A 141,192-nucleotide genomic window follows, 5' to 3' on the forward strand; every position below is an offset into this window, starting at 1 on the left:
ACAGATTTGCTCAGGATGTCTCTGCAACTGTTGAGCTGGAATATTAATGGGTGCAACTCTCCGGAAAAAAGGAGGAAATTATTTCATATATTGAAAAAAGAACAATTGGACATTATCTGTCTGCAAGAAACACATGTGACAAGGCTCCATAGAAAAGTGCTAATAAATAAAAGATTAGGCCAAGAATTTATATCTTCGGACCGAGTGAAGAAAAGAGGAGTGATGATCTATGCAAAGGAGAGCCTATCACCTAAATTTTTATTTAAAGATGAGCAAGGAAGAATTTTGGCAATAGAGATACATTATCAAGGAGAGAAGTTTTTGATACTAGGAATTTATGCACCAAATGAAGGGAAATCGGAATTTTATAAGAAGTTGCATGAGAATGTCCTGGACTATCTGGACTATGACAACATCATTATGATGGGAGATATGAATGGCGTGGTATCAACCAACATGGATAAGTCACAAAATCAAAATCTTACAAAAGATGGAAACTACCAAAGACCTTTTTTGAACTAACTGACAACATGGACTTGATTGACATTTGGAGGACAAAGAACCCCCTGGGAAGAGAAGGAACATTCTTTTCTGAAGCCCAACTGACATGGACGAGAATCGACCAAATATGGATATCTAGAGGTCTGGCACCTAAGACTGGAAAGGTGGAAATCTGCCCAAAGACCTGCTCCGACCATAATGCTGTAAAGATGAACATAACACTATTACCAGCCGGCTCCTTTAGATGGAAGATGAATGACAATTTGTTTAGAGATCAGGAGATTACCAAGAAGGCCCAAAAAGTTTTGAAGGACTATTTTGAGATAAATTTGAACACTACGGTGGAAAAAAGAATCATCTGGGATGCAAGTAAGGCCGTGATGAGGGGGTTCCTGATACAACAGAATGCTGTAAAGAAAAGGACACAAAATGAGAAAAAAGATAAGATTTTGGAGAAAATCAAAGAACTTGAGAAGAAGCTAAGATCTAATCCGAAGTCACAGCCGATTCTTAGAGAAATTAAACTCCATCAAGCACAGTATTCTAAATTGATAAACCAGGAAATAGAGTGGAAACTCAAATTAATGAAACAAAGATCATTTGATTCGGCGAATAAATGTGGGAAACTGCTAGCATGGCAGTTGAAAAAGAGACAGAAACTAAACACAGTTACAAATTTAGAGATTGAAGGAAGAAACATTCAGAACCCTGTGGACATTAGAAAGTGTTTCCAGAGATACTTCAAAAAATTATATACTCAAGGGCCGCAAGATGAGGACGAGATAAAACAATTTTTGAAAAAGAATGGATTACCAAAATTGTCACAAGAAAATAGAGTAATCTTGAACTCTAAAATAACACGACAAGAGATTGAACAAGCTATTCAGAATATGCAATTGGGCAAATCTCCAGGGCCAGATGGACTAACCTCCAAGTATTATAAGACATTGAAAGATTATTTGATACAACCAATGCTGGAGGTTAGCAACGAAATTTTGGACGGGAAAAAGGCGCCGGAATCGTGGAAAGAAGCTTTTATCACATTGATACCAAAATCGGAAACTGAAAAGACTCAACTTAAGAACTACCGCCCCATCTCCCTCCTAAACGTGGATTACAAAATATTTGCAGACATATTAGCAAGTAGATTTTAAAAAGTCTTGAATCAGGTAATTCACAAAGACCAGACAGGCTTTCTCCCAGGAAGACATTTGTTTGCTAACACAAGGAACATAATTGACATTTTGGAACTTTTGCAAACAAATATCAACACAAAAGCAGTTTTAATTTTTATAGATGCGGAGAAAGCCTTTGATAATATTTCTTGGAAATTTATGAAGGGAAATTTGGAAGGGATGGGGGTGGGACGGAGTTTTGGGAACGGGATTGACGCAATTTATTCAGAACAAAAGGCTAAACTGATAGTTAACAATGTGATTACTGAAGAGTTCAAAATTGAAAAAGGAACACGACAAGGCTGCCCGATTTCCCCACTGTTATTTATCTCTGTTCTGGAGGTGCTCTTGAACATGATCAGAGGGGACCGGCTGGTGGAAGGTATTCAGGTCGGAGCGAAACAATATAAACTTAAAGCGTTTGCAGATGATCTAGTTTTGACCCTTCAGGAGCCAGAATCTAGCACGAAAAAAGTATTACAATTAATTCAAGAGTTTGGTCGGGTAGCGGGATTTAAGTTAAATAAGCAGAAAACTAAGGTATTGGGGGAAAACTTGACAGTTACAGAGTCAGAACGGTTTCAGAAAGAGACAGAGTTGAACGTGGTTAAAAAAGTAAAATACCTAGGGGTAAATATAACAGCAAAAAATCTGAGTCTATTTAAAGATAATTATGAGAAATGCTGGGCAGAAATTAAGAGAGACTTAGAAAGTTGGACAAGATTGAAACTTTCCTTGTTAGGCCGAATTGCTGCTGTAAAGATGAGTGTATTGCCGAAAATGCTTTTTTTATTTCAAACATTACAGATTGTGGACAAAACAGAGTGTTTCCGGAAGTGGCAGAGAGATATTTCTAAATTTGTCTGGCAGGGCAAAAAGCCCAGAATTAAGTTTAAGATATTAACTGATGCGAAAGAAAGAGGGGGCTTTGCCCTGCCAGACTTAAGGCTGTACTATGAATCAGCAGCTTTTTGCTGGTTGAAAGATTGGCTGCTTCTCGAAGACACTGATGTACTAGATCTGGAAGGTTTTGACAATGCGTTTGGTTGGCCTGCATACTTATGGTATGACAAGGTTAAGATCAATAAGAATTTCAAGAACCATATTGTCAGAAAAGCAGTGTTTAATGTCTGGACAAAATACAAAGACTTATTGGAAAACAAAACTCCAAGGTGGCTTTCACCATTGGAAGCTAAGGCCCGGAAAAGACTCAATATGGAGGCCAAATGGCCGAAGTATTGGGAAATATTAGAAAAAGAAGGAGATAATTGGAAATTGCAGAGTCAGGAGAAAATGAAAGACAAAGTGCGAGATTGGTTACATTATGCTCAGATTAAAGAAGTTTTTAAACTTGATAAAAAGTTAGGATTCCAGGTGGAAAAATCGAAGTTAGAAACGGAACTGTTAGAGCCTAAGACTAAGGTACTCTCAAGAATGTATAACTTGCTGTTAAAATGGAACACACAAGATGAAATGGTTAAATCGGCTATGATAAAGTGGGCACAGGACATTGGGTATAATATTATGTTTGAGGACTGGGAAAAGTTATGGACCATTGGGCTGAATTTCACTGCATGTAATGCTTTGAAAGAAAATGTAATGAAAATGATATATAGATGGTACATGACCCCAGTCAAACTTGCAAAAATATACCACTTGTCTGACAATAAGTGTTGGAAATGCAGGGAAAGTGAAGGAACGTTCTTTCACCTCTGGTGGACTTGCCCTAGGGTTAAGGCCTTCTGGGAAACGATATACAATGAGCTGAAAAAGGTATTTAAGTATACCTTCCCTAAGAAACCAGAGGCCTTCCTTTTGGGCATCGTTGACCAGAGGGTGCTAAGGAATGACCGAACATTTTTTATGTATGCAACAATAGCAGCAAGGATACTCGTTGCTAAGCATTGGAAAACCCAAGATCTACCCACACTGGAAGAATGGCAGATGCAACTGATAGACTATATGGAACTGGCTGAGATGACTGGCAGAATTCGAGACCTGGGAGAGGAGACGGTGGAAGAAGATTGGAAGAAATTTAAGAACTATTTGCAAAAATATTGTAAACTGTATGAATGTTAAGGAGGATGCTTGATCACAAACAACTTGGCACCATTGAATTAGATAAACTGAACTATGAAGATAAGCTAAATTTAGGAAAAAATCAACTTTTAGATAATGATTAGGCTAAACTAAAAAGTTTTAAAAAGTCAAATGAATATATCTAAAATTTAAGATATAACATTGGAAAATTAGATAAGGTGGGGACAAGGTGATAAATTGCTGAATTAATTTTTATATTTTGGAACGTAGGAGAGGGAGATGTGAGGAAGTCCAAAAAGGATAAGAAAATATGTTATGAAATGTGATGTTTTTTGTATGTTTTGTTTATTATGTTATAATTTAAAAAAAAACTATTAATAAATATTATATAAAAAATATATATATATAAGAGCTAGACAGTAAACTGCGGATTGAATGGAGGGGTTAAAGAAAAACCATACAAGTGTTTTTTATATGTCTATAAAGAAGTGTTGTTGATAGCAAGCCGGCACAAAGTATGACCCCCGTGGACCCTCCTCCTTGCTCCACTGCCAAGGTTTCTCAGTGTGGGGTGCTGCTCAAAACAAAGCCCTGGATCAATAAAGCCTTTTCCAAACAGGGAAATCAATGCCAATGGCGCAGTTTGAGAAAGCAGCCTGGTGATCACAAAGCTATGTTTGGCGTGCCCCAGGCAGCAGGAACATGGTGTCATTTTAAGCCAGGGCAGTTGTAAGAGGCCTCCCCCACAACACAATGCCTTGGCTCCTGAGAAAGGTGGTTTTTTTATAATAATAAAAAATTGCAGAGAAATTGAAGCACATTGATCTCAATGGCAGGGGTAAATGATGGCAGAAAAGCGGGTGGGAGACGGGAGGAGAAGCACTGCAGGGGATTGGACCGGATGACTCTTGTGACCCCTTCCAGCTCTACAATTTTATGATTATATATACATATATATATGTTCAGATTTCCATATAAAGAAAAAGAAGTGGGAGAGAGAGAGAGAGAGAGTGTGTGTCTCCTGTGGCTGTGTATGTTGGTGATCCCCATGGGGCAACTGCGCTGCAGCAACGCAGGTTATTAGGAGGGCATCTCTCTCCGAGAGACCTTCCCAAGCACCCCATTGGGCGCCATTGCCACGGACACCAGAGCTGTTAATCTTGCAATGCCCTCCTGGTGCTTTATGTCAGCAGTGAGAGAAAAGCTCTTCAGAGATTTACTAAGAATGTTGGCAGGGAAAGGTCTGTGAATAAAAATAAAAAAAAAGCTTTGCTTTTGCAGCTATTAAGGCCCGACATGCATCTAGGTATTGGATTCTGGAGCAAGGTACTCCCAGCTGCCCGTTATTTGTCCTCTGCAAATAGCCGTCTCTTTCTGGTCACAAACTGCATTATGATTCTTTAAATTGAGTTAACGGCTCCATGGATGGGATGGGGCTCAAAACATCCGCCGCAGATGAGTTCCATGAGGCCAAGCATTTGGAAGCACAGGCAAGAGGGTGGCTCAAGCATAGGGGAAAATGTTATTGGCACTTAAAACATAAGACGAGTACTGCTGGATCTGCTGGATCCAACTGTTCTAGCATCCTTTTCTCAAAGTGGCTGACCTAAAAGCCAACTCCAGGGGCTGAAGGTGCTTGGGCACCCACAATAATATAATTGTGGGGGCCGGGCATCCAAAAAGTCAATAAAAAAGCCGGCAAGGACAGAAGCAGTTCAGCTTTGTCCTCCGCAGCCAGCCAGCGAGGCATCTTTTTCTGGGTGGTGGGGCTCAGGTGACTGAGTCTGAGTGGAAAACGGGGCCTTGCTGGCTGCTGGCTATATGACGTCACACACACTACGTGCAGGTGTGTGTGTGATGTTGCACATCCGCGTGCGGTGGCAGTCACCCACAACCCTGAGGGCAAGATGGCACCCCTGGTGGCTGACCTGATGCCCCCATGGGAAGCCTGCAAGCAGGACCTGAGCATCACAGCAGCAACACTCTCCCTCATTTTTGATTTGCAGCTACTAGTATTCAGAGTCATACTGCCTCTGGCAGTGGAGCTGGAATATAAGGAGAGCCTGGCTGCTAGATGAGGCCAAAGGGGACCCACTTAATCCAGCGTCCTGTTCTTACAGTGGCCAACCAGATGCCTCTTCTGGGAAGCCCAGAAGCAGGATATGAGTGCCCCAGCAACTCTGCTCTCTTGAAATTTCCAGCAACTGGCATTTAGAAGCAACTAGGGAGGTACAGCATGGCCAATATTTTAATTAATATTCTCCTGGTAGCTGACAACCTCCAGGGTCCACATACCAGTTGTGGGTGGGGCTAGCGGCAAAAGAAAGCAGAGCAATACATGTATGGTAGGTTGTATCTCAAAGTCGTGCAAAATCCAGATGTTTCTACACACACACTACACATCTCTCCATCCTTCACCCAGGTTAAGCAAGAGGCACCATCACGGTTCAAAGAAACTCAAGGAGGAACATGGCCTAGGGAGGATTTGAGGGTCAGGCAGAGAGCCAGAGAGCTATGTTTGGCCCCCAGGCCTTGTTCCAAAACTTCCTGGGCAAGCTAGAACGTGGACTGAGGAGGGCAACCAAGATGATAAAGGGTCTAGAAACTAAGTTATGAATAATGATTGAGGGAGTTGGATACATTTAGCTTGCAGAAGAGGAGACTGAGAGGTGATATGAGAGCCATCTTCTGATGATATCTGAAGGCCATCTTCCATCACATGGAAGACGGAGCAAGCTTGTTTTCTGCTGCTTCAGAGGTTTGCATCCTAACCAATGGATTCAAATGACAAGAAAGGAAATTCCAGCTAGGAATAACTTTCTGATGGTAAGAGCTGACGGTAAGAAGAACGGACTCCCTCGGAGGGTGGTAGACTCTCCTTCATTGGAGGTTTTTAAGCAGAGGTTGGATGGTCATTTGTCAAGGATTCTTTAGCTGTGATTCATCATTGCAGGGGGTTGGACTAGATGACCCTCAAGATCTCTTCCAACTAATTATACAATCCTGTGTTTCTATGATTGAAGCACATACGCTTTAGAGCACATCTCTCCTTGCAAGAGGATGTTCCTTTGACTTTGTCATGACTTTCTCTGGTGTCCTTGTCTATTTTTAAATTCAAGGATGCCAACTAAAATAAATTACTACGTTTCTGTGAAGTCTTTTTTTAAATATATATACATTGAGCTGGGTCCTTAAACTGTTGGATTCTTTGCAATCTGCCAGGAGCAAGCGAATGCCAAGGGCAAACCTCCTGCATTCTACACCCCCCCCATTACATCTTCTCTGCTGCAACAGTCCTTACCTCCACATTGTGTTCTGCTCCTCAATGACAAACCGCAACAAACAGGCAGTGCTGCCTCTCAGTGGCGCCTGCCAGAATCTCCTTGTAGGTTTTACACATCGATTGCTTGCTGCATGGATACCAATCACATTTTTCTCTGGGTGGCTTTTGAAGCATCAAAGCAGTGGCTACCAACCCTGATGGCTGTTTTCTACCTCCCTTGTTAGAGTCCATGTGGCTCTGGATGCCAGTTGTCGAGAATCAGACGTGGGAAGAGTTGCTGCTGCATTCAGACCCCATTTTGGGGTTTTCCGTTGGGACAGCTGGCTGGCCATTGTTAGAACTGGATGCTGGGCAAGATGGGTTTATGGTACAAAACAGCAGAGCTCTCCATATGGAGGTCCACTGTGAGAGCAGAAGCTCAGGTTGACCATCCTGAAAACAAGATGCTGGACTAGATTCCCCCTTTAGGGATGATCCAGCGGCCATGTTTGTCTGATGTTACACCACTCCTGTCATAGATAGTATACCTGTGGATACTGCCCGCTGGGAATCACAGATAGGCAGAGTTGCTAATGCACTCGGGTCCCACTTTTGGGCATGTTCTTAGGTTTAATGACAGCACCTGCCTAATATCACTAGGTGGAGAGTTCCAAAGTGAAAGTGTTGCCACAGTGAATGAATGATTCCTTACAAATTTGAATCCATTCATTTAGAGGATAGGACCTGAACCAATGGATTCAAATTATAAGAAAGGACATTAGGAAGGTTGGAGATTTTTAAATAGAGGTTGGATTGCCATTTGTCAGGGATCCCTTCACTGTGATTTCTGCATTGCAGGAGGTTGGACTAGATTACCCATAGGGTCATTTCCAACACTATGAAATGCAAAACAGACACTGTGTTGCCCTGTAGAAAAGTCTGACACTTTGGACTGAGCTCACAAAGGCACTGGCATCTGGGGCATCTGGGGCAGCATTAGTGCAATGTGTCTGGAACGATGCATCCTAGCAGCAACTTTTCCACCATTGAAAAAGAGCAGACCTGAGCCACTGCAAGCCCCAAAGTAATCCTCAGGATAACCTGCATCAATCTTTCAGGCCCTCTGCTGCACCCGTACAGCAAAAAGGCTCCTGTCAGATTACATAATGGCACATTACAAAATCAAAGCCATCAAATTGGTGCTACCCAACAGAGGCTCTTCTGGGGGCCGGTGATGAAAGATTCCCACAAAAAAACAGGGAAGACATTAATAAGCTGTTTGTTCTTGCTAACACACAAATCATCATACAGGAGAACCCTCCAGACCTCTCTGTGCTTCTATAAGATGAGAAAACCCTGCCCAGGGAAGGCAGGGGGGGCCTCCAGGAGGGGAGGATCTGCTTCCAAATGTTCATGGGCTGAGCAAAAGGCAGCTGGGAAAATTTTCCTGCTAGGTGATTTTAAATCAAAGAACCTAAGAACGTAAGAAGAGCCTGCCAGAACAGGTCAATGGCTCATCTAGTCCAGCATTTTCTTCTCACAGTAGCCCACCAGAAGCCTCTTTTGAGAAACCCACGTACGCACTCTCCCTTCCTCTGGCTTTCAGCAGCCAGTGCTCAGCGGTATTACTGCCTCTGACCATGGAGGTGGAGCACAGCCATTGACAGCCCTCTCCTCCATGAATTTGTCTAATCTTCTTTTAAAGTCACCCACGTTGGTGGTCATCACTGCCTCTGATGGGAGCAAGTTCCATAGTTTTAACTATGCACTACGGGGAGGACTTTCTTTCAGCTGTCCTGAATCTTCCAACATTTGGCCTCACTGGATGCCCACAAGTTCTAGTGTTACGAGAGAAGGAGACAAAGTTCTCTCTCTCCGCTTTCTCCATGCCATGCCTAATTTTATAAACTTCTATCATGTCACCTCTTACATAACGTTTTTCTAAACTAAAAAGCCCAAATGTTGCAACCCTTCTTCATAGGGAAATCGTTCCATTCTTCCTGCCTTGAGTTGCCCTTCTGCAGGTAATTTCCACAGCTGGAAGCAGCAATGCTTCTGAATACCAGCAGCTGCTGCACTTGGGTCCTGCTTGTGGGACCTATGGTACCGTTGGAACATTTGGGTGGCCACTTTGAGGACAGAAGATGGATCTTTGGTCCAATCCAGCAGGACTCTCCCATATGGAGGTCCAGTCTGAAAGAAGAACCTCCATGCCCAGGGGCAATCTAGCACTGAATGCTGGTTGCTGAGAATCAAAAGTGGGGTGAGTGGCTATTGCACTCAAGTCCTGCTTGAAGGTTTCCCACTGGGGCATCTGGTTGGCCACTGTGAGAAATGGGTGCTGGACTAGATCGGCCATTGGCCTGATCCAGCTTCAGGGCTCTTTTAATGATGTCCAGCAACATCTGGTGTGCACAAGCTTATTCCTCTGCAAGGGAGAGGGGGGCAGGGTATGTGTTTTGATGTGCTTCGTGCCACACAAATTCCTCAGTGATGCCTGAATTTGCTGGCAGACCTATTACTGAACTAATTATCACTTTCCTCACTGCTGATCTTCTGGAGGCAGCTGCGAAGGCCGCTCAGAGCCCAGGAGCAGCACAATCTCACTCTCATTTTGAGAGAAAGAATGGGGGTCACATTCGTCTTAGGGAAATGGTCTTGGTGAGAAAACAGCAAGGCGTTTTTGGTCAGCAATGTGAGGAACGTCTTTTCTAGGGAAGATTCAGCTCAGTCAAGGATAGTGCTGAGTGCTGGCTAGGTAGATGAGATCAGAAGGTGTAGTGCAGGAGGGGGGAAACTATTTGAGGCAAGGACTTTATTTGAGAAGGGCCACAGCATAGTGAGAGAGCATCTGCTTTGCATGCAGAAGACCCCAGCTTCCTATTTATTCAGAACCATGAGGACTAGGGTCTTACTTTATTTTTAAGTGGAGGACCACAGCTCAGTGGCAGAGCATCTGCTTTGCATGCAAAAGGTCTCAAGTTCAATCCCCAGTGGCATCTCCAAGTACAGCTGGGAGAGACTCCCTATCTGAAACCCTGGAGAGCTGCTGCCAGTCAGTGTAGACAATGTTAAGCAAGTGGATGGCTGATGGGGAAAGTGGTTAGAGATATTTTTTCCTCCTTCTCTTAGTTCTAGTGCTATACTACTTGAATGACTTTTAAAAAGGATTGAACAAATGCATGGAGGAGAACTGTAACCAGCCACAATGGCTCTGTTCTTCCTCCATGCTCAGAGGCAGCAATGCTGCTGAATGCCAGTTACTGGAAACCACAGGAGTGGAAGGTGCTCTTGTGCTTGGATCCTGCTGGCACAGGCATCTGCTTGGCCACTGTGAGAACAGGATGCTGGATTAGATGGTCCCCCTTTGGCTGGATCCAGCAGAATACTTTAGGCATCTAAAATGATATCATCTGCCTAATGTCAATAGGTAAGGAGTTTCAAAGTTCTTACGATCTTAATTGTTGGAGAAAAGCAAATACATTTCCTTCTCTTTACAAACTTAATGCATGTGTTACTTTAAACTACACAAGGACACTGTTTGTCTAATTACCGAGCCACCCCCGGCTTGTAGCCTCTCTGTCTAAGTTAACTCCACCCCTAAAAGCCAAGTCATTCTGTTTATCTTCTCTCCAGAAAAGATGTCTGCTATTTTCTCTCTCATCTCCACTCATCCTATAAATAAGTGTTGCATGAATAAAGCCTTTGAACTTCAGAAACTAACTCTTTATTCCAATCTGATTCACACAAACTGCACTTATCACTTTTCAAAAAAATAAAAATCACAAACTAATGAGGAAATGCAGCAAGATGAACCTAACGACTAGAAAAGAAAAAAGAAAAACCGAGAGAAACAGAAGTCATCCCTACTCCATGGTCAGCTTGCTCTCTTATGTTAGGGTAGTGAGAGCCCAGATGGTTCTGCAGATGGGATTCCCCATTGAGGAGAGTGCTGCTGTGGTGAGCATCAGCTAAAATTTGATCAAGCATGCTCTAATGCGGAACGAAAGCAACTCTGGTTAGCGAGCCTACAAAAGCAACCACAGACACTCCCCCCCCCCCACCGGCTTGACCACCTCCTGGTTTTACTTCATGTATATTGAACACAGAAGAAGCTGCCTTTGGAATCCCTGGCAGCATTGTTGAAAGGAAATTCACCTGAGATAATTCACATAAGAAGAGCCTGCTGGATGCCCCTACAGGAAATATGCAAGCAGCACCCAAATGCAAGAGCTCTCTCCCTTTCTGTGATTCCCAGCAACTGGTACTTAGAAGCATTGCTGCCTTGTGGATAGTATTATGAGAGAGGGAGAGACAAATCTTTCTACTCGGGAGACTGCCCTCGTTCCAAGGGATTTTTATTTATTTATTTATTGGTTGCATTTATAACCCGCCTTTTCCTCCAAGGATCTGAAGATGGCATACATGGTTCTCCCTCTCCTCAATTAATCCCCACAACAACCCTGTGAGTCAGTGACTGGCCCAAGGTCACCCAATGAGCTCCATGGCTGAGCGGGGATTTGAACCCTGGTCTCCCAGGTCCTAGTCTGACATTCTATCCACTTCACCACATGTAGCAATCTTCAGGGCTGTGGAAGAGCCCTCAGTAATGCAGGAAAGAGGTTCGTCCCCAAATTGAATTAAGTCTCAAGGACCTGAAGCTTTTCACAGCAAACCATCTCCCACGTTGAGAAAATAAATCCGCAACCAACGCAAGTTCTCATTTACACTTCTGCTTTCTTAACTTTCCCCAAGATGTGATCAGAATGCAAATTATAAATATGAGAGGAAATGATTCCATTCCTGATAATAATAACCACACACACACACCAAACATGAAAAGAAAAAAGTCAGGCAGGAGCTGGGTGGGAGATGGAGATGGGGATTAATGCAGATGGAAGGAGGAAAGAGGTAATTAAAGCTGCCTGGATCTGTGCTTAGCCCCAAAGGAGCCCCTTGAAGCAGGCTGGGTGCTCATTAAAGAGGGATAATTAGAAATCCGACTCCACTCATGAACCACTTTGAATCCCCAGCTCTGATCAAGAGGCCTCCAGCTCTTCCCTCTCCACACCCGAAAGCCCTAATGAGCAGGAGGCAGTCAGCACCAGGAGATTTAGGGGGCATGGCAAATCACACCTCTGCCACCCATGCAAGCAGGAATCTTCCGAAATGACACCTCAGTGAGAGGAAGGAGGTCCAGAGAGCAACGGGAGAATGCCCAGCTCTGCATTGTCTCCCAAATGCTGGACATGGGTCTCTCTGGTTGCCTCACCTCCAAAAGGACATTGTAGAGCCAGAAAAGGATTCAAATTCATGGGAAAGAGGGCTATTGATGGCTACTAGCCACAATAGCTATACCTCCACAGTTGGAGGCAGCAATGCTTCTGAATGCCAGTTGCTGGAAACCACAGGAGGAGAGAGTGCTCTTCTGCTCTAGTGCTGCTTGTGGGCTCCCCATAATGGGCATTGATTGGTCACTGTGAGAACAGGTTGCTGGACTAGGTGGGCCCTCTTTTGGTCTTCTTATGTTCAAACTGAAAGGCACAGGAGCCATTCCAGAAAGAGAATGGGACATCACCTCTTTGCTCATGGCTTGCCTCTGTTTTGTCTTTAATGACACACCAGCCATCAGAAGCATCTCCTTGGTGCTTCTGTGTCCCAGCATTGAGCATCATTTCATTCTCACACGCTGCATCCCAAATATCTTTATTCAAGCTTCACTAGGGAGACCAGCTCCTCTCTTTCCCCTCTGTCACTTCTCTGCTCAAGGAAATAAAGGCAAAAGACATGGATCACATTACTAACCTCGCCATTTTCCGTCATAGGAAATGGAGTGTACAGCAAACTAGGAAGCAAATGCAGCTAGCCAGCCGTTTGCTCAGTGACCACAGGTCAGTCATCCTTGAAAGCAGCAAGCAAAAGGCAGGACTGCATATCAAAAAGGACCAGCAAATTTACATCTAGAGGTGTAGTTCATGCATTGGTGACTTTTGTGCTCTCTGTGAGGCTTCCCTTGTGCTTGATCCAGAGGCTGCAGTGAGTGCAGAATGCTGCAGCATGATTGCTGACAGAAATGAGGTCTTGTCATACAACAGCTGTGCTCACAGATTTGCACTGGTTGCCAATTTGTTAATGGGACAAGTTCAAGGTGTTGCTATTAGTATATAAAGGCCTTAACAACATGGGACCAGTTTACCTATGAGATTATCTTACACCAGATGCGCCAACTCAAACACTTCAATGATCAGAACTGGTATTACTACAGCCGCCACATAATTCCTATTCTGCATTTATAAGTACTCAATCTCTTAGTGTGGCAGCACCTACACTTTGGAAGTCCCTGCCTCTTAACATCAGTCTTTGTTTAGGCAAGCCAGATGTTTAGAAATCTGGTGCCTGTTTTAATCTGTTTTTAGTCTACTCATAGAATTGTAGAGTTGGAAGGGACCCTTACGGTCATCTAGTTCAACCCCTTGCAATGTAGCAATCTCCGCTAAAATTTGAACTTTTTCCCCTGACAAGGGCTTAAGTGGCTTACAGCTAAAACAGAAACAGGTAAAAACAGTTGGGGGAAGCAATAATTCAAAAACAATTAAACATTATTAAAATTAAAGGTAAAGGGACCCCTGACCATTAGGTCCAGTCCTGGCCGACTCTGGGGTTGCGGCGCTCATCTTGCTTTATTGGCTGAGGGAGCCGTCATACAGCTTCCGGGTCATGTGGCCAGCATGACTAAGCCGCTTCTGGCAGACCAGAGCAGCGCACGGAAACGCTGTTTACCTTCCCACCGGAGCGGTACCTATTTATCTACTTGCACTTTGACGTGCTTTCAAACTGCTAGGTGGGCAGGAGCTGGGACCGAGCAATGGGAGCTCACCCCATCGCGGGGATTCGAACCGCCGACCTTCTGATCGGCAAGTCCTAGGCTCTGTGGTTTAACCCAAAGTGCCACCCGCGTCCCCCATTATTAGAATTAAAATAAAATAAAAATGAACCTAAAGGTCACTTGCCTTATTGATAGAGAAAGGTGGATCTGCTCATTTCAGTTTCTCCTTTTTGCCATTCTTAAGCTTCATTCTTCACATTCCCAGATCTGCACATTTAAAAAAAAAAAAATCTCAGGAAAATTCATTTGTGTGAATTTCTGCTCCTATTCACCTTTTTACATGCAAGTCTCCCTAAAGTAAACCCATCTTAGCACAACAATTTCCCCTAATATAATACATGTATGCATTTTTGTATACACTTTTTTATAGCACATGCTATTTTTTGTAAGCATATTTCGGCTGGAGAAAGTTGCAAATTTCAGAGAAGCCTGTGGGATTTTGAAGGATGGCTGTGTTTCTGGTTTCTGCATTGTTTCAGAACCTGCAAATCAGGGTAAGGTCACATTTAAATGCAGACTGACTTGAACTTCCTCCCACCCACCCCACCCCCGCCTCTACTTGTTACTTTCTGCAGCCTGTTGCTTAATATGGTTGTGGTGGGAAGTGAGGAGAGATGCAACCGGCTGGCTTTTGCGACACCTGCCTCAAGGGAGAGGAGGATGTGACAAGAGAAAATGTGATGTCTTCCTGGCCTGCCTCCCACCACCAGTCCGGCACCCTCCCACTGGGAGAGACATCTTCTGGGTGTTGGGGAACCAAATGTCCTCATCACAAGAAAGCAAAAAAATGTCCTGTGAGGTTTCTTTCCCCATTTGGTTTTGTTAAAGCTTTTTCATAATATAATACAACGAAATAAACTAATCTAAATAGAAACAAAAGGGGGGGAGGAAAGGAAATGCAGAGTCCTCTCTCAAATGTAGCTCTTAACCCTTGTCTCACAAAGAAAGAGGTGGACCCTCCCAGCGCTCACCTGAGACCTTCCCTTTCTTCTCCCAGTCTCCCACCTTGGGAGATCTTCCCTTCCCTGCCTCTCACACAGAGTTTTTCACCAACCAGCTATCACCTTCATGTGTGTGTAATCCTTGGATTCCAATAATGGCCCAGAGCAAAGGACACCCAGGAAAACGTAAAAAAAGAGAGAAAAGGAAGAAGATAAAAAAGAGATAGAGTGACTGAGTGTGTGTGAGAGCGGGGAAAGAGAGAGAAGTCTTCCAATTTTCCATCTGCCAATTACATAAAAGAAATTATTTAAAACATTCACTCTAGGATGACATTCAGCTGTTCTACTTTTTGCTAAGCAATATTTCCCCAATCTTCAGACCCAAATGTCTCAGAAGAAGGTGGGATAAAAATGAAATAAATAAATAAAATTATGAACTTATAAGCAGCATGTTATGCATTATCTCCACATTGCCAACCATTGACTGATGAATCTGTGCACACCCAAACCCTCACATTCCCACATTGCAATGGCCACCCCTCAACACAGCAGAGAAGGTGGCAGGGTGTAAGTCATCACGAGACAGAACCTGCAGGTGTCTTCTAACTTCCAGGTGTGCGTTTGGCATACAGAATCCATCAAATTAGTTCTGGCAGATGTTATTTTGAGATGCAGAGTGGGGCAGCCACCGCAGTGAGGAAGGAGAGAGGGGAAGGTGCAAGGAAGAAAATCACCTCTGCTGAGATTCCCGTCAAGACGCATTTGCATAATTAAAGCTTAAATTAGTCCCTCTCCTGTCATAACTATTGGAATGCTTTCAGAGCATGTAAGGTGGTGTTGACTGCAGAAATGTTCTGTCCCAGTAGAGGGTCAAGCAATGTGGGCAAGAATTCAGATAAAGTGTCACTGACAGCTGGGGGCAGGGCACTGTTTCTGCGGCTCTCAGTGGCCCAAAAAAAATCAGGAGGAAAATGCAGCTTCTAGGCAATAACTACTAGCCTTTGCTTTAATCAATACTAGGACTCGGTCCCTTTAGCTGTGATTCCTGTGTTGTAGAAAGTTCAGCTAGATAACCTTGGAGTGGCTTCTAACTCTACAATTCTATTATTCTCTAGCAATCTGCAGTCCATTGGCAAGTGATGGGCTTCCTCAAAGATCTATCCTGGGGAAACGTTACTGATTTGCCCCACTCCCCCACAACTAGGACTTCTGACTCTTCCATTGCTACTGCTACAGGAAAAAAGCACCAAATTAGTTCCTGGGTTTATCTTTATCCTCATCCCTCCCCATCCCTTTTCTGTGTGTAGTGTCTTTTAGTCTATGAGCCTGTGCGCAGGGATCCTTCTGCTGAACCAAGGCCCTGCCCCAAAATAGATAAATTAAGATTCCAGCTGACAAAGACCTGGAGAAAGGGCTGGGTTAAATAGGAACCTATGAAACTGTCTTCTGCTAGCTCAGCATTGTCTACACTGACTGGCAACAGCTCTCCAGGGTTTCATGCAGGAGCCTTTCCTAGCCCTACATGGAGATGCCATTGGGATTGAAGCTGGGACCTTCTACATGCAAAGCGAGTAAGTGCTCCACCACTGAGCTACAACCCCTTCCCAAAGTTAGCAAGGTCATTAACATTTCACTGGCTCAAAAACTGAGTGTTGCTAACATCAGACACACGCAACCCATTGTCTTTTAGTCTGAGAATTTGCTACTCTTTGGGAATAGCGGGGGTTGACTGGGGGGAGAGCATTCTGTTTGTGAAATGACAAGTGTCTTTCTCAGGAACATCCTGGCAGGACACTCTGTGCCGAGAACAGATTCTCCAGAAATAGCATGGGAGACAGATTTTTATCACGAGGTCCACAAAACATTAGGCCTGCTGTTTCTGCCTCCATTTCTGAGAGCAATGCTGCTGTCTATAGAATGGATATGGGAGAAAAACTTTGGAACTCTCTGTGTTTCCAAAGAGGGCTGTGCTGGAACATCTTGTCATCACCACCGCCTCCCTTCACAGCTAGGGAAGCGGAAATCAGTCAATTTCAGTTTCTCATTGTTTCCTAATCTGAAGTTTGAGTCTCCACATTTCGACATCAGTTTGTGATTTATTTAAAGACCTTGTGGAAATTCACTAGCGTTTTACCAAGAATTTCTCCAAATGCCTGTGTGCACAGACATCACTTTCCACTACCTCTCATTTTAATAGCATATGGACATCAGTAGAGGCTGCTGGATCAGGCAAAGGCAGCCCATCCAGTCAAGCGTCCTGTTCTCACAGTGGCACCCCAGATACCCCAATGGTAAACCTACAAGCAAGAGCTGAGCAAAAGAAGAGATCCCTATTGCCAATCCTCTGTCTTCCAAATAAACAAGTTTTCCTATGATTCAGCAGATTAATGGAAAGGGGTGATCACCCTTAAAGTACAAAGACTTCCTCAGGCTACTGCAAATCTGAAACAACCAAGAAAATCAGGTTTGCAAAGTGCTATTGTGGGGCCACAAAGGGACGCGGGTGGCCCTGTGGGTTAAACCACAGAACCTAGGACTTGCCGATCAGAAGGTTGGCGGTTCGAATCCCCGTGATGGGGTGAGCTCCCATTGTTCGGTCCTTGCTCCTGCCAACCTAGCAGTTCGAAAGCACGTCAAAGTGCAAGTAAATGAATAGGTACCGCTCCAGCGGGAAGGTAAACGGAGTTTCCGTGCGCTTCTCTGGTCCGCCAGAAGCAGCTTCGTCATGCTGGCCACATGACCTGGAAGCTGTACACTGGTTCCCTCGGCCAATAAAGCAAGATGAGTGCCACAACCCCAGAGTCAGTCACGACTGGACCTAATGGTCAGGGGTCCCTTTACCTTTTATTGTGGGGCCACAGCATGACAGCTCACTTTTATGGATACTGTACCAGAGGCAGCAGCTGCATACACTGAGCACATTCACCTCACCTCCCTGAAGATTCCTGGGAACTGTAGTTTATCTCACATAGGGCTATAATTCCCAACACCCTAAACAAACTGCAGTTCACAGGATTCAGGGGTGAAGGTGCTTTAAATGTGCACGGCTGACATCCATAATGTTTCTGTACGGAAAACAAAACATCCTTGTCCATGCAGTTTGTCCCTCATCTTCTTGACAAGTCGTAACATTCTTGGCAGCCGCTCACAATGATCCTAATAGGACTGGATAATGAGCCACCGCCCCTTTTTCCCACACTGATAGGTAGCTCTAAGATTTTCATAAGCCATGTGGGTTTCTGATGTTAGAAGCCTGACATCATGTGGACATAAGTGATATTCCCACCAAAATATAAGAGCAGTCAAAGCTGTGGTGGATTGGGGCCTTCCCACTCTTGGGGTCCCTTCCAACTCTACAGTTCTACGATTCTGTGAAACGGCTCATTTGGATGCAATGTGCAATTTCTTTTTAACAAGGATTCCAGCTACAATGGAAGCTGGTTTTATTACCACTCCACCATGGAGCTGTGCTGAGATTATTTGGGGGGTTGGGGAGGGGAATTACCTTAACGTGAAGTGTTGAACTTTTATTTTTGCTCAGGCGCTGTGATGGATGAATGTCCAAGCCATTAGCATCTAAGAGACGCCACAGGTATTTATTCGGGACAGCGAACCTGCCAAAAAAGCAAGCCTGGGATTTGGCAGCTAGGGCAGAATGCCTCGCTCAGGGATGTTGTTTTCTTTGCTATTCCTTTAAAGCAAATTTCTACTATACTGGTTTGATGAATAGACTACAAAGATTTGAGAAGTTATTTAAATGTGCACAATAAATTTTAATAGAGGCTGTTCTTGTCTGTGACCAGCAAAGCATTTCCAAAAAGATCTATAATTGAATTCGTAGAATGGCAGAATTGTAGAGTCAGAATGGGTCATCTAGCTAGCCCAACCCCTTGCAATGCAGCTTTGAAAAGGCTTTTTAAAAATTGTGAATCATTCAATCACCCTGCTCAATGATGTTTTTGTAAGATGACCCTCAATTTAAAAAACTGAAACAGGATTCCTAACAGTCCCAACTGGCAGTGACTTAGTGCTCAGGCCTCCCCACAGCAGCTGGGATCATAGAGATGGGCTAGAGAGGTGCACACTCAGGCAGCAATCTTCCAATGGCAACCAGCATCACATAGCACAAAGATAGATGAAAAAGTAGAGAGGTGCATCTTGTTTGTCTGTCTGAGTTTCTGGCTTTGCACTGGAAGCTTGGGGGTTTTCCCCATCAGAAGAGGGAGGGAAGGAAGGCCGGATGGTGGCCAGTGTTGCTCGCAGCATCCCTGACCATCATTCAAGTCACCCCAGGGTGCCACAGCACACTGGTTGTAAAACTACTGCTTTAGATACTTGAAGATGCCTCTCATATCTCCTCTCAATCTCCTCTTCTCCAGGCTAAACATCCTCAAATCCCTCAGCCATTTCTCATAAGGCTTGTTTGCCAGACCCTTCATCATATCAGACACCCTCCTGCTAATCAGTATCTTTCTTAAACTATTGTGCCCAGAACTGGACCCAGAACCCCAGGTGGAGTCTGGCTAGGGCAGAATAGACTGATAGCATGAGATTTGCAAAATTGGGAGAAGGGAGCTTCACAGAGCATTGCCCTTGAGGGGTGTAACGTAAAGGTAAAGGGACCCCTGACCATTAGGTCCAGTCACAGATGACTCTAGCGTTGTGGTGCTCATCTCGCTTTATTGGCCAAGAGAGCCGGCGTACAGCTTCCAGGTGACGTGGCCACCATGACTAAGCCACTTCTGGCGAACCAAAGCAGCGCACTGAAACAGTGTTTACCTTCCCCCGGAGCAGTACCTATTTATCTACTTGCACTTTGACATGCTTTCGAACTGCTAGGTTGGCAGAAGCTGGGACCGAGCAACGGGAGCTCACCCCGTCGCGGGGATTCAAACCGCCGACCTTCTGATCAGCAAGCCCTAGGCTCTGTGGTTTAGACCACAGCACCACCAGCGTCCCCTTGAGGGGTGTAGAAAGGTACAAAGTGCCCTGGCAATTAAGCCTGTAGTTTTATTATTTATTAAATTTATATTCCACCTTATTTCCTCCAAGGAGCTCAAAGTGTTATACATGATTCTGCTCCACATTTAATCCCCACACACCTTGTGAGGTAGATTAGTCTGAGAGGCAGTGACTGGTCCAAGGTCACCCTGTGGAATTCATGGCCAAATAGGGATTTGATCCTTGTCCACCAAGATCCTAGTCTGACATGACTACACCACACTGGCTCTCACAAGGAGAAGCCAAGGTAGAGTCATAGGACCAGGTATCCTATTTCCCACAGTCGCCCATCAAAAAAAATGGTTCAGGAAGCCCACAATAATCTGGCTTCTTGCTTGTCCAGCAGAACTGGACAGGTATCGTTTTAGCTTGAAACTGATACCTGACATAATTTGCTCCCTGGACCATTATAGCATCTTTTGCCTGGGGCAAGAATCAATTATCTAAAATGGGTTTGCTCTGGAGAAATGGTCAAGAATGGTAGTTTGTTAAAAAAAAAAAATTGTGGCCTGGGGGTAGTAAAAAATCAGCTAGGCAACATTTTTGGCAGAAATCGCTACCTGTCAGGATCTGCTGATTATACCACGCTTGTTTCCCAGCCTTAGGAGCAGATCAGGCTTGCTTAATCCAGACTGATCTTTTCTGGAACCAGCTCCCTGTCAAAACAGCTGACCATCTGCTTCCCAGTGCCAAAGGCAACAGAATATGATGGGCAGCATGTTGGAATGAATCTGTTGCCTGAATTGCTTCCTTTCAAATATCTGATGGGATATCATTTATGACAGCCAGGTCATTGAAACCTGCCTGTCGGAATCTCCTGCCTGCCCCAACTCTTAAACATTTGCTACAGGAAAAAATTAAACCCATTTCCCACAGCAAGCATATAAAGTATGGATGTCACAGATGTGTGTACATGCATATTTGTTTATAAACTTATACCTTCAACCAAATAAAAATTAATAATAATAATAAACCTCCATGTTGGCTCACAACCAAGGCAATAGAACAGAGTAAAACTGTTAAACCAGATCCATAAAACATCAGCAGCTAAGATCAATAAACATTGGAAGCAAAATCTACTTAACAGCTTTTGAGTCCAGGCTCTAAAGTATGAAGCCCTGGTGAAATAAATGTTGTTGTTTTTCAGGATCCCCTAAATTATAGGGCTTAAAAGAGTCAAAATCCCTTAGGTACATATGAAGCTGTGTTCTACCAAATCAGACCACTGGTCTATCTAACTCAGATATTCTAAACAGCTTTTAGATGTTCTACGATCAGGCATTGTATTAATTTTAAAATAAATAAATAAACCTGTATTGTCTATACTGACTGGCAGCATATTTCCAAGATTTTTCCCAGTCCCACCTGGAAATGCTACTGGGGTTTGAACCAGGGATCTGCATGCAAAGCATCTGCTCTGCCTCTGAGCTACAACCCCTTCCCCAGTTTCTGATATTTCTCTTCTGGATGAGGGACACCCCCCCACACACACACCCACACACCCAAGGATGCCCAAGGAGGCATTACCTGAAGAAGTGATCTTCTGGTCTTAAACTACAGTGTGCATACGGATTCAATAATACTCCCTCTCAAATATCCCAAATTGTATATAGAAGGGGTAACCAGCATGTTGCTCCCCAGAGATACTGTGGACTTTAAATTCATCGCTTGCTGCCTGGGACTGATGGGAGCTGTGGTCCATGACATCCGGAGAGCAACACATTTGCACCTTTGTTGCAAGGGGTGCCGCTTCTTGAATTTAACCTGGAAAGTAAATTGTAACCAACAAAGCCATAGAGGATTGGACAAATTCGTGGAGGAAGCTATTATTGGCTACTAGCTACAATGACTATGCTCTGCCTTCATGGTTGGAGGCAGTAATGCTTTTGAACACCAGTTGCTGGAAACTGGAGGAGACAAAGGTTGCTGCTTTGCTCAGAACCTGCTTGAGGACTTCCTATAAGGAGAATCTGCTTAGCCACTGTGAGAACAGGATGCTGAACTAGATGGACCACTTTTGGTCTGATTCAACAAGCTCTTCTTACATTCTTAGTGTGTGTGGGGGGGGGGGGGACACGACAAAGTTGAAGCCAGCACCTTTAATTCTGAAGTTACCGTAATTTATATCACGAGATCTGCTCCTTTATGTATTTTGTGTGTGGAGAAGTGACCTCACATTAGGAGGGAAAAACAACTAGCGGCGTCTGAATAGACAGGAAACAATTCCTCCCACGAGCAATTATAACTCCAGGAAAGCAATTTGAGATGGAGGCACTGGTTCCTCATATTGTGTTTCAATTTGAGGGTCAACAATCCAGCTAGGTGATGTAGTTCTATAGCTGTAGTAATTGAGTTTTTCTGTGCATCGTGAAGTTGATGGGTACCAGAATCTGAGGCCGAGACAGCTAGCATATTGCTACAGGCCACCTCAATCTCTGCCAAGCAGTAGCAAAATTCTAGGGCTCCTGGCACTTAACCAGGGTTTGTGTTCCTTTGGACACTGTAGTGTTTTTAAGAAATCCTGTAGTATTTCTGTACTGTAGTGTTTTTAAGAAATATGGTTTATCCACACATATTTACACCTGAGTTTAGGTGGAGGGGGTGCAAAACATTACATCCCAGTAATGTCTCTTTTCACTCTCCTCCTAAGTTCAGCAAGCTTGGGCCCAGAGCACAGCCAGCCATGTTCCCTGGTCTTTTGGTGCAGCATCTCCCAGCCAGCGCACATGGAGTTCTGCCCCTCCCTTCTTCTTCCCAAAAACCATTATTCTAACAGTACTCAAGCCTTGTGTAAAAAGGGCATCTTTTTTCCTATGGCGACATCATGCCCCTGTAACCCTGGCGACGTCCTCTCCCAGCTTTGCTATTGTCTTTTCCTAACATATAGCTTGGGGATGAATTCCAACCCCCTTTCTTTCTGACACTTTTTGTCTCTCACCTATTGTCAGGGTAATGACCCTGCCATCACCTGTCTTTGTTCTTTGATGGCACCTCTGTCAGCCAATCTTCTGAACAGGAGAACTGACTCTGCCTATATTTTTACACTGTGCCTGGCACCTTCCCGTAATACTCCAAATGCTAAATATATACTTGCAATAGCATTATTATTATTATTATTATTATTATTATTATTGACAAACAGTGAATATATTCAACTGTTCTCAGATAGCCTATTCCAAAGTTAGCCCTCTGATGTGACTCACCTGGGGCTGGGGGCATGAATCAGAGAGTGGTTCAAGCTATCTTGCCCTTGGCACATTCTCTTTAGCACAATTTCCTTGGTGGTCTTTGAGTGACACTCAAAGAAAAAATATTGTTATGAAATTGTAGGGGAGGGCAGATCCCCATAAATTTTTAATTTAGTAAATCTGCACAAACAGAAAGAGTTTTTGAGAGAAAATGAGCTGAAATGAAATACATAAATTAGTAAATAAATGCACGTTAGGAAAGAAAAGGAAGAACAGGAAACTATGGTGGGAGGCAGGTATGAGGAAACAATAAATGAATAGATTTAGGGAGGAAGGAAATGTTAGAACAGGAGAAGAAAGGAAGCAGCCTGAAAGAAACTAAGGCAGTGCAGAAGAAATAAAGGAAGAAAGGAGGTGAATAAGTTTAGGAAGGAAAGAAAAGGAAAAGATTTTGCAGTAAGCAAGGAAATAAATGTTAGGAAATAAAGAAAAGGAAGAAGATGCATTCTGAGGAGAAACTGAGGCAGAATGGAATACTAAAGCAAAGGTTTAGAAAAAAAGGTAGGAAAGAAGGAAATTTAGGAAGGAAAGCAAAGGAAGAGGGACCATTTTGTGGTTGACTAAGGCAGAGAGAAAGTCAGGAGTGGAAATAGTAAAAAAGTGGAGAAAGAGAAAATAAACGTTAGGAAGAGGAGTTTGAGGTAAAACTGAAGCAGAGTGGAAAAAAGTGAAGAATGGTTTTGAAAAAGGAAGTAAAGGTTGAGAAGGCATCTGGGGGTAACTGAGGCACAGGGAGACAGAAAGCAGACGGGGGGGGGGAGAAGGCCCCACCCCAAATATCTCCCTGTGGTGGGAGGGGGTTGCCTTCATTAACCCTTTCTTCTACTTGCCAACCTCTCCCCGCCACAGGCACAGCCCGGGTCTCGCCGTCTTCGCCACCGCCACCCCGCTCCTTCTCTTCTCGCGGGCGGAGGGAGGAAGGCGGGCGGGCAGACGGGCGGAGGTAACAGCCGGGCCGGTTTGAACCAGCGAAGGCGGCGGCAGCAGCAGCAGAAGAAGAAGAAGAAGAAGAAGAAGAAGGGGGAAAGGCGGCGGAAGGGACCCCGGGATAAGTCTGGGAGGCGGTCCCGACCGTCCCTCCCGGTGCCGACTGCGGAGAAGGTGGAGGAGCTGGGTTCCCTCCGAGCATGTGAGGCTGGGGAACGAGTAGCGGAGGGCGGGAAATGGAGGCGGCTGGGCCCGGGTCCGGTTGGTACTGCGCAGGAGGCTGCTGGCGGTGGCGGTAGGCCCGGGAGTTTGCCTTGGCAACGAGGCCTTAGGGGAGGAGGGCCTGGCAGGGGACGGGAGCGGGGCGAGCGAGCGAGCGAGACAGGCAATGGCTGTTGCGGTTTTAGAGTGCTGGTTTGGCGCGGGAAGGGAGCCCCAAGGCGGGCGGGGGAGAGGGAGCGTTTCCCCCACTAATAATAATAATGTATTAAGTTTATTTGCCGCCTTTTTTTGCTATGTCAACTCGAAGCGACTTACAAAAAAACGAAAACGAAATACACGTTGAAGCGAGGTGTGGAGAATACGTTCGTCAAAACACCTCATGCTCCGTACCCTTCAGGGCGAGGGTCCACCTGCAGAGGCTCGCTCTTTAAAGCGGATATTTAGCGTGTATTTGAGGACACAGGATTTCATTGAAAACCGCCTTGTGCTGAGTTAGGCAACTGGGTTCCGTCCAGCCAGTGGCGTAGCGTGGGGGGTGCAGGGGGGCCGGCCGCACCGGGCGCAACATCTGGGGGTTAGGCAAATCCACGGGTTAGGGGGCGCAAATTACTTGCCTTGCCCCGGGTGCTGATAACCCACGCTACGCCATTGCGTCCAGCTCAGTACTGTCTGCACTGACTGGCAGCAGCAGCGGATCTCCAGGGTTCGCCCCTGCCTGAAGATGCCAGGGGTTGGGACTCAGCATGGGACTTAGCATGCAAGGCAGGTGCACAGGAAGCTACCTTCTACAGATCCAGAGCAACTGGTCCATCTAGTTCAGTATTGCCCACACATTGGCAGAATCCAGACGGACTTTCCCAGCCCTACCTGGAGATGCCATAGGGCAGGCATGTTTAAAGTCCGTTTTGGGGGCCTAATCCGGCCCACCGGTTGGTTTAATCTGGCCTCTGTGGCAGTTTATTTCCTGGGGTAAAATCCTAAAAAAAAACCCCTCAACAGACTTCAATCCTAAAAAAAAGCTCAACAACTTTGAGGTAAAATAATTTTTTAAAGCCCAATAACTTCAATTCTTTAAAAAGTCAACAACTTTGGTTGGCCCTCACAGCCCTTCGCTTCATCAAATGTGGCCCTCTTTGAAAAAAAGCTTGGACACCACTGCCATAGGGGATTGAACCTGGAGCTAAGCAAAGCATGTGCTCTACTACTGAGCTGTGGCCCTTCCCTAAATTTGCATATCCTAATTTACATGTACAGGTACAAGTTTAGAAATTGTGATTGTGACTTTGTCAGTGGTGGTGCCTTTGCTTTGCATTCAGGAGGTTCAATCCTCAGTGGCATCTCCAGATAGGACTTACCAGCCCTTCATCTGCTATTGAAAGGGTATTAGTTAATATAGAACATGTCGTATGTACAATTTGATTGGGAAACTTCAGTGCATAGGCTTTCTGCATAACTGTGGCATTGTGTTAATATGCATCTTTTATTTCTTTTTGTGTTAGGATGGTGTAGCAACTTGCCTGAGAACCAGTACCTGAGTGGGCCTCCTTGCTACCAATTAGGATGTTTCTCATGGACACCCCCCCTTTGGTGGCCCTCCAGAGGACATGGGAGCCCTTTGTCCCATCGAGGAACTGCAGGTACCCCATCTGCTTCTCAGAATCCGAAGATGATATTGCTAGGACAGCTGTCAGTGCCAAAGTCCAGATGATCATTAACAACCTCCAGAGCGAAGAGGCATCCTTGGATGCCAGCTGCAGTGAATATGGCTGCCTTATGCAGAAAAAGCAGAAGGGAACCAAGGTCAGGAGCCCCAAGCTAAGGGTCAGCGGCAGGACGCTGCAGAAACACATTGAATACACCCAGAGTCACAGTCCTGCCGACTCTGATGGCATGGAGGTGGAAGAGAGCTCAGAATTTGGCCCTCTCTCACTGAATTCTGACAGTGATGATTCCGTTGACCGAGAAATAGAAGAGGCCATCCAAGAGTATCTAAAAAACAAAGGCCAGTGCATTTCACCACTGCCAAGCGAGGCCAAGAGTTTGCACAGTGTAGACAATGCAGATTGTAGTTTGTTCCCTACAGATGTGAAGTTGAATGAGGTTCAGTGCCCCTGTTCCCCCAATTACTTTGAGGGAGATATCGCTCCCTCCCCGTGCAGTGTGAGCAGCAACGACTCTTTTGAACAGAGCATCAAAGCTGAGATAGAGCAATTCTTAAATGAGAAGAAACAGCAATCAAGGAAAAAGGATATAACACTGGGGAGTAGGAAACTTCACCAGAAAGAGACCCAAGAGAAGTTGGCAGTTAGGAACCGGAGAGAAAGTCGGCAAAGGTATCTGAAGCGAGAGCAGGGCAAGCCGCTCTTCTTAAGGCACCACCTGGAACTCGGAGGGGCCAATGCTCCTTCTAAACAGGAGTCAAAAACCAATGGAGAGGAGCTTGGTGACTTCAGTACAACAGGCCAAACAACCTTGAAAACACCTTTGGCTGGTCATTCCTGCATCCTGGAACAAAGCAGAACAGGCAAGAAAAGGCAGGCACTTTGGAAAGCCAGGGAAGAGCAAACCTTTCAAAGCATAGACATCTCTGATTCAAGTAGTGACGATGGCATTGAAGAAGCTATCCAGCTGTACCAGCTGGAGAAAACCAGGAAGGCAGCAGACTCCAAAGCAGGCCATGCTCCTTTTCCAAAGGAAGAGTTTGGGGCCATCAGGATAAAAGATATATCCGCCAGGTTGATGATCCGTTCAGTAAAAGGTGCATTGCCAGAGATCCCCAGGAAAGCTTTGAGCAGGAAGGGGAGGCAAAGCTGCTCTAAAGCAGCAGAATTAAATAAGTTGGATGCCATTTGCAGCAAGACAGCAGAGAAAGGCAATGTTGGCCCTACTCTGGAAGATGACTTTGGCAAGTGTGCACTCCCCTTCCAGGCCTCTTGCAGGACAGACACTGCTGCTGAGCTGATGTGTGCAGAAGCCATCCTGGACATCTCCAAGACCATTTTACCTCTCCCTACAGGAAGCAGCAACAGCAAGTCGTTCGCCACAAGTGATCCTTCATTCTGCTCCCAGAGTGTGCCGCCTTTTCAAATTGAAAGTGACAGCCACAGCGTGAACAGTGATGACAGCATTGAGCAAGAAATAAGAACTTTTTTGGCGATCAAAGCACAAGCAGGAGGCCTGGTAGCAAAAAATGAAGGGGTCTCACACTTTGCCCAAATTCCTCCCTTCTCTGGGCAACCATTAAAACTGTCACCAAGTCAAAAAAGGAAACCCAAGGCGGGAAGCAAGCGAAACCAAAGCACACAACCGATGCTGTCAAATACGCCCCAAGGGGAAGGTGGTCTGAGCATACTGAAAAACAGTAAGGTTGGAGGGGCAGTGGCTAGCTGCCAACAAGATGCTGTAACCATTGCCAGTTTAATAGATTTTGGAAACCCTTTGTCACAAGGACAGCTTGGTGCTAGAGAACTTTTTAAAAGCATGGCATGGGGTCAACAGAAGTACATCATAGAGGATAAGAGCAGTTCTTTGGACAGTGATGAGGACTTGGACACAGCTATCAAGGACCTCTTGAGGTCCAAGCGAAAGTTAAAGAAAAAACCCAAAGACCAAAGAATCCCGTGCAAGAAGAGAGTCCGGTTTAGTGAGACAGAGATGCAGATTCTGGAGGATAAAGAAACAGACTGCAAACCCAAAGCTCCCACCTTGCTGAAGAGTTGCCTCATGAGCCGTGGAATAAATTTTGGGGAAGAGGTTGCAAAGAAAGGGCCCCAAAGCATCATGAAGTCCCAAAGTCCAAAAGCCACACAGTGTGTGTCGGAATTTAAAAAGGAATGCCACACTAAGTCAGTGGCAGGGCCCAAAACTCGGGATGGAGCAAAAAGCAATCAGTGTCTTTGGGCTGCCACATCCCTGACAGACAACAGCAGTTCCATGGATAGTGATGACAGCATCGAGCAAGAAATCCAGAGGTTCTTGGCAGAAAAGGCTAAAGATTCCACAGAAGTACCCAGAGCCGATGGGATTGTTGAGAACTTGCAAATTGATAAACCCCAAACAGCCATATCTAAAGCCAAGCACCAGCTGTTTAGACACGGAGGCAATGCCTTGCTGGAATGGAGTAAAAAAGCAAAGAAGGCAGGTCCACTTATGGTTGTGTTGAGAAGTTCTCTGAAGGCTGAAGAAGAGACAATGCAGAATGCTTCTCTTTGTGACATGCAGATGGTCTCATCTGAGTGGGATCTGTGCAGTCAAGGTACTGTGCAGACAAAACGATCCGGTTTACCTGCAAAACAGGCAGTGGTTCGAAAAAAGGTTGGCTATGATAGCAAGCTTGACCAAATAAACATTCCACCTGGGAAGGGCAAATCTGAGAACTTTAAATCACAAAATTATTTTAAGCCATTGTCTTCTTTCAAAAGGAAAAACCCATATGAGTTCAAAGTTTCCAGCAAGTTTATAGCAGGCCTCAAAAGCACTCAGAATAAAAAAAAACCTGTGCTTGTGGGGAAAGGGCAGGGTGAAGATCTGTCATTCAAGATGCAGGGAGGTGGCCCAGTATCAGATTTGCTTGGTAAGAGGCAGGTGGTGAGACTGCAGAGAGAGGGAGTTCTAAGATCCAGGTGTCAGGCAAGATTTAAAGAGGCAGATGTATGTTCAAGAGGGCCTTGTCCCTTTTTGACTGAGGGGCAAGGGGAAACAGAGGAAGCTTATTTATGCAATGAAGCAGTCAACCTAGCAGATATTAAACCTTTGGAGCCTTGCTGCAGGAGGGACTCCAGCCATGGTCTTCCTTTGCACATACCCAGCACAGCTAATGAGCAAGGGGTCAGAGTTAGCACAGTGTCCCTGCGTGCTGAGTTCCCTGATGGGGTAGAAGAAGGGAACACCCAGGAGCTTCACACCAGTTGGGAGGAGTGTAGTAAAGTTCCCAGCAGCTGTTATAGCTTGCGACAGATGGAGAATCCTTGATTGGGCAGGATAGGATAGCAGAGAAGCAAGCCCAGAAAGATTTAGAGGAAGGCTGTGCAGAATTTGTTGGTGTAACCCCTATGGAGTATGCACGCTGGTGAAAAGCAAGGACTTCAGTTTGTAAGGGCTTTATTTTTTACAGCATCCGTGTGTGGGTTTTTTTTTTAAGGTAAAAGCCTGCATTACAGTTAGGTTTTCTGACATCTTGATTAATCTCCATGCTGGAAGGGGTGAGGATTTTGTTGCAACATTATGAAGACTGGGGTGAATGTTCTTTTCCTCACCCTCCCCTGCATCATCCTTGAGTTACAAGGACAGAATCTTATAATTGTAGAGTTTGAAGGAATCCAAAGGGTCATCAAGCCCAACCCCCTTGCCTACTCAGCACCTCAAGATTCATCCACAGTGGAAAACTTATGCCCCGCCCCCCAACCAAGAGATTTAGCCTTATCAGATAAAGAAAATGTAATCTTTATTAAGCAGCCCAGAGTGTCGTAGTCTTCAAAGTATTCAAAATGGAAAGAGAATTTGGGACAAATGCAGACAGTCTATCTTTCCATTGAAGGAATCTGTCACCTATTACATGGACTTGATTCCCCTCCCCTCCCCCCCTTTTAAAAGACTGTTCTAAGTTATTTAAAAAGTGCTTTAAGTGAGTCTTTTTGTAACAGTGTATAGAGCACCCCTAACTGCAGAGAACTGTAGTTCATGTTCATTGTACTACATCAGGATTGGAAAACTTGTGGGGTCTCCAGATGTTGCTGGAGTAAGACATTCCTGGAGCTGATGGGAGTTGTAGTCCAGAACTTCTGGAAGGCACCTGGTTGGCAAGAGCTGTCTTAGACGCTTCCACAGAGGCAAGTGTTTCTTTCCAAGAGCAGGTATATTGAAGTTACTTCTTGCCTTCCTTCATAGAAGGTAAACGTGATAGCAGAAAGTGGTTGCATCTCAGAATTTGCATTCCCCCCCCCTCCAACTAGTCTGTATATATATATATATATTTTAAATGCTGCTTTCACATCTCATTTTACATTGAAACCTCATGGCAATCTGCCTCTTCTCACTATAAACCTTTACTATACATTCTTCTATTGCTCTTTAAACCCCCAGATCAGTTTATGGGGACCCTTGGGGCGGGGGGCGGGGAGAGAGGGTGCATCTGTATTCATCAGTCAAATTGCAGTACTTTGTAGCTTGTGGTTTCAATTTTGTCTGACTGAAGAAGCACTTTTGAACTTGTTGTGTATATAAGAAATGGTGTACATTCATACATTTATAAGATTTAATAAACTGGGTTCAGAGTTTGAACCATGAAACCAAAAGTTTTCTTTTTTAATGTCTCGGATGTTTCAGAGAGATTTAGGTCCACAGCCACCACTTGGTCCTCTGTCGTTTATCTTACTCAGGCTGTTTCTAAAGGGGCTTTGTCCACCCCCTTAAGGTGTGAGCGGAAAGGAACAGTTGTATTCTGTACCCCAGTCGATAATGGAGCCTACTAGATCAGGCCAGAGGGGTCCCATCTAGTCCAGCATCCTGTTCTTACAGTGGCCAACCAAAACCCCCAATGGGAAGAAGCCCACAAGCAAGACCAGGGCAAGAGAGCAACTCTCTCCGCTAATGATTCCCAGCAACTGGTATTCAGAGGCATTCTAGCTCCCAACAGCAGAGGAAGAACAAAAGAAAAGCCTGCTGGAAAGGCACCTGCCTGGTATCAATAGCCAAGGTGTTCCAGAGTGTAGGTGCAGCCATACTAAAATATAGATTTCTTACAAATGGGGAATGAGTATTATGTGGCACCTGTAACAGTGCCAGTTCACAGGTTGATGCGGTCGTGTGAGCATTTATGGAGTAAGGTAATCTCACAGGTAAACTTATTCCAAGTTTCTGGACTTAATTGTTCTGAATCAAATAGGAACGTAAGTGGCCATATTCCAGCTCTGACTGTTGGCCTACCTAGCTCAGTATTGTCTACAATGACTGGTCTTCCCACAGTTTCCAAAGCCTTTCCAGGGTTTCAGGCAGAGCATTCCCAGCCCTAGCTGGAGATGCCAGCAGGGATTGAACCCGGGACCTTCAACATGTTCCACCAATGAGCTACAGCCCTTCCACAATTGTGAAGGCAGACAATACATGCAGATTGCTGCAGATTCCCAACATTTTAATGATGGACACAATACTATTGTTACATGGTAACCTTAATTAAACCTAACAATGATATTCTCTGCAAGCTCTTTGCCGTGGATGCAATCCAAAGCCATTTAACCCCACTTGTTGAAGCCTACAAGAGTTTTCTAGATAGAGAGGAGCATGTAAGCAGAAATTGTTCACTGAAACTAGGGATGGGAGCCACAGGAAAAAAGTTGTTTTTTCAGGAGCTTCAAAATAGTCAGTTTCCATAATCATTCCTTGGTGTCGTTCCTTAGGATGAAGGAGTGAAAGCTTAAATGGGCAGCAACTTGGCTTCCAGGTGTCCCCTACTCGCAAAAGGATGGCCCCCCAGTCCTGTAACTGGGGTGGAAATTCAGTGTGTCAAAGCAGGTGATGAAGTTTTCTGCGCCAGTCACATAGCTCTTCTCTGTGTTGGTGTTGATCCCGGTATTCCGGTATGGACCAAACTTCACAAGGTGGTTTGAGAAGGCATGTGGGGAAACATGGAAGCTGGTCTGTTGGGAAGAAAGTGGGATATGAATGATTATCTGGAACCCTGAGTAGCTCAGACCACAGGCAACCCCCTCTAGGCAAACAAAATGAAAGTTTTGTTTAGGAACATGTGCACTAAGGACACTGACTCCTGCCTAGAAGGCAGGGAGGTCACCCTGCAGTCTATATAAGAACATAAGGAGACCCTGCTGGATCAGAACAAAGGGGGGCCACCCAGTCCAGTTTCACGTTCTCACAGTGTCCTACCAGAGGCACACTATGGGAAACTCACAAGCAGAATTCCTAGTGGAAAAGTCTTCTGCCAGTTGGCAATTCCCAGCAATGTATTCAGAGGCATACTGACTCCAGCACTAGAATTAGCATGTAGGACCTAAGGATCTAAAAAAGAGCTCTGCTTGATTAGGCCAAAGGCATATCTAGTCCAGCATCCTGTCATCACAGTGGCCGTGCAGATGTCCACTATCAGAAGTTCCCAAGCAGGACCAGAGCACATGAGCAGCACTCCCATCCTGCGGTTTCCAGCAACAGACATTCAGAAGCATTATTGCCTCTTAGCTTATGGAGGCAGAGCGTAGCCACCTTGGCTAGTAGCCATCAATAGCCCTCTTCATGCACACTCAGTTGTCCATGTCCCTAAATTTGCCCATGGCACCCAAAATTATGGCACCCTAGAGGACTATCATAATGAGGATAACTTCTCTCAAAGAACGGGTCCTTTTCTAAGGGGCAATTTCCCTCTTTCTTGGGGACAATTAGAAGTAAAGTTCCAGCTGCATTTTGAGTGCTCTTCTCATGGAGCAACTCATGATATTTTATTCATTATTATAATATCTGTAGGCCACACTTCCATTAAAAATGCAGCAATACAAAATTGCTGGTGTTTCTGCTTATCTTCTTGTAAAAACATCAATACATACTTATTGGGGGTTTTTAAAGCCATGCTCTAAAGGCCTGTCTGGATAATACCATTTTAAGGAGACATCTAAAAAAAGGAAAAAATGATTCCTACCAAACCTCCATTGGCAGGGAGTTACACAGGGCAGGTCCTCCCTAATAAAGGCTGAATGAACCAGTGTGGTGTAGTGGTTAGTGTGCTGGAGTAGGACCTGGGAGGCCTGGGTTCGAATCCCCACTTGTCATGAAAAGCACTGGGTGTGATCTTGAGCCAGCCTACCTCAAAGGGATGTTAGGAGGAGAAACCGGGGACATGTACAGTGCAGTGCAATGTTGTGGTTAAAGTTGTCGGACTAGGACCAGGGTTCAGTTCCCTACTCACCATGAAGCACACTGGGATGACATTGGGCCAGGCCCTGCCTATCACCCAAACCTACATTGCAGGGTTGTTGTGGAGAATGAGAAGAGGCAGAACCAAGTATGCCACCTTGAGCTCCTTGAAGAAAAAAAGCGGGATATAAATAAAATACATAACCTCCGTGATTGAGGTAGAGCATAAGAGATCAAGTGGTTCTTAAGGTGTACTTTGGCCTCATGGTTTCTAGGGCTCTGGATTAACAGAAGGACCATGAACCTGTCTGGGGCACAACAAGTCAGCAAAACTGCTCATACCGGCATTTCATGCACCGTGGGGGGTTTCCCACCGTAGTCCATGTTGGTGGTCCTGAACAGTGGGTTGGGCTCTTTAAATCTGAAAGACAGGATTCCAGTTGAATGTAGATAATCACACGTTTCCTAATACTATTAGGACAACCAATGTTAGCAGAAGAATTGGTCATATATATGATCTTGGCAGCTCAGACAGTAATTGCAATTCAGTGGGGGTGGGGAACCCCCAAAACTGGCATTGGACACTCTGTGCCACTCACTCTGGAACAGAGCTAAAATGGAGAAAATTACATATGATTTGTGAATCCAACAGGGACTAGAACTTCCAGACATTTTTAATATGATTTGGCATTCCTTTATGACGTAAACAGCAGAACCATCATTTTCAGGACAAGCCTGGCAAATGTGGAAGTAGTCTTTACTAGCAGTTTCGTTATTTTAACCCCTGTGCAACTGGATTTTTTATGTGCCTACTTTGTAGTTCCATTTTTCATGTTTTAATTTGCATCTGTTATAGTGGTTCTCTTTGTTTTATATACATGATAAAATGATATTTAATCATATTTACCAAAATAAAAAAGCAGGCACTGACTGGCAGCTGCTCTCCAGAGTTTGAGGCAAGGTTCTTCCCCCCCCCCATCCAACCTGGTGATTCCTTGAGGGGAGGGCACATCTGTTTGAAAAGCAGGTGCCCACCATCCATCCCTCTCACCTGTAGCCCCGGAACCATCCAGGGTTGTTGAATCGTCGAGGCAAGGTTGGCTCCACTCTGTAGTAATCAGAGGTCCTCTGGCCCACCTCTCCATCCTTTTTCTCAAGGGAGACTGTTGTGTCTGGACAATGCTGTTCCTGGGACATTGCAGAGAGTAGGGGTGGGGTGGGGGTTGTAACTCTCTTTCTGAAAGCCAGCAGTGAGGGCGGGGGAGTGGCAGGAAAGAACCCAGACCTCAAAGATGGTGGTTGGTTCTTGTGTAGAAACAAAGCCACTGGGTTGCTAGGAGACCGTACCAAGCAGGAACAGCTCTTAAAGGGACCAGCGTCTGATTTGGACACCTTTCCAAGAATATCAGTATGGATTTGACACCCAGTAATACTAGGCAGAAGGGACGCAGGTGGCGCTGTGGGTTAAAGCCTCAGCGCCTAGGACTTGCCGATCGAAAGGTCGGCGGTTCGAATCCCTGTGGCGGAGTGCGCTCCCGCTGCTCGGTCCCAGCGCCTGCCAACCTAGCAGTTCGAAAGCACCTCCGGGTGCAAGTAGATAAATAGGGACCGCTTACCAGCGGGAAGGTAAAAGGCATTTCCGTGTGCGGCTCTGGCTCGCCAGAGCAGCGATGTCACGCTGGCCACGTGACCCGGAAGTGTCTCCGGACAGCGCTGGCCCCTGGCCTCTTAAGTGAGATGGGCGCACAACCCCAGAGTCTGTCAAGACTGGCCCGTACGGGCAGGGGTACCTTTACCTTTACTTTACCTTTAATACTAGGCAGTGTTGTGTGGTAGTTAGAGCAAGGCTCAAATCCCCACTCAGCCAGGAAGCTCATTCAGTGACCTTGGGCCTGTCACTGACTCTTAGCCCAATCTACTCACAGGGCTGTTGTACACCACCTTGAGCTCCTTGGAGGAAAGATGGGCTGTAAATCAAATACATAATACATAGGACAGGGCCACGAAGTCCCACCCACCTCCACCTCTGGATTGATAGTGGGTCAAGCCACTGGTTCATCTAGCTCAATATTGCAGACACTGACTGGCAGCAGCTCTCCAAGGTTTCAGATGGGACGTTCTTAGCCCTATCTTGAGATGCCAGTGGGGATTGAAGCTGGGACCTTCTGAATGCAAAGCAGGTACTCAACCACTGAGCTATAGTCCTCCCCCTGAAAATAAAGTAAAATTCTAGAGCTACTAGCCCTGAAAAAAGCCTGCATTAGAACAGGAGCATGGGTCCATATAGCTGGGTGCTGTCTACACTGAGTGGCAGCAGCTTCTCAGGGCTTCAGACATAAGGCATCCCCCAACCCTACCTGGAAATGTTTCAGTGGGCATTGAACCTGAGACCTTCTGCATGCAAAGCATGAAATATGGCTTTTTCCCTTGAAAATGAAGTAAGATTCTATTCCTCATGGTTCTGAATAAAAGGCTGGATTAAATAAGAGCATGGGAAGCTGCATTAAACCAATCAGGACATTTGCCCATCTAGATTAGTATTGTCAGCATTGACTGACAGAGACTTTCCTGGTGGTGGTGGTGGATCTGCTTAATAATATATATATTAAATTTGGGGAAGAGTCCTAGTTTGGTGGTAGATAATCTGCTTTGCGTACAAAAGGTCCCAGGTTCAGTCCCCAATGGCATCTCCAGGTAGCGCTGGAAGAACCTTTCTCGCTGAAACCCAGGGGAGCAGCTGTCAGTCAGTTGTCAACACAAAACAAGATGGAGCAAAGTCTTGACTGAGTATAAGGCAGCTTGCCCTGTTTCTATCAGTAAGATGTATTATTTGATTACCCTTTCAGCTTGTTTTGAATGCATGTTTTTGTAAGTTAGGTCTCTGAGCCAGGCGTGACCAAAAAAAAAGGGCCTTGGAGATCCGCATTCACCGCGCACGATTCACTTCGTTCTGTAAAGCTGCATTGGCGGGGAGGGAATTGCGTTTGAGTCCGCTTTGCGCTTTTGCAACAGCAGGTGGAGCTGCTACGCGCAGGGACAGTCGGCCTCTCTCTCCCTCCCTCCCTCCGACCTTCCTTCCTTCCTTCCTGCGGGCAGGAGAGGCATGATGGCGGCGCCCAGGCTCCTCCGAGGAGCAGCGGCAGGTAAGAAAAAGGAAGGGCGAACGCGGCGGGCAAAGGTCCCCCCCCCGCTGGGCGCCCCGCGCAAAGCAGTTTTTACGCCTGCAACGCGGGAGGAGGAGGAGGTGCAAAATAGCCTGCCTCCAAGCGCGATTCAGAACCCAAGCCCCGCGTGCACGCGTGTACGGGAAGGGGAAAAGCACGTTGTACATGCTCCAGAACTGCTGGATCGGGGTTAGGGGGTTCTCATACTCTTCTGTAGGGAAGGAAATTGGAGACGGGGCTACAAACCATAATGCAGACTTGAGGACTTAAGAAGTGCCTGGCTGCTGGATCAGGCCAAGGGCCCCCCATCTAGTGCAGCATCCTGTTCAGGCAGTGGCCAAACTTCCCTAAAAACCTAGGGATCTAGATAGAGGACGCCTGCCTTGCCAGTAGTATGTGTGAAAAGGATCTTGGAGACTTATAAGACTACAAGCTGGACATGAGTCAACAGTGTGATGCAGCAGCAAAAAGCACTAATGCTATTCTAGGCTGCATCAACAAAAGTATAGTGTGTCGACCGTAGAAAGCAGTAGTTCTGCCTTGGTCAGACCACAGTTGGTGTACGGTGTCCTGTTCTGGGCAATACCACTTAAGAAGGATATTGACAGTGTGCACAGAGGAGGGTGACCAAGATGGTGAAGGGTCTGGAAACCAAGCCTTATGGTGAACAGTTGAAGGAATTGGGTTTATTTAGCCTGGAAAAGAGGAGACCGAGGGGACATATGATAGCCATCTTCAGTTATCTAAAGGGCTGTCACATGGAAGGTGGAGCAAGCTTGTTTTCTCTTGCTCCAGAGGCTGGGAATCAATGGATACAAGTTTAGAAGAAAGGCTAAGCATCAAGAAGAGCATTATGACTGTAAGAACTGTTCAACAGTGGAACAGGCTCCCTCAAGAGGTGGTGGGTTCCCCTTTGGAGGTTTTTAAGCAGAGGTTGGATGACCATCTGTCATGTATATTTTAGTTGAGATTCCTGCATAAAATCTGTGCTGCACCAAGAAGTACTTTTATCTGTCCTGAATCTTCCAACAGACTTAGTTACCATGCCCGTCTACTTCAGAAGTTTGTTATGACTTACCTTCTACAAAATTGTGGTGTCTCCCCACCCCCACCCCGGTTTCTCTCTACTCTCTGTCTGGATCAGTCCTCCCCAGACTTTGCAGCTTGGGTGCTTGGACCAAGACTCCTCCCACCCTTCAGAGGCTTTATACGACTCTTCCAGCAACAAGTCCAGAAGAAGCTCCCACTGGTGAGCATTGCTGGGGAAAGAGGAAGGTGGGATTGCTGCTGATGGGAGTGCTGGATTTGGCCCTGGGATTCAAAGCCACTCCAGTCACAAGTTGTGGCTGGATTGGGGCGGGAGAGGGATCCTAGGCCATTTCAATCCTCTCTTCCATTCAGAAAAGGGCGGGGAGGGGGAGGTGTTGACGAAAGGAAAATGGGGTGAGTGACCCTATGAGAACTGGTCCTGCTGAATCAGGCCCAAGGGGGCCCGTCTTGCCCGGCATCTCTGTGGCCAACCAGATGCCCCAACAGGAAGCCCATGGGCAGGACCCAAGCACAAGAGCCCTCTCCCCTGCTGTGGTTTCCAGCAACTGGGATACAGAAGCAGCATAGCCATAATGGTTAGTAGCCATTTCTATGAATTTCAAAGCCACTGAAAGCGTAGCCTTAAAGGGTTGTGGGGTGAATAGCTGGCAAATCAAGAGAAGCTGTGATGTTTTTGTGCAAGGTTTTGATGCAGTTCCCAGTGATTTCCTCTGCTCCTGTGCTATGTCATTTGGCAACTGAGTTTGAGCCAATTAGCCACTTTCCCCCCCTCTTTCAGTCAATTATGACAGGCTCCTAGGGGAGCCCCTGAAACACCCTGATTTCTTCAACGTGCAAGAGCTCTTCTCCCTAAGGGACCTCTTTGATGCCAGAGTCCACCTGGGCCACAAGAAGGGTTGCCGTCACAGGTCAGTGATTCTACCAGTTTTCTTGTAAACAGTGGTTTAATAGCATGTCAGACCCATGATCCATAGCTATGGCTTGTCTCCTAAAAATAAAATAAGATTCTAGTCCTCATGGTTCTGAAGAAAGGGCTGAATCAAACAGAAGCAAAGGTCCATCTGGCTTAGTCAGTGTACTGTCAACACTGTACACTGCCTACAATGACTGGCAGCAGCTCTCCAGGGTTTCAGACAGGGGACATTCTTGGCTGAGAAGTGGCCCTTCCCCTAATAAGAAAATAAAACTCTAGTCCTCATCATTCTGGAGAAAAGGTTGGATGAAATAGGAATATAAGAACTGCCTTGTACTGAGGCAAGCCAGTTGCCCATCTAGCTCAATATTGTTTACACTATCTGGCAGCTGTGACTTGCCAGGATTTCAGACGGAACATTCCCTTCCCTACCCAAAGATGCCATTGGAGACTGAACCTGGGGCCTCCTGCATGCAAAGCAGATGCCATGGCATTGAGCCATGGTCTTTTTCTTAGGCACTAAATAAGATTCTTATCATTCTCAATAAAAGACTGAGTTAATGGATTGCAGCCTATGGCAGTTTTTCTTATCCTAGAACCACCGAAATGAATGGGCTCAAGCAGCTCCTCCACATTTCATCCTCACGAGAACCCTGTGAGGTAGGTTAGGCTGAGAGCGAGTGACTGGCCCAAGATCACCTGATGGCCGAGTGCGGGGGGGCGGTCCTTGTCCTACACTCTAACCACTACAGCACACTGGTTCTCATGCATTAAGACACCCTGCAGGTTGACTGGTCCCAAGTTCTGAAGGGCTTTATGTTCTAGTAGGTAGGTAGGTAGGTAGGTAGGTAGGTAGATAGATAGATAGATAGATAGATAGATAGATAGATAGATAGATACACATACACGAGAGAGAGAGAGAGAGAGAGATTTTGAGATGTGTCAAGTCTCCCATGGCTTTATGAAGACAAAAACCAATCCCCACCACTGCTCTTGTTTGGCCTCTGTCTCCTGCAGATTCATGGAGCCATACATTTTTGGGTGCCGCCTCGATCAGGACATCATCAACCTGGAGCAGACGATGGTACACCTCCAGCAGGCTCTCAACTTCATGGCTCACGTTGCCTACCGCAAAGGCATAATCCTCTTCATCAGCCGGAACCGTCAGTTTTCCCACCGGATAGAGGCCACCGCCAAGGAATGCGGCGAATATGCTCACACTCGCTACTGGCAGGGCGGCCTGATGACCAATGCCGATGTCCAGTATGGGCTGGGTGTCCGCCTGCCTGACCTCATCATCCTCACCAACACCCTCACCAACGTCTTCGAGCCCCACATAGCCATCCGGGACGCAGCTAAGATGAACATCCCCACAGTGGGTGTGGTAGACACAAACTGCAACCCAACCCTCATCACCTACCCCATTCCGGGTAATGACGACACCCCCTCAGCTGTCGAGCTCTACCTCCGGCTCTTCAAGATGACCATCATGAGAGCGAAGGACAAGCGGAGGCAGATGGAGGTCTTGTGCAGAGGGCAGGACAAGCCTTGCTAAGGAGGCCGGAGCGGCTTGGTGGGAAACCATCCCCCCCCCCAACTCCTGAAAAATTCACTAGCTGGTCCCAGGTGCAAAATCTGTCAGACTGTCTTGGCTACAGGCAACTGAGCCACATTCGCAGCATGTGTTTAAAACACCATGGTACAATTTTAGAGCCATGGTTTCTCAAAAGAATCCTAGGAACTGTGGTTCATTAAGACTGCTGAGAGTTGCTAGGAGGCCCCCATTCCCCTCCCAGAGCTACAATTTGCAGACTGGTTTAACAGTCAATCCCTCTTCCCAGGGAGGTCTGGAAATTATAGCTCTGTGGGAGGGAAGAGGGGTCTCCTAACTCTCAGCACCCTGAACAAGCTAAAGTTCCCAGGATGCTCTGAGTAAATCCATGACTGTTTGAAGTGGTATCACAACACTTCAAATGTCTGGTGTGAATGTGGCCTGGGTTAGGTCCTGTCCATACATTTCAAAGCATCCTTAACACCACTTCAAATAGCTGCGACTTCCCCCAAAGAATCCTGAGAACTGTAGTGTGTTCAGGTTGCTGCGAGATAAAAGGAGACCATGCTGTTTCCCCTCCCAGAACTATAATTCTCAAGCGTTCTTTGTGAACAAAGATTTATTGTTAAATCACTCTGGGAATTGTAGTTCTGAATAGGGTGGAGGGTGGATCCTAACAGCTCTCAGCACCCTTAACACACTGTAGCTGCCAGGATTCTTTTGGGGGAAGCCATGAATGTTCAGAGTGGTAACGGAGCGCTTTAATTGTGTGTTTTAAGCGTGGCCTCAGGTTGTGAGTCAAAGCATGCTTGCAAGATAGCAAACGGATGCATACCACATATAACTCAGAGGTTATTTTCCCAGGAAACTTCCACCTAGAGTGCAATAACTTTCCTTCAACCCCACAAGACATGCCATTCTGCCTTGCCTTTGCTGTACATCTTGACCAGGCTTCCTCAACCTCGGCCCTCCAGATGTTTTGAGACTACAATTCCCATCATCCCTGACCACTGGTCCTGCTAGCTAGGGATCATGGGAGTTGTAGGCCAAAAACATCTGGAGGGCTGAGGTTGAGGAAGCCTGGTCTTGATTGTCCCATCATCAGTTTTAAAGCAACAACAGCTCTGAAGTAGGACGTGTATCTGAAAAAGTTAATTGTCAGCAGAGGATAGCTTACAGCATTTCCTAGGACAGCAGGAGTGGGAAACATCTGGGGCCATGCAGGTACTTCTGAACTACAGCTTGCATCATCGCTGGCCACTGGCCACTCTGGCTGGGGCTGCTGCAAGCTAGAGTCCAGCAACATCTGGAGGGCCACAGATTTCCCCAGACACAGCCCAGACTGTCCCAAAGTATGGGTAGAGAGCAGTGGTAGACTGGGCCAAATGCCTTTGCTTCTGCATTGGAAGTTGTTTCTCTCTCACACCCTTTTTTCAACCTCATGTATGTTTTCCCTTATAAAAAATAAAGATATGTTTGCAAACAGAAGCATTTATGTATTTAATTAACAACATAAAAGGAGCCCTGCTGCTGAATCCGGACAAAGGGGCCCATCTAGTCCAGCATCCTGTTCTCCCAGCTGCCACTTAGATGCATATTATGGGGAGCCCCCAAGCAGGATCCAAGCCCAAGAGCAGCCTCTCCCTTCCTTCAGTTTCCAGTGACTGATATTCAGAAACATCTCTGCCTCCAACTATGGAGGCCAAAGGATGGCTACCATGGCTAGTAGCCACTGACAGCCATCTCCTCCCTGAATTTGTCCAGTCCTGCTTTAAAGCTATCCAAGTTGGTTATCATTGCCTCCTGCGAGAGCAAGTTCCACAGTTTTAACTGGAATAATTAATCTAATTAGTTTGGGGGGGGGGGTTTAAATACCCTGTCCTTTCTCAAGGCAGCGTTGAACTTAGCAAGCAGGGGAGATGTGCCAGTCTTGTTTCCAACATTGTGTATTACCTGGAGTTCCTTCTCTCATTTTATACCTGCTGACCAGAAGCCTGTGCTCCTCTTTCTGTTTTCCGACTCTGCCTTCTGTTTATCTACTCCAGCGTCAAATGGCTCTTAGCACCAGAAAGTTACTCCTAAGGTTTAGTTGGTTGGAATCTCCATTCTTGCAATTTGGATCAGTTTGTTCAGGCCCTTCCCTCTGGAGCAGCAGAAAATAGGCTTGCTCTGTCTTCCAGGTGGGAGTCATTTAGGTATTGTTACAGTATTCCATGCACTCTGGTTTCCGTCACAGTGTTCTGTTGTGCCAGAAGCGGTTTAGTCATGCTGGCCACATGACCCAGAAAGCTGTCTGTGGACAAATGCCAGCCCCCTTGGCCTGAAAGCGAGATGAGCGCCACAACCCCATAATCGCCTTTGACTGGACTTAACCGTCCAGGGGTCCTTTGCCTTTTTACCTGTTACAGTAGGTGTCTGAACCCACCTGCATGTCCAAGCACTCATGTGTGTTCATACACACACTGCCAAGAGGTTTAGGATCCTGTCAGTTAGGACATGCACTTGTTATGAATATGCGTTTACCTTTAACCTTATGCCAGAAATTAAGCTTTCACACTAAAGGAATAAAAAGCTTGGTTTGTTATATGAAATAGAAGTGACAGAATGTATATAAATGCTGCTTCAGACGGCTAAATATACAATTTGTGAGGCAACATCTCACAATAAATACATACACACCTTGATCTAAAGAGTAACAGAAATACCTATTTTCAAAAAACCTGTAGAAAAGTGAGCTTGGCAATTTTGCCACTGAAACCCACACTAAATAGCAAAGCAGAAATGGAAAACGAACACTGTACCTGTTCTTAAACACATGTATGCTGATCCTTGAGAGCCTTGCATAAGTAATGTTGAAGCTAGCAAACTGACAACTGGGAATTGGGGGTTTAAAATACAATGGCATCTCGAGATAAGTACTTAATTTGTTACGGAGGTCCGTTCTTAACCTGAAACTTCTTAACCTGAAGCACCACTTTAGCTAATGGGGCCTGCTGCTGCTACCGCACCGCCGGAGCACGATTTCTGTTCTCATCCTGAAGCAAAGTTCTTAACCCGAGGTACTATTTATGGGTTAGCGGAGTCTATAACCTGAAGCATATGTAACCTGAAGCGTATGTAACCCAAGGTACCACTGTAATATTGAACTAATGCCTCCTAGTAGGGAAGTGAGGGGCTTTGAAATGAACAGTTCCTGCCCATTTCTCACCTTTGTCCATCCTAGTGAAAAAATGGCTAAAACTGGTCATCCAGTTTGCTTCCCACTCTGATGTTTTGCTTAACAAAAGGATGAAAGGCTGTGATAGTGCGCCATTAACTGTACCTGGCCGTCTCTTCATCTGCTCTCTGCCTTATCTCTTTCCTGCTGGTGAAAGTGCTTATAAGGGATATACACACACACACACGTAAGAACAATAGTGTAGCACTTTTGAGTTCAGTGGGGCTTACCCTCAGGTAACTGTCCATGCAGGATAGCAAGAAATGGCAAAACTTACCGGAAGAATAAGAAATCAAGATAACAAACTTTTTATAAAAGAATGGAAATTTAATATTTACAGATAAATTACAGATAAGCTCATTGGCAGGATAAGATAACAGATAAGATCATTGGCAGGATTATTGTAATAACCTGTAGTTTTATAAGAGTATATATTTAAAGCAGATGAATAAATGAGCAAATTAAGTTAATTTGGATATGCAGAGGATATTAAAAATAAATTTAAGGAACCACAGAAAGAGGGGGAAGGAAGTCAAGCTTTTAAATGTTAAAATGATTGCAAAATTAGTGAAATGTATAAAACTAGTGAAATGTATAAACTTGAAAAGTGTAAATAAAATTTGTAAAATTCGGAGGGTGGGGAGAACAGTCTTCCACACTCGGCCAGATTTTTCCCACCTGATAACTTGGAGGCTGAAAAGGTCTGGTTCATCCTACTAGGCTTTTCAGGGCTGGCCCTTGATGGCTTGCTGGATTCTACAATGGCATCAACCAGTCGTATTTGCAGCATGTCCTGGAAGCCTTACCTGTCTCCTTGTTCACAGTTTGGGGTGTAGCCTCTCCCTCGCAACATTCATGGTTTTCCTCAGTTTCTTCAGGAAGGGATAAATAAGGAGTTTAATGTCAGCACCCTCAAAAAAACAAGTGGCCTCTCTGAGCAGTGTTTTTAATTTTCTGGGTAGAGATCCATTGAATTCCTATCCTACGTATAAACTTTTGTTTGAGGGAGTTGTGTTGTCCTGCTCCCCTGTCATACATAGATTCACTCCTTGGAATTAAAATTGGGCTCTCGCAGCTCTCAGTGGTCCCCATTTTGATCCACAACTCAGCGCTCTTCATCAGGATAAAGTTGTGCTATCCCCACACCTTTTCTCATGCCTAAAGTTCATTCAGATGTAAGATGCATAACTCGTAAGCCGAGCAGAGCTGATTGTGCATCAAAAACCAGCCACACAAATACAATCACAAATAACACGCCTTAAGTTAATTATATGTTCCAAAGTTACTCTCACTGGTTGCTCAAAGGTGATTCTTCCTTGCCAGAGGTGACCTGATTAAAACGCCTTTCCTAGTTTCTCTTTGCAGGATGGGAAATAACAACATAGGTCAGCATTCCAAGCTAATAACCTCACGTTCCCTGAGCTGTGGTGAGAGAATCTCCTGAGACACCCATGCCCCAACAGGCGTTGCAGCTGTGGCTGATGTGCCACAGTTGTGTCAGTAGGTGGCAGAAAGGAACAGACTATGTATATGCTCAGTGTTCTGCAACCCGTGAGTATTCAGAATGATTAGTAGCCTGACAGGTGTCCCCAACTTCCTCAAATGTGATGTTAAGGTTCCTGCAAAAATCATGTTCTGTCTGTCCAAAATTGAGGGGTCTTAGCAAGTTTCTAGTCTTCATGGTTCTGAATAAAGGGCTGAATTAAATAGGAACACAATAAACTGCATTCTACTGAGTCAGCCCTTTGCAGTCCACCTAACTCAGTAAAGTCTTCTGTGATTGGCAGGGGCTGTCCAGAGTTTCAGGCAGGGAGTCTTTCCCAGCCTTTCCTGGAGTGGTAAGGGATTGAACCTGAGACAGACATCTGCACACAAAGGAGATGATCCGCCACTGAGCTCCAGGCAGTGCCTCCCACAGTTTCCCCACCCAGTAGAGCAACTTTCAAAGCCTGACAAAGTTGCAAGTTCACCTCTCTTCATGCTTGTAAAATGCATGTTGCTGGGTTTAACCTGGGAAGTTTCTGGGTTAGTGAGGAGAAAATAGTGTTTTTATAAACTGTGTTCCAGTAGATAAGATGAGCAGACAACAAGGACCTTTTATAATGTAAGGCTGCAGATCTAGCTTGCTTTCACCCAGGCACCAGAGTTGTTAAAAGTCCATCCTCCGGGGATATTTGAGCTTCATTCTGTATAACTACAAACTAAAGCCGGAATATCTGGCTTGCTCCAGGTCAAATAAATAACCACATATGATTTGGAATGGGGATGCAGATTTCTTGTGCTTAATGCAGCACAAGCCTTCAGCGGCCTTCAATTTCAGCATATAATTTCAGGGTCTATGGATTAGTTTGTTTAATACCCTATTTTCTTCCGTTCAAAGGAGAGTTGCTGCTGGATTTCTGCAGCAGATATTTTAATGCACAAGGTAAGCCTGGCAACAGGTTCTCCAGACACAGACTGAAAAACTTTGCTGCCAAGCAGCAGCTTTGTAGAGTTTGCACTTGTAAGATTAAAAAAATACCAGGGTTTGGTTTTGGGTTTTAGGGTGTGTGTTTTTTTATAGTGACCCAAATACATGCAGAGTGGAAGCAGCCAGGTACACTTGCCCCAGGCCTTGGAGGGCTAAGTTGGCTGAGGGCATCACTAGGGGCCTGCCAGACTTATGATGTCATGCCAAGAATGCCCTATGCCTCCCAGGCAACCGGGGACTTACTAGGCAAAACAGCCATGGGCAAAACACCACGCCTGCCTGTCTGTATGCATGCAAGGCTTCGACAGTAAAATCTGGACCTGCATTACTGTATGCAGTACTAACATGTAGCATCAGATCAGATTAGCCAACAGTGCTGCAATATGTTTGTTGGAGCCATGTGTCTAGTTCATCTTGTGCCAGCAGGGCTTGGGTGAGAATGAGGCGTGTAGAGTTAGTTTTGCAAGCATGGTTGAGAAGTGCACAATACTTGTTAAATCAGTGTAGAATGTACAAGGTTTCTGAACTTCCATTTTTTCTCTGTTTAAATTTTAGCTCAGCTGGAACAATAAAACAGGTACATCCATCAGGGGTGCAAAGGAGGGAAAAGAAGCAGAAACAGATGCTCAGAGAGCAAGTCAGTTGCTCTCACAGAGGATTCGTGCTCATGGGCAAGACCAGTATGACCAGGACAACTTCAACGACTGCACCCAAGAATGATCCACAACAAGGGACTAATCATGAAGAGTCTACTGAACAACCAGAGCCATTTGAGAGACCTGATTCTGGTAATTATGGGTGCATCGATGAAAGCGATTTGGGGAGATTCTCACCTGCATTCTTCAAGATATGCATCTTCTTGCAGACCGCAGTCAGACAGGTACAAAGAATACAATTATTGTTTTCAGCTATATGTCAAATAGAATTCAAAATGACTTGATTGCAGCATATGTGGAAAAGGTGGTGAGCATATTGCAAAAGGATTCGAAGATTTCTACTACTACTATAGCGTCATAGTCGATGGTATACCTGATTGCTGTCACAAGGAGAAGCATGTGTTTTAGGTTCATTTTGTGGTGAAGATCAAGGAGCAGTGAGGAGTTGTCAAGTGTTTTCTGTGCATGGAAGACTGTAGCAATAAGACTGCTGAAGCAATTGCTAGTCCAGGGCATGGACTTTTCCAGATGGCATGCCCGGGCCAGATATTGTTGCAACCATGTTTTGAAGCTCATAAAGGCATTCAAGCACGAATTGTTCAGAAAGTGCCCAAAGCTTTCTTTTCTGTGTAATGCACTTAATTTTTCAGTATGCCATGATGCACAGACCAGTATCCAAATGAAGTTTTTCCAACTATGTGCGAAATACATATATTTTTTCCACTTGCAGTCCACTACTCTGAAAAATACTGAAGCGAGTCCTCAACACATCACTGCATTCAGTGAGCGCAACTCATTGGAGTTCATGCACCAGTGCTATGTGACCAGTGTATGAAAAGCCAGCAAATATAACTTGAAAAGATAACTTCATTCACCAAACTCTCAACTGGAGAGCCTGTTACTTCACTGAGTGACAATGTCTTGAAAAGATCTGTCTATTGATGTGTATCAGATGACACATAAGGACAGGAAAACTTCCCACAGATTTGGTCCTTCTTGAACTTGCTCCAGTGAGTCATTCAAAGTGGTTAGGAACAGCAAACAGGTTTGGTCGCATATGGGTTTCAAAGCATGACCTTAAAGGCAAAACCCTCCACAACTTAAGACTGATAGAGGAATACATCTTTTGTGTGTACTACCAATGCTGGTTCAACATCAAAATAAAATACTCTTGGGATGGAATGCCCACATCTTGTTCCAGGTGCAGTGAGTTAGGCTGCAAAAAAAAGTTATAGTGGGTGCTGTTTTGCCACCTATCATGGTATGCATTCAGGAAGATGGTAATTCAGACACTCTTGTGCTCAGATGAGAGTGAGGAGAGCTGGTGTCCGAAAAATGATTGACTTGAGGGGTGGAGATGATGACCCTCTGGGAGATCTTTCTGTAAATCTCAGGAATATATCTTTCACAAATCCCAAGTGTTTTGTCCCTGTTGGAACTGATAGATGAACCAATGCAAGACTTGATTAAACTTGTTTAAGTTTCTTATTAGCTGATGTCATTACCTTGTAATTAGAAAACATTAGAAAGTAATGTTGTATGTTAAGCAGGATATGTTTTATGTAGAGAAACTAAAAATGTTATAGGATTACCAGGCACTTTCAGAAGTTAAACTTAAAATTATTTGGTTTTCTGAGAGCAGTTTATGTGCTTTTTAATGAAATGTGGATTGATCAAGCTAAATGTTGTCCAGTCACAAAAATAATAGCAGATTTTAATTCCCTAGACCCAAAAACATATTTTTAAGACCCCTCACTGAAGAAATTTGGAAAAATTAACTTTCAGTCCTTAAAATGACATGCCCTAAATTGTGGTGGGCCTCTTGCGGCGTCTTGAATTGTGATGCTTATGTAAACTGATAAAAACACACAATAAAATTACTAAAAGGGGGTAGGGTGGGGTTGCATAAGCAATCATTTTATCCCAGAAAGCCGCTGTTGCTCTGGGGGAGATCAGAGGCCACCTTCACACCATACTTTAGTATGCTATGATACCACTTTAAACAGTCATAGCTTCACCCAAAGAATCCTGGGAGCTATAGTTAAGGGTGCTGAGAGTTGTTAGAAGACCACCTGTCTCCCTCACAGACCTGCATTTCCCAGAGTGTGTGGAATAGGGGCCTCCTAATAACTCTCATACTCTTAAACTATAGTTTAAGTATGATTCTTTGGTGAAAGCCAAGACTGTTAAAAGTGGTATCCAGTGCAGTCATAAAATTCTAGGAGCCCCCAAAGAGTCCTGGGAGCTGGAGTTTGTCCAGAGTTGTTAAGAGGACCCCTATTCCCTCCCCAAGCTACAATTTCCAGGGTGGTATAGCAATCCCACAGTACTTTGGGAAATGTAGCTTTGGGAGGGGAATAGCAGACTCTCTTAACTCCCAGCACGCTGAACAAACTACAGCTTCTAATTGATCGGTGATGTGGTAATGTTATATTGTATTATTTATGCAAATTGATTTTCTCTAGAGTTAAAGATCTGGCTGGGACAAACGTTGTTATGCTGAACTTGTATTTTGCACAATTTGTATACGGTGTTTGTTTGATAATATGTAGTTTGCTATGCCTAATAAAGGATTGACTTTTTTTAAAAAAACTACAGCTTCCAGAATTCATTAATGGAAGCTGTAACTATTTAAAGTAGTATCATTGCATTTTAAATGTCTGGTATGAATAGGGTCATATGCACAAGCAGACAAGAAGATCTCAGATAGCCCAGGATCTGGCTTCTCGCTGTTTTTTGTACTGGGACTCTAGCAAAAGAATTCCCACCCACCCACCCCCAGTGTTGTTCTGCTTGCATCAGTTGCCAGCCATCCCTTTTTGGGTTTCTCTTGCAGGATGAGGTGTTGTCACCACCCAAAGATTTGAGAGTACAGCGGTGGTGTTTATGTGTCATGTGCGGCATGTATCTGATTGTCAAAGCTCCCCAACCCCCAGGTAAAATTAAAGAAAAAAATGTGTTGATGTTGTAAGATGTGACAAGACTGGTAAGATTGGGGAATTGTCCAAACTAGCAAATTCTAGTTTCTAGGAGTGAAGCATGCTAAGGCAGCATTTTGCAAAAGATCTCTGCACCCTGTCCAGAGGCCATGAGGTTTGTGGTTCTCTTGGAGCTTGTGAAGACCCAGATTCAAACCCTGGCATTGCCAGCAAGTTGCTCGGAAGCTGGGAATGGGTGGTAGATCAGTGGCCCCAGGGTCAATCCCTTGGAGCATCTCCAGGTGAGACTGGGAATGTCCCCTGTCTGAATTGCTAGGGAGCTGCTTCCAGCCCTTCTGGACAACACTAAGCTAGATGAACCCAAGGGTGTGACTCTGCATAAGGAGACCAGGATTCAAATCCCCTACTCAGCCATGAAGCTCACTGGCTGACCTTGGGGCATTCGCTTGCTTCTTAGCCTATCCTACCTTGTAGGGTGGTTGTTGGGATAAAATACACTCACTACCTTGAGTTTCCTGAAGGAGAGATGGGGCATATAAACCTAAGGACAAGGCCAAAGAGATAGAGAGAGCACTATTTATTTACATCAGAAGCTGTTCATCCAAAACAATTTCCCTTGCTTCACTGACAGTCTGTCCATCCAAAAGGGAGGAGGACCCACTGGTTATTCCACTTGTCCTTTCCCCCCTGTTGCTAAATCTTCCTGCTTGTATGCTTTTGGGGGCGGGGGGGGGGGGGAGAGCAGAGTGCTCCCTGGCCCTCTTCCTATTCTGCGATCCTCTGTGTGCAGCATCAGTGGTTTTCGGCATCCCACACCTATGAATATTTGGTATTTGAGATTTTCTTCCACAAGAGTGTCTTGAGGCTGCTGAGCACCAGTGAGTGGTGGACCTCCATCTGGCTGGCCAAGCCGCTGAGGGTTGTGCAGGTCTTGAGCTGCTTCTGAAGCTCATCTTTCAGATCGGAGGGCGCCCCGTGGAGCAAGTACTCCTGCAGAAGCCCACATACCTTGGCCAGGTTGGGCTGGACCACGTCACTCTTGCACTGCTTCATGAGCTTGTCGCAGGGGGCCACGCAGTCCCTCCCATAGGTACAGTCCACGTTCTGCTCGCAGTGGCGCCCTTTGAGGAAGCCCCGGATGGTCATCTCTGTCGCCACCTTCCGGAGGTCCACCATCTTGAAGTCATGCCTGTCGTTGTAGCCCATGTTCTTGAAGCCCGCCTCGCAGATGTAGAAGTTGCCATACATCCCGTGGAAGATCTCCTCCACAAACTCCAAGAGGCCAATGGCGATCTTCGCTCTCTGCGGCCAGGCTGGGGAGAACCACCGGTGGAGGACCCTGTGGATGGCCGCGGGCAGCAGTGGCTGCAGGAAGCGAGGGACCTCCACAGTATAGAGGGAGGTGTGGCGGATCTTCTCGGTGACGTACAGGTCCCCGCAGTGCCCCAGCAGTTGGGAGGTGTGCTCCTTCTCATGCAGGGAGAGCGTCAGCAAGAAGTCGTTCAGCTGCAGCAGTGCCCAGATGGATTTTGCCTCCGCCAGCGACAGTTTCCCATCTTGACTGACATCCGCCATGGCCATTATCTTGTTCACTAAGTTGGTGAAGGAGACCTGGTCACCTAGATTGGACTGCAAAAGACAGATAGTTTTTCATTTCATTTTACAGTCATACCTTGTGTTGCGTTTGCTTCAGGTCGAGCGTTTTCAGGTTGGTCCCGCGGCAACCTGGAAGTACCGAAAAGGGTTACTTCTGGGTTTCGCCGCTCGTGCATGCGCAGATGAGCAAACTAACGTCGTGCGCATGCACAGAAGTGGTGAATCGCAATCCGCGCACGTGCAGACGCAGGTTACATTCTGCTCATGTTGCGAACGGGCCTCCGGAACGGATCCTATTCGCAACCAGAGGTACCACTGTACTTCATTCCTTTTTTCTATCCTTTCCCCCCCTTTTGCTTCTAGCCTTTATTTACCATTATTAACAACCCTAAAATTGCAGTAGCAGGGTATTACAATCATCTCATATCCAAAGCAGATAAACAGTAAATAATATTGTTATGAGCTCACTGGCTTCCCGCCGCTACCCCCCACCCCTGCTGGCAACAGCCCCACCCCTTTGCCCTCCTTCCAGGACTTCCAACTGCTAGCTCTGTTGTTTTGGATCCTCAGCCCCCTGAAAACAAGAAACCCTTCTCCCATTCCCTGCTGGTGTAGTGACAAACTCACTTTTAAGAAATTCAGGAGCATTTCCTTGAACTCATCCATCGATGTCCCCCGTGTCGGCTTGCTGAAAAGGACCACATCTCTCCTGGGGGCTGAGTCAGGGTTGCCATCGGCCTTGAGGGCCTCTTCAATGCCACATTTGATGATCACCTCCTTCTCTTTCCAGAGGCCGCTGTATACCTGCACCGAAGGAGAGGAATGTAACTTAGAGAGACAAACTGGATCTGCAGGACACAGATTTATTTGACAGGTGCCCAAAGTTCACAGAACGTAGCATTGGAAGGGAAGACACACACACACACACACACACACACACACACACACACACCACACACAAAGGGACACTTAGTCCAACTCCCTGCATTGCAGGATTCACAGCTTTGTTGACCAGTTGAACAGCTATGTGCGTGTCAGTATCAGAAGAAAGATTCCAAAAAGGGCGGCCTGAATGATCAGGTGGATGCAATTCAATGTGGAAAGTGATGCATGCTGGGGCAAAATAAATCTTAATTCAACACACGCATTCCTGAGGTCTAAATTGGAAGTGGTGGACCATGAACAAGAACTTGGTGCCATAGCAGAGAGCTTGATGAAGGTGTTGGGCCAGTTTGGTGGTCATGAAAAACACAAACCAGGCCTAGGGATCATCATGGAAGGAATTGGAAATAAACTGCCAGTGTCATTGTGCTGTTAAACAGATCTAAGTTGCAACTGCGTTTGGAATATTGCGTGCCATTTTGGTTGCCTCGCCTAAAAAGGGATATTGTATATTATCAGTTTTTAAAAATCATTTTTATTGGCTTTACAAATACAAAATACAAAAAAACAGAGAATAAAAAAGTATATCTATATAAAGAGATTCTCTGAATCTCAAGACTTCCCCCTGTCCCTTCCATGGGGTCTCATTTTAAATATCGACTACTGCATATTCATCAATACTCCATTTTTTATATCAAATCATATTATACATCATAATTTTTACACTACAAGTAAAATCAAAATCCTGTCATTGTTTCCATCTGCTTACAGTGGTCTCCTAAATAACTTATACATTTTCCCCATTCTTTTATAAAGTTTTTGTCCTTTCGGTTTCTGAGTTTTCCAATCAGTTTTGCCATCTCAGAATAGTCCATCAGCTTGGTTTGCCATTCTTCTCTGGTAGGGACTTTGCAAAAAAAGGATATTGTAGAGTTGGAAAAGGTTTAGAAAATGGCAAGCAAAATGATTGAGTTGATGATGGAGCGGCTCCCATCTGAGGAAAGGACTTTTCAATTTTGAGAAAAAGATAGGCAATAAGATAAAAAAAAATTACAAAATTATACATAGCATGGAAAGAGGAATGGGTTTTCTCCTTCCCTCATGGACTCATGGACATTCAGTGACACTGAATGTTAGGAAGATCCAGGACAGACAAAAAGTCCTTCATGCAGCACACAATTAAGCTTTGGAACTTGTTCCCACAGGAGGCAGTTGCAGCCAGCAACATGCATGGTTTTAAAAAGAGGATTGGACAAATTCACCAATTTAAATGGCCACCTTCTCACCAGCATACAGCAAGACTTAAGCAGCCTGCCCAGCACTGTGATGTCTCTACCTCATCCCTGCTCCCTGCCACCTTCAAAGTCTTTCCATAGCTCCAGCCAACGATGGAAAGTCAACCTACCTGCTGGGTGGGAGAGGACGAGAGGCAGTGCTGGAACACCAGTGTATGATCCTTGCAAAGGTCTTTACACGTCGACCCGGAAATTATTCCTTTATTATATTGGTCACACTGGAAAGGAGGAGGAGGAGAAAACAAAGGAATCAATAACTGTTAGCTATCATATCCCACCTTTCCTCAAAGGAGTGTGAGGTGGTGTATGTGGCTCTGCTTCCCCTGTTTACCCTCCCAACAACCCTAGGGTAGGGCTGAGAGACATGACTGGTCCAAGGTCAACCAGTAAGCTTCATGCCCTGGGGTTGGTGTCCCCTCAAACTCTACAGTTCTATGTTTATACAGCTCAGTTTCTTCAGCAAAGCAATGCGTTCCCATGTTACTTCCTTCCCTCCTGAACCAGGCAGGAAAGAGGCAGGAAAGAGGATATTTGTCAGGGGAAGGAGAATCTCACATTTCTTCACTCCGACCAAAAGCCCCTCCTGCTCCTTCCCCAGCAGTTGGGGACCATTCCTCACTGAACCATCATTAAATCAGAGCTCAGAGAACTCTTCATTAGAAGGCACCACTCTGGGCAAGTAGCAGATGGCAAACAACAGCCATCTGGCCATTGAAGTTCCTCTGGAGGCTCCTTATCCAGCAGCCAAAAGTTCCAGGCTTCTCTTCTGCTCACTTGGCTTCAGATCCATTATAGGTCCAAGTCCATGCAGCACCCCAGCAGACAGGGAACTTTTCCAATGGAAATGCTATCACAATAGACCTTAAGAGAAGCCTGGCTGCAGCTCCATCAGGCCAATGGCACATCTAGCCCACCATCCTGCTCTCACAGAGGCTGACCAGTTGTCCCGAAAGGAAGCCCAAAAGTAGGACCCGAATGCCTAGGACCTGCAATTCCTAGCAACTGATATTCATGCAGTCCTAGAATTGTAGCGTTGGAAGGAACCCCAAGGGTCATCTGGCCTCCAGCAAATGAGACCCCACTGCCTTCTGATGCAATATTAATCATAGTAATCATAATAATAAATAATTTTGCAAATGTGGATGGGGGACACTCACGATGATCATCTGGCAGACGTGTCCTCTGCAGAGTTCTGAATAGGACGAGTAATGCATGTAGACCACCCAGCTGCCCACAAAAATGCCCAGCCAGGCAAAAAATAGGTACTTGACCTTGATGCCAGGAAGACGGCTCTGTGAGGTTGGGAAGAGAGAGCAAAAGAAATTTAAGCAGAGCCAAAACAGGTATGGAAGGATATATCTATATATACACAAAACCCACATCTGTCAACGGGTTACAGGCAAGGTGATGGTCCCAGGCCAAGTACGGTGTCCCAGGCCCAGAAAAAATCCTGCTGGCGCCACAACAGCTCAGGAGTAAACCCAGAGTCTCATTTTTGCTTTTCCTCTTTCAAAGTCTGCCTGGATTGGCACCTGTGCATGCCAGTAGGCCAGTCAGCATGGCATATTGGTTAGAGTGTCAGACTGCTAGTACTTGGGAGAGACCAGGGTTCAAATGAGAAAGAGGTTCCGTGTCTGAAACATTGGAGAGCTTCTGCCAGTCAGTGTAGACAGTACTGAGTTAGATAGAACAATGAGCCCAGCTTGATAAGAGGGCAGCATCTTATTTAAATTGGCTTATTATTTAGAACATGAGGACTAGAGCCTTATTTTTTAGGTAAAAGCCTCAGTGGTAGAGCACCGGCTTTGCCTGCAGAAGGTCCCATGTTCAATTTCCAATGGCATCTCTAGGCCATGCTTGGGAAGACTCCTTGAAACCCTGGCAATCCACTGCTAGTCACTGGATAGTCGATACTGGATAGACCAATGGTCTGTGTTGGTTTAAGGCAGCAGCCTTATTCAATTCACCTTCCTTCAGAACTTTGAGGACTAGAATTTTGCCATGATTGAGGGAGGGAGGGCCATAGCTTCCTATGTTCTTGTGTTAGAGGACTGTAGCACAGTTAGTCCTTGTAGTTCTAAACAAAGTGTTGAATTAAACAAAGGTCTGAGAGACTAGAGGTTTGAGTTTCCAGACAGATTTGGGACGCAATGGCTGTTTTTATTATAAACTCTCCAACTTCAGTAATAATAACAACTCTTAACATCTCCACCCCTAGGAAAGGTAACCATATTTACGTTTTGAAATCAGGAAAGCTTGCACACTGTGTTGTGAAGTTTCTGGTTAGCCTAATACAGATTTTGGAATTATTTTTACAGCTTACCTTTATTTTACTTTGTGACTCTTAGGTAGGAACTTGACTGTGCTGATTTCTTCATGTGAGTTTTGGGACTGGTGGTGGCGAGGGAGGTTGTCAAGCTATCTCGACCTTCAACAACCTGGAGCCATCCTGATGTTTTGGACTACAACCCCCATCAGCACCAGCCAGAAACACACAAACATATGGCAGGCAAAGGTTGAGCTTAGATGTATAAGTTCTGATGGAAGAACTGGCTGGTTCCTCCCCCAGTGGAGAGTCAGCACTCTGGATTGTGGACTTTGCAGTTATGTAATGCACATTTTGCCTCTTTTGGGGCTTACTGGATGGAAATTCATGCCACTCTCACTGATAAAGGCCATCTCAGTCTTGCAAAGCAAAGGTGAATTATAATCTTTTCAGCAGCAGGTTGGGAGTCCTCTATTCTCAGACATTTGGTGGGATAGTTTTTTAATTTTGGCATTGTGTTGACAATTATTCCTGATGTGTTTAGCGAATAGGAGGGCTGCTTTGATTTTAACACGATACAGATATTTCTGTCTGTATCCTTTTAAATTTTTTGTGTATTTCAATGACAGAGATTCCTTGATTCCTTTCCTGGAAAAGGCATCAAAGAAATTAAACTGACAAAATATTCTACTGAGATGTTCCCAATGCAAACTAATAAGTCTGATTTTGGCTCTGGGGCTGTGAACATTTCTTTCCTTACTTGATAAGTAGCTCTCTCCTTTTGACCTGAGAGTTAAAGGGCACCCTTGCCTAACCTTTTCAGGTGGGCAAGAAAGTATGTTGCCATTTGGCTAATTGAAGAATGGAAAGGAATCCCACCAAGTTTAGTGGGTGTTACTCCCAGGTAGAAGACAGGAGTGCCTGGCGTGCTCTGATCCAGGGGGTCACGGAGAGTCGGACACAACTAAACAACTAAACAACAACAACAACACTCCCAGGTAAGTATAATATAAGATTTTGGCCTTTCTCTTCAACAATGACCTGTACCTCTTAAGATGCAATTCCTAAAGCATCTCAAGAAGGCAGCCACTATTGAGGTTTTCACAATAGGCGAAATATATTGAAGCTTAATTCATCTGCCTTGTCACTATTTCATCAGCTTAAAAAAAAAATCCAACACGCTTGATTGATATGGCCCAAATTATCTCGATTTAGTGAGGGGGATATGGGGAGAAGTTGCAAAACAGTTTTTTAAAAAAATGTCCCTTACAATACAATCCTATATTTGTTTAGTCAAATGTAAATCCCCTTGAATTCAATGGAGCTAATCGTCCAATGTGCATCTAGTCCAGCCTCCTGTTCTCACAATTGGCAACCAGATACCTCTTCCAGGAAACCTGCAAGCAGGATTTGACCATAAGAGCACCTCTTCCCCTCCTGTGGATTCCAGCTACCGATATTCAGAAGAATCATTACTGCCCCTAATAATAATAATTGATAGCCCTTTCCTCCATTAATTTGTCTAATTCTCTTTTAAAGCAATTTAAGTTGACCACCTTCCTTTCTGTGGGAGTGAGTTCCGCAGCCTAAATGCACTGGGTGAAGAAGGATTTTCTTTTTTCTACCCTGAACCTTCCAACATCCAGCTTTGTTGGATGCCCACAAGTTTTAGTGTTATGAGAGAGGGAGGAATTATGCTATGCATAATTTTATAAACTTCTATCATGTTGTATCTTAAACTAAAAAGCCCCAACCTTTCATCTAGGAGAGTTGCTCCATGTCCACTTTCAGTTGCCCTTTTCTGAACCTTTTCCAGCTCCCAGGCCAGAACTATACACATTATTCCAAAACTGGTCCCGCCCCCATAGGTCCATTGGCCTTTGAACTTGGGAAAGAGATGCCCCTTATTCTAACACATGCACAGACCCACTGGGAGCAGAGCAGAGCAGCCTAGCCACAGCCATGCACTATTTCTTACCATCGTCTGCAATGGATGTTGGGAACACTGGAAGCTGCTTTCTGCAGGGCCAGACCCTTGGTCCACACTGACTGGCATTCACACTTCCCCACACTTCAGGCAGGGCATCCTTCCCCAGCCCAACCTGGAGATGCCATTAGGGATTGAACCTGGGACCTTCTGCATGCCCAGCAGCTGTTCTGCCACTGAGTAGAAATCCTCTGGAAATATTTTCAACACTGACTGGCAGCACCTCTCCACCCATTTTTCTGGCAGGAAGTCTCTTTCCTTTGCCCTACTTTGGATATCTGGACACTACTGCCCCTCTCCTGAGAATGGCAGGATTCAAGAGAGTCTCACTGCCATTTCCAAGCCAGTTTTCATTCTACACACACACACACACACACACACACACACCCTTGCTTGATTTGAAGGGCACTTTGTGTTTCCCTGCTGCAGCATTTGCCTGGCATTTGGGCACCAGAGATGTTGCAGTGCAGAATGCCCCCAAACTCTTGGCCTTTTGCAATTGCCAGCTGGCCTGGCTGATTTGCATGGCTGCCTCCAAATGGGCCAGATATTATTCTCCAGCACTCAGAGGCATCCCACACTGTCTCTGGCCTTTCCTCAATATCTCCCCTTCCCTCCCACACAAACCAGTCCCCCAGGTACATTAAAAATAATAAATACACGTGCTTCAACAGTGAACACACTTCTTGCAGGGGCTTCTGCTTGTAGAAGCTAAAACCCAAAAACCAGAAAAGGAGGGGGGCGTACTAGAAAAGCAGATGAACTGGTGCAGGAGTTCTCCACCTGCTTGTGGGGCCAACCAGGGGGGGTCCTCCTTCGCCCCCAGGAGGTTCCTCCTGCTTTTTTTTACCTGCTGCACCAGGTAACGCCCAAGTACCCCTTTGGCGCTTAAGCGGTAAGTGGTCCAGTGGTGGGGAAGAAGCTGCCTTTGACATTGACAAGCTTGTCAATTGCAAGAGGCAAAGGCGCGCGGCGCCCCAGTATACAATCTCCAGCAAGAAGGGCGGCCTTTTTATCCTTATTTTTTTGCTCCGAAGCCTCAACCCATCTTGAGAGATCAATTCTCCGCCCCCGCCCCCACGCAGTACCTGCAAACGGCACTGAGCTTCAACTCGGAGGCCAGAGAGACACCACCTCCCCTTCCATCGTTTCTCTCTCCATCCGCGCCCGCCTTCGCTCTCACCTGCAGCCCCATGGAGAGGGGGCAAAAAAGTACCAGCTGCACAACCCTTCTCATGCTGGGCTCTGGCAGTGCAGGGGGGGGGGTGTCTCTTTTGTTCCAAGCCCCCCCTGGAAAGAAGGGGGGAGTCGCTGCGCTCACGCCAGACTGGACAGGGCAGGGACTGGGGGGCTCGGTGGGTCCAAGGCAGTGGGTCTTCCAGGCTGGCCGAGGTGGGGGCCCCTGCTGCCTCCCCGTTTCTGCCGCATCTTCCTCCTTCTTCCTCCTCCTCCTCTGGATGATGCTGCGGAGACGCTCCTTAAAGGGGACGCCTGTCCAGGCACATTTCTGCCCGCCGATGGAAAAAGAGACCCGAGGGGGAGCTTCCCCCCTCCCCTTCTCCTTCCGTCCACAATCGGGTCTCCAGCTTCCGCTTATAAGTCTTTGTGGCATCTTCAGGCAGAAGGCAGGAGGTTTTTTGGGGAAGAAGGGGAGCCCAGGCCCCCCCAAAAAACATCCCTGGAGGAGAGAAGGGGGTCTCCCAACCCCAGGAAGGGCAGCTGGCTTGCCACATTTGGAAATGGATGAAGTGGCGTTGGTACCTTCAGCATAACACACTTGGCATCCTTCAACCTTAAAACTCGCTCCTGCAAGAGGCTAGGAGGACCAACCACATGGGCAGCGATAGTCTTATTACTCGCCCTTCACCCTAAGGTCCGAGGGCATGTTACAACCATTTAAAATATAATTTTTAAAAAAGGAAAAAATAAGAGCATTTCTGAATCAGGCCAGTGGCCCACCTAGAGCAGCATCCTCTTCTCAGTGACCAATCCAGTGAGAAACCTGCAGGCGGGACCCAAGCACAAGAGCAACATTCTCCCTTAATGTGGTTTCCATAAGCATTGCTGCCTCCAGCTGGGGAGGTAGGCCAGAGCCATTGTGGTTAGTGGCTATGGATAGCCCTCTCCACCTCCATGAAACTGTCTAATCCTCTTTTGATGTCATCTTGCTTGGTGACTGTCACTGCCTCCTGTGGGAGTGAGTTCCACAAATTAACTATTTAATTTAAAAAAAAAAACAGTTTTCCAAAACTTATAGTTACAGGAGGTACTATAGAAAAAAAAGCATTAAATAAAAATAACATCTAATAAAAATTAAAAGAAGTCCATACAATGGCTTATATTTTAGATTTCCAATCTTTCTGCATCAGAAATCTTCAAAGCTTGAAAGAGGGTGAGACCAATTGGAGGAGGAGGCTACTGATAGCTACTAGCCCTGATGGTTAGGTTTTGGGTTTGTGCAACAGGACCTCCACTGCTGGATGCTCTTAAGACAGGATGCTCAGTCTAACCCACTTGTGTAGAAACAGAGGAAGCTGGCTTAAACTAAGTCAGGCCACTAGGTCCATCTAGCTCAAGACTGTATACACTGATCAGCAGTGGCTCTCCAAAGTTTCTGGCAGGGTTTCTTTCCCAGCCTTACCTGGAGATGTCAGCAGGGATTGAAGCTTGGACCTTCTGTATGCAGGACAGGTGCTCTGTATCTGTATCTACAGCCCTTCCCCTAAAAATAAACTTAAGGTTCCAGACCTCATGAAGGGCTGACTTTTCCAGAGCTTTTTGGCAGAGGGTCTTTCGCCAGTACTGTGTGCAGATGTCTCTGGGGACTGAACCTTCCATGTGCAAAGGAGATACCATATTCTACCCCTTCAACATAAAATACGATTCTAGTCCTTGTAGTTCAATTGAACAGGAATGTGGGGATCTGCCTTCTATCGAGTCAGACCGTTGGTCCATCCAGCTCAGTACTGTATACCCTGGCTTGCAGCAGTGGCTCTCTCCAGGGTTTCAGGCAGTGGTCTTTCTCCCCCAGCCTCTGGAATAAGATGGATCCAGAGCAGAATGGATTCTGAGTAGACTCAGTTGCCTCTGGAATAAGACCTCAGCTAATCCTCAGTCTGATGTTTTCTTTTCCTTTGCAATATATTTGCCCTCTTAAGCGTCTCATCTCTGCACACCACAAACTGAAGGAGCTCCCAGGAAATGGTGCACAGGTCAAAAACACCACCCACCCTTCAAGAGAACAGCTGTGTTGGAGCGCATCTCCCACAGAGGGGTTGGCACACCTGACATAGCCAGTAGGTGGCATGTTGAACTCAAGAAAAATAAAGTCTCCACCTGCAGATAGTTTGGAGTTAAAAGGAAATAACATATTTACTCAAGTCTAATGTGCCATTGAATCTAAAGTGCACCTTAATTTCCACAACGTAATTGGCCAAAAAAGGTGACCATTAGATGTGAGTAAAAATGGTAGTTGTTATGTTTTTCTGTTTCTTCTTCTGATGGTTATGCCTTAGAAGTATAAAATCTCTAATAAAAGCAAAGTTAATAGGAAAGAAGGAGAACATTGCTGGAACTCCAGACACACTCCGGCTCTCAGCAGCCACTGCAGATCATCTGCTTTGGTTGCAGTCAGCCCCAAGTTTCATCAACGGCATCTCCAGGTGGGGTAGGGAATGTTCCCTGCCCAAAACCCTAGAGAGGCACTGCCAGTCAGTGTGTGCAGTGCTGAGCTAGGTGGACCAAGGGTCTGACATGATCTAAGACAGCCTCTCTTAGCCCCTGAAATTACTTCTGTTTATTAAAAGTCACCTTATTGTGATCTATCAGTGTAACATTCAGAACAGCCTAAGGTCACCAACAGTTCTGTGCCCCAAAGATCATACAGCAGGCATAGGCAAACTCGGCCCTCCAGATGTTTTGGGACTACAACTCCCATCATCCCTAGCTAACAGGACAAGTGGTCAGGGATGGTGGGAATTGTAGTCCCAAAACATCTGAAGGGCCGAGTTTGCCTATGCCTGTCATACAGTCTACATGAGGAAGAACTTTCTGATGGCAAGAGCAGTTCAACAGTGCTGTGGAACAGACTCCCTCAGAAGGTGGTAGACTCTCACTTCCTTTGAGGTTTTTAAGCAGAGGTTAGATGGCCATATGTCAAGGATGCTTTAGTTGAGATTCCTGCATTGCAGGGGGTTGGAACAAAATGAGGCCACCGCCAAAGTCCTAGCTCCACAATCCATTGGAGGAAAAGCCCCTGAGCCTGACCCCATGGACGCAGGTTTTGGACCACTTCCAACATCCCCTCTCACTTCCAAAGGAGGCATCCTTAATATGTGCATAGCCAGTCAATGGGGAAAGTGGTTTCTGGGAGGGTTTCAGGCAGGGGACATTCCCATTCTCACTTGGAGATGTGAGGGCTTGAGCCTGAGACCTTCTGCATGCAAAGTGAGTGTTCTGCCACTGACCTTCCTAAGGGAAGGATAAGAGCATTCTGCCCTTCTTTGGCTCCCAGGAACCAGGATTCAGAAGCATTACTGCCTCTGATTGTGGAGGCAGAGCATAGCCTTATCCTCCATGAATAGCCTCATCCTCTATGACAGGGATGTCCAACTTCCAAGAGACTGCGATCTACTCCCACTATAAAAACACTGGCAGTGATCTACCCATTCGATTGACCAAAGTTGCTGAGCTTTTCTTGGGGGGGGGGGGACCCAAAGTTGTTGAGCTTTTTTGATTTGGTTTTGTTTTTTGGTCGATCAATCAGGATCACGCGATCGACCAGGATCGACCAGGAACGCCCCGCGATCAACCGGTACATCACAATTGAACGGTTGGACATCCCCGTTCTATGACGTTAGAAGAGCCTGCTGGATCAGGCCAGCGGGGGGGGGGGGGCACCTAGTCCAGCCTGCTCTCACAATAGCTAATCAGGTGCTCCCATGGGAAGCCTGCAAGCAACAACAATTCTCCCATTGTTATTCTCCATTATCTGGGTATTCAAATGTAGATTGCCCCTGGGCATGGAGGTCCTGCAAACACAATAGACCTCCTTAAGAAGAGCCTGCTTGCTGGATCAGGCCAGTGGTCCATCTAGTCCAGCACCCTGTTCTCACAGTGGCTAACAGGAAACCCACAATCAACACCTGAGCACAAGAGCCCTCTCCCTTTGTGCAGTTTCCAGAAACTGGTATTCAGAAGTTCTACTGCTTCCTACTCATCGCTAAAAGCTGGAAAAAGCTGGAAAAAGCTGGAAAGAATTACCCACACTGGAAGAATGGCAGATGCAACTGATAGACTATATGGAATTGGCGGAGATGACTGGCAGAATCCGAGACCTGGGAGAAGAACTGGTGGAGGAAGACTGGAAGAAATTTAAGGACTGTCTACAAAAATATTGTAAATTGTATGAATGTTAAGAAAGATGTAAGATTAGCAAAAACATGGCTTCAACGAACTAGTTATAAAGAATATAAATTTAAATTTAATTGGAAGACGAAAAGATAAATTTTGGATAAGTAACATTTTATGATTAAGTTTCAATAAGAGTATGTTAAATCCCAAAATTTGAGATATTAATATTGGAAAATTATACTATATGAATTAAACCAAGTTAATAATTTGCTGGTAAAATTTATGAATTTAGAAAGCAGGAACAAGGGTTGTGAGGAAGTCCAAAGATGAATATGAAATGTGGATATTGGAAATGATTGTGTTATTATCTATGTATTTTATTGTTAAACTAAAATTTAATAAATATTATAAAAAAACAACAACAGAAGTTCTACTGCTTCCTAGGGTGGAGGCAGAGCATAACCACCATGTAGTAGCCACTGATAGCCCTCTCCTCCTGAATTTGTCTAAGGCTCTTTAAAAGCCATCTACGTTGGTTGCCATCACTTCCTCCTGTGGGAGCAAGTTCCATAGTTAAACTACATGCTGCATGAAGAAGGACTTCTTTTTATCTGTCCTGAATCTTTCAACATTCAGCTCCACTGGATGCCCACAAAAGAGGAAGAAGGACTTCTTTCTATTCACTCTCCATGACATGCATAATTTTATGAACTCTCTTTTACTTGCCTTTCCTCTAAACCAGTGGTTCCCAACCTTTTTTTGGCCACACCCCACCTAAGCATCTCTAAAATCCTGAACCACCACCCCAATTACATATAATTCTTATTATTCAAAAAGTGAACTCCTATTCACGTGGAGGAAGCCTAAAACGCCATTAACTTGGTCTAAATGTTCTCGAATTGCCCCCCTTTAAAAATCAAATTGCCCCCCCTGTGGGGCGTGTGCTCCACATTAGGAACCACAGCTCTAAACCAAAAGGTCCCAAACTTTCAGGAGTCACTTGAGATAAAGCAGGGTGCCCCAGTTCTAGAGCCCTAGCAACTCAGCTCTTATTAGCCTAGAACACCTGTCTTGCCATTGTTCCCTTCCTCAGCCTGCTGCAGTTGCCAGGGCCTTGAGTTCAGTTCTCCAGGGAACTGGGTGCCTGATGGTAGCTGAGTCAGGCTCCTTTTTTCTCCTTAAAGCACGGGTTTCCACATTTTGCTGAGGCAAGACCTTTAAACCTTGTGATAGATTGGGAAGAGGCAGCTGATCCAGATTTCTGTATTTTTGTTTCTGAACTGACTGGCCTCGGCAACATTAAGTGGAAGAATTTCTGCCCGAGATAGAGGGAAGGGCTTGTTCCAATTGCTTGGGGGGTGGAGGATTTTTCTATTCCAGCTAAACTTAGTGTGATGCCTTTGCAGAGGTCTCTGGTGGTTTGCTCAATCTGGTGCTGACAACAAGCAGTTCCTGGCTGAACCTGCAAAAATGTGCAATCCTACTTTCACTCTTGTCATAGATGCGGGGGTGGCTAAACCCAATAAACTAACAATTTTTCTCTTCACTGGTTGGCCTAGTGAAGAGCAAATCTGTTAACATGACAAATGGGCCATCTGAGAGGAATCCTTTGGTCTGGGGAGACAGATGTTGCCAAGGTGATGGTGTGTGTATGTTTGAAGTGACAGGAAAAGTGAGTTTTTAGCAAGGTGTTATGCAAAAGAGGGGGAGGAGGGAAGACTGGGATCCATGTTGGGCAGGATGGCTGAGGGCTGGCTGGGAGAGATACCTTGAATTCCAGGGCTGCTCTGCTGTGGTGGACAAGCCCCTCTTGAAATGACCATGCTGTAAGATCTGGACTCCCTCCCTGCAGAGTGAAGGTGTAAATAGGTGAATAAACTATATTTCTTAAAACTATGTCAGTCTCCGTTGTGTCTCAATTCTTCAAAGGAACACAAACCCTGGGTGAGTGCTGGGAACTCCCTGGCCTCTTGCTACTGCTTAGCAGAGAGACGGAGAGGCACTCGGCTTTTCTAACAACTCTGAATGAGAGCTGAGTTGGGAAAGGGCTGTAGCTCAATGACAGAGCACCTGCTTGGCATGCGGAGGATCCCAGGCTCATCTTCTAGTTTCTCCAGGTAGAGGTCCTCCATCTGAAACCCTAGAAAGTCACAACCAGTCAGGTGTGAACATTACTGAGTAGATGGACCAAGGGCCTCAGTAGAAGGCAGCTTCCTATGTTCCTATTTAACTCAGAACTATGAAGACTAGGATCTTACTTAATTTTTAGGAGTAGGGCCATAGCTCCATGGTAGACCACCTGCTTTCTGCCTGTGACTCTGGGGCAGCGGCGTAGCGTGGGTTGTCAGCACCCGGGGCAAGGCAAGTAATTTGCGCCCCTAACCCCTAACCTGCCGCCGCTGCCACCTTCTTCTTGCTGCTGCCTGGGCTGGGGTATTTACGGTAAGGTAGCCACGGCGGCGGCGGTGGGTCCATGTCAGGTGATCTGAGGCGAGTTGCCGCTGGTGCTGCCACCCAAATGACGCCGCTTGCCCGGAGGAGGAGGGCAGAGAGGTGAGGAAAATGCAACATGGCCCAGCAGCGGCGGCGGCGGGGCTGTGAGGAGGGGCTGCCTGGTGCGCCCTCCGCGGCCCTGACGCGCGGGGACAGCGGCGAGCACTGAGAGCCGCTGCCTGCCAGACGCGCGCACAGCTCGTCGGTTCCACGAGACATGGGGCTCTGCTACAGCCTGCGCCCGGGGCTCTTCGGCGACTCTGGAGGCGGCGAGCGCGCCCCCCCAGATGTTGCGCCCGGTGCGGCCGGCCCCCCCTGCACCCTCCACGCTACGCCACTGCTCTGGGGAGTCACTGCCAGTCAGAATAGACAATGCTGAGCTAGGTGGACTGATGCTCTATAACTCTGTGTCATGCAACTTCTTATGTCTGATCCTTCAGTCGCTTTGCAAAGGTTTTTGGCCCTGAAAAGCAGCCATAACTGGAATGAATGAATGAATGAATGAATGAATGAATGAATGAATGGACTAGGTGTTTGGAGAGCAGTGGCGTGGGGGAAAATCCACTGACCAGCCTTGCAAGCTCAGCAACTGGTTGGCCTCCCCACTCCTTGGGGTTGCCCTTACTATCAGCACAGCCTCTTGCTGGTAGGCACAATGGCTATGCTCTTGCTCTGCAGATGGAAGCAGCAGGAGAGGAGAGGGCTCCTGTGCTCAGGGTCAGCTTGGAGGTTTCTGTTTGGAGCATCTCGCTGGCTACTGGTGATAATAGGATGCTGGACTAGGTGGGCCATTGGCCTGATCCATGAGGGCTCTCCTTATCTTTTTATTTAAGAGGCGCCCTGCTAGATCAGGCCAAGATGGGCAACCCCACCAAACCCAGAATCCTCTTCTCTACAGGAACCCAGGAAGCTCCAGGAAGTCCACAAGCCAGGTATCTCTTTGCATCTTTACAGGGGGACATCCCTAGGTGCCTGGAGTCAAGAAAACATATTTTTGTGGTTGCTTTTATGTGATTGTTCTCATTTTAATAACAAGTTTGTCCTGTAGATGATGATAATTGCATAAGAACCAGGCCCTGACTTTATCAGAAGACAAAGAACTTAGCTGGCTGCCTTTCCCAACACACCCTGCTCTTGTTTTTTGATTTTGTTAACCCTTCACCCAGCTGGGGAAATTTTGTGTTGAAACCAGAAAGTGTTTCTGCTGGTGGTTTAAGTACAGGGAAGCAGAAGGCACCCTGTGGTGGGCAGAGCCTCTTTAAGATCAGCTTATTACCGGGTGAAATCTGGGCTCTGGAATGTGAAGCAAGAAGAGACAACAGTGCTCCTGAGCCAGGTGCAGACTGCATTTCCCTCCCTGCCAAGAAACCACTGAGAGTCTCATTTACATCAAGGATCAGGGAGAAGGATCACAGTTGTGTGTGTTTTCTGGAAATGTTCTGGGTCATGCCATTTCTGCTGGCCACAGAGCCCATAGCTTTACATCAGGTCAGATCCCTAGTCCATCTTGATTAATATTGTCTGCACTGACTGGCAGCAGCTGTTCTGGCTTTTAAACAGGGGGCTCTTTACCAACCCTATGTGGAGATGCCAGCGGGGATTGAACCTGCCACCTTCTGCATGAAAAGCAGGTGCTATACCACTGAACTATCTGCTAAAAATTAATAGATTCCAGTCTTCAAGGTTCTGAATAAAGGGATTGAACCTGAGGCTGTCTGCATTTAAAGCAGCTGCTCCGGTACAACAGAGGCACTGCATTTTCCAAACTGGTGTTTATACTGGCAGGCTATGAACAAGGGCTAATTTTGAAAAGCAACATAGACTCAGGGCAGAACATGGAGAATTCCCACACAGACCTACCCTTTTTTTCCTTTGCAGATTGCATTCTACAGAAAGGAAGAAAACAAAAACTTCATGCTCCCCCCCCCCCCCCGCTTTCTCTTTATAAGCTGCCTTAGACAATATTTGCACCAGGGGCAATCAATCAAAGCAAAGACCACCAGGTTCTGTCAGTGGGGCCAAATCTCAGCTAAAATGCAACCCAACGTGCTTCCCACCCAAAACTCTCACCTTCCCAATCTGTGTTTATGTAATCCTGACTTTCAACAAAAGCATCCAAAGTCCATCACCACGGAGAGGCCCTTAGGACATATCCTGCCACTGCCTTTTGCCAGAGTCACGATGGAGCAGTCTAACCTGGGAATAGCAGTGCACTTTGGAACACAGCAACACACCCATCAGTACACAAGCCGAGCTGTCACATATAATAAATGATATGTACAGATGCAAATTTAGGCCAATACTCAAGAACCCTTGGGTGCCAGATCTTACTCTGAGGAAAGGGCTGCCAGCATGATATTATGGGCCCAGCAGGGAGGGGGCTTTTTCAGCCTGAGGGCCACATTCTCTTCTGGGCAACCTTCCAGGGGCCATGTGCCAGTGGTAGGTGAAGCCAGAGGCAAAAATGGCTAGAGCAATTCATGCAATTTTACCTTTTGACAGTAAGCTAGATTCTACACTTGTATGAAGAGCCTGCAGGATCAGGCCAGTGGCCCACCTAGTCCAACATCCTCTTCTCACATTGGCCAACCAGGTGCCTCTTCTGGGTGGCCCACGAGCAGGACCTGAGCACAAGAGGCCTCTCCCCTCCTGCACCTGGTGTTAAGAAGCATTGCTTTCTCCAGCTGGGGAGGCAGAGCATAGCCACTGTGGCTTTTGGCCATCGTCAACTACCTCCTCCATGAATTTGTCTCATCCTTTTTTTAAAGCCACCTAAGCCATCTTTTCCCAGCTACCTAGCCACCTTTTCCCAGTAGTGATGTAGTGATAAAAAGGTAAAGGTACCCCTGCCCGTACGGGCCAGTCTTGCCAGACTCTAGGGTTGTGTGCTCATCTCACTCTATAGGCCGGGAGCCAGCGCTGTCCGCAGACACTTCCGGGTCATGTGGCCAGCGTGACAAGCTGCATCTGGCGAGCCAGCGCAGCACACGGAATGCTGTTTACCTTCCCGCTAGTAAGTGGTCCCTATTTATCTACTTGCACCCGGAGGTGCTTTCGAACTGCTAGGTTGGCAGGCGCTGGGACCGAACGACGGGAGTGCACCCCGCCGCGGGGATTCGAACCGCCGACCATGTGATCGGCAAGTCCTAGGCGCTGAGGTTTTACCCACAGCACCACCCGCGTCCCGATGTAATGATATATGATGTATTTTCCCAGTAGTGATGTATGGAAGTGAAAGCTGGACCATAAAGAAGGCTGATCGATTAAGAATTGATGCTTTTGAATTATGGTGCTGGAGGAGACTCTTGAGAGTCCCATGGACTGCAAGAAGATTATATCTATCCATTCTTAAGGAAATCAGCCCTGAGTGCTCACTGGAAGGACAGATCATGAAGCTGAGGCTCCAGTACTTTGGCCACCTCATGAGAAGAGAAGACTCCCTGGAAAAGACCCTGGTTGTTGGGAAAGATGGAGGGCACAAGGAGAAGGGGACGACAGAGGATGAGATGGTTGGACAGTGATCTCGAAGCTACTAACATGAGTCTGACCAAACTGCGGGAGGCAGTGGAAGACAGAAGTGCCTGGCGTGCTCTGGTCCATGCGGCCACGAAGAATTGGACACGACTAAATGACTAAACAACAACAACAGGCCATCACTGCTTCCTGGGGATGAGAGTTCCAAAGTCTAACTCTGCCGTGTGTGAAGAAGCCGTTTCTTTTAACTGACCTGAATCTTCCAACATGAGAGAGAGAGAGAGAATCTTTTCCCTCCCCACTTTCTCCACACCATTTTGGACACTATTATCATGTTGCCCCATGCATACACACACCACAGACCTCAAGAGGTCAATGTTTCCTTATGATTTTTAGTAGGACCAAAGAAAGCCCTTGTGCAACGGGAGGAGTCAAGCTGCAGATTTAGAAGCCGCCCCAATTTGCTCTCCAGAACCAATGGCTATACTTGCATCTCTTCTAAAGCATTAAAGCGGCTTAGCAATCAGATCCTCTTTAAGAGAGACAGTAAAAATACAAGCTCAGAGAGATGCAGGGTTTCCCCTTCCTGGTCTTGGTGCCGGCAAAGGAGAGGTCTCTTATCTGGTGCAAAGAGCCGGAGAGGATTCTGCACAAGAGGTGAAGAGCAAGAGAGGATTTAACTAAAATAACCACACCCTGCTGGTTATCTGGGGCATGGCCTCTCAGGAATATCCCCTTTGAATCAAGAAGGGACTGGTGAGCTCCTTTCCATGTGGGGTGAGTGTCTCATAGAACAATGCTGAATAGTGGAAGATTCAGGACAGATAAAAGAAAGGATTTATTCATGTAGGACATTGTTAAACTATGGAACTCAGTGCCACAGGAGGCAGGGACAGCCTAGATAATTTTAAAAGAGGCTGTTGATGGCTATTAGCTATGATCACAATGCTGTCTGTACCTTTGAAGGCAGTAATGCTTCTGAATTCCAGTTTCTGAAAGCCACAGAAGGCGAGAGGGCACTTGTTCCTGAGTCCTGATTACAGAAGGTTTCCCATTGGGGCATCTGGCTGGCCAGTGGGAGAACAGGATGCTGGACTGGGCCCCCTTTGGCTTGATCCAGCAGGCTCGTCTTATGTTCTTATGAGATCCTGAAAGATGGGAACGGTAGGATGGGAGAAGAAAGTGGGGGGAGGGTGGACAAAGAAAGGAAAGAGGAGGCACCTCCCATCTCTGAACCTTTGGAGAACGACTGCTGCCAGTCAGTGCAGGCAATACTGCTGGGCTGACTTATTTTAATACACTTTCCCATGTAGCTCAGTGTTGGAGCATCTGCTTTGTTTGCAAAAAGTACCCTCTTCAATCCCTGGAACTTCCAGGTACAGCTGGGATTATCTCTTAAATCTGAAGCACTGGGAAACCACTGCTGCTAGTCAGTCTAGTCACTAGTGAACTAAATGGACAGCATTTAGTCCCTGACTCAGAAGCATCCAGCATCCAGCTTCCTGTATTCCTGTTTGATTCAAACTTTTTCAGAACTATGAGGACTAGAAACTTATGGGGAAGGGCTATAGCTCCGCTGAGAATGTCCCCTGTCTGAAGCTCTGGAGAGCAGCTTCTGCTGTCAGCTAGTGCAGCCAGTCCTGAGCTTCAGTTAATTCAGAACTATGAGGACTAGTATCCTAACAAAGGCTCCTCCAGAAGCCCCGGAAAGACACTGCTGCCAGTCTGTGTAGACAATACTGAGCTAGATGGCTCAATAGTTGGACTCAGTGCAAGGCACTTCCTACCTCCCTATTTCATCCAGGCTTTTCTCTAGAACTATGAGGACTAGCATCTTAGTCGGCGGGGAATGCCACCAGCCTGAAATTCCTGGAGAGCTGCGGCCAGTCCATGTAGACAGTGCTGAGCTAGATCGACATGTGCTTCTGTTTAATTCAGCTATTTCTCCAGAATCGTGAGGACTAGAATCTTTCTTTCTTTTCAGGCGGAGGACCTGATCAAAGCTCTGACTCAGCCCTAAAGCAGCTCCCTCTCTTGGAAGGCCAAGCCCGGGCGCCGAAAAGCAACCGTGAGCGAGGAGGGCGTGACCGCCGGGTGTGTCCGCCCATTAAGGGACGGGACGGGCCCGGCTGAGCCGCCTGGAGTTGCGTGCCGTCACTGCTGCTGCCACTGTCACCTTTCCTTCCGCGCCTACAACGTTTCGCGCTCCACTACGCGGCTCTCCCGGGCTGTGCGCTGCGTGGAATCCCGGCAGCCCCTCTCCACAGGACCCCCAAAAGGGGAGAGCGAGACTTTTTATTGCGGTCCCCCGGCGCTCTTTTGCGCGCAGGATGGAGACCCAAGGCGGGTGGCTCTTCTGGGTGTCCCTCATGCTGGTTCTGGTGGCACTGGCGCTGGAGCTCAGCCCACGGGCCAAGTTCAAGGCGAAGATTGGCTTCTACTGCGTCCTCTGCGTGGTTGCCTCCACCTTCACCGCCCCCGTCTGCCTCCTATGGAACCGAGGAAGGACTGTCCACAACATGACGTGAGCTTGGAAGCTTCTCCGCTTCCCCGATCTCCTTTATTTATTTGGGGTGTTCTTTGCAATAATAGCTGAGAGTTTGGGATATACACACACACACACACACACACACACACACACACGCATGCATCATAGCGGGTTGGACTAGATGATCCTTTGCGTCCTTTCCCATTCTACGATTCTGTGACATCCCTCCCACCGTTTCCTTTCCCGGGTTGGGATTCCTTTCCCACTCAGGGCGTGGAGCTCTGCGCGCGCTCGCAAGCTCTCCTCGTGCTTTTCTTTCACGGATGTTTAGCAGGCAGTTTGCAAAGTGTGGCAACGTTTGGAGGCTCACCTCTGCCAAGGACAGGCTCCTTGTTTTTCCCACACACGTGTCTTAATACAAGTGACTGCTTTTTAAAAATTTATGTTTTGCCGCCCTTAAAATATTTGCAAAAATCCACAGAACGCGGCTCATGCAATGTCTTTGGAAGCCGTTTTCTCTGCTGCCTTCTAGCAAAACTCTTAATGCAAGCTTTCCGTTTTGGTGACTTGTGGAGCAAGCCTTTTCTGGAGGGAGAGTTTTCCTCCTCCGCTCTTCCGGGTTTGCAAGTCCTGCCTCTTCCTGGAGAGTAGAGAGCAAGCTAGGATAGAGAAATCTCGCTTTAAACCAGCGGTTCTCAACAGGTTGAGAAAGGCTGCTTTTGCTTTCCATTCTCTTAAGAAACTTTGATCCTTCACTTCCTCAAATCTCACGCGCACACACTTTACAAGAGCCCCAAATCTCACACCGGGGTGGGGGGGGCGCGGACTCTCTGTGCATAGTCTAGCAGCGCTTTTCAAACTTTTTCAGCCACCGCCCCCTTGCCTCCATAAACTCAACCCCAGCACCTGCTACCCTACCCTATAAAAAGACATTGTTCAGAATTTTTTTGTTGGCATCCATCTGTCTCGAGAGACAGTGGAATGCGCCTCCGGGGGTGAAGTCAAACTGCTGTAGAATCACGGTCCCGATAACAGACAGTACAATTCAAAACAGCAACAATTAATTGCACATTTACTCAAAATCCAATTAAAACTCTGGCTTAACTGGAGGAACTTGATCCAGTGATAGCAGCTTTTCAAAGTGTAATAGTCATTCACACCTTCAGCGCCATTCTGCCCCACTCTTGTCTCTTAGTGCCCCCCAGGGAATCAGCCTCCTCCCGCCGCCGCCCCCATGTTACTGCACACTTTGGGAACCACTTGGTCAGGGTGTCTTTTCACACCTCTACCTCCCCTTGCTGTTGCAAAAAACAACAACCCCAAGAACAAAATACGCAGCTGGCTGCTCAGAAGACTGCCCCCCTCTAGACTTGGGAAAATTGTGCACACCCACCCAGCTACGACAGTTGTCTCCAGCATTCCTTCCTGACTCCAGTCTAAATTAAACCAGCCCAAAGCATTGATGCGTCATCTGTGTATGTTTAAAAAGTTCAGACCCTCCAAGTGCCCCTATTTTCTAGTGACGTTCCTGGTTTAGAGAAGCCGTCCTGGTTTCCGATTTGATCCCGGATTGTCCCACTTTTCCTTAGGATGTCCCTAATTTCATTGGAGAAATGTTGGAGGGTATGGAGTTATCTGACCCCCCAGCCATCTGAAGGCCATCCTGTATAGGGAAGGCGTTTTTTTTATGTTTAATCTTTTATTACGTTTCAAATATGTTGGAAGCTGCCCAGAGTGGCTGGGGCAACCCAGTAAGATGTGTGGGGTATATATAGTAAAATTATCATTCTGGAATGGGACGTCCCTATTTTCATCAGAAAAATGTTGGAGGGCATGAAAGTTGCTTTCTGGCTTGCATATGCACCACATATTTAGAGCATATTTCCACCCACCCACCCCTGAAGAATCCTGGGAACTGTAGTTTAAGGGTGTTGGAAATTGAAGTCTTGTGAAATACAGTTCCCACGATTCTTTCGGGGAGGGGTGTTTTTAAATGTACAGTATAGCGCGAATTTAGCCTTTTTATAATAATAATATTTTATTATTTCTACCCCGCCCATCTGGCTGGGTTTCCCCAGCCACTCTGGGGAATTTAAAAATTTTTAAAAGTGGAGGTGTGAGTTTGGACTAGCTTCTTACTATTATTCTCTCTCTCTCTCTCTCTCTCTCTCTCTCCTCTTAAAAAAAAGTAGACTGAGATCTCATTTCTCTTCCCTTATTAGTTTAGCATAATCCAATGAAACATTAATGAAATCGCCAGCATCTACTTTGCAGGCAGTTTCTTTAAAAAAAAAAAATCAGCATGTCACCCAACATCTTCAGAGGTGTTTTATCCAACAATATCTTCTTAGAGTAGACACATTGGAATTAAAGGGCTTGACTGATTTGGGTCCATTGGTGTCAATGGACCTATTATTTAACGTGTTTATATTTATACCTGCTTCCTCCCAAGGTGGTATGCAAGGCAGCTCATAGCATTCAAAAGCAACATTCTAAAATACAATTATACAATAATTATGATACATCAAAGTTGGACTACAACTCCTTTGCTTTTCTATCCCCTCCACCCACTTTAGTTTTGGAAGCCAGCTTGTGCTACACAGAACGGGGGTCACAGTTCCCCCTTCCATGAACTTGATTTCTTTCTCTGCAAGAGATCCATGATATATTTTCCCCTAATTAAATGATGTTGCGTAGTGGTTGGTCTAAGGATGCTGCAGCAAAGATAATGAGCTGCTATTTTGAATCAACTCTAATTACAGCACTCTTGCTATGTGTGGTTTCTAGAATCAGGCCCTGCCTGGCAGGTAGCAGGTCAGTCTGGATTTCCACAGCATATTTTTTCAAACACATGCTAGAATCCATACTGCTGAATAACCAACAGCAAAAATATTACGGCAATTTAAATGTTGCCATTATTTTGCATGAAATAACAAGGCCTGCATTTCCATTTCAGAGAGAGTGAGAGTGTTGGGTGGATGTTTTAGTGCAATAGTGTGAGTTGAGCTGTCTTCGTCTGGCTGCACATACTGACTTCTGAGCAAGCAGAGATCAGCATTCCAGACCCACCCAAATTTTACTTCTTTATAATGCTTCAGGGCATCTAGGTCTGTTGAAAGGGGTGAGAAGAAGATAACCTCTCTTTGTGGACCTTCACTTCCTTGGGTGATCAAGGGACACAACTTGAATTATTTCAAGCATCTAGCCCTCATGGTTACTGAGAGAATCTTGAAATTCATGCAACAGCCTTTTAATTATTATTATTTTAAAGCCCCAATTAACTTGCATTTCAACTGGTTTTGATGTTGGCTTTATTGGGACATTTCAGAATTTAATGTGCAGAAGTTCGGAGGTTGGGCATTGGAACAAAGCCACTCCTGTCAATCATGTGTCATGAAGTGATTGCTAATTGTTCTGCTGGTTTGCAGAAAATGTGTGTGTGCATTCCCTTTACTGCAACTGGAAATATATTGCACCAACATGGCTGTTCTCCAAACATGTGTACCAAGTGTTTTTATGCAATAGACACACATATTCCTCTTGTAAACAGTGTAGGAGAAATATAGTACAGTGGTACCTTGGTACTCAAACTTAATCTGTTCCGGAAGTCCGTTCCAAAACCAAGGCGCACTTTCCCATAGAAGGTAATGCAAAACTGATTAATCCGTTCCAGACTTTTAAAAACAACCCCTAAAACAGCAATTTAACATGAATTTTACTACTGAGACCATTGATCCATAAAATGAAAGCAATAATCAATGTACTGTACTGTAAAATAAATAAGATAGTATTGTAGATGATAAAAATTAAAATATAAAAAAAATCTAACCTGTACTGATGATAGTCATTGTTTGGATGGGGGCTTTTATCCATTTCCACAGTCACACTGTCAATCAATCCATCAGTAGCTGAACTCGCTTGCACACAGTCACAAAAACAAATTAACCCAAAAAGCCTCAAAAACAAAACACAAAATCAATAGCAAAAACAAAAGCGCCAAACTTAATCCGTTCCGGAAGTCCGTTTGACTTCCGAAATGTTCAAAAATCAAGGTGCAGCTTATGATTGGTGCAGGTGCCCCCGAAACAATAGTCAACAGCCACATTGGACGTTCGGCTTCCGAAAAATGATCGAAAACACTTACTTCCGGGTTTTCGGCATTTGGGAACCAAGGCGTTTGAGAACCAAGGTACCACTGTATTAAATAAAAGACCTCTTTATTTAAAGTTTCTGCGAGAGGCCAAGTTGCAGGGAACCAGGCAGAGGGCCTTCTCGGTGGTGGCGCCCGCCCTGTGGAACGCCCTCCCATCGGATGTCAAGGCGATGGACAACTACCTGACATTCAGAAAACATCTGAAGGCAGCCCTGTTCAGGGAAGTTTTTAATATGTGATATTTTAGTGTATTTTTCATCTCTGTTGGAAGCCGCCCAGAGTGGCTGGGGAAACCCAGTCAGAGGGGCGGGGTACAAATAATAAATTATTATTATTATTATTATTAAACACTTTTCCTGAAATGCCCTACATGGGAACATGGGTGTAGTCTGGATTTTTGTTGAAAGGACAGGCCTTTTGTTTTCTGGGGGGCAGAACCTCAGTTAGCTATGTATTTCTATTGACTTTGGAGGGGCAGCTGCCCCTCCCTGTCCTCCGTCCCCCCGAGCTGCACTCATGGGTGGGAAAACTGAGCTGGTGTGAAAGGGAACCCCAGTTCCACTCCACCCCCACCATCCGCCATGCCAACTGTTTTCTCTCTTCCAAAATTGTGTGTCCCTTTCCCTGGTGGATACAATACACAGAAATGACTGCCTTAATAGTATTAAGTTCAGGGTCTAAATTAACTTGAGCTGCACCACCAGCAGTTTCGTGGTGTAGGCCTCCCCAGTGTGCTCGGCCTAGACACCCCCACCCGACCCCCCAAAACCTGTGGTCACTTTTGTCAGCTGCCAAGATGAAATCTGATTACTGAATGCAGCCCTTTCTTCAGTACTATGAGGACTAGAACATCGATATATATATATGGAGAGAGAGAGAGAGAGAGAGAGAGAAGAGGTGTAGCTTAGGGACAGAGCATTCACTTGTAGAAAGCTTGTTGGAACCTCCATATATAGCTGGGAAAACATCCCCTGCCTCAAACCCTGGAGTACAGCTGCTGCCAGTCAATGTAGACAATATGGAGCTAGAATGGACCTGTGTTCTGACTCCATAAAAGGCTGTGCTCCTATTTAATTCAGCCTTTTCTTCAAGTCCATGAGGACTAGAATGTGAGCAAATGTGAGATTTCTCTCCCCCTCGAGCAAAAATAAATGTGCCGGGTTGTGAGTGGGGCATGGGATGTGGGTGTCAGAATTCCCCTTTCACACCCCTTTCTTCCTTTCTTGTGTTGCTCCACACCCTGACAGACTGGAATTGTTTGGGTCCCATGAGGTATTCAGAGGTGTGTGAGCTCCAAACACACACCTCTCTCTCTCTGCGTGTGTGTGTGTTTGTGTTGCTGTAATGATGCTTTCATGTCAAAAGCTTTACTTAAAGGAGGCAAGTTGAGGCAAGAATTTTGTTTAGCAGGAATGCCTGTGGAGAGGCCTGATACTTTGCCACACGGTCACTTATTTGCATGCTTTTTACAAGGACAACACCCACTACACAAAGGGCAAGAGGTGAGGAGCGTTCCTTTTGCGAACCCCCCCTGGTGCGCAAACCCTTACAGGTAACATTCCAGGGGCTACAGGCCACTTGTAGGTATAGCTGCACACAAGTTGGAGGGTTAGATATGGAGTTAGTCATGTGCAGAGTAAAGTAAAGGTAAAGGTCCAGTCGCGGACGACTCTGGGGTTGCGGTGCTCATCTCACTTTACTGGCCGAGGGAGCCGGCGTACAGCTTCCGGGTCATGTGGCCAGCAGGACTAAGCCGCTTCTGGCAAACCAGAGCAGTGCACGGAAACCTTCCCGCCAGAGCAGTACCTATTTATCTACTTGCAGTTTGACGTGCTTTCGAACTGCTAGGTTGGCAGGACATGTGCAGAGTAAAAGGTAAAGGTACCCCTGCCCGTACGGGCCAGTCTTGACAGACTCTGGGGTTGTGCGCCCATCTCACTTAAGAGGCCAGGGGCCAGCGCTGTCTGGAGACACTTCCGGGTCACGTGGCCAGCGTGACATCGCTGCTCTGGCCAGAGCCAGAGCCGCACACGGAAACGCCGTTTACCTTCCCGCTGGTAAGCGGTCCCTATTTATCTACTTGCACCCGGAGATGCTTTCGAACTGCTAGGTTGGCAGGCGCTGGGACCGAGCAGCGGGAGCGCACCCCGACGCAGGGATTCGAACCGCCGACCTTTCGATCGGCAAGCCCTAGGCGCTGAGGCTTTAACCCACAGCGCCACCTGCGTCCCAATGTGCAGAGTAGACCTGTTTAAATTTTAAAAATGTGGCCTGCAGACACCCCATGCCTTTGGAGTACATGGTTTCTTCCCCCAAAGAATCTTGGGGAGTGTAGTTTTGCTCCCCAGGGAGCTACAGTTCCCAGTGCCTTTAACAAACTGCGGTGCCTATAACTCTTTGGGGAAAGCTAAGTGCTTTTAACTTTTTTATTTCATAAAATCTATACAGCGCTTCATGATTTAAGAAAGAAAAACTTTAACACAGTTAACAACAGAGACAAAAACAACAAAATTATCAACAGGAAGAATTAACAATAATTTTAGACATTCAAACAGTTAAAATAGCAATAGACTCACATCTGCTTTCTAAATAGCTGCATAGGCTTGTCTACACAAAATTGTTTTTTGCAGGTGCCGAAAAGAGTATAGCAAAGGCGCCTGACCAATATCCATAGGCAGGGAGTTCTGGGGGTTAGAAAAAATTGAGTTCTGAGAGATGTGGGACGGGGATTATGTGTGATGTGTACGCAGCCTAACACTGGCATGTTAAATATAGGATAGATCTGCACCCTATATTTATCTATTTGGACTACCCTCAATGAATCCTGGGAACTGCAGTTCACCCTTCACAGAACTGCAGCAGGGGCTGTACCTTGGAGCAGCAAACCTTCCCCTAAAAATGAAGATTATTGTCTAAATTTAATAGGAGGTTGCTACTTATATTTAACTTAGGAAGATGCCTTCTACTAAGTCAGACTCTTGGTCTACTGTCTACACTGGCTGACATCAGCTTCACGAGGGGGCTTCTGGAAGGGAGTCTTTTCCCAAGACCTACCTGGAGGAGATCTGCTGGGTGTTGAACCCAGGACCTTCTGCAAGCAAAGCAAGTGATCTGCCACTGAGCTGCAGCCCTTCCTCATACATTTGGTGCCCTCCAGGTGTTTTGCACTAAAGCTCCCATCAGTCCCAGCCAGCAAGTCAAAGCCTTGAACAATTCAGCTAAATGCTTGTTTGCAGAGCCTGCATTAACAGCCTGTCCTAGAAATATTGGCTGGCTCTCCTAGTTTGGGATCCTTCTGACACACAGGAACTCTCTGAGATTGTCCTGCAGACCGGACAGCAAACAACTGGTTGCTCAACCAATCTGTTCCCCACCACCACCCCTTACTGCCAGTCCTCACATTCCCCTCCTAGCAGCTCTTCCCACAGGCCCAGCCAGATGAAGCCTGCAAAAGAAGGAGCAAAAGAAAAATCCTAATGTGTGAGCATTAGCCCTAGAAGCCACTTAAAAAGGGATCAAGGATGCAGCATGGCCCACATGCAAAGGGGCGGTGATCACACTTACTCATCCTCTTAGAGCCTATAAATAGAAATCCTAGAAGCACATTCACCAGGGGTGGCAGAGTTTATTTATTTGCAGGGCATAGTAAGTTCTGGCATCAAGCAAACACAAAGGCCATTAAACAACAAGAGATTTTAAAGTCCTAAAGCAGCAGCTGGAAACTTCTCAGGCCACATGTGGCCCTTTGGCCCTCTCTGTCCAGCCTCCAGTGCTCTTTCCTTGACCACCCCTCTGCCCCCAACCCTCTCCCCATGGGCCCTGCTGCTCCTGGAGTACATGAGTGTGCTTGGAATGTGTCCTTGAGCTGTGACAACACTGCTGGCCTGCCTGAACTGAGACATGTCTATATCTGTATATCTATGTATAGAGCAACCTCTGGGGCTGCAGTTGATGAAACTCTACTCAGAGTAGACCAATGAAATTAGGGAAGGGCCGTGGCTCTGTGGAAGAGCCCCTGATCTGCATGCAGAAGGTCTTGGGTTCAATCCCCAGTGTCATCTTCAGGTAGGGCTGGAGAGTTACTGCCAGTCAGTGTAGACAATATGGAACTGAATGGACCAATGGTCCAATGACTCAATAGAAAGCAGCTTTTTATGTGCCAGGTTCGCACCAGAGGAAAAGACTCCTGTTCATTATCAACCAGGGTTCCAGAACAGCCTCAGAACTTAACAGTGTGGTTCTGGTTTTGCAGTTCTGGGGTTACACACTTTTTGCAGCAGCCAGATGCCAGGCTGAATAGCGAGATGCCAGTGGACCAGTTTTGGGGATACAGTTTGACATTAAAAAAAAAAGTAGTAGTAGTAATGTTGTTTGTTATACAACCTTAGTGTACCAAGGGGTTGACCTGACCCAGAAAGGCCACCCTGGCCAGTAGGTCACCTCCAGAAGGGATTGATCTACTCCTGTGCCACCATTTAGTGGCTAGTGTGGTTCTTTGGAACACGTTCTCTGGCCTCCTTGGTCATCAAATATCCCTGCCCTGAGATTTATATAAGCTGCAAAGGGGGTTAATCTGGCCTTGTCCACAAAGACTGTGATCTAGCTAACTTTGGATTCCAAGAGCCAGGACTGGGTTTGTGTATAAGGCTATGTACACACTGCAAATTTAAAGCAACCCAAACAACCCCCTTAAAAAGAAAAAAAGAATCCTGGGAACTGGAACTCTGTGAAAGGTAAAACAAAGTCCCCAGGGCTCTTTGAGGGAAAGCCATGTGCTTCAGATGTTTGGTATGTACACTCAACCAATGGAAGGGAGCCTGTTTTGTTGGCTGGTTCTTGTTTTACAATAATCTTGTTAAGTTTATATTGCTCCTTATTCCTTCCTAGAATGGAGCGGCTCCCCTTTGAAGAAAGTTTGCAGCAATGGGGACTTTTTAATTTAAAGAAAGCCTTTCTTTGCACAGCACATAGTTAAACGATACTTCCACAGGAGGCAGTAACAGCCACCAACCTAGACAGCTTTAAAAAAGGATTATACAAATACATAAAGGAGGAGAGGGCTAATGAGGGCTACTGGCCATAATGGCTGTGCTCTGCCTCCATAGGTGCTTCTGAATACCAGTTCCTGGAAACCACAGGAGGGGAGAGAGATCTTGTGCTTGAATCCTGTTTGCTGGTTTCCCCTTTGGGGTATCAGGTTGGTCACTGTAAGAACAGAGCACTGATCCAGCTGGTGGTTTGTAGATATTATTATTATTATTATTATTATTATTATTATTATTATTATACTTATACCCAGCCAGAGCCAGGCTCAGGGCGGCTAACAGCATTAAATTTTCAGTAAAAAACATAATAGGGGGGGCACCAATTTAAAATACAGGTTAAAATGCAATTTAAAATGCAGCCTCATTTTAAAAGTAGCCCATAGATCAAAACCATAAGGGGAAGGAAACATAAGGGTCAGACTGAGTCCAAACCAAAGGCCAGGCGGAACAGCTCTGTCTTGCAGGCCCTGCGGAAAGATGTCAAGTCCCCCAGGGCCCTAGTCTCTTGTGACAGAGCGTTCCACCAAGTTGGGGCCAATACTGAAAAGGCCCTGGCCCTAGTTGAGACCAATCTAACCACCTTCGACCTGGGACCTCCAAAATGTTGTCATTTGTGGACCGTAAGGTCCTCCGCGGGGCATACCAGGAGAGGCGGTCCCGTATAAAGTGATTCAAGGCTGCATAGATGGGTCTTCTGCATCAGCCCTTCCAATTTTATTCTCACAACAACCCTGTTGAGTTGAGAGTGAGAGGGGTTGCTTCAGACTTCACGGCACCTGGGCTTCCCTTTGTGCTCATGCTATGAATAAAGTGTGGCATTTTCATTTGGGCCTTTTCTGAGGAATCTTCAAAGTCCTTAGAGGTGCATGACCAAGTTGTGTGGCAATGCTGGCTACTCCTGTTTTTCAGAGAATTTGGTGCTTTGAATCAGGCTTACTGTATGAATTTATGGTTGAGGCCTTGTCAGAATGAGGCCACCCACACAGGCAAGAATAAGGAAACAAAACAAAAAAAGGCATTCTACATACCTAAGGATGCTTTTGCCTTTTATTTTTTTAACTGTTTTCTTGGGGGGGGGGTGGATTTCCTGGTGCAGCCGACATCTGTGTCATGAGGAAAATGTTGCAATGCTTTCTGATAGGGCTGTGGTGGTGGTGGAGCTGAGTGTAACATCATGACCCTATTGTCATTTCAGTCCTGGGTGAGGGTTCGAGATGCTGTAATCAGAGAGTGACTAAAAATCATGACATAAGGAGGTCAGAGGAAGTTGACTGTTGCAAAAACGCCGTGTTCCTTTTCGACAAACACTGTTTCCTGTGTGCAAAGTCTGTCTCTGTGTGTGTAAGGTTGTGTGAGTGAAGGGGGAGGAGGGAGAGGTGGAAGGCAGCAAGTCTGCTCTGGACTCGCCCCTGGCACAAAGAGAGGCTGCCTTAGACTGAGTCAGTCCATCTAATTCAGTGTCACCAACACTGACTGGTAGCAGCACTGGCTTTCCAGGGTTTTAGATTGGAGACATTCCCAGCCCTACCTTGATATTCCCAGAGGGATTGAACCTGGGCCCTTTGCATGCAGAGCAGGTGCTCCATCTCTGAACCCTGGTCCTTCCTCCTGGACAGAAGGTTGCCATAGAGCAGGGGTCAGTAAACTTTTTCAGCAGGGGGCCAGTCCACTGTCCCTCAGACCTTGTGGGGGGCTGGACTATATTTTGAAGAAGAAAAAATGAACGAATTCCTATGCCCCACAAAAAAAACCCAGAGATGCATTTTAAATAAAAGGACACATTCTACTCATGTAAAAACATGCTGATTCCCAGACCGTAGGTGGACCGGATTTAGAAGGCGATTGGGCCGGCTCCGGCTCCTGAGCCTTAGTTTGCCTACTCATGCCATAGAGGATGTTCCTCCCCCCTGTCTGCAAAAAAAAAAAACCAAAAAAACTAAAAACTAGCATGTTCTGTTGATTTTGCAAAGGAGGAGATGGAAGTGCCATGGCTTGCAAAACTGCAATGGATTGGCTCTTACTTCAGAACCATGGAATGGAGCCTTTCTTCATAGGAGTGGACCATTGCCAGAGGCAGGGCATCTCCAGCTAGGGCTGGGAGTGAGTCCCCCCCCCCTGCCCCCGCCCCAGTTTGCTCTGATTCAGTGAAAGGCAGCTTCCTAAAAAGAAGAAGAATACCACCTCAAGTGTTTCTAATGCTCTTGGGGTGGCTAACAACTGTGAAGCGAGGGCAGTAATTTTAGCAGTGCTTTACAGTGGTACCTCGGGTTACATACGCTTCAGATTACAGACCCCACTAACCCAGAAATAGTACCTCAGGTTAAGAACTTTGCTTCAGGATGAGAACAGAAATTGTGCTCCGGCCCTATTAGCTAAAGTGGTGCTTCAGGTTAAGATCTCTTCAGGTTAAGATTTCTGTGGTCTCCAGAAACTGGCATTCTTAAGCATTACTGCCTCCAACTGTGTATGCAGAGCATTGGCATTAGGGCTACTAGGCACTGAACACCTCATCTCCTCCATGAATTCATCCAGTTCTCTTTTAAAGCCATACAAGTTTGGTGGCCATCAGGGCCTCTTGGTCCTGGCCCACTGATGAGGCTGTGGGAGACACCCACCCTGAATGACAGACACCCAGGGAGGTGGCACCCACTTTGCCTCTGTCTCAGTGGAGAAGCGTCACCCTCAAGTGGCACAAATTTCTGGAGAGGTCTCTTTTAAATATTGTGAGATCTCATGGAGCACGTGAGACTTCACAAGACTTTGGCGGTATCTTGCAAGATGATATCTTGCAAGACAGATGTCAGATGTCAGAATCCGGATTCAAGAAATTGGATACATGGGTGCAAACTGACAAGAGCTCCACCTTCTCAACTGCTTAGAAGCGTGAGGGAAAAGCAGCCAGGCCAGTTTCTGGGGACGCGGCCTTCTTGCTGATGAGTTAATTTGCTGCAGAGCATCTAAGGGAGGAAAGGCGGTTCCAAACCCCAAAGCACCATGTATATTTCATGACTAAAAAAATTCCTTCCAGTAGCACCTTAGAGACCAACTAAGTTTGTTATTGGTGTGAGCTTTCGTGTGCATGCACACTTCTTCAGATACAGGTTTACTACACCTATCAGCTAATCACCCATTCCCACCATCCTTCTGAGTAATACCCGTCCCCACCTTCTCACTATATATAAAGTTCCGGTGACTTCTGTTTCAGTGTATCTGAAGAAGTGTGCATGCACACGAAAGCTCATAACAATAACAAACTTAGTTGGTCTCTAAGGTGGTGCTGGAAGGATTTTTAAAATTTTGTTTTGACTATGGCAGACCAACATGGCTACCTACCTGTAACTATTTCATGACTGTTTATTAAGTTTCTGTCCTAGGATACAAGAAAGGTAGTCTCTCTAGCATAAGATCACCCCCAGTGAGCTTCAGGACTGAGTTGGGAGGGATTTGAACCCTGGTCTCCATCAGGGCCTAGTCCTCATTTAATCCCCACAGCAACTCTGTGAGGTAGGTTATGCCGAGAGAGGTAGTTACCGGCCCCCAAGGTCACACCCATGACCTTTGTGACCAAATGGATGGGTTTAAACCCTGGTTTCTCCCAGGGCATAGGGACGTGGGTGGCCTCTTGGGCTTGCCAGTCAGAAGGTCGGCGGTTTTAATCCCTGCAACGGGTTGAGCTCCTGTTGTTCAGTCCCAGCTCCTGTCAACCTAGCAGTTTAAAAGCATGCCAGAAAGTTCGAGTAGATAAATAGGTACCGTTCCGGCAGGAAGGTAAACAGTGTTTGCTTGCTCTGCTCTGATTTTGGTGTTCCATTGCACCAGAAGCGGCTTAGTCATGCTGGCTACATGACCTGGAAAAAACTGTCTGCGGACAAACGCCCGCTCCCTCAGCCTGTAAAGCGAAATGAGTGCCGCAACCCCAGGGTCGTCTGTGACTGGACTGAACTGTCAGGGGTCCTTAACCTTTACCTTTTGTCTCCCAGGGCACCTAACAACTATACTCCAACACACTAGAGAGGCAACAGGCCATTCTGGGCTTTTGAAGCTGGAAGGTGGGGCAAGTTACACATTATCCCAAGAGTGCACACACTAGCTAGAACACTCATCCACCACTCGTCTGCTCTCACCTGAGAGAGGGCAGGGTCCACTCCACTGCTCTCATGTGCCCAGGGAGGAGTTCTCTGGAGAGAAGCCAGCTACAGAAAGGAAGAGGCTTGGTGCCTCGTGAACCAAACAACTGAGGACCTCCTGTACTCCAGCCAGGGTGGCAAAGCACTTCATGCTGGTCAGTGTAGACAACAATACTGCGCTAGATGGACCAAGGGTTTGACTCAGGCAGCTTCCTAGGGACGCGGGTGGCACTGTAGTCTAAACCACTGAGCCTCTTAGGCTTGCTGACAGAGCTCCCATTCCTCGGTCCCAGCTCCTGCCAACCTATCGGTTCGAAAGCACACCAGTGCAAGTAGGTAAATAGGCACTGCTGTGGCGGGAAGGTAAATGGCATTTCCGTGCGCTCTGGCACTCGTCACGGTGTTCTGTTGCACCAGAAGCGGTTTAGTCATGCTGGCCACATAACCCGGAAAAACCTGTCTGCGGACAAATGCCAACTCCCTTGGCCTGAAAGCGGGATGAGCGCCACAACCCCATAGTTGCCTTTGACTGGACTTAACCATCCAAGGGTCTTTTACCTTTACCTTTACCAATGCAGCTTCCTATGTTCATCATCATCACCATTATCAATACCTTCCTGTATAATTCAGCTCCTTATTGAGAACCATGATGACTTGCTTGTTCTTCTTAGGGGAAGGGCTACAGCTTGATGGAAGCACATCTGCTTTGCATCTCCTAGGTTCAATCCCAAAGACAATTACAATGCAGCAATAATTTGTCATGATTCAACACAAATCCAGCTGTTAAGGGATGTCTGGGGGTGTTGGTGAGGCATAGTACCACTGGTGGGGGACATGCTGTGCTTCTTCCGGGGATAGTCTGTCCACCTTGGGTCCCCACCCTGCACTCAGCTCTCACCTGTGGCCCCTAGAAGCTGTCAGCATGCAACAGCAGCTTCAACTGGCCAGCTAAACCAGGCGAGGAACTTCCCCTGCATGTGAAGACAGGCTGCGGTGGACAAGACCAATAGTGGGTCCAATGGTCAAGAAGGTTTGAAGGGAGACCATCTAGGAGAAGGAAAACTCTGATCTTATACCTTTGCTGCCTTGCAGGACATCTTCTGGAAAAGAGAAGACTAAGCAGTAAACCATACACAATTCCAGAGTGAAGTCTGTGGGGCGGTTGGGTGGCACCTTGTATGCCTCCTTTGGGCAACTCCTTCAGCCAGACTAGTGCCAAACATATAGCTCTGGCTTTAAGAGAGGATTGTGGAGGGAGACAAGACTATCAATGGCTACTTGACATGATGGCTGTGCTCTACTGGAGGCAAGATGCCTCTGGACACCAGTTGATGGTAATCACAAGCGGAGAGTTTCTGCTGTTGTGTTCCTGCTTGTGACCTTCCCATTGGAGGCATTTTGCTGACAACTGTGAAAAGACAATGTTGGATGAGATGGGGCTTTGGTTCAATCAGCAGGACTCTGTCCATGGAGGACTACTGTGTTTGCAGGCCTTCCATCCCCAGGGGCAGTCTAGCTCAGAAGGGCAGTTGCCGGGAGGTACAGGTGGGGAGAGTTGCTGTTGCATTTGTGTCCTGCTTCGCGACTTCCCTTTGCAGTACCTGGTTGGCCACTTTGAGGACAGAAAGGTGGACTAGGTGGGCCATTGGTCAGATCCAGCAGGCTCTTCTTACCTTCTTAAGGTGGGTGGTGTAGATTTCCTGGGAAATTTTCATGTGCAAATTAGAGTGATTTGCATAGTGAATTTATTGGGGTCACTAAACTTTAAGCTTACTGAGATCATCTGGTTGACTGTTGCTAGTTCTCCTGTATGTTGCAGAGGCCAAGCTGGCCTCCATTAACATCGCAGAATTGAAGAGTTGGAGGGAAACAGAGGGTCATCTAGTCCAAACTCCTGCAGTGTTAGGAGTTGGCCATTTATTTTCTCCGCTCCCGTGTTGTTCAGAACAGTCTTCCAGCAGAGATTCATCAGGCACCCTCACTTTTGACTTTCAGGCATCTTGGTTTTGTTTTGTTTTTATGCTGTCCTTTTATATTTTTTGTTGGGGAGGTCAGGCTGGATGATGCCCCAAGTCCTTTCTGATTCTGGGGTCCCGTGCCCAGTGAGGGTTAGCATCTAATGGAGGAGGTTGCTGAACAGGTCAGACAAGTTTCTTCGTAAGAACTTAGCTCAGAGGTTTTCAACCTTTTTGTGTCCATGGTTCCCTTGACCAACTACATTCTTTCTGCGGCTCCCCTGTGGGGAAACATGCTCTGAGCCTCAGAAGCTGTTATGCCACCCCTTGCCAGCAGCCCCTCACCCCCTTTTGAACACCCTCCCTTGTGTTCACTTGGCTTCCTCTCCTTTCCCCCTTCTTGGGAGTCTTCTGGGCAGCAACTGCAGCCGCCCCAGTCTCAGAACCGCCAAAGGAGACTTGGCAACTGTGAATGTGAGGCTTGCACCTTACTCACCTTGGGTGGCAGCAGTGGGCACCACCAGGTCTGCCTGCCCAGCCTCCCACTTGTCTGCCCATTCCCAACAGCCAGGGCTGACAGGCTGGCTGGCTGGGCTCCCTCACCCACTTGCTTGCTTACTCCAAGGCAGCCTCAACTCCTGGCCAGCCCCAGAGGCCCCATTCACCTGTGGAGCTTTTAGCCAGGGCTGCTGCAGCAAACAGCAACACAAGTCTTTGGGAGGCAGAGGTGCAAGAGGGCATCAGAGGAGGAAGGGGAGGAAAGAGGGACAGAGGCCAGTGTTGCCCGCGGCACCCCTGACCATCATTCAAGGCACCCCAGGGTACCACGGCACACTGGTTGAAAATCCTTGCCTTTGCTGGCCACATACACATTCTCATCAGCATCCCCAAAGAATGAGCCAGGTTGCAATAACTACAACTGAGTGATGGGGCCCTCCAGACTAATGGGGGGGGGGAGTGAGCTTTCCTCCACCCCTTTCACCTACTTGCAAGGGGGAAACAAAAGCCAGAGAGGTGTGTTATGAGCTGAGCTGGAAGCAGCCTGGAAGCTGGAGACACAGAGACCTGCTTGCTCTGTGCTGGATCCAAAGCTATGACTAATGGAAAAGCAAGATTTGTTGGTGCAATTATTATTATTATTATTATTATTATTATTATTATTATTATTATTTGTACCCCACCCACTCTCGGTGGCTTCCAACAAAGATTAAAAACACATTAAAATGACACACATTAAAAACTTCCCTGAACAGGGCTGCCTTCAGATGTCTTCTAAATGTCAGGTAGTTGTTTATCTCTTTGACATCTGATGGGAGGGCGTTCCACAGGGCAGTGCCATTACCGAGAAGGCCCTCTGCCTGGTTCCCTGTAGCTTTGCTTCTCGTAGTGAGGGAACCGCCAGAAGGCCTTCGGCGCTGGACCACAGCGTCTGGGCAGAACGATGGGGGTGGAGATGCTCCTTCAGGTATACTGGGCCGAGGCCGTTTAGGGCTTTAAAGGTCAACACCAACACTTTGAATTGTGCTCGGAAATGTACTGAGAGCCAATGTAGGTCTTTCAAGACCGGTGTTATGTGGTCTCGGCGGCCGCCCCCAGTCACCAGTCTAGCTGCCGCATTCTGGATTAGTTGTAGTTTCCGGGTCACCTTCAAAGGTAGCCCCACATAGAGTGCATTGCAGTAGTCCAAGCGGGAGATAACTAGAGCATGCACCACTCTGGCGAGAAAGTCCGCAGGCAGGTAGGGTCTCAGCCTGCGTACCAGATGGAGCTGGTAGACATCTGCCCTGGATACAGAATTGACCTGTGCCTCCATGGACAGCTGTGAGTCCAAAATGACTCCCAGGCTGCACACCTGGTCCTTCAGGGGCACAGTTACCCCATTCAGGACCAGGGAGTCCTCCACACCAACCCGCCCCCTGTCCCCCAAAAACAGTACTTCTGTCTTGTCAGGATTCAACCTCAATCCATTAGCCGCCATCCATTCTCCAACCACCTCCAGGCACTTGCACAGGACCGTCACCGCCTTCACTGGTTCTGGTAATGCTATGAGCCCCTTCATCCTATGCTCAGGTTGTGAATATGTGTAAAAAGAATCACATATCCTGAAGACACCACAGCGTCCACTGACCTTCATTCCAAGGAAATTAAACCCAGGGTCAAGCACTTGGAATCCCTGGAGTCTCTCACTATTTGGCGATTGGGGTGGCATGTAACGATTTTTTCCTCAAGTAGCCAGTCGCTTTTCATGTGATTTTATTTGTTTAAAATGCTCCCATTACCTGACCTCTCATTTCCTCTCCTGCCTACAGGATCATCAAAAATGTTGTCCGGAGCTTCAAGTACTTATATGGGCTGAGGTTTGACAAGAAGGGCCTAGAGCACTTCGAGGTCGAGGGGCCCTGCGTCATCGTTTCGAACCATCAAAGCATCTTGGACATGATGGGTGAGAATAGCCAGAAGAAGCTTCCCCTTGACCCAGCACTCAAAACTGGTTCACGTGGTGATGACATTTTCCCAGAGTAGAACAGAAATACAGAATATAAAATGCAACATAATTTGTATAAACATGAACAGCTAAGTGAGGCAGCAGTAACTAAACAACAACAACCAGTGCTCACCTAGCCCAGAATATAAAATACAGTTCATTGCACAGGCTGCTTGAAACATGGTATTCAGAGCCTTTTTTAAAGAGTTGTTTGTGGTGATGTTCAAGAGGTTAACAGGCAACGAATAGCAATGAACTACAAAGCTTTGGAACCACCACTAAAAAGGCACCCTCTCTCTAGAATCCCCACCAATTTCACTACCCGAAGGCAGAGGGCAAATGACTAGGGCCAACATTTCCAATCTTTAATGTGCAGGCAGGTTGAAATGGGTACAAATGGCCTTCCAAATAATTGTTGTCCCAAAGCATTTTGGGCTTTAAAGAATTACACACACACAAAAAACCACAGTGCTTTGAATTGGGCACCTAAGCACACCAACCAGCAATACAATGGAGATGATAAAGGCATTTTGAAGTCTGGTGGCTGCCTTAAAAACCATCTGAAGTCTCCGAGTCATCTATAAGGGCAGCCCCATACAGTGCTCATTACAGAAGTTAAGCCTAGATCTAATTAGAACACAGATGGCTGCAGCTAGGTCCACTGTAAGACATTTTTAAATATATATATTAGTTGACTGAATATCTGTTGGCTGCTCAAGCACAGATGTCTAAAGATTAAATCAGGGCAGGGAACCCTTTTTAACTTGAGGGCTGCATTCTATTAGAAACCCATAAAGGGGTCGCATGCTGGTGGGGGGTGGAGCCATAGACTAGGACCTGAGTGTTACAGCAGATGAGACTCTTAACCTTTTGTCCAGTGAATCCTGCGAAAGTTGGAAGTTTCGACAAAAGGACACCCTGCACATCTCTCCATCTTCTAAATTTAGATCAGGGGTTGGCAACCTAAGGCCCATGGGCCGGTAGCGGCCCACAGGGCTTGTCTAACAGACCCATGGCAACCCCTGCCACCCCCCAGCCCACTCTTACTGGCACAGCACAGGGACTGACTTCTGGGTTGATGGCGCCTGTGTGCATGTGCACAGGTGCTCCTCTGACCTGGATGTGCACCAGAAATAGTGTGTGTGCATGGGCACTCCCCTGAACCAGAAGAGCGCACGTGCGCACACGCTCCAGCCCATCCTCCGACGTACGGAACATGGACCGGCCCATCATCTGGTAACCTTGCCAACTCCTGGTTTAGATCCTATCAAAGTATCGACATAGTTTTGAAAGAGGTGCAAGGTTTATCCTGTTTGTTTGTTTGTTTGCTTGCTTGCTTGCTTGCTTGCTTGCTTGCTTGCTTGCTTGCTTGCTTGTTGTTACCTGCCCTTCACCCCAAGGCCCCAGGACGAGTTACAAAATTTAAACAGTTTAAAACAACATACAACTATAAAAATGAAGTGGATCCTTATGCAGGAAGAAGACCCTCTGTGTTAACCTCAGCACCCAAGAGGGTCTGTAGGGAAGGAGGGGGTCTTTCAGGTATTTGGATCCTGAGTTGTTTTAGGGCTTTGAACACTAAAGTGAGCACCTTGAATTGGGCCCAGAAATGAACTGGTGATTGCTAACTCTCTCACCAGCACTGTAAGGTAGGTCAGGCACCAGCGGGGTCTTCTCTGTCCAAATCTAACACTCCTGCCCTGTGTTGCCGCAATGGGGACTCCCTGATAAGGGAAAGGGAGAGGATCTGTACTGGACCACAGAGTAGAACTCAGCATCCTGCCTGCTCTCCTAGAATCATAGAGTTGGAAGAGACCACAAGGGCCATCGAGTCCAACCCCCTGCCAAGCAGGAAACACCATCAGAGCACTCCTGACATATGGTTGTCAAGCCTCTGCTTAAAGACCTCCAAAGAAGGAGACTCCACCACACTCCTTGGCAGCAAATTCCACTGTCGAACAGCTCTTACTTTCAGGAAGTTCTTCCTAATGTTTAGGTGGAGTCTTTTTTCTTGTAGTTTGGAATCATTGCTCCGTGTCCGCTTCTCTGGAGCAGCAGAAAACAACCTTTCTCCCTCCTCTATGTGACATCCTTTTATATATTTGAACATGGCTATCATATCACCCCTTAACCTCCTCTTCTCCAGGCTAAACATGTCCAGCTCCCTTAGCCGTTCCTCATAAGGCATCGTTTCCAGGCCTTTGACCATTTTGGTTGCCCTCCTCTGGACACCTTCCAGTTTGTCAGTGTCCTTCTTGAACTGTGGTGCCCAGAACTGGACACAGTACTCCAGGTGAGGTCTGACCAGAGCAGAATACAGTGGCACTATTACTTCCCTTGATCTAGATGCTATACTCCTATCCCTTTAGGCTTGATGGAGATCCTCCCAGAACGCTGCGTCCAGATCGCGAAGCGGGAGCTCCTCTACTTCGGCACCGTGGGCCTCATCATGTACCTGGGTGGTGTCATCTTCATCAACCGGAAGAGAACCAGCAACGCCAAGTCCGTGATGGCCGGAGTGGGCCAAGCCATGATGAAAGACAATGTGAGTTGCAGGCAGGAGGCGGGTTGCAAATATGTTTGCATGTGCACGCACTTGAGAATTGCACTGTGGCATTTCATCTCCAGTAGTTTTATCCAGTGGTTTTATCCTAAAATGCCACTGATCACCTCAATGAAACCTACAAAGTATTACCTGTGTATATCAGTCACTTGTGAGAAGAAGAGTTATCCTTTATTTCATTGTATTTAAACTGGCATTTTAAACTCAAGCATTGGGTCCCAGGTGGCGTCCTGCAATGAGCACATGCAATGACACACAGGATGGTCCTTCTGACTAGGTAAAGGTAAAGGTACCCCTGCCCGTACGGGCCAGTCGTGTCCAACTCTGGGGTTGCGCGCCCATCTCGCTTAAGAGGCCGGGGGCCAGCGCTGTCCTTCTGACTATTCTTCATTTATTCTTCCGTGGATATCCCTCTCCACCCCCCCAAAGGAGCTCAAGATGGCGTACATGGTTCCCCCTTCTGCTCATTTAATCTCCACAACGACCCTGTGAGGGAGGCTAGGCTGAGAGGCAGTGACTGGCAGCCAAAGTACCGCCAGTGAGCTTCACTGCCAAGTGAGGAGTTGAACCCTGGCGTCTCCCAGGTCCTAGCCCACATTTAATCCCTGCAGCAGCCCTGTGAGGTAGATTAGACCGAGAGAGAATAACTGGCCCAACGTCACACCCAGTGAGCTTCATGGCTGAGTGAGGATTTGAACCCTGGTCTCCCAGGTGCTAGTCTGACACTCTAACCACACTCGCTTTATAGGACATCATCTCAGTAATCCTAACAACAATCCTGCAGGGTGGGCCAGAATTATTTCTTGCCTCCCATCTTGTAGCAGATGGTAGACAGAGGGATCTTACTCTCTTAAGACAAAGTGAAGTGAATTCATAGGAGACACAAGGTTTGAACCAAAGCTCTGAGAAGCTGAAGTCCTTCTAAGCATCATGGCAGAGTGGGGGTTTGAACCCTGGCCTCTCAGGTCATGATCTAGCACTCTAACCACTAGGACACACTGTCGGACTTTGAGAGTTGTATGTGTCTTTCTACAGGTCAAGGTGTGGATCTACCCAGAGGGTACCAGGAACGGGAATGGGGAGTTGTTGCCGTTCAAGAAGGGAGCTTTTCATCTTGCCATTCAGACACAGGTAACCAACAGATTTGTTCATGCGAAGCATGCACAGTGGTTAGAGACCCCACCCCATCTTTATTCAGCATTTTGTACTTGTTTAAGGGGTGGTTACAAGCAAACGGAGATTCATCCTGATTTGCTTGTGTTTAGTATTTACATACCTTCCCATTAATCATTAGTTTACCACACTTTAAAGGTAAAGGGGCCCCTGACCGTTAGGTCCAGTCACAGACAACTCTGGGGTTGCGGCGCTCATCTCACTTTACTGGCTAAGGGAGCTGACATTTGTCCGCAATCAGTTTTTCTGGGTCATGTGGCATCATGACTAAACCACTTCTGGCGCAACGGAACACTGAAACCAGAGCAGCGCATGGAAATGCCATTTACCTTTCCGCCAGAGCGGTACCTGTTTATCTACTTTCACTTTTTGGTGTGCTTTTGAACTGCTAGGTTGGCAGGAGTTGGGACAGAGCAATGAGAGCTCATCCCGTCCTTGGGATTCAAACCACCAACCTTCCAATCAGCAAGCCCTAGGCTCAGTGGTTTAGACCACAGTGACACCCTTAAACCCCCTTTAAACCATTAAACCCCCTTTCATTGCATGAAATTTGGAAGGCAATGGAAGAGTGCGCCGTTGTGAGTGAAGTCAAACTTTTGGAGGGTTACAGTGCCAGCTATGGCTGTAGAGACCGATGCAGGAGAGACATGTTTCGTTGCAGCATGTTGTTGCAACAACATGGTTGTTATGCTGCAGGTGCAGCGTGGCATTTCTTCTCTGTAGTCATCCAAGCAGTCAACTCTCCTCTGCTGGTCACTGATATGGATGCACAACTTGTCTGTCTCTAGGCACTGCTGTCATCTGCATGGGATTCCCACACGGTGGGATTAATGTTGCCAGCCTTCATGCCATGTTTGTAGACATCTTTGTAATGTGGAGTTGGTCTGCCTGCAGGCCTGGTGCCTGAAGCCAGCTCCCAAAGAGAGAATCCCTTTGGGGATCCCCAAGGACGTGCATGAACCAAATGTTCCAGTACATGCAGTGGAATCACCCCCATGAAATAGTGACAGACAGAGGCCAGCCCATTATATGAAGCCCAAAAGAAGGTCCTGAGTGCAGCAGTCCTCCTCTGCCGTTATTCCTCAGCAACAGAGGTAGACTGCCTCTGAGCATGGAGGCTCCATTTTCAGCAATCATGCTTCCTGCAGTTGGATCAGGCCAATAGCTCATTTAATCCAGCATCCTATTCTCAGAGTGGCCAACCAGATGGCTATATGGGAAACACACAAGCAGGACAAGCAACAACAACTCACACCTCCATCAGTTTCCAGCAACTGTTATTCAGAAGCATTGCTGCCCCCAACTGTGGAAATGAAGCATAGCCTTTATGGCTGCTAGTGCCCTTCCATAGCCCTCTCCTCCAGTCATTTGTCTAATCCTCTCTTAAAGGCATCTGTGCTGATGACATTGCTGCCACTTCCATAGTGTAACTCTTTGTGCACTTTGTGAAGAAGGACTTTCTTTTCTCATTCAGTTTTATTGGATGTTCTCTCATTCAGAGGGAGTGAGGAATAGCTTTTCTCTATCCACTTTCTCCACGCCAGGCATCATTTTGTAAACTTCTATCATGTCGCCTCTTACTTGCTTTTAATTGCACTGCTGTTGCATCAGTGTCACCTTGCAGAAGATACCCATTCCAAAATCTGTGAACCCAGAGGGATCCTAGGGCCAAAAGTGGGGTATAAATCCTTTTTTAATATGCATGCAGTAGCAACAACAGCAGATCTCTTTGAGGTCAGTTGCTAATCATCCTCCATGCCTTCTCTTGTCTCCAGGTCCCAGTAATTCCTGTGGTGTATTCCTCCTTCTTATCATTTTACAATTCAGAGAAGAATCTCTTTACATCAGGTATGGTAGTGGCTGGTCTGCAAACTGTCCTCTTCCCAGACCCTGTGCATTATTTTTAAAAGGAGAGGTCTGCCTGGTGGTCTGGACCCTTGCACAAAATAGCCAATATTCCAAAGCCCTTTCAGGGTTAATTCAGGGGGGTTGCTGTCACTGGAGGCTGCCCCATTGACAGGGACTTCTTGGTGTTGGCTCCCCATTTTGTGTAATGCCCTCCCTGGCAAGGTGCATCTGTATCTCTCACTACTGATTTCCAGGAAGAATGTTTAAACATTCCCAGTTATCCAGGCACTTGGTGGCGTTTTTTAGTGTGGCAGCATCTGCACGTTGGAACTCCCTGCCTGTTGACATCAGACAGACACCTTTGCAGTACTCTTTTCGGCACCTGCTAAAAACATTTTGATTAGACAAGCTTGCCCAGATGTTTAGAAAGTTGATGCCACTTTTAAGCTGGCTTTAGTGTATTGTTATCTTAACCTTTCAGAAATCTTAGATTATTGTTGTTGTTTTCTTATCGATAATTTAGTTATTTTATCTGTTTTACAACCTCTTTGTTTTTTGTTTGTTTTTTTACAGTCAAGCGATGTATAAATTTGACAAAATAAATACATAAATAATTTGTTTACCCTCACCAGGCAAAATCCAGGTCGAAGTCTTGCCCCCCATACCAACTGAGGGTCTGACTACCATGGACGTTGACGACCTCACCGACAGATGTTACAGCAGCATGAGGGCGACCTTCCTCAGGCTGTCGGGGAGGCCCAGTGAAGTCAACGGAGAGGCATCCAGCCTTGCACAGTGATAACTTTTTGAAGACCCCCGTGCAAAAGATGCACACCTTTCGAAACGACCTGTTGCCAAAAACGAAACTTTGTGGTGATTCTTCTTTGCTTAGGATGGAGGAGGAAAGTTCGCAAACTCTTCCTCAAAGTCCTAGGGAAAGGGAGATGGGGGAGGGAACGCCTCTGCATATATCTATCATTATCATTCCTGTTCTCGTCTTCGGCTTCTCTTCCCCAGATCAGCCACCACCAACGCACAAATTAAACTCTTCAACTTGTTGCTGTGACCCTTTGGAGTTTTGGGGGAAAGCCCCTTTGACTGTCCAAAATCCAGGCAGAAATGTGTTCATTTTTTTTCTCTCTCTCTCCTCTGCTTACTTGAAAGGGGTTGGATCTCACCTGTTCAGCCATTCCCTATGTTCTAGGGTTATTGTTCCTTCAGCCACACCTCATCTCCATGGGGCTCTATGGGGCTCTAGGTCCCGTCCCCCCTTCCCTTTGGAAGTTGAGAACAGTGTTAACAACTTTGCCTCAAGTTTGTATAACTGGACAGGGAATTATGAAATGATGTCTCTCAGCACTGTGGAGGTCTTTCACTGCTTGGGGTATGTGTTTTCCACACACACATTCCTTAGACACGCAATGTCTCCCTTCCTAAATATCAGTGCAATTCCAACAGTCTGGGGCCCACTTCTCATTGGGTGGGAGCAATGTCCCGAAATGGGTTTCTGTACAGAAACAAGTAGTAATAATGGGAGGTGCTGGCTTTTTATCATTTTAATCATATGTACTTTAGAGGATTTGGGTGCAGAGTTCCAGGATGGGCTGGAGGGGGAACCCCACCAAGGACGGTCTCTGTGAAACTCCAAGGATGGAGGGTCTCCATTGGAGCCGCAAAAACCTTAGCTTGTCCTTTTGTGTTGGTTCTCTGTTTTATGTTGTGGGTAGAGGGGAATGTCTCTGGGAAAGGGGTATTGGAGGTAGGAGAGCTTTGGGCTTCAAATACCAGAGTTTCTGTTAACTTGGAAAGTCGTCCTTGCTTTTTAACAGGGTTGGGGGAATCCGGATGTTGTCGGATTTCCATCTGCTCTAACCACAGTGATGGATGCTGGGAATTGTAGTCTCGTCAACATCTGGACAGCTACAGATGTTAGCCTTCCATGAGGTCAGGCCAAAGGCCCATCATTATGATGGGAAGCAAGTGACGTCTCCCCATCTGTTGGGAGCTGCAGATGTCAAATGGATGTACGTGTCAGGGGAGTTTGGTAGCCAGAATGAAGCTCAAACTCACTCAAGAGCAGGGTAGCATTTTCTCAAACATTTGGCTAAGTTCCCTGCACTGCCTGCCTCCTTTTGTTTAAAGGAAGGGAAACACTCCCAGTAAGTTGCAATTGCAGGTGGATCCTGCAAAAATCTCGCAGTTGCATTTTGCTTCAGGGGTGTGATCCCACAGCCAGCTTCTGCTGGCCAGGATCTTGTGATCTTGTGTAGGGCGATGTTTCCAAAGGATTTGTTCCATTCTGTTTTTAGGGCACAATCTGGAAAAGCTCCACTATGCGGGTGGCTAACCCTGCTTGCCCACCAGAGGTTCTTGGGGCTTCCCATCAGCCAGCATGACCAGTGGTCAAAGACAACAATGATGGGAGTTCCACTCCAGCAAAATCTGGAGGGCCACAGGTGTTATTCGGCACTTCTTTCATACATAAGAAATGCCCATGAACTAGACTTGTTGGTGTTCTTTGGGGCCGGGGCCTTGTCACGCAAGTGTGTCCCTCTGGCCTGAGTTCGTGGCCTGCTTAGTTCACCATCTCTGGGCACAAATAATCAGTTTGGGTGTCGTCATAGGGGACAGGTGTGTGGTGAACTAGGCTGGCTCGTCAGATGGGCAGGGATTGCTCAAGGTCATGCTATGTTTTAATGTTCTTAGACGGAAAGTTGGGGAATTTTGGGCCACTGTTTTTGTTGAAAGGGCTGTGTGTGCGCAGATCCACTCTGATTCCTAAAAGACCAGCTGCTCTTCAAGAGTGCCTGTAATAGGTGCGTCTTCTTGGAGCAGATGTATTTTCTCCAAATGAAAAAAATAAAATAAAATCATATTGTTAATAGCTATAAGATTTGAGAAACTGCAAAATCTCCTCAAGCACTTGGGTGCTTCTCTTTCAGCTGGGGAAAAACCCAAAGCATTAAGTGTTGGGCTCAAGATCTGTAGACAGGTAGGCAGTGGGGGGGGGGACTTTTGCTCCTGTTAACATGGTGACTGGTGGGGCATTTCCTTCTGCACCATGAAGGGGGGCAGTCTGTGCCAACCTCCATGTTTCAGACTTCAAACACGTATTATCATCATCTCTGAAACTTGGCCACCTTGACTGAGAGCTGATGGGAGATGGCATCCCAACACCATCCTGAGGGTACCCACCCCCATCCAGGCTGAGGGGGGTACCCTTCTCTATTTGGGTGTCATCAACCAGGACACAGTACCACCCTCCCACCCAAATACAACCCTGGGAATAATAATGGATTTTTGCTTAAAAGAAGGCACACACACACTTTCCGAAGTTCTTTGTGTAAAGAGTGTCCTCAGCATGGACTTGAAGGGCTATCAGCAGGTCCTGATCCATGCTCAACCCTCTCTTCAGAGCAAGTGGGGCTTATCTCAGTTGCCCTCTTGTTCCACATCTAAGGCAGGAATGCACTCAGGGAAAAGAAGCCCATAGGCCCTTGAGCAGAGCTGCCCCCTCACTCCAAGAACGGAAGGAGGCTTGAAAGCCAAATTGCTTCTGGGGTGTGTTTGTTTTACAAGACTTGTTCTAGTTTTACAAACATGTTTGCACAAAGGCAAGTTAGGCAAAAGTGACCAGCACCAGGGAAAGTTTCTGTCTGGCCTGCTTTTTTGGCTCTCGGTTCCAAGTGATAATTTTGTTTCCAAGCCACAAATAGGATGTGGCCATGGTTTCTCTCTTGCTTAGCGGCAGGTGAGCGCTGGAGTCTTCATCTCCATGGCTGGACATGGGCAGGGCAGTGTGGCACAGGGCACCCAATTGCTGAAACTGCAAAACCCAGCAGATTCTCTGCAGCCTGCCTGCCTTTCAAAACAGCTGTGCCAGTGTCCACCAAGTTTGATTAATAACCCCACTCTGGAGGAATAGGGAAAACAGGGATCAGAGTAAGGCAGCCTGCTTCCACCTGCCTGCACCCTCCAGGTGTTGCTGGACTCTCAGCCCCCATCACCCTCTCTGGCTATGCCCATGGGACCAACGGCACTTGGGAGTTCAACTCTGATATTCCAGAGGCTGCCAAGTTGGGGAAGGCTGCAAGTAAGTCACACCCCTTGAAAGCATTTTTGGGTGGGAGGAAATAAAGGGCTGTATCCAGCATTAGTCCTATGCAGAGTAGACCAACTGAACAAACTTGATTTTCCATGGCTGTAGTTGGATAAAGCCTAGAGGTTTTCTCTGTTTCAAGTTAGGAGTGCGAGGTAAGATTAAAGACACAGACCCCCCCCTCCCAACTTGGGCAGCTGAGATGCTTTGGCACAGATGATGCAGTCCACAAACTGTTACCCTTCAGATGCTGTTTGTTTCCCCAACTCCCATGAGCCCTTCCCAGATTCCCATGGCAAATGTTCTGCAGTGGTGATTGGAGTTGCTGTTGAACACCTGGAGGGTACCATGTTGATGAGCAGCTGATGTGGCCAAACCTTCATAGTCCATTCTGAGGGCTTCCTAGCCATGGGTCAGAGTGGTTTTCTATCTTCCCCACTGCTTTTCCAAGGAAAACCCACTCTATACTAGCTTCTATAGGAAATAACCATTAAGGTGTTGTCATTTCCAGTAGCTCTTGATAACTTGTCCACACTCTATATAAACTACTTATACAGTCGTGCCTTGGTTGTCGGAACGCCTTATGGCTCAAACGTTTTGGCTCCCGAACACTGCAAACCCAGAAGTGAGTGTTCCGGTTTGCGAACGTTCTTTGGAACCCAAACGTCCGACGGGGCTTCCACGGCTTCCGATTGAGCGCAGGAAGCTCCTGCAGCCAATCGTAAGCCTCATATTGGGTTTTGAACATTTTTGGAAGTCGAACAGACTTCCAGAACAGATTCCGTTCATCAGCCAAGGTACAACTGTACTATGATTCAAAAAGTCAAAGAAAACCAAATTGCTGTTTGCTGGATAAGGAGTGGGTTTTCCAGGGAGAAAGTGGCAACACAAATGAAAGTGTGGGTCAGACCCATGTGTTTATGTACAGGAATTGGCCAGGGATGGGGGGCTGCCACCCTCTTGCCACTTGTGTTAGGAAGACAGGATTAGGGACTAGCTGCTTGTTCCAGGCCAAACTGTTCCACTTCCAGGCTAAAGATATTTTTTCCAGTGATCATTTTGGGGGGTGTTAATGGGGACCTCCTTGGACTGTGCAGTCTGGGACACTGTGTTTGACCCTGGCTGCAGGAGTGGGGCTGCCTTCATGCACAGATCCTCTACATGGACAGAGAGAGAAAGAAATGCCTCTAGCAATCAGTGGCTGCATGCTGTTGATGTTTTGAGGGGGGGAAATGTGTGGTCTGATTTTTATAAAGCACAATTTATTTAAAGAGAAGTGTCTCTGATGTGGTGTGATTCATTTTGCAGAAAGAGCTTTGCTGTTTGGGGCAGCGGGAAGAGGTCTCAAATGCTCCCTTGGTGTTTGCACAATTAGGCTGGTTGTCACCCACCCTGCAATGTATTTAATGGTTCGAGATGAAATGATTGGCCTTAAAATGGTATGACTTTGAAAATTCATACCAGGATTATCACAACAACTATCCAACAGAGCCTTATTCCACCTTCCCCCACCCCCAAAATGTGCAGATATATTGCCACTGAATGGGGAGGCTCTGTGAAGTTCTAAAATCCTCTACTCTTGAGGCCTGTGTTTATTTATTTCATACAATTTATATACCACTTGATTGTGTAAGAAAACAAAAACAATCCTCAAAGCGGTTCACTAAAATAATAAAATTATCAAGATGAAAAATTAGCAACAATAATTTAAGTCTTTTGAAAAGTTGAAATAACAATAGATTAAAAAGAGACTAAAACTGGCACCTGTATAGCCTGTATAGGCTTGTCTAAACAATGTTTCAGAGGGCACCCATGGGGTGTCAATAGACAGGGAGTTCCCAATGTAGGCACTCATGATCAAATATGAGTGGGTGTGTATACAGCCACTAAATTCAATGGGAGGCTCTATGGATTTCTTAAAATCATCTACTTGGAGCCCAGAATGTTGGCAACAGCTACCACCATTTCTGGCTGTGAATTCCCCCAATACGATTACTTGTCATCTGAAGAGAGGTCACACCCAGTGACCCTATTTCTGCTCATGGGTGCTATGCCACCCTCCTCTCCTGAAGCCCATTATTGCAACCTCTTCCCAAAGAATAGCATTTAACTCTCTTTGTGTGTGTGTCTTTTATTGGAGAAAAAACAACAACTTATTTCCAAAAGGAAAAAAAATAATAATATTGCAACAGGTCATTACTGGTGTCGAGCCTTTGCACTTTTGCAGAAGAGTGAGTAAATTGTACCATTAAGTTCTCTCTAGACAATTATTTTCAAAATAGGAAGGTTTTGTACACGCTTATGGTGGCAGAAGAAAACAGGAGGCATGGCTCAGAGTTGGGTGGAACCTGCAGCTCTCCAGAACATAAGTATCATAGAGTTGAAAAGTTGGAAGGGCTCCCAAGGATCATCTAATCCAATGCAGGAATCATAGCCAGGATGCCACTGGACTCTTGTGAGGATGCTGAACTAGATGGGCCACTGGCCTGATTATGTTGCCGGATGGTTAACTCCCATCAGTCACCCACCCACCCCAGCTGGCATGGCTCAAGGGCTAGGAATGATGGGAGTTGTAGTCCCAAAGGTATCAGGTTTGGGCAAAGCTGCTTTAAGATAACACAGCCTTCATCCTCTCTTCTCCTTCCACCAACCAAAAAACAAACCGGGTAGTTTACTGAGCTAAAAAGGCCAATGGTCTAACTTGGTATAAAGCAGCTTCTTTTGTTGCTACTTGAGTCCTTTATACAAAACAATGAGGTCTAGAATCTTGCTTAATTTTCAAGGGAAGAACTGAAACCCTGGATAGCCGCTGCTGCCAGTATAGACAATACTGAGCTAGATGGACGAAGGGTCTGACTCAGTATAAGGCAGCTTCCTACGTACCACATTTGGGGATGAGGGTTGCAAGCTTCTCTATTACCAGAAGCTGCAGCTTGCTTAATTTTCAGGACGCCAATAAGAGTTCCTTTCTAGCTGACATCCTGTGTTTCTTTATCGCCTGATGGCTTCACTTTGCTTCTTTAGTCCACAAAGTTATTCGCTGCTGTACAGATGCATATTTTGGTGACACAGAAGAGGTTAGGAGTCCTGCTCCATTTGAATCTTCTGTTGTCTTCCTTAACGTTCATTTTTGCAAGAACCTGCAAAGCGGAGAGAGAGAGAAGTGATCAAAGCCATCAAAATGATATTCCCATCTGTTTGAAATCCAACAAGATGTTGTCCCCCCTCCCTGCCAGCTTTTATTGTATTATTATCATTATTATTATTAATAATAATACCCAGCCTACTTCCAGGATTCAAAGCAGCTAAATCATCACACAATTAAGTCAATACACATAAAAATACAAAAAGTACAAACGTATAGAAGATTATTGTTAAATAGGAATTAAACTCTTAATAGAAGTCAAACAATATAAAAGCAGATATATTAAAATACAAAATAATAAAAACATGAGTGGGGATTTGAACCCTAGTCTACCAGCTCCACAACAACCCTGTGAGGTAGGTTTGTTTCAGAGGCAGTGAATGGCTCCCAAGGTCGCACCCAGTGAGCTTCAGCACCAAGTTGGGGGGGGGGATTCAAACCATGGTCTCTCCTTGATCCCTAGTCCGACACTCTTAACCACTGGCTCTCCCAGGTTGTATCACGTTAGAAGGGGTGTAATTATCAAAAAAAGACATTGCCCTTCTGAATTTGCCACTACGCTCCCGTATGTTTCCCATTTCCCAGCATTTGTTGAAAGGGGAATAAACTCAGGGAGGCTTGTGTAGTTCCCCCCCCCCCCAAGCACACACTTTATTGCCACTTACAAATCTCCAGCCGCTCCTCCAGGAAAGAGATCTGCTCACTGAGTGAGTCGATTCTGTCCAGCTTCTGCAGAGAGTGCATCAGGAGGGCGATGGGGTCAGCAGGGGTCCCCTCCAACCCTGGTACCTCCACTTTGAGGAATGGCGCTAGCGTGAGCTGAAATTTCTACCCAAAGAAGTTTGGCAGGCCGGGGGGGGGGGGAGAGTGGTGGAAGAGAAACAGGTAAACCTTTAGTGAGTAGGTGAGCAACAGCTATCTAGCCACAAAGACCAGGTGTAACCCCAGCTGCCGCTTTTGATTAAAAGAAGAAGAGGAACCATTGCTGCCATGGTTAACTAAGGCAAAACTACAGCAGGAAAGCCACTAATGGAGAGGTTCATAACCAAGACCAGCCAACAAGCCACTCAAAACTCCCACACCAGGAACCCTTCTCTCACCCACCCCAGCATCTGTTAAATGTAAGAACATGAGACGAGCCTGGCTGCCGGATCAGGCCAAAGGGGCCCCATCTAGTCCATCACAGTGGCCTCACCTGCAGCCCTGATGGGAAAAAGTCCCCAAATGCAATAGCAATTCTCTCCGCCTGTGGTTTCCAGCAACTAGTACTTGCAGGTAGACTGCCCCTGGGCATGGATGTTCTACCATGACAATAGTAAATTACTTGCTAAGGGCCAGGGGCCTGTTCCCCACCCTTGCAGAGGGACCCTCTTCCCACCCACCAAGAACTAGCAGAGAAGACTCACTTCCTCCAGAGCGGCCATCCTGGTCTTCAGCTGCCTTACTTCATCCTCCACCATCAGGTTGCTGGTCCTAGCTGCACAGGTTTCACGGCAAAGAGGGAGAAAAAAATACAAGTAAGACAGTGGTTCCTTGAACTAAAGAAACTGAAGATTCAATCAATCAGTCTGGTATTCATAGCTGGACTATCGCTGGGCATGGAAGTTTTGCAGTAACAGTAGATCTATGCAGAGTCCTCGTGGATCTGGCCAAAGTGGGCTCATCTAGTCTAGCTACCTGTTCTCACAGTGGCCAACCAGGTGCCCAAAGCAGGACCTGAGCATGAGTGTGCTGCCCACCTGCAATTCCATCATCTGCACAGGAAGGGTTTCCATTGACCAGTCCCGCCCAGGCAGAAGGACATATCTGTAGGCCACGGGTGGCAGCATGGGGTCGTTCCCACGGCACTGGGGGATGTCCTCTGCAGCACACCTGAGAATCTGAAGACGATGCGTGGGTCCTCTCACGTCCTTCTGGCGCAGGTGCCGGGCTTCCGCGCATTATTACTCACGGTACGAGTTTGAAGTGGCACAGCGCGTACCAAAAGTAATAATGGGCGGCAGTCAGCCTTGGCTCGGGGTGCTGATCTTCCAGGAGGCTAGAGGGCAATGGAGGCAAACAGACTATGGGGGAAGCAGCTCCTTCGGCCCACTGGAGCTCAGACTGGGCACTTAAGAGGAGTCACGGCAAGGCCACATAGGGATATTATGCAGAACAGGTAGGCAAAGGTGACGAAGAGCAAGTGGGCTGTCCCAAAGCACAACTTATTTTTTTAAAAAATAATATTTATTCCAATTTTAAAGATTACAAAAAAGACAAACAACCTTCCCACAACTCATTTTTCGTTTGCTTGTTTCCTTTACCTCCTCACACCTCCCTTTTTCGTATTCTAGTTCAATTAGATATTTCAGCAAATCTTTTCTATCTTAATTTTTATCCTAATAATTTATCTTAACACACTGTAATTTTACACTCTCTTCTTTCACCAATTAACTATCTATTTTTACTTAATCCTTTATATCATTTCCTTATCATTTCCCAAAGCACAACTTATGGATGATAGGAGAAAGCTGGTTTTCTGCTAGTTAACAATGTGGTGCAGCAGCAGCAGCATCAAAAAAAAAGGTAGTGCAATTTGAATGCCTCTGATAACAAAGGGCAGAACATGAGATGAGCCTGCTGGATCAGGCCAATGGCTCATCTAGTCCAGCATCCTGCTCTCACAGGGGCCAACCAGACGCCCCAATGGGAAGCCCACAAGCAGGATCAGAGCACAAACACTGGTGTGAATGGATCAATGTCCTCCAAAGGCTTGGGTGATATCCAGTGAAGCTTGAATGTTGGAAGATAAAAAGAAGGACATCATGCAGCACAGAGTTAAGCTAGGGAATTCACTGCCACAAGAGGAAGTGGAGGAAGAGGAAGATTCCAGTCCAGAATCTTGCTCTCCTGGGGCTTTTCTACACTTCCCCTTGTCCCACCGCTTTCCCCTGGGGAAATGCACTGTTTACTGCTGAATCGGAACCAATGCCAATCAGTTTTTTCTGCAGTTTGACTTTGTTCCGATTCAGTGGTAAACAGAAGTTTTCCCTGGGGGGAAAGCAGCAGGGCAAACAAAAAAACCCACTCAGAGCCATGCTTTCTAGGCACAGGACAAATGGAAGTGTGGACAAACCCACAATGGTCACCCAGAGGTCCCCATGGGAAGAAGACCCCAAACAGGACCTGAGCACAATAGCAACTTTCCCCTCCTGTGACTTCCAGCAACTGGGATTCAAAAGCACTACTGCCTCTGACCATGGGGACAGAGATTAGCCAACCTGGCTAGTAGCGACTGACAGTCCTCTCATCCGTGAAATTAGTTTAATCCTCATTTAAAGCCATCCTAGTTGGTGGCCGTCTCCTGCAGAAGTGAGTTCCACAGTTTAAAATATGCACCATTTAGAATAATGATGGCTGAAATGCAAGGCAAATCTATAAGGCCACCCGAAGAGTTCGCCTGGTCTACGTTGGCCTTACCTGGGCTCACAGCATCAGTAGGCACCCCCAGAGCCTCACAGGTCCTTCCATCCACACCAAGTTCGTAACCTTGCTGGCAGGTGCAGCGGTAACTCCCAACCACGTTGTGACAGGTGTGGCTGCACCCGTGTCTCCCTCCAGCACATTCATCCACATCTGAAACCACGAAAGGAATTGTGTCCTAAAGGATGGGTCTTAGTCCAGCCACAAGAGCAAAGTCACTAAGCCTCAAACTACATAGCGTTTGATTGCGGGGGTTGTACTAAATGACCCTAGGTCCCTTCCAACCCTACAATTATCCGGTACTACAATCTCAGCCAGCTTCCCCTGCACGTAGCTGTTTTCACCACCATCAGATCAGAAACAAGTATGTTTCTCATTGCAATCATAGAATGGTTTTAGTTGTAAACTGTTTTTATATGCTTCTAACTGGGGATGAAGGGCCAGGCTTATTCAATAAATAAACAAATTCAATCTTCTTTTTTAAAAAACCTGCTTTTGTTTTCTTTTTTTGCAAGGGACGTTGAGATTGTGACCACCAGAGACCTGCACGCGCAAATTCATTCTGAGCGCCCATGGAAGGCAGCCCTTATGTATTTGGACAGACAGATAGAAAGGGAGAAGAAATGGTTAGAAAGGTCCTCAAGGACCAATTTTGGGGGGGCAGGAAGTGGCCTTTACCTTTCTGGCAACTCTTTCCGCTCCATCCTGAAGGGCAAGAACACTTGTTAGGGGACAGACACTTCCCACCATTCTGGCAAGGGGGGCGGCAGATTGCTGGAAGAGAAGGCCACGGTTAAAACAGGGGTGTGTGGGTAGGAAGATCCTTAAACTTGGCCCAGGAAAATGTTTCTGCTTTCAAACTGTGTGTGTTGCTTCTCAAAAATCAATTAGTAATAGGTAAAAGGCCACAGTGGTCTGTGGAACAGACTCCCTTGGGAGGTTGTGGACTCTCCTTCACTGGAGGTTTTTAATCAGAGGCTGGGTGCCTGTCTGTCAGGGAAGCTGTAGATGTGATTCCTGCCTTGCAGGGGGTTGGACTAGACCAGGGTTTCCCAACCTTGGGCCTCCAGCTGTTTTTGAACTACAATTCCCATCATCCCTGACCACTGGTCTTGCTAGCTAGGGATGATGGGAGTTGTAGTCCAAAAACAGCTGGAGGCCCAAGGTTGGGAAACACTGGACTAGACGACCCTTGGGGTCCCTTTGAACCCTACAATTCTATGATTCTATGAACACTGGACCCGAGACAGACCAGGGTTCAACGCCCACCACCACCACCACCACCACAACTTGGCCCTGAAGCTCAGTGGGTGTAACACAAGGAGGCAGTCACTGCCTCTCAGCCTGACCTACCTCACAGGGTTGTTGTGGGGATTAAACAAGGAGGGAGAGAACCATGCAGGCCACCTTGAGCTCCTTGGGAGTAAAAAGGTGGGGTTTGAGTGCAACAAATAAACAAGACACTGGCAAATAGTGGTGTCCCCACTGCTCACTTGCAGCCCGAGCAAATGGGCATGCATTCTTTATATACAAAGCAGCATACATAGTTGAGGGAGATGGGTATGTTTAGTCTGGGTAAGAGACGAAGAGGAGATATGATAGCCATCTTCAAATAACTAAAAGGGTGTCCCATGGAAGATGGAGCAGGCTTGTTTCCTCCTGCTCTGGAGGGTAGGACCCGAACCAATGGCTTCAAGTTACAAGGAAGGAGATTTCAACCAAACATTTGGAAGATCTTTCAGTAAGAACTGTTTCACAGTGAAACAGACTCTCTCAGAAGGCGGTGGACTCTTCTTTGTTGGATGTTTTCAAGCATACGCCTGTCACATTTGACCTCGTTGAGATTCCTGCATTGCAGGGGATTGAACTTTGGGTGCCTTTCCAACTCTACAATTTTATGAGTATATGGTTCTACGATTGGGAAACCAAGTGAAGAATGAATGAATGAGAGGCTTACCTATACTGCATCCATGCCCAGGGGCACCATTTGCCCGTCTCCACCCAGGACAGCAGGCATATGTTGGATAGGACTGCTTCCGATAGGCTAGGCGCTGGGAAGTTTTGTAGATGGTTCTGCAAATAACGCCAAAACACAAAGATATTAGTATTCAGAGTTGCAAGGCTTTTAAAAAAAGAAATGGCTATTTTTACCATTTCCATGAGAAAAAGGAAACAAAAGTGTTCAAAAGAAAGTAAGACGAACATCTGGATGGCCAGAAGAGGCCCATCCAGCCCAGCATCTTGTCCTCACAGTGGCCAACCAGATGCCTCATTGAGAAGCCCCCAAGCATGATTTCAGCACAGGAGCCCTCTCCCCCTCCAGCAGTTGCACGCAAATGGTATTCAAAAGCACTGCAGCCGCCAACTGCAGAGGCAGGGAGAGAGTCCCACAGTTTAGCTATGTGCCGACTGAATTAAGTCCTTCCTTTAATCTGCTCTGAATCTTCCAGCATTCAACTTCATTGGATCTCTGCCATTTCCAGTGCTACTTAGAAAGGCAGTAAAACATTTTTCTTCTTCTATCCAATTTTTTCCATGCTGTGCTTAATTTGATAAAACTTCCAGCTCTTATTTGCCTTTTTTTTAAAAAAAATAAAAATCAGGGTTTCCCAAACTTGGGTCTCCTGTTGCTTGTGGACTACAGTTCCCATCATCCTTGACCACTGCTCCTGCTAGCTAGGGATGATGGGAGTTGTAGTCAAAAAAACAACAACATCTGGAGACCCAAGTTTGGGAAACCCTGCTCTACACTAAAAAGGCTGAGTATGATTCCATACCTGTACATACTGCAGAGCCTGTATCCCTGGCACAAGGTGAGGTAAGGCTGGTACATAGGTTGGGCATGGGACACGAGGTAGGACACCACCTGGCTCTTCAGCCCCATGGAGCACACTCTGGGCCTGCAATGGAGAACCCAAATACAGACCCCCACATCAGGTTTACAGCAGCACAATACGAGCCCCGCAACACATGCCACATCCTGTCCGTTTTGCACTTGCAAGGATCCATCCTCCAGAGAGGAAGACATTTGATTTAAGGCAGGGGCCTGTTTTTGGCCTAGCTGTGAAAAACTTCCTCCCTTAAGCAAACCTCCCCAGACATGCAAAAGCTGACATGTATTTTAATATACAAACTTGTTTTCAACGTCTGATTTCGCTGGTAGCTTTAGTGTGGGTTTTTTTGTATTTTACGTAACCCACTTAAATGTTTTGATGATTATGCAGTATATAAATCCAGTTAAATAGTTGCATATGTCAGAATCTGATATCTGGCCTCCTACGCACGCATTTACACACACATGTACATATTTTTAAATTACTTGTGGAGCCTTCCTTAGAAAGGAAAGGAAAAAGGAGGGCCAGTGAAATCAAGTAGAAAGCAACACAATATTCTTGCAACCTACTAGGCAGTGTGGTGCAGTGGTTAGAGTGTCAGATTAGGATCTGGGAGATCAGAGTTCAAATCCCCACTTGGCTATGACGCTCCAAGCAAAGCAGCCTTGGAAATGGTGCTCCGAAGAGAAAGGGCACTTACCCTGGTCTAGAGGAACACTCAGCATTGATCACAGCAAGGATGAAAAGGACCAATGCCAGAAGGCAGCTGATCCTCCTCATTTCCTATCCTCTGCTGGGCCTTTTCTCTCCCACCCCTCCAGTGTAGCAAATACAGGTGGGGGTGGGGGGTGTTTCACAGCAAGGGGCTTTTCAGTGCGCACACCTGGAAACAAAAAGAGAGAGCGAGATGAAGGAATTTGACAGTACTTTGCACGCATGCAGGAGACTACAGCTGAAATGAACAGGGGTTGTGTGTGTGTGTATGTGTGTGTGTGTGTGTGAGAGAGAGAGAGAGAGAGAGAGAGAGAATATATGTCACACTTGCAATCCCAGCCTCTGAAAGGGAAAGAAGTACGACTCATGCAACACGTTGGCGATTAATATACACAGAGCAATAATTATATATACTTTATCAATCTTCTGAGAAAAATACAAAACATTAAACAAAGCCACAGAGACTTGCGAACTACCCCGCCTAAAATGAACTTATAATGTCTGGTTTCAATAGATTTTTCAAATGCTTAACTCAGTCTTTTAGATAAGTTCATGAAGAACAAAAGGTAAGTTCGGTGTTATTCACAATACCGAGAGATGCTAGTGGAGTTGTAGATAGATGTTAATAAAGTTGTAGACAATGAAGTTGTAGATGAAAGGGAAAGGGCGGGTAAGAGGTAAAAAAAGATGCACCTGTCTGTGGGTTTTCAGGGGCTCCGTCAAAAACAATGAAAAGTCAAATAATTGAGCACCTATTTAAATCACCAGAGCCAGCATGAGGTGACATAGAATCACAGAACTGTAAAGTTGGAAGGGACCCCACGAGTCATCTAGTACAACCCCCTGCCATGCAGGAATCCCAGCATTTATAATAAATATGATATAATAATAAAGAAAAATAAAATGAATAACAAACTCCATGGCAAGTAAAAGGTGGACAGGGACGACGATCCTTTTGCTCCCTTTCCCATAACACTAGAACTTGTGGACATCCAGTGAAGTTGAATGCTGGAAGGTTCGGGACAGATAGTTAAACTATGGAACTCCCTCCCACAGGAGACAACGATAGCCACTGACGTGGATGGCTTTTAAAAAGGGATTTGACAAATTCATAAAGGACAAATTCATATTGAAGGCTATTACCACAATGGCCAGGCTCTGCCTTAACAGAAGCAGCAATGCTTCTGAATCCTAGTTGCTGGAAGAGAGGGGAGAGCACTCTTGTGCTCAAATCCCGCTTGCTGGTTTTCCTTTTGAACACCTCGGGAGCCACTGTGTAGAACAGAGTACAGTGGTACCTCAGTACCTCGGTTTAAGAACTTAATTCGTTCCCGAGATCCATTCTTAACCTGAAACTGTTCTTAACCTGAGGTACCACTTTAGCTAATGGGGCCTCCCGCTGGTGCCGCGCGACTGTTGCGCGATTACTGTTCTCATCCTGAAGCAAAGTTCTTAACCCGAGGTACTATTTCTGGGTTAGCGGAGTCTGTAACCTCAAGCGTTTGTAACCCGAGGTACCACTGTACTAGATTGGAACCAGCAGGCTCTGCTTATGTTCTTAATTATCTGACAAGGCAGCTTCTTCTTATGTCCCAAGGGGAATTGTCCCATCAGGGCCAGACCTCAACACTTTTAGGGAAAAGTTTAGCAACCCAGGAACAGAGCTGATGGTTCAATCATGAGCACTGTCATGCTTGCATCCTGCTCACTGTGGGTTTTCCAAGGGGCATCTGCCCGACAACCAGATGCAGGATGAGGTAGGCTCTGGGTCCAATCCAGCAGCCAGACTCCTCTTAATGTAGAGAACGGGGGATTTTTGATCAGCACCTGAGAAAATCCGCAGGAAACTGTTCTGCAGAGTAATTTACACTCCTACATATAAAGCATTAACTTGGGGAGAACCATGGGAGACAAAATATTCCTTAATGGAGTGGTGATAGATAGATAGATGATAGATGAATTATATGAAATGCGGGAAAGTTTCACCCCCAGCCGTCAGAATTCTCCAGCTTTGTAAAGGAAGAAGCACTAACCCACCCCACACCAGGCAGATGAAGAGATTTGATCATGGAAATAAACTTTAACCAAAAGAAAGATATGCTGGATGCTTTTTAGAAACCAGATGGCTGAAAACACTTTTTGGCATCTCACATTTGCTACTGTCATTGATCTCCTGGCTTTGCCCTAACCGCTGCTGCTGCTGCTGCTGTGGTCGTGCCTCTGGTCCAGAAGTTCAAACCCTGATTTCTGGACATCTGGCTAACTGGACATCTGGTTAGCAAAGCTGGACCCGGGAACAGCTGCCAGACCGGTTGCCATCACCATAGAAAGCAGGGGAAAACTCAAGGTTCTTCAAATAACGGGGTGTCCCTATAGCACCCTGCTCCACCCAATGCATTTGGTGAGAATTTCTGATCAAAATATGCCCATGAGGAATTACTTAAAGGCCACACTTGATTAAAACATGTAAAATGCATTTAACACACATTTAAAACATACCCATGAATCCTGGAAACTGTGGTTTGTTAAGGGTGCTGGGAATTGCAGCACTGTGAGGTGAAAACTCACAGAGTGCCCAGGGTTTTTGGGGGGAAGCCATGTGCTTTAAATGAATGGTGTAAATGTGATCCTGCACCAGAGAGGGAGAACCCGAAGCAACTGATTCAAACTACAAGACTACAAGAAAGGAGATTCTGACTAAACATACTAAACATTCCAGCTAAGACTTTCTAAAAGTAAGAGCTGTTAAACAGTGGAACAGTCTCCCTCGGAAGGTGGTGGACTCTCCTTCCTTGAAGGTTTTTAAGCAGAGGTTGGATGGCCATCTGTCACAGATGCTTTAGCTGAGATTATTGCATTTGGAGGAGGTTGGACTAGATGACCCTCAGGGTCCCTTCCATCTCTACAATTCTATGACTAAGTAGCACACAGCATGTTGGGAAACATCAAATATCCGAGCCAGGCCCCCTTGGAGTCTGGACATTAAACATTCAAAATGCATAGTTGGCAGTTAAGAGCCAGGAATTAGCAGAGGCTCATTTGAGATGTAAAAATCTCTTCCAATTCATGCCGAAACTGTGTTAACTCTCACACAACTCCCTTATGTGCATTCCAGGTCCCGTTCCTCCACTCCAAAACAATAAATAAATCCCAGAACACAATCAACTGTGCAGTCATGAAATTATGCTTGCAGGAAGATAAATTCCAGCAGTCAGACCAACTCAAATCTAGATGCATTCCCACAACATTCCTCTCCATCAGCGCCACTAACTAAATGAGAATGATGCCAGATAATGGGAAACATTCACAAATATCTCCACGTTATGAAGGGACAGTGCTGGTTTCTGAAAATTTGTAAGCAATGTCAATGCAGCACAGCAGCTGTGGTTCTTGAACTACAAGGGGTTCGACTAGATGGCCCTTGGGGGTCCCTTACAACTCTAGAGTTCTATGACTCTATAGTAAATAGGGCACACTGTGGCTTAACTGCAATCCAAGGTTTCACTTAAAACCAACCCGTTCCTCATATAGGTTGCAATTGTTTACAATCAACAGGGAGACGCTTGAGAGCTCCACTGCAGAGCTTATGTCCTGTGTTCCAGTCCTACTTCATCTCCAGGTAAGGCTCCCAGCAGCCAGCATCACCCATGGTGAGGAAGGACATTTGAACCACCAGCTCTGCTCCTGTGCTGCTAAACTTTTTCCTAAAAGTGTTGAAGTCTGTCGCTGATAGGACAGTTCCCCTTGGGACCTGCTCTTTCAAATGGGTTTTCCATTATTTTACTGCCCATTGAGTAAACACTGTGTTTGACCAAGTTCCAGAAAACCCACAGACAGGTGCATCTTTTTACCTGTGATCTGCCCTTCTCCTTCAAAGGCTGAGATTGAAAGTGCGATTCTCAAACACACACACACACACACACACCCGTTCGTTCCAGCTGCTCAACTTTGTGCTGGAGAATTATCTTCGGTCTCCTACATGCATGCACAGTGCTTCCAAATTCGTTCAGCTCATTTGAATAGGACGGACACCTGGGAGCAGCGGGAATCTCTCAGTTAATTTAGTGAAGCTGATCATAAGACAATTTCATGGAGCAGTAAGAGGCTATCAACGGCTACAAACCACAATTACTATGGTCTGCCTCCACAGTCAGAGCCAGCAAAGTGAAATCACAAAATCATAGAATTGCGGAATTGGAAGGGACCCCAAGGGTCATATAGTCCAACACCCTGCAATACAGGAATCTTAACTAAGTCATCCATGACAGATGGCCATCCAACCTCTGCTTAAAGGTAAAGGTAAAGGGACCCCTGACCATTAGGTCCAGTCGTGACCGACTCTGGGGTTGCGGCACTCATCTCGCTTTACTGGTTGAGGGAGCCGGCGTTTGTCCGCAGACAGCTTCCGGGTCATGACTAAGCCGCTTCTGGCAAACCAGAGCAGCGCACGGAAACGCCGTTTACCTTCCCACCGGAGTGGTACCTATTTATCTACTTGTACTTTGATGTGCTTTCAAACTGCTACGTTGGCAGGAGCAGGGACTGAGCAACAGGAGCTCACCCCGCCTCGGGGATTTGAACCGCCAACCTTCTGATCGGCAAGTCCTAGGCTCTGTGGTTTAACCCACAGCACCACCCGCGTCCCTAACCTCTGCTTAAAAACCTCCAATGAAGTCCACAACCTCCGAAGGGAGACCATTCCGCTGTGGAACATCTCTTAGAACAGCTCTTGCCTTTAGAAAGTTCTTCCTCGTTTCTTGTAACTTGAAACTGTTGGTTCAAGTCCTACCCTTCAGAGCTGGGGAAAACAAGCTCACTCCATCTTCCATGTGACAGCCCTTTAGAGATTTGAAGATGGCTATCGTATCTCCACTTAGTATCCTCTTTTCCAGACTAAGCATGCCCAACTCCCTCAACGGTTCAAGGGATCACATCCCTCCTCCTCCACAACCAATTTGATCTTACTAGCTCTCAACATCAGGCCTCCCTCGCAGGACAGTTGTGAGGTCAAAGCAGCATTTTTAAAAAGCATGTTTGGTTTAAAGTTTTAAATAGCTTTTTAAAACTTTTTAAAAACTGATAATCTCGTTGTTTAATCTTTTCATAAACCACTTTGAGGTTGCTATTCCTTTGCAATACATATACATACACGTATTATTAAATAAGGAATGGATAAAGTTTGGGTTTGAAAAGCATTATTGGTCAAAACAGGTTGCATCAGCTATCTAAAATATCCTGTGCATTATTTTTTTTAAAAAAAAACACGCGTAAATACTTTTCTTTATGCATTTGTTAAAAAATGAAGTTTTTCTGTGTTAACGGCAAGTTAAACTTTTTTTTACCACCACTAGGTGGGGAGGTCCTCTCATTATCATACATATACAATATATAAATTTAAAGAGCTTTACTCTTTGTGTAATAGGAGTCTTCTGTGCAACGGGGTGGGTAGAGAAATAACTATTGTTCAAGCGACAGAAGCGAAGGAGATTCTCTCCGGGGGCGGGATTGGAGCCCATTCACAACCCGCCCCCCGGTTCAATCCTATTGTTTAAGCAACAACTCCTGCAACAAATCTGTGCAGGAGATTCTCCTAAGTTCTGCTGCCTTATCTGCCCTCTTCTCCACCTCTGCAAATTCTACTTCCCGCGCCACCGAGAGGGACCCTTCGCCGCCCGCTGCAAAATGTTTTGCAAAAGTTGCATTGCACGAGCGAACGAGGCTAGGACAAACAACAGGCACCCACCGCCCCAAACTCCCTCCCTCTTTACTAAAAAATCTTGCATTAGCAAAAAGGAAAAAAGAAACCGGATTTTGGAATCTCCCTCTCACACACACAAAACTCCACACAGGTCCCTCTTTCTCCTCCCAAATCCAGCAGCTGATTTAAGTCTCGATTTGCCTCAACCAAAGCGTGCAAACAAGAGAGAAAAACGGGGCGGGGGAGCAACATTAAAAGCCCCCAGCAACGGTCCTTGCAGGCGCTTTTCCGCTTTCCAAAAAATAAATAAATGCTACTCACTTTTCCTGCAGAGGCGCTTTTGCAAACCGGCCGCTTCCTTTCCATCCCCTGAAGAAACCAAATATCCCTGCCACCCCGCTTCCTTCTCCTTTTCTTCCCGTTTTTTTAAAAAGTAATATCCAGAATTGCCTTTACACACACACACACACACACACACACCCATGTGTACCTCGCCTTCTTTGCTCGCTTCTGTCTCTCAGCCAGTCCACTGATCTCAAGGAAAGGATTATCAAGAAAAGATTTGAGCTCTGCACCATCCTTGGACGGAGCGTAGGGGGGGACCGTTCACTTTTTTTGCAAAGAGGTTGCAGATTGCAAGAAGAAAGGAAGGAATTCTTTCTGCACTGTTCTCTCCCCCCATTAAAGATAAGAAACTTGCCTTCAGAAAACTGTCCCAAGAGGACAGTGCCTCCTCCTTCTCCATAAACCGCCTGAACACGTGTTTGTGGTTTTGAACCAAAAAATGAACAGTAAGGTTACTTCTTCAGGAATCAAGAGAACCAGAAACTTAGGTCTGGGTAACAGCAGGAGAGAAAGCTAGTGAAACTGGTCCTGAGTTGCTATCTACAGCCAAATCCTGTCCACTCCCCCACCCCCCAGAGACAAGCTCTTTCTTGTTACAATGGGACTTACTCCCCAAGGGAAAGCTAGCGCATTAGGGCTGAGAGCCTACAACGTGTGGACAAGGTACAGTGGTACCTTGGGTTAAGAACTTAATTAACAAAAATCCGTTTTGCATTACTTTGGTTTTGGAATGCTTTGGTTTTGGAACAGATGTCTGGAACGGATTAAGTTTGAGAACCAAGGTACCACTGTAAACAAAACAAAAATTTAAAGGGTATCCATTACAGTGGTACCTCGGGTTAAGTACTTAGTTCGTTCCAGAGGTCCATTCTTAACCTGAAACCGTTCTTAACCTGGAGCACCACTTTAGCTAATGGGGCCTCCCACTGCCGCTGCACCGCCAGAGCACGATTTCTGTTCTCATCCTGAAGCAAAGTTCTTAACCCGAGGTACTATTTCTGGGTTAGCAGAGTCTGTAACCTCAAGCATATGTAACTCGAGGTACCACTGTATCAGTTTTGGGCCTTCAGTTGGACATTGGGAATGGGGTGCAATTTTGCAGTACATCTTATTTCCCCTTGTTTACAAACAAAGCCCTACTCAAACTTGACCCCATGAAATAAATGGGCCTGTTAGCAATGCCCATTCATTTCAGTGGGTCTACTCTAGATACAACCAGGAGCTTGCATCCCACCCTTTCAACATTTTTAAACATTTGGCAAGCAAAACAATTAAATAATAATTTTGTTATTAAATCAGGGCATCATCATGACAATAGATACCGGTAGCTATTTTTGAAAGCACTTGTGCATGGATCCTTGTGGCGATCACAATGAAAAGCATCTACACACCAAAAATTACTACTACTATTACTACTACTAATAGTAATAATAAACCGCCCTTCACCTTAAGGCCCCAGAGCCAGTTGCAACAATTAAAATAGTTTTAAACAATTGTCACCAAAATAAGTTAGGTCCTAAGCACATTCTTTCCTCTTTCCGAAAAGAATCCTGAAAACTAGTTTGTTGAGGGTGCTAGGAACTGTAGCTGTATGAAATGTAAAATGTGCTTTAAATATCAAGTGTGTGTATGCAGCACAGAAAATTCAGTCTCTGTCAACAGATATGCAGTTTGTGGCAGATCATGAGAGACCCTAGTCGTCATGAAACCTTGGAGAGCTGCTGTTGGTCACAGAAAATGTTATCGGGCTAGACAGACAGTTAGCTTATGCCTCACAAATTAGAGTCTACATACGGCAGCCTCGCTTGGAACAGAAGAAGAGGCCAATGGCACATTTAGTCAATCATCCTGTTCTCACCTTAGTCTAAAGGTTGACTGTAGGAAACAAGCAAGCAGAATTCTAAGAGCCCTTTCCCCTCCTGTGGTTTCCAGCAACTGGTATTCAGAAGCATTGCTGCCTCCCAATTGCGGAGGCAGAACACAGTCTTTATGGCTAATGGCCATCAATAGCCCTCTCCTCCTCCATGAATTTGCCCAATCCTCTTTTAAAGCCATCTAAGCTGATGGGCATCACTGCCTCCTAAGGGAGTGAGCTCCACAATTTTGCTCTGCGCTGTTGTGAAGAAATTATCCCTTTTTATCAGTCTTGAATCTTCCAACCTTCAGCTTCATTTGATGTCCCTGGGTGTCACCCTCCATGCTTTCTCCATGCCATGCATCATTTTATAAAGTGCCATGCCTCTTCCTTGCATTTTCCATAAACCCCAAAGTCTCAAATGAAGCAGCTTTTCCTCTAAGGACAGTCATTATATCCCCTTGATATTTCGGTTGCCCTTTTCCGAACCTTTTCCAGCTCCACAATATCATTTTAGCCTTGTTTTATTTACTTGGCAAAAGGTTAGGGACTGTATTGCAGCATTTAAAATGACTCACCTGAAGCAACTTGATCCGTCATCTGTCATTAAACCGAAGTGGATTCTTTCCAAAGGGCACTTTGAATTCTTACTGCTGGAGCAAGAGGAAAAAGCACAGTTGTGCATAGTCTAAGAGGTGGTTTTGTGGGCTGCCTTAATCAGGCATCCATTAATGAGGCGGCTAATGCATGCAATTTGCTCAGATTGCCAACTTTCTGACTCACTCCTGCTCCTGTGTTTGGTTTGGTTTTTTTTACAGCAGCTGAACCACCACCCCACTGCAGACATTAATAGGTGGCAGTGCTTCATTCCAGCTGTGAAAAGAGTCCCTTGCTGGTTTCTGCAGAGCACATTAAAGGCATTAAAGGTTGGGGACCCTGGACTCGAACTCACATCTCCCATGAGGGTTGGCCATGCTGTCTCCTGGGCCTGATGGGAGCTGGAGTCCAATAATATATAGGGGTGCAGAAGACCCCTTCCCTGATATGCAGGAAAGTATTTCAGCTACCGATACATCCTTTTTGTACCAGGGATGTCAAATATTTAAAAAATTAGGAATATGTCAGGATGTCAAAATCTGCCGTAGCATTTTAGAAAGTCAGCCAAGAACATTGGCAGAGCCTTTTCATCTTGCTTACAGGGAAGGCGGATTTGCTCTGCCACTTCCCTCACTCAGGTCCAAAAGAGAGTGGCAGAAGGAACAGTTGTGAGGGGCTTGGCATGGGTAGTCTGAGGTTGTTAAACCCATTCCCACCCACCATCCTACTCTCTGCTGCTTTGACCAGATGCAAATGAGACGGCCAGCCCCCCTGCCCGCTCCCCTACTGTATCTCATAGTAACATCAAATTTTAGAGCTGAAAAATCATCTAGTCTAACCCCCTGCAGTGTAGGAATCACAGCTAATCTTCACGCTCTGAAAACAGCAAAAAGATGACTGGAAAGAGTCATGCAAGAGTTTCTGCTTGCCATGTAGAAGAACCCCGGTTCCATGCCTGGCATGTCCAGATGAAGCTGGACTCCTGTCCAAAATCCTGGAGAGCCACGGCCAGTCTGTGCAGACAGCACTAAGCTAAAGGAACCCATGGTCTGACTCTTTCTAAAGTAGCTTCCTGATTTCCAGTTTGTTCAGAACTATGAGGACTAGAATCTTGCTTTATGCCTAGGCCATAGCTTTGTGGTAGACAGCACTGTAATATATCACCTGCACTAACTTAGTACTGTCTACACTGACTGGCAGAAGCTCTCCAGGATTTTAGGCTGGAGTCTTTTTCCCAGTCATTATGTGAAGAAGCTCAGGATTGACCCCAAGACCTCTACACTACAGTCCTCTTTTTTTTTTAAGAAAAAAAGTTATTTTTCCTTTTTTACGCAAAATTTTTATTAAACTTTGAAATATTTCCATACCAATTCCAGCTTTTAAGTTTGTTATACATTTCCTCTTTAAACTTTTACTTCCCACCTTTCCTTACATGCTGTTCTTCATCCCATCCCATCCACATAATGCATTCTAAGAAACATTTAACCTAAGACACATTCTTCCATTTCAAATATTATCATTTTTCTTCCGCTGCTCTCAAAGTTATTTTCCTATCAAGTCAGATCATTGGCATCTCTAGCTCAGCATTGGCAGCATAAGGTTTCCAGGCAAGGTACGGTACTTTATTTATTCCCAGCCCTACCTGGAGCACCACTGCGGATTGAAGTTGGCACCTTTGGTATGGAAAACAGGTACTTGGCTGCTGAGTTATGGGTCTTCCTATAAACATAAAGTAAGCGTCTAGTCTTAATGGTAATGGCCAAATGGCTGAATTAAACAGGAACACGGGAAGCCACTTTACATTCAGTCCATCTGGTTCATTATTGTCCGCATTGACTGGAAAGATTTTGGAGAAGAGGTATCTCCTAGCCAGTCCTGGAAATACCATCAGAAATTGAACCCAGGACCCTCTGCGTGCCAAGCAGATGCTCTGCCACAGTACTACAGACCTTCTCCCCGAAACCAAATAAGGTTCCAGTCCTCATTGTTCTGTGTAATAAAGGGCAGAATTAAACAGCAGCATAGGAAGTGCCTTCAAACACTATATTCTGCTCAGTTCTGTCTACGCTGAGCAGCAGCAGGAGCTCTCTAGGATTACCGGTAGGGAATGACTCCCAGTCCTAACTGGAGTTGCTGCCAGTGGGGGTGGGAGCCCCTCAAACCTGGGACCTTCTGCTCTTCCACAGAGCTATGACCCTTTTCCAAAAAATAAAGCAAGATTCTAGTCCTCATGGCACTGAAGAAAGGACTGCATTATATAAAGCCACAGGAAGCTACCTTATAACAGAGCCAGACCACTGGCCCATGTAGCTCAGGACTGCCAGCACTGACTGGCAGCAGTGACTCTCAAGGGATTCAGGCAGCGCATGTTCCCAGCCCTACCTGACGGTGTCATTGGGTATTTAACCTGGGTCCTTCTGCGTGAGAGGCAAATGCTCTGCCACTGAGCAACAGCCCCTTTCCTAAAAATAAATGACCACGGTCCTCATAATTCTGAATAAATGGATTGTACCTCACACCTGCCACTGAACGACAGCCATCTTCTGTGGCCTGGCTCCCCAAACAACCCCAAGCCTTAGAACCTCAACAGTCATACGATACCTGCCATGTGTCCTTGTCAGCTGTCTGTGCCCCTCTGCGGCGGCCAGGCAAGGTGGGCCACTCTCTGTCTCCCTAAGCAACTCCCATTGAACGCAGTTGCCACCATGGCCAGAACCACCTCTGCCGGCCTTTGCAGCTCCATGGCCCTCCCCAGCCGGGGCTGCTTCTATGCTTGCTCCCTCTTTCTCTCCCTCCGTGGTCCCACTGTGATGCTGTCTGGAGACAAGAGGTCCCTCTGGATGGGGAAGGGCAGCCTTTTTATTCCCGCCTTCCTGTGCAAATCAGGGCTGGGATGGACAACCTGGGCAGGAAATCCCTGCGGGTGTCACTGGCTGATAAGGAGCTTTGCAAGCAGAAAAAAAACACAAGCCAACTCAGGAGGGACCTGGAGAGAGAGAATTTAATACCTTCTCAGTCTGTAAAGGGATAGGACAGTTGAAAAGACTCCCTTGGTAGATGTTGGGCTCTCCTTCCTTAGAGGTTTGTAATCAGAGGTTGGCTGGCCATCTGTCATGGATGCTTTAGTTGACATTCCTGCACTGCAGAGGACTAGATGAACCTTGGAGATCTCACCCAACTACACAATTCTATCATTCCATGAGGAGGCAGATGGGACTTGTGAACAGGGGGCCAAACTTTCATCCCCAGGGGGGTGGCACTTGAGGATCGGGTGATGGGAAAAGCATCTGCCAGAGGCCATGAAGAGCTACTGCTGGTCAGAGCTGGAAGAATCAGGCCCTTGGTCCATCCTTCTCAGTATTGTCCACACTGACTGGCAGCTCCTCTTCAGAGATCAAGATAGGGGGTGTTCCTATCCCTTCCTGGAGATGCAGGGATCAAACAAGGGACCTTTGGCGTGTAAACCAGATGCTCTTCCACTGAGCTACAGCCCTTCTCACCAAATATAGTGAGATAGCATAGTTGGTTAGAGCATGATGCTGATAATGCCAGAGTCATAGGTTCAATCCCCGTATGGGATGGCTGCATATTCCTGCACTGCAGAGGGCTGAACAAGATGATCCTCAGGGTCCCTTCCAACACTACAGTTCTATGATTCTATTATTCCAGTTCTCACAGTTATGAACAAAGAGCCTTTTCCAAAGGCTTGTTGGTATCTCTCCGTGGCTGCTTTGATTTCAACAAGCATTGGCTATGAAATCTCAAATGCTATCTATCAGGATCACAGTTATATTGCATGTTAAAAACTGAACACTATCCAGGGCCAAATTTTGAAATCAAACACCAAATACTCAAAGTAAATACAATCACATGTCAAATATCTAACAGGCTGCTACATCTGACAAAAGCATCATTTCCTGTGGTGAGTCTGTGCTCATCTCTTTTATCCTGATATTGTCTCTCCTCAAACAGGTTCTGCAGGTTTTGGTAGTTCTTGAAAAACTTGCAGAACTGTTTTAGCGAGAGCAAATTCTAGGTGCGCCTATCACAGGGGAAATGTTTGGGGAATATGAAAATATTCAGAAATGAGCCGAGGCTTGGATAGCTCAGTTGGCAGAGTATGATATTCTTAATCTCAGGGTCGAGGGTTCGAGCCCCACATGGAGCAAAAGATTCCTGCATTGCGGGGGGCTAGACTAGATGACCCAGGTGGCCCCTTCCAACTCTGTAATTCTATCACCCTGTGAACATTGAGCACCAAAATTAGAGACCTTTTTGAGGAACAAATTCAGCACAATTCTGACATGGTATAAGATTATGCATGGCCTGGAGAAAGCAGATAGAGAAAACTCCCCCCCCCCTCCTAACTGGTGGATATCCTATGAAGGATATCCATGTTGAAAGGTTCAAGGAAGGAATGCAGAATGGAAGTCAATATAGCATATACATTTAATAAATAACCACCCCAGAAAACAAGGCACAATCCACACTGTACATTTAAAGCAAGTTCCTCCTCAAAAGAACCATGGGAGCTGTTGTTTGTTAAAGGTGCTGGGAATTGTAGTTCTGCCAGGCATAAACTACAGTTCCCAGCATTCTTATTGGGAAGCCGTGTGCTTTAAATGTATGGTGTTCAGTCAGCTTGAGTCAAAACTAATTCCACGTCAAAGCAGTCTTAAATTAAGGGTTGTAGCCACATTCAGTGGGAGTGTTCAGTAATATTAATGGGCCCTACGAACCAAGCCCATTCATTTAAATGTGTCTACTCTGTGTAAAAAGTACTGGGATACAACTCATTATCTGTTAAGAATTAATGGAACAAAGATTTATGCAGCAGGCCATCTGAAAAAGCCCTCACCCACTGCCCAGTGTTGGGCCATTTCTGCTTCTTATGAGTTCCACAAGTTAATTATACATTAAAGGGGCACCACTTTGGGTGGCTTCTGAGTTTGTATGAAGGAAGGAGAGATTCCCCTAACCTAAGCAATTCTTTATTTCTGGTGGCTGTGGGATTGTGTAATAACAGAGGAAGTGCTTTGCCCAAATGCAAATAGAAGGCACCTACCCTTTTCCTCTGTGGGTGGTGGTGGTGGTGTCTGTGACAGTTGTCAACACACTCATGGATAAAATTGCATAAATAGTCAGTCAGTGGTGGTGCTTTCTAAGAGCGTAAGAAGAGGCTTCTGGATCAGGCCAATGGCCCATCCAGCCCAGCATCCTGTTCTCACAGTGACTAACCAGGTGCCTTTTTTCTGGGAAATCTGCAAGAAGGGTTCAAGCATGAGCAAGAAACTTCCCTCCTGCGGTTTCCAGCAACTGGTATTCCGAAGCATGGAGGCAGAGCATAGCCATCAGTGCTTGTAGCCAAAAACACCCTCTATCACAATACCCTGCATTTAGACCCTGCTAAGCCTCATTTGAAAGATGAACAGCACCAGAACACTCACCCAGAAGCCCACCTGTATACAACACGCCTACACCTTCTCACTTTTACGACTCCATCAAGTGTTCTTACAAAGAATAATCTCCAATTTCCTGACTTCCCATGCTAAAGGCTGCACTCAACCTTAAAATATAGTTAAGAAAGAATAGTGAGGGTGTGTTGTTGTTGCTGCTGCTGCTGCCGCCATGTGCACTGATTCTCCCTCAACCTCTTGGGTTTCAAGAGTATCAAATGCACACTCACATTGTTTTAGCCACTTATCTCTCTTCATCAGGGGGAGGGAAAGTGGGGAGGAGAAAATGCTATTATTCTGGTGAATGCACAGTCAGTATTTTTAAAAAACAATGATTATTTTGGGGAGCGAAAACTTCCTGGTTCAGCAGGACTCTTCTGGCAGGGTTGCTTTGCAGAGTCAGGAGTTCAAACCCTGATAAGGCTTATTTTATTTCTGCATGTGTGCATTTTAGTAAAGATTCCTTTAAAAAAATCATTTTATAATGCATATAAAACAGAGAGAACTGTTATAAGAACAGATGGAAATTAAAAGATGGAAAAACAAAATCAGAAAATAGGCATGTAGAATTCTCCTGGTTGCATATGGAATGAAATGACAAAAGTCCAAGTAAGGACTATCAGTGTTATCAGATTATTATGTCCAGTTCCAGATTTGCCAGATTTGTCATGAAAGTGTATACTGTATGTCATAAAAGAATGCCAGGTCTTATATAGAAATGCCTGGAGGTTCTATTCCTCAGCTCTGTGATTCTGTGATATCTGAAAATATGCATAATTTTCTCCATTCTGGCTGTATTCCAGAGTGAGTGGCACTAAGCACCCAGTATAAGATTTTGGGCTGATTTCTGCTGAATTGCAATTACTATTTGAGCTGCCAAAATCATACATCGGATGATCAAAATCTTTTTGACAACTTAGCTACAACATTTCTACTTTGGCATCATCAGAAATATTCAGTGATATTAATTACAGACAACAAACAATAGCTTCTTTAATAATAGTACCCTTAAGAGTAAATACTTTATTATTAAGAGCATAATAATAATATGCAGAATTTAGGTACCAGTTTGGGGAATCCATGGCTCTCCAGATGCTGTTGGACTAAATCTCCCATTGAAGGAGGCTGCCTTATATATTGGTCACAGCATCATTGAATACTAGAGGTGAAAGTGACCCTGAAGGTCATCTGTTCCAACCCGCTGCAATGCAGGTCCACTGAGCACTTCAATGCTGTCTACACTGATTTGCCCCTGGAGGTGCTGTTGAGGATTGAATCTGGGACCTTCTGCATGCAAAGCAGGTGCTCTCACTCTGTGCTATGACTCTCCCGCTCCCCCAAGTATAATAAGGTTCTAGTCCTCATAGTTTTGAATAAAGGGATGAACTGAAGAGGAGCACAATCAGCTGGCTTATACAGAGTCAGACCCTTGGCCCACCTAGCTGAGTATTGTCTATGTTGTCCAGTAGTGGTAATGTTAATTTTGGACAACAAACAATGGTGTCTTTAATTTATCATACCTTTCAAAATTAAATCTCAAAAATCTTGCTAAGGCTTATTTTTATTATGCTGGAAGCCACAAGGATTTTGTTGCTTTAGAGTTATTCAAGGCCTTTCCCCCTTCAAAAAAAAAATATGCAAAGGGATGAAGATTTGCAATGAGGGATTTCAGCTCATTCCGTTCCTGCCCCTTGCTAGTTTGCACCCTCGACTACAGCTCGAATAACAGTTCACGTACCCCTAGAAATATCTGTTTCTGCCCTCTGTCAGGAAACAGGAAGTGGATGTGAGAAAGAGATTTGGAAGTCTGCTTGGGAGAACAATTAGAATCTCAACAGAGAGGAAATGGGAACTGCGTCAGGAGTAAAAAATCACTTTGTTGGTCAGGGAAGAGAGAATGACCTTTGCAGTCCAGAGCCCGTGAGGCTGATGGAGCCTCTGCACAAATATATAGCCTTAAAAGGCCTTTTTCCTGGAGTTGGGGGTGGGGGCTGAGCAACAGGACCCACCACTCTGGGAGAGCCACAGACCTCACTACCTGAAATTCAACAATGACAAAACATTGTTCCTTCTTATCTTTAAAATTAGACTTCTAGAAAGCTGTCAATGCAATAAACGACCATTTGCTACAAAAATGCCACCTCTAAAAACAACAACTGGGTAATGGTAGCTCAGAGGCAGAGCATCTGCTCTGAGTGCAGAAGGTCCCAGGTTGAATCCCCAGCAGCATCCCCAGGCAGGGCTGAGAGAGATTAATGTGCAAAACCCTGGAAAGCCACTGCTGCCAGTCAGTGTAGACAATGCTGAGCTAAATGGACCAAGCACCTGTCTCTGAATGAGGCAGCTTCCTATGTGCCCCTTTAACCCAGGCTTTTCTTCAGAGCCACGAGGACTGGAACCTCACTTTGATTTTAGGGGAAGGCTTGCAGTTCAGTGGCAGAGCACCTGTTTTGCATGCAGAAGGTCCCAGCTTCTTTAGCTGGCATCTCCAAGTGGGGCTAGGAAAACCCCTGGAATCTGAAGCCCTGGAGAGCAACTGCTAGGCAGCATAAACAATACTGAGCTGGACCACCTGTGTATAAGGTATACTTGGTATAAGGCTGCTTGCTCTGTTCTTATGAGTGAAGGTCAGAGCTTTGCATGCAGAAGGTCCCATGTTCACTCCCTAACAGCATCTTCAGGTAGGGCTGAAAATGACCTGAAATCTTGGAGAACCACTGCTGCCAGTCAGTGTAGGCAATACAGAGCTAGATGGGCCACAATGGTCTGGCTCAGAATATGAACCCTTCCTCCACTCCAGTGTTCAATATGTAGTACAGAAATGAGTCTGAAGGGAGAGGCAATGCCCCCTCAAAGATCTCCAACTCCTCCATTCTTTACCATTCATTTCATAGAAACATAGAAGGGGTACCAGGGGTCATCAACCCCCTGCAATGCAGGAATCACAGCTAATTTCACAACAAGTACAATTGACAGGGGAGCAATTGTGATTTAGGACCTTAATAGCCTTTGTCATCCCTTTACTTCTCTCTCTCTCTCTCTCTCTCTCTCTCTCTCTCTATATATATATATATATATATATATATCTGGAGTCATAGAATCCTAGAGTTGGAAGGGACCCTGAGGGTCATGTGGTCCAACCCCCTGCAGTTCAGGAATATCATTTGATTTTGTGTTTTTAATGCATTACCGGTATATATTTGATGTTAGCTGCCCTGAGCCCGGTCTTGGCCGGGGAGGGTGGGGTATTATTATTATTATTATTATTATTATTATTATGATGATGATGATGATGCACCTGCCCCCATACAGGGATCGAACCTGCCACCTTGGCATTATCAGCACCACATTCTAACCAACTGAGCTATCCAGGCTTCTTATCTGACGGTATGTATATGACATTAGAGAACTGTTCCAGCTGGAGAAGATTCTGAGTTGTACCTTTTGACCAGCTTTTTAGCCCATTAATCCAGTGGGTTTGCAGCAAGCAAAACTTGGGATACACATGCTCACATACAACAAATCATATTTCCCTGACAATGAAGCTTATCGCACATAGAAACAAAAACCTTATCTGTCTCTCTATTTATAACTTTCAAGAGTCAGAAAGTCTTAGTTCGAGGACGGGTTCTCCACAGAGCCAGAAGTTAAGCAGGCACCACCCAATTCTCTCTTTTTTATAATGGTCTTTAAAGTTGATGATAAACTTCCTCTGAGTTCAGTGAAACAAAACAGGAACCTTGGACCTTTTGTCAACAGGAATGAATGGCTGGATGAAGCCAGCCAGCTTTTGCCAGAGCCACGTCTCAGGGGTTGGGAGAAGTGTGAGGAATCTCACTCACTACCAAATGTGTAGGCTGACAAAGAAATGCATTTCTGTATATTGTCTTCACCAATATATGATTTTCAAATGGACATTTTCTCCCCCTTAATGCATACATTTTTATGTATATATATTCTCTGATTGGAGAATTGCATTGCAAAATTCGGAGAAGTGTGATGTGGTTTCCAGAAGCCAGTTGTGAGAAGCGTTTGTGCCTTTGACCATGAAGGCAGAGCATAGCAAACATGGCTAGTAGCCACTGATAGCCTCCTCCTCATTCATAAATTTGTCTAACCCTTTTTTCAAAGCCATTCAAGGTGGCCATCCCCCGCTTCCTGTGGGTGTGAGTTCCATACTGTAGTTTAACTGTGTGCTGCATGAAGAAGTCATTCCTTTTATCTGTCCCGAATCTTCCAACATTCAACTTCAGTGGTTGTCTACCAGTTATGAAAGAGGAAGGAACACTGCTCTCCATCTGCTTTCTCCATCCCATGAATTCAAAGCACAATTATGCTACTCTGATAAAGCGCGGGTGGCGCTGTGGGTTAAACCACAGAGCCTAGGACTTGCCAATCAGAAGGTTGGCAGTTTGAATCCCCGCGACGGGGTGAGCTCCCGTTGCTCGGTTCCTCTCCTGCCAACCTAGCAGTTCAAAAGCACGTCAAAGTGCAAGTAGATAAATAGGTACCGCTGTGGCGGGAAGGTAAACAGTGTTTCCGTGCGCTGCTCTGGTTCGCCAGAAGCGGCTTAGTCATGCTGGCCACATGACCCGGAAGCTGTACGCTGGCTCCCTCGGCCAATAAAGCAAGATGATGAGCGCCGCAACCCCAGAGTCCTAATGACTGGACCTAATGGTCAGGGGTCCCTGACCCCAAAGCACAATTATGCTACCCATTATCTTATTCCAGAACCATTTACATTGTGTTATGAGTTGGCTGGGGGCCCCTGCCAGGGACTAACTGCTCTTTTTTTTAGTTTATAACTTTATTCAGAGAAGACTCTTGCCCCAAGCCTTACCCAAACTCTGCATGGGCAGTTAAATTGGATGACAGACTCCTAACCTGTGGACCCAGCTTCCCATGTTCAGGAGATTACCTGGGAAATGTGCCATTAAGAGAAGAAAGCAAAGGTAATGAGCCATTAAGAAAGCCAAGGAGAGGGAGCTTTATGTCAAGAAGGCAAATTGGTGGGGCTCCTCTTGATCTCTGAGATACTTAGAAGAACAAAAGACAGAGTTGAGTTGGGAGTTGGCTGCGTTGTGACTGAGAGGTAGAAAGGTTGCAGGCTGGTAAAAACTTCTGCTTCATTGACTATGCAAAAGCTTTTGACTGTGTTGACCACAGCAAACTATGGCAAGTTCTTAAAGAAATAGGAGTGCCTGATCACCTCATCTGTCTCCTGAGAAATCTCTATGTGGGACAAGAAGCAACAGTTAGAACTGGATATGGAACAACTGATTGGTTCAAAATTGGGAAAGGAGTACGGCAAGGCTGTATATTGTCTCCCTGCTTATTTAACGTATATGCAGAATTCATCATGCGAAAGGCTGGGCTGGATGAATCCCTAGCCGGAATTAAGATTGCCAGCTAAAAATTTGAATTTATTTAAAGATAACTATGAGAAATGCTGGTCAGAAGTTAAAAAAGATTTAGAAACATGGTCTAATTTGAAGCTTTCCTTGTTGGGTTGAATTGCAGTTATAAAGATGAATGTATTGCCAAAAATGTTATTTTTGTTTCAAACTTTACAGATTGTGGACAAGATGGATTGTTTCAAGAAGTGGCAGAGAGATATTTCTAGATTTGTCTGGCAGGGCAAAAAGCCCAGAATAAAATTTAAAATATTAACTGATGTAAAGGAAAGAGGGGGGTTTGCCCTGCCGGACTTTAAGCTTTATTATGAATCAGCAGCATTCTGCTGGTTGAAAGATTGGCTGCTTCTTGAGAACACTGACATTTTGGACTTGGAAGGTTTTAACAATGCTTTTGGATGGCATGCATATTTTTGGTACGACAAGGTTAAAGTGCACAGAAATTTCAAACATCATATTGTCAGGAAAGCATTATTTAATGTCTGGATAAGGTACAAAGATTTATTGGAAAATAAGACCCCAAGGTGGTTGTCACCCATGGAGGCAAAGGCTCTGAAAAAACTCAATATGGAGGCCAAATGGCCGAAATATTGGGAGATATTAGAACAGGAAGGAGACAAAATGAAATTGCAGAGTTTTGAGAAACTAAAAGATAAAGTGCGAGATTGGCTTCATTATTATCAAATAAGAGAGGCCTACAATCTGGATAAAAAATTGGGCTTCCAGGTGGAAAAATCGAAACTGGAAACAGAACTGTTAGAACCTAAAACGAAGATTATTTCAAGAATGTATAACTTGCTGTTGAAATGGAATACTCAGGATGAAACAGTTAAATCAGCTATGATTAAATGGGCACAGGACATAGGTCACAACATTTTGTTTGCTGACTGGGAAAAGTTGTGGACCACCGGTATGAAATTTACGGCATCTAATGCCCTAAGAGAGAATATTATGAAAATGATTTACAGGTGGTACATGACCCCAGTCAAGCTTGCAAAAATTTATCACCCGCCTGATAACAAATGTTGGAAATGTAAAGAAACTGAGGGTACATTCTTTCACCTTTGGTGGACGTGCCCAAGGATTAAGGCTTTCTGGGAGATGATATATAATGAACTGAAAAAGGTATTTAAATATACCTTCCTTAAGAAACCAGAGGCTTTTCTCTTGGGCATAGTCGGCCAATTGGTGTTAAAGAAAGATAGAACGTTTTTTATGTATGCGACAACAGCAGCAAGAATACTCATCGCAAAGTACTGGAAGACACAAGATTTGCCCACCCTGGAAGAATGGAATTGGCAGAAATGACTGGCAGAATCCGAGACCTGGGAGAGGAAGTAGTGGAAGAGGACTGGAAGAAGTTCAAGAACTATCTGCAGAAACACTGCAAAGTTTATGAATGTTAAAATGATGTTGGATATAGTGTTTAAAAATATGCAAAAATGTAATAGAAAAAGGGTGAAAGGTAAAAGTTATATTATGTCAAAAGCAAATAATATGTTAAGGGGGTTTAAATATAAGGAGGAAAGATCGGAGTCATAATAGAAGGGATCTTAACAATTTGAAATGAGGCTTGAAAGAGGGTAAGAATTTGCTGTACCTCATTGGACAAAGAGGAACACAAAAAAGGGAGGCGTGAGGAAGTCAAGAAAGAAAGTTTTCGTAAACATGAAATTTAAAAATTGGAGCTTTTATTTTTAATTTTTTAATTTTTCTTTTTTCTTTTTTCTGATATACATTTGTGACCGTTTTTGATGTCTTGTATTTCTTTGATGTCTCTTCTTTTTCAGCAAAAATAAATAAACATATTTAAAAAAAAAAAAAGATTGCCGGAAGAAATATCAACAACCTCAGATATGCAGATGACACAACCTTGATGGCAGAAAGTGAGGCAGAATTAAAGAACCTTTTAATGAGGGTGAAAGAGGAGAGCGCAAACTATGGTCTGAAGCTCAACATCAAAAAAACGAAGATCATGGCCATTGGTCCCATCACCTCCTGGCAAATAGAAGGAGAAGAAATGGAGGCAGTGAGAGATTTTACTTTCTTGGGCTCCATGATCACCGCAGATGGTGACAGCAGCCATGAAATTAAAAGACGCCCGCTTCTTGGGAGAAAAGCAATGACAAACCTAGACAGCATCTTAAAAAGCAGAGACATCAGCTTGCCAACAAAGGTCCGTATAGTTAAAGCTATGGTTTTCCCAGTAGTGATGTATGGAAGTGAGAGCTGGACCATAAAGAAGGCTGATCGCCAAAGAATTGATGCTTTTGAATTATGGTGCTGGAGGAGACTCTTGAGAGTCCCATGGACTGCAAGAAGATCAAACCTATCCATTCTGAAGAAAATCAGCCCTGAGTGCTCACTGGAAGGACAGATCCTGAAGCTGAGGCTCCAATACTTTGGCCACCTCATGAGAAGAGAAGACTCCCTGGAAAAGACCCTGATGTTGGGAAAGATGGAGGGCACAAGGAGAAGGGGACGACAGAGGACGAGATGGTTGGACGGTGTCCTCAAAGCTACCAGCATGAGTTTGACCAAACTGCAGGAGGCAGTGGAAGACAGGAATGCCTGGCGTGCTCTGGTCCATGGGGTCACGAAGAGTTGGACACGACTAAATGACTAAACAACAACAACAAAAAACAGAAAGCTGAAAAGCGAGAAAGGAGAGCACAGTGTTTGATGAATCCAAGGCTGTGGCTATAAGAGAAACAAGACCTTTTTGGGGTGTTGATGCTGTAAACCCCTGTATCATAGGCTTAAGTTGTATATATGTGTAAATAAACCATATGTCACAAAGACACAACGGCCTCTGCTGTGCCTCATTCCCAAAAGAAAACACGAACCCTAGCTAAGAACCTGGAAGCACTCAAGAGATTGAGGTTGTGTGCAACAATAAACACTTTATTTCCTGAGCAATTTTCCTTCCAGGGAAAATATTTGTTCAGATCTCAAAACTATTCCTGGATATGATCAGCAGTAAAGTGGATGTTAGAAAATGATAGTTAATTATGAACTGGGTTTCCCCCATTGCAATCTGAAGTTAAAGACCCCCCTAAGTGGGTGGGTGCAGCTGGCCCAAATTAGACACTATTTTGGCTAAAATGCATTGAATGCTAAAGACTTTCATTCCAGAGAAGCTGATTGCTGCAGTTGGCTGGAAGACCTGAGAGCTAATTTGGGGCCTGTTTCTTGCACCAGAACGGAACAATTAAAATTTCATAGAGCCTTGGAAGCTGTTCGGGAAGAAACTAGCTGCACTAGATATTTAAAACGGTTCTAACAGCCATTCCGAAGAATTGGTGCTTTTGAATTATGGTGCTGGAGGAGACTCTTGAGAGTCCCATGGACTGCAAGAAGATCAAACCTATCCATTCTGAAGGAAATCAGCCCTGAGTGCTCACTGGAAGGACAGATCCTGAAGCTGAGGCTCCAATACTTTGGCCACCTCATGAGAAGAGAAGACTCCCTGGAAAAGACCCTGATATTGGGAAAGATAGAGGGCACAAGGAGAAGGGGATGACAGAGGACGAGATGGTGGGACAGTGTTCTCGAAGCTACCAGCATGAGTTTGACCAAACTGCGGGAGGCAGTGGAAGACAGGAGTGCCTGGCGTGCTCTGGTCCATGGGGTCACAAAGAGTCGGACACGACTAAACGACTAAACAACAACAACAACAGCCATTCCTTCTTTCTAGAGCAGGGGTGGGGAATCTCAAGTCAAGGTTGGGCAGATAAAGGTCCCTGGGCTTCTCTGCCTGGACTTCCCTAGGGCTCCCTCTCCCCAGACCATGCCCCTCGCAAGTCCCACCCATGGCTGCCTCCTTGAGGGCTTTTGGCTTGTTGGACCAGAATACATTCAAAGCACATCTCACTCCCTACCCCACTAAGAATCCTGGGAACTATAGTTGGTTAAAGGTGATGGGAATAGTAGTTCTGTGAAGGGGTTAACTGTCACTTTTATTTATTTTATAAAAATTTATATACCACCTGATTATAAAAAAGAAAAAGAAAAACCCCACAAAGCAGTTTACAGTTCTATTGGGGAAGCCACTTGCTTTAAAGGTGTTGTGTGGAAGCAGGGATAAAGAGATGGGGTAACAGAAAACATTTGCCACTTGGCCCGCTCTCATCTCTGGCTGCTCCCACCACTGCCCTGCAGCCCCCCAGAACCATTGCCTGGGAGGGGGCTTGGCCTCAGGCTGGAAAATCCATAGGGAATTCCGGGAGTTGCTATTCTGTTGTTGATGACTGGGCATAAGACTAACACAAAGCTGTCAGAGGAATGAATATGTGTTTGTGTGAATGACTAAAATGGCAGAGTTTTGAAGCTTTAATCCTGGCAGCTTTAGGAAGGGTTGGCTGAACACAAGCAAAGCCTTCGCTTGTGACATGATTAGAGGACTTGCAAGCTGGACAGCGAAACAGGATCTCTCCTCCACCCCACCCCACCCCCAACCCTGGCTTTGCTTCTCCTTCCCAGCCTTAATTAGCTCAGGGCTTTGTGTTCAGGGCCCAAGCGGCAACTGTGAGCTCAGCATTTCCAGACAGAGCCCCCCCTTTTTTTGTTTTTGCAGAAGGCCCCCTGCAACACAGGAAGCTGTTACTTTATCGTCCAACTGTTGGTGTATCTCACTCAAGGTTGTGGGCCCTGACTGGCAGCAGCTATGGCTTTCCAGGGTTTCAAGCAGGGAATATTTCCCAGTTCTACCTGGGCATTGTCAGGAATTGAACCTGGCATCTCCTGCATGCAAAGTGTGGGCTCTGCACTGATCTATGGCCCATCCCCCGAAAATAATGGTTCCAGGCCTCATGATTCTGAATAAAGGACTGGATTACATAGGAATGAAAGAAGGCATTGCATTGCAGAGGGGTTAGACAAGATGACGCCTGGGGTCCCTTCCAACTCTACCATTCTATGATTCTAAGGCACCTTATAGAGAGTCAGACCATTGGTCCATCTAGCTCAGTATTGTATACACTGACTGGAAGCAGCCCTCCAGAGTTTCAAATATGGGATATTCCCATCCAGCAGGGATTGAACCTGGGACCTTCTGCACACAAAGCACATGCTCTACCCCTGAGCTCTGGCTCTTCCCAAAAAACTAAAGTAAGATTCTAGTCCTTATGGTTTTGAAGAAAGGAACACAGGAAGCTGCCTTGCACCAAGTGAGAACCCTTGGACCATCTAGTTCAGCATTGTCTACACTGACCAGCAGCGGCTCTCCACAGTTTCAAGAGGATCCTTTGTTAAGACACTAGTCCTCATTGTTCTGAATAAAGAGATGAACTAAATAGGAACAATGGAAGCTGCCTTATACTTAGTCAGACCATTGCCCCGTCTAGCTCAGGACTGTGCACAGTGATAGGTAGTGGCTCTCTGGGCTTTCAGACAGGGAGTCTTTCCACAGGGCCACCTGGATATGCTGCAGGGGGGTTAAACCAGGGACCCTTTCCTCACAAACCAACCAGTCTTAGACTGAGCCAAGAACCTTCCTATGTGCATCCTAAGAAAAGCAAACTCCACTTTATTCAGAGCCAGTGTGGTGTAGTGGTTAAGAGGGGTAGTCTCGTAATCTGGGGAACCCGGTTCACGTCTCCGCTCCTCCACATGCAGCTGCTGGGTGACTTTGGGCCAGTCACACTTCTTTGAAGTCTCTCAGCCCCACTCACCTCACAGAGTGTTTGTTGTGGGGGAGGAAGGGAAAGAAGAATGTTAGCCGCTTTGAGGCTCCTTAAAGGGAGTGAAAGGCGGGATATCAAATCCAAACTCTTCTTCTTCTTCTTCACTAAAGAGATTGAGCTGGGGAGCAGGGAGGTTACCCTCTTTGTTTTGGTAAGTGGTTTTGTTTAGTTCTGGTGGTGGTGATGGTGTTTGTCCTGCTGCCTTTGAGAAAATCCTGGTTCAAATGACAGGCTATATAAACAACATGAGACCCTCCAGACAAATGGTGAAGGTTTTTAACACAAAGTCAGGACACAGCATTCACTGGCCACTACTAGCAAAACATGGCAGGGCTGGCAGGGTGGGGGAAGAACCCAAAACAAATTAAACCTTTTCAGAAACATAAACTGGTTGGCTTTAAAAGAGGATCAGACAAATCCATGGAGGAGGGCAGTGGGGTCTTTAACATAAGTGCCACCGGGGTGCAACGATCCGTTCAGCTTGTGAACGACAAGCTGACGTGGCGCATCTTTGGTAAATGAGTGCACAAAGTTGAAAGTCCTTTAGTGAAACAGTAGGTATACATTTCGGTAATACCTAGGTGTGTGTGTGTATATATATATATATATATATATATATATATATATATATATAGTTTTTCTAGCTTGATCAAAATTATTTATTAGTTCATAACAGGTAGATAGTTAAGAGCTTAGGCGGCTTCAGCGGCTGGCACCTGGCGCCCCCCAGAATTTGGCACCCGGGTGCCCCATACCCCTTGCACCCCGGGTAAAGACGGCCCTGGAGGAGGGCCATCAGTAGCTACAAGTCATAATGGCTATGTTTTCTCTTGCCTGTCGGAGGCAGCGTGCTTCTGAAGACCCGTTTCTCGAAGTCATGAGTGCGCAGAGTGTGGCCATTGTGCTCAGGTCCTGTCCATGGGCTTCTCATTGAGGAATCTAGTTGGCCACTGAGAGGACAGAAGGCTGGACTCTGGCCTTATCCGGCAGCAGGTATCTCAATACAGAAGTCTACTGTGACAGCAGAACTCCCATGCCCGGAGCAGTCTACTCCTGAATACCATAGGCTGGGGAACTGGATAAGGTCGGTGGCCCATCAAGTCCATCATCCTGTTCTTACAGGAGCCATCCCATTGCCCCCAAATAGGAAACCCACAAGCAGGGCCCCAGCACAGAAGCATCTCTACCGTCCTGTGGTTTCCAGCAACTGGTATTCAGAAGCATGGCTGCCCCTGACTGTAGAGGCAGGGCAGAGCCATCATGGCTAGTAGCTATCAAAAGCCCTCTCCTCCATGAACTTGTCCAGTCCTCTTTTAAAGCTGTCCAGATTGGTGGACATCACAGCCTCCTGTGGGAGCGAGTTCCACAGTTTATAGTGAATGAAGGAGTTATTCTCTTCCATCTGTCTTGAATCTTCCAATGTTCAGTTTCATGGGGTGTTCAGATAGTTGCAGTCTAACTAATTTGGGGGGGTGGTGGTGGTTCCAGTTCTCAAACTGCAAACCTCACTGCAAACGTTAAAACGCCATGGCAGGAAGCAAACTGTAGGAGGAGGGGAGGAGGGTTTCCTGCCTCTCTGGAGCGAAACAGTCAAAAGATCCCATCTGTCAACAGCCTTTGCGAGTGCAGCCCCAAGATAACTCCCCAGCAATCCTCCATCGCTTCCGCCTTTTGTCCCCTGAATTTTTTCAGGCTTTCCTGCCCAGGAGCGTCCAGCATGGAAAGAATTTTATTTCCTCATGCGCTGGCCTGCTATGCCTTTCGATTCTTTCCCCCCACTTGTCAATAGCATTTATTACCACTACCACCACCACCACCAAGTCATTGTGCACAGACCCCTAAGTGCATAGAGCCCTGACAGCCACCCGTAAAAACACCCAGTTTATTTTAAGGGACAGGGAAGAGGAGTGAGCAAGGGGTCCTTAATGTTAGGCCAGGTGGGTGGCTGAAAGCAGCACAGATCAGTGTGCCAGGTGAGCCCAGTTCAGGCCACAGGTGACAGCGCTGAGGTTTTGGGGAAGTAATGACTCAGTGGCTTCCATAAACACGAGACAAGCTTGCTGGATCAGGCCAATGGCCCATCAAGTCCAGCATCCTCTTCTCACAGAGGCCAGTCAGATGCTGGCAGGAAACCCACAAGCAGGATTTGAGCATTCCTGGTGCTTTCGAGCAACTGATATTCAGAAGCTTTGCTGCCTCCAACTGTGGAAGCAGAGCATAGCCATTGTGGCTAGTAGCCATCATGGTTAGTGGCCATCAATAGCCTCCTCCTCATTTGCCCAATGCTCTTTTAAAGTCACCCAAAGTGGTGGCCATCACTGCCTCCTGTGGGGGGGGGGGGGGAGTTTCATAGTTTATCTAGGGATTGTGTGAAAGATTTTTATTTTCTCTGTCCTGAATCTTCCAACATTCAATCGCACTGGATGTCCGCAAGTTATAATGTTATGAGAGAGAACAGAAAACTTTTCTCTAGCCACTTTCTCAGTTTCATTTCTCTCTGATCTCATTGCTGACAGTTCCACTTTCACCTCTCTCTATACCTGCTTTGTCCAACCTGGTACACTCTGGATTTTGGACTATGTAGGAAGTTGTCTTATCCCAAGCCAGACCATTGGTCCATCCCACCCAGTGCTGTCTACACTGGCTGGCAGCATCTCTCCAGGTTTCCAGGCAGCATTATTTCCCAGCCCTACCCATTTCAGCCCTTTCTACAGAAATCCAGCCCTTTGTACAGAATCTTACTTTATTTTTCAGTGGAGCATGAAGAAGGTTGCAGGTCAATCCCAGGCGGCATCTCCAGGTCGGGCTGGAAATGTCCCTGTCTGGAATCCTGGAGGGCTGCTGCTGCCAGCCAGTGTATGCAACCCTGAGTAGGATGAACCAATGGCCTGGCTCAGTATAAAGCAGTTTCTGATGTTCCTACATACATGACAATGTGGAAACCAATGGTGGTTGAGACAGTACAGAAATGTTATGAAGAACTGCTGATATCATAATGCTGTTATACAACTCTATGGTGCAGCCATATTTGGAATAAAACCATATACAGTTCTGGTTGCCTCACCTCAAAAAAGGATATTGTGGAGTTGGGAAAAGGTTCAGAAAAGGGCAACCAAAATGATCAAGGGGATGGAGTGATTCCCCTATGAGAAAAGGTTGCAGAGTTTGGAGGTGGGGTAGGGTTTGCTTAGAGAAATGCATGCAGGATATGAAGAAAGTGGAGAGAGAGAAAACTTTTTCCCCTCTCATGACAACACCCAGGGACATTGCACAAAGCTGAATGTTGGGAGATTCAGGATAGACAAAAGGAAAGACTTTTTCAACAGTGCATTGTTAAACTATGGAACTCCCTTGCACAGGAGGCAGCAATGACTACCAACGTGGATGGCTTTGAGAGATAATTTGAGAAATTCATGGAGGAGGGGAAATTGATAGCTACTAGCCAGGATGTCCCTGCTATGCTTCCACAGTTGGAGGCAGCAGTACTTCTGAGTACCTGTTGCTGGAAGCTACAGGAGGGAAGAGGGCTCTTGTGCTCAGTTTCCAGCTTCCCAGAGAGGCATTCGGTTGTCCCCTGTGAGAACAGGATGCTAGACTATATGGAGGGGCCCCCAGCACAGTTCTCCTTATGTTCTTATCTCTGAGAGTATAAGAGAGTGAAGAAAGAATCTTAAAGCTTGTCAACCGGGAGTGAGGGATCTTCTTTCAGTCCTGGGATCTCAGTCCCTTGTAGGAAAGCTTCCAGGGGTCAGAACCGAAAGGGGCTGAGGCAGTTCATGTAGCTCTTTACCTCTGTACAGTGGGACACATTCCAGCTGTGAAAATGTCCCTCCACTTGGAGGTGGGGGGGAATGAGTACTTGGAATCTAGTGAGGGCATTTTCACCAGTGAAGCACACTGAGCAGTCAAAATTATTTCTGCACCTCCAACATTCCCATAAAAACAACAGCACAAAGTGCCTCCCTGCATGCACACATCCAACTTATTAGGGACAGGGTGCCAGCACCCCCACCCCACCCCATTTGAAAGCTACACACACACAGAGAGAGAAGATGGTCAGAGAGAGTTGTCCAATCTTTAGGAGCAGACGTTTCCTCTGGGCTGTGCTTCACTCATCCCCTTTAATAAATCACTGATACCTCGTGGCCTGTGACTCGCCCCAGAGAGGAAATAGGAGCCAGGCAGTAAAAAGGAGGGAGGCTGCTCAGTTCAGGGGCATGGGAACAACACCAACAGCCCAGCAAGTATCAAGCACCCTTCCCAGAAAGAGGCACACAGATATTTGGAATGAGCAATGGTCCTGCCAAGCTGAGCACCTGTGCCAAATAAGACCCCCCCTCCAACCCATCAACACACACTTTCCTGTGACTCATTATGGCCCAGCTGTTAATTTATATGTCTGAACATAACACAACTAGCATCTCATCTCCCAAGAGTCTGCCATCAGCAAAAGGCTCTTCAAAATTAAACATCCTGCCCACCTGGGGAGGGAAGGGGGTGCAATAGCCTGCCCAAGAGCTGTGAGATGTGGTCAACCTCTTTGCAAAAGTTGCCCAAGGAACAGGGATCCAAATACTTCACACCAGCCATCAGGGTAAATAAGTGGTTTTCAATCTTTTTGAGTCCACGGCTCCCTTGACCAACCACGTTCTTTCTGAGGCTTCCCTGCGGGATACAAGGGAATCCTCACTTATGCAGTGAGGGCCACCACATGTGTCACTGGGATGCATGTAAGTAGGAATTCCCCCATTCTGCCCCCCCCCATTCTGCCCCCCCCATACCGCCCCTGTCCCTTTTTAGCAACATTTTCTGCACACATATAAGTGGGAGCATGCAAATGGGAATTTCACTTTTTGTTAGTGCTTGCCAAACTAAAGAATCCATATTGCTGTGTTTTTAAGCGTGGGACCTAGGTGCAAGAAATTCTGGAAGCAGAAAGAATAAAATAGCTGGCAATATTAGGCCAAAACACACATCAGTTGGCATTGATTACTGGCAGTCATAAGAGAATGCCATCAGTGTTGACACCTGCTTTGATTTTACAGTTTTACTTTTTATTTTTTCATCCAAATGGTTATATTTATTGCAAGATATTTTGTTGGGCAGCATGCAAATAATGGCAGTAAATAAATGCTTTATTATTTAGAACAGGGGTGGGATACTTTTTATTTATGGCATTGAACCAAAGGTGAACTGTTCCAGAAGCTTTGCTAACGCCATCTTGGTAGTCAAGATAACCCCACAATTAATTGGTAGTTGTTGCAGCAATGAACTCATATATATTTCTATTCACTTGCTTTGATATAAGCGAATTGGCTTGCTTTGATGTTACCCTTAACTGTGGGGTTTGGGGTGCTGGGATCTGAGCCCAGAAAGGGGAGCCATCTGTAAGACTTGAGTTTTTGCCACCTATGTCCTCATCTGGTTAGGTGAAGTGATGGACAGTCTTGTGATGTATGCTGCTTTGTGTATAAAGAATGTATGGACGTTTGCTTGGGTGTAGACAAGCCATCTCCTTGCTGCAGTGTCCGTCCCACATCTGCAAAGGCTAGGAGAACTGGCAGGCTGCTTTGCTGTAAGCCTACACCTTCTCTAGAACTGGCCATTGTGAAGTTTTTGACATTACTCTTTGGTATCCCTGCACCCCTCCTACCAGCCCTCCTTTGGGCCAGTGGTTCTGGACACCTGAGGCGATCCTGGAGAGGACCAACCATTGTGGCTTTTGGGTTACTGCTAATATTACCCAAGTATGGGCTTTGGCATAAATTATCTGTCTTACAGATGCTTTCACCTCTGCGGCTTTGCAATCAAGCAAAGAGCTCCAGTTGCCCCATTTTGAAGACTTAGAAAAACTGAAGAAAAAGAATAATGGTCAAACCAACTAGGGGGCTGGGGCAACTTCAAGGCTTCAAATCCTCCACTCAGCTATGAAGTTCACTGGGTGGCGGCTGGTCACTCCCTCTCAGCCTGACCTACCTTGCAGGGTAGCTATGTGGAGAGAATGGGGAAGTGAGAGGCAAAAGATAGCATTGTGATAATATACACACAAAAGCCCTAAATACACAAGACACAACCAAGCAGGAAGTTCTCCTGCACAAGGCCCCTTTCAAACCGGTGGGAACCCAAGCAGCACCACTGCTCTGCAGGGCCAAACTAATTCCCTTGTGCTTACCATTTATAGGTTTCCCCTTTGGGGCATCTGGCTGGCCACTGTGTGGACAGGCTGCTGGACTAGGTGAGCTATTGGTCTGGTCCAGCAGGTTTTTCTTATGCTCTTATATTACATTCTTAAACTGTTTCCCACATATACTGTCATGAATTCAGCGCCATTGCTCCTCACTTTAAGAGAAGATTCCAGTTTGGGAATTTGAGGCCATTTCCAACAAAGGCAGAAAAAAATCCATTTTCCTGCAGCAATTAATTGGATGGCCATGGAGGCAGACAACAGCCATTGTGTCTAGCAGCCATTGGCAACTTGATCCTCCACAAATACCCTAATCCTTCATGACTTAAGGAAAGACTGCTGGATCAGGCTGATGTCCCAAGTAGTCCAGCATCCTCTTCTTACAAAATCTTCCAACATTCAGCTTCATTTGATGTTCATTAGATGTCACCCGTTTCCTTGTAGGTCACTGATCAATTCAAACCAGAAGTACTATTCTTCATCTACCACATATGTTGCATTGCAATTTAATTCTGGTTTAGTTTTTATTTAATAATAATAATAATAATAATAATAATAATAATAATAAATTTTATTTATACCCCGCCCTCCCCAGCCAAGGCTGGGCTCAGAGCGGCTAACAAGCAATAATAAAAATAAGTTGAATGAATACAACATAAAAACAAAATTAAAATACAACATTAAAATATTAAAATGTAGCCTCATCGCAGGAGAAGGAAAAGAAAAAAGAAAGAGGGGGAGGGAATCAAATTGGCTCCAAGCAAAGGCCAGGCAGAACAACTCTGTCTTACAGGCCCTGCGGAAACAAATCAGATCCCACAGGGCCCTGGTCTCATGAGGCACAGCATTCCACCAGGCCGGAGCCAGTGTTGAAAAGGCCCTGGCTCTGGTTGAAGCTAATCTAACTTCCTTAAGGCCCGGGACCATTAGGGTGTTGCTATTTATGGACCTTGAGGCTCTCCGTGGGGCATACTGGGAGAGGCGGTCCCGTAGGTACAAGGGTCCTAGGCCGTGAAGGGCTTTAATGGTCAAAAATGAATGAATTTTTGGTTACGCATGAATCCTTAAAAAAAAAAAAAAAGTTATAGCTATAACAGTGGGGTTTTTTATCCAGGAGCATTGTTTTATTTTTCTCTTATTCATTGTTGAGCTTCAGAACTCCAACCTCCAACCCCACACCCAACAAGCCCTTCCTCCCTCTCTGCTGTTGTATTTCTCCAAAAAGCACAATCCACAGGAAGAGATCTCGCTGCCCCTTGGCTGGATAGGGAAGAGAAATCCATTCAGCATTCCCTGGGATGCAAACCAGCCTGACACTTCCTGAAAAATGAGGCAGCCTTTGTGAAATTTGTACTTCTTTGAATTTGGCAGGACAATTGTTATTATTTCTCTCTCTCTCTCTCTCTCCCTCTGTGTGTGTGTGTGTGCGTGCGCACGTGCTCAAGGCAGTTTATTCAACTTAAATAAAGATAAAACACAAAAAGGTAAAAGCATAAAAAAGAT

The 141,192-nt window shown here is 46.0% G+C and overlaps 6 protein-coding genes and 2 long non-coding RNA genes across 15 annotated transcripts; 4 read left to right on the forward strand and 4 right to left on the reverse strand.

Moving 5' to 3' along the window:
- The first annotated feature begins 22,953 nt into the window (after window positions 1–22,953).
- On the forward strand, window positions 22,954–30,496 carry PPP1R26 (protein phosphatase 1 regulatory subunit 26). 3 transcript variants are annotated; one of them, XM_079961239.1, is made up of 2 exons: window positions 22,954–24,276; window positions 25,703–30,496. In XM_079961239.1, the coding sequence occupies exon 2, from the start codon at window positions 25,764–25,766 to the stop codon at window positions 29,172–29,174; it is 3,411 nt and encodes a 1,136-aa protein (XP_079817365.1). In that variant the 5' UTR covers window positions 22,954–24,276; window positions 25,703–25,763; the 3' UTR covers window positions 29,175–30,496. The 3 variants fall into 3 exon arrangements, with proteins under 3 accessions (XP_079817365.1, XP_079817364.1, XP_079817366.1); XM_079961238.1 differs by having other exon boundaries at window positions 22,954–24,183; XM_079961240.1 differs by having other exon boundaries at window positions 22,954–24,155.
- Window positions 30,497–31,307: 811 nt separating this feature from the next.
- On the reverse strand, window positions 31,308–34,389 carry PIERCE1 (piercer of microtubule wall 1). The gene is made up of 3 exons (XM_079961545.1): window positions 34,111–34,389; window positions 33,402–33,480; window positions 31,308–31,837 (listed from the first exon to the last, which is right to left on the reverse strand). Exons 1-3 carry the CDS (start codon window positions 34,254–34,256, stop codon window positions 31,649–31,651), a joined length of 414 nt encoding a protein of 137 aa, XP_079817671.1. The 5' UTR covers window positions 34,257–34,389; the 3' UTR covers window positions 31,308–31,648.
- A 1,674-nt stretch (window positions 34,390–36,063) lies between these two features.
- MRPS2 (mitochondrial ribosomal protein S2) lies at window positions 36,064–41,226 on the forward strand. Its single transcript, XM_079961500.1, has 4 exons — window positions 36,064–36,202; window positions 37,368–37,472; window positions 38,052–38,181; window positions 39,204–41,226. Exons 1-4 carry the CDS (start codon window positions 36,163–36,165, stop codon window positions 39,739–39,741), a joined length of 813 nt encoding a protein of 270 aa, XP_079817626.1. The 5' UTR covers window positions 36,064–36,162; the 3' UTR covers window positions 39,742–41,226.
- Window positions 41,227–44,663: 3,437 nt separating this feature from the next.
- LOC307207556 lies at window positions 44,664–48,670 on the forward strand. The gene is made up of 3 exons (XR_013834716.1): window positions 44,664–45,380; window positions 45,981–46,213; window positions 46,812–48,670. It is a non-coding gene; the product is annotated as an uncharacterized lncRNA (long non-coding RNA).
- A 912-nt stretch (window positions 48,671–49,582) lies between these two features.
- On the reverse strand, window positions 49,583–58,861 carry DIPK1B (divergent protein kinase domain 1B). The gene is made up of 5 exons (XM_079961350.1): window positions 58,230–58,861; window positions 53,951–54,085; window positions 52,904–53,011; window positions 51,244–51,420; window positions 49,583–50,649 (listed from the first exon to the last, which is right to left on the reverse strand). Exons 1-5 carry the CDS (start codon window positions 58,656–58,658, stop codon window positions 49,837–49,839), a joined length of 1,662 nt encoding a protein of 553 aa, XP_079817476.1. The 5' UTR covers window positions 58,659–58,861; the 3' UTR covers window positions 49,583–49,836.
- Window positions 58,862–62,862: 4,001 nt separating this feature from the next.
- LOC307207584 lies at window positions 62,863–70,358 on the reverse strand. The gene is made up of 3 exons (XR_013834745.1): window positions 70,153–70,358; window positions 66,962–67,087; window positions 62,863–64,244 (listed from the first exon to the last, which is right to left on the reverse strand). It is a non-coding gene; the product is annotated as an uncharacterized lncRNA (long non-coding RNA).
- Window positions 70,359–70,545: 187 nt separating this feature from the next.
- AGPAT2 (1-acylglycerol-3-phosphate O-acyltransferase 2) lies at window positions 70,546–99,577 on the forward strand. The gene is made up of 6 exons (XM_079961493.1): window positions 70,546–70,889; window positions 88,443–88,576; window positions 90,988–91,163; window positions 92,217–92,312; window positions 94,130–94,202; window positions 94,835–99,577. The coding sequence occupies exons 1-6, from the start codon at window positions 70,696–70,698 to the stop codon at window positions 94,999–95,001; spliced, it is 840 nt and encodes a 279-aa protein (XP_079817619.1). The 5' UTR covers window positions 70,546–70,695; the 3' UTR covers window positions 95,002–99,577.
- Window positions 99,578–100,414: 837 nt separating this feature from the next.
- EGFL7 (EGF like domain multiple 7) lies at window positions 100,415–119,793 on the reverse strand. Of its 6 annotated transcripts, none has more exons than XM_079961496.1 (10): window positions 119,553–119,793; window positions 116,933–117,000; window positions 108,443–108,625; window positions 107,686–107,808; window positions 106,866–106,981; window positions 105,587–105,682; window positions 104,906–105,061; window positions 102,853–102,923; window positions 102,112–102,274; window positions 100,415–101,441 (listed from the first exon to the last, which is right to left on the reverse strand). In XM_079961496.1, exons 3-10 carry the CDS (start codon window positions 108,520–108,522, stop codon window positions 101,419–101,421), a joined length of 828 nt encoding a protein of 275 aa, XP_079817622.1. In that variant the 5' UTR covers window positions 108,523–108,625; window positions 116,933–117,000; window positions 119,553–119,793; the 3' UTR covers window positions 100,415–101,418. The 6 variants fall into 6 exon arrangements, with proteins under 6 accessions (XP_079817622.1, XP_079817620.1, XP_079817621.1 ...); XM_079961494.1 differs by having other exon boundaries at window positions 116,933–117,004; XM_079961495.1 differs by having other exon boundaries at window positions 116,933–117,007.
- Window positions 119,794–141,192: the final 21,399 nt, after the last annotated feature.

The sequence above is a fragment of the Podarcis cretensis genome (genome assembly GCF_951804945.1).
Source record: "Podarcis cretensis genome assembly, chromosome: Z".
NCBI lineage: Eukaryota > Metazoa > Chordata > Lepidosauria > Squamata > Lacertidae > Podarcis > Podarcis cretensis.

Excerpts from the sequence above, each read along its gene's own strand:
- PPP1R26 (XM_079961239.1), top strand. The coding sequence starts at position 25,764 with ATGTTTCTCATGGACACCCCCCCTTTGGTGGCCCTCCAGAGGACATGG.
- PIERCE1 (XM_079961545.1), bottom strand. The coding sequence starts at position 34,256 with ATGTCCCAGGAACAGCATTGTCCAGACACAACAGTCTCCCTTGAGAAA. Across the intron at positions 33,481-34,110 it reads GGATGGTTCCGGGGCTACAG|ATTTAAAGAGCCCAACCCAC; the intron begins GTGAGAGGGATG and ends CCTGTCTTTCAG. Across the intron at positions 31,838-33,401 it reads CCACGGTGCATGAAATGCCG|ACCAGCTTCCATGTTTCCCC; the intron begins GTATGAGCAGTT and ends TCTTCCCAACAG.
- MRPS2 (XM_079961500.1), top strand. The coding sequence starts at position 36,163 with ATGATGGCGGCGCCCAGGCTCCTCCGAGGAGCAGCGGCAG. Across the intron at positions 36,203-37,367 it reads CCTCCGAGGAGCAGCGGCAG|TCCTCCCCAGACTTTGCAGC; the intron begins GTAAGAAAAAGG and ends TGTCTGGATCAG. Across the intron at positions 37,473-38,051 it reads TCCAGAAGAAGCTCCCACTG|TCAATTATGACAGGCTCCTA; the intron begins GTGAGCATTGCT and ends CCCCTCTTTCAG.
- DIPK1B (XM_079961350.1), bottom strand. The coding sequence starts at position 58,658 with ATGCCACAAAGACTTATAAGCGGAAGCTGGAGACCCGATTGTGGACGG. Across the intron at positions 54,086-58,229 it reads CCCTCTCCATGGGGCTGCAG|AGCCGTCTTCCTGGCATCAA; the intron begins GTGAGAGCGAAG and ends CCAACCTCACAG. Across the intron at positions 53,012-53,950 it reads ACGTCTGCCAGATGATCATC|TGTGACCAATATAATAAAGG; the intron begins GTGAGTGTCCCC and ends CCTCCTTTCCAG.
- AGPAT2 (XM_079961493.1), top strand. The coding sequence starts at position 70,696 with ATGGAGACCCAAGGCGGGTGGCTCTTCTGGGTGTCCCTCATGCTGGTT. Across the intron at positions 91,164-92,216 it reads AAGCCATGATGAAAGACAAT|GTCAAGGTGTGGATCTACCC; the intron begins GTGAGTTGCAGG and ends GTCTTTCTACAG. Across the intron at positions 92,313-94,129 it reads ATCTTGCCATTCAGACACAG|GTCCCAGTAATTCCTGTGGT; the intron begins GTAACCAACAGA and ends TCTTGTCTCCAG.
- EGFL7 (XM_079961496.1), bottom strand. The coding sequence starts at position 108,522 with ATGAGGAGGATCAGCTGCCTTCTGGCATTGGTCCTTTTCATCCTTGCT. Across the intron at positions 107,809-108,442 it reads GAGTGTTCCTCTAGACCAGG|GCCCAGAGTGTGCTCCATGG; the intron begins GTAAGTGCCCTT and ends TCTCCATTGCAG. Across the intron at positions 102,924-104,905 it reads TACTGATGCTGTGAGCCCAG|CTAGGACCAGCAACCTGATG; the intron begins GTAAGGCCAACG and ends AAACCTGTGCAG.